Raw genomic sequence first — 144,179 nt, 5'->3', positions numbered from 1 at the left:
TCTCTCCTCACTGTCCAAGGACCCAAATACTCCTTTCAAGTGAAACAGCATTTCACTTGCATTTCCCCTAACTTAGTCTACTGCATTCGTTGCTCCCAATGTGGTCTCCTCTACATTGGCGAGACCAAACGTAAACTGGGAGACCGCTTTGCAGAACGCCTGCGGTCTGTCTGCATGAAAGACCCAAACCTCCCTGTTGCTTGCCATTTTAACACTCCACCCTGCTCTCTTGCCCAGATGTCTATCCTTGGCTTGCTGCATTGTTCCAGTGAAGCCCAACGCAAACTGGAAGAACAGCACCTCATCTTCCGGACTGAATATTGAATTCAACAACTTTAGATCTTGAACTCCCTCCTCCATCCCCACCCCCTTTCCGTTTCTTCCCCCTTCTTTTTATTTTTTCCAATAATTTATATTGATTTTTCTTTTCCCACCTATTTCCATTATTTTTAAATCTATACCTTTTATGCCATGTTAGTCTTTCCACCCCACCCCCACTAGAGCTGTACCTTGTGTGTCCTGCCATCCATTCTTAATTAGCACATTCGTTTAGATAATATCACCACCTTCAACACCTCTTTGTTCTTTTGTCTGTGACATCTTTTGATTATCTGCTCCTATCACTGCTTGCTTGTCCCTACAACCACACCCCCCCCAACCATTTCTCTCCCCCCAACCACCCGCCCACCCCTCCACCCCCCCCCCCCCCCCTTCCCCACCTTAAACCAGCTTATATTTCATCCCTCTCCTAATATTACTCAGTTCTGTTGAAGGGTCATGAGGACTCGAAACGTCAACTCTTTTCTTCTCCGCCAATGCTGCCAGACCTGCTGAGCTTTTCCAGATAATTCTGTTTTTGTTTTTTATCATCCTCTTCTCGTTGTTCTTTTCCCCATTACTTATTCATTCACTCAATCTCTCCCAGGTCACGCATAAACCCATGTAACACCACAACCATGTAATGATTGGTGGAGTTACCTCGATCCTTGAGCTGGTCATCTGAACACTGACAAAATTCACGTTTATTGAATACTAGACATATGGAAGACAACCTTGATAATTTCATTCAGGTTCTAAATATTAGTAATGACTTCTATATGCCATAAGTTTTCTGGTGCAGTCTTTTATTATTTTTAAAAATGAGGGCCTTTTTTAATGCATTTGCCTAATTCAAAGCTTTTTGACAAATGGTTGTTGTTTGACAATCCAACATGTGATTTAACCCCTCAGGCCAGACAGGAAAGCTGGTCTTTAACTGCTGCACTACATTTGAAATTAGCAACAATATTCACAACTTTTGGAGACAAAATAATTCTTTCTGTCCCTGAGGACAGTAATTGATTTCCACACGTTATCTGGAAGCAAACCTTTCTGCAGCAGTGTGCTACGAACCTTAATTTAGTCAAACCTTTCTGATGATGTGAAAACCACAAGACCACAGTTTGAATGATTCCTGAACAGCAGGAGAATAGGATAAATTGTCCAGGAACTGTGTCACTGGCAAGTTTCTGATAAACCACCCCTGTGTGCAAAGCTCTTTAGAGGCTCACGGCTACTGGAAAATTTACTCCACTATTTTATACCCACTAAGTGGGAATTACAATATAGACCTTGCCTATTTTAAAAGGAAATTTATGGCTCTTTTAGTCATTATACAATAACAGTGCTAACTAGAGGCAGCATATTTTTTAAAAAATTACTCTTTTTCAGAATATGCACGTCACTGGCAAGGTCAACCCGAGCTACCCTGGAGAAAGCGGTAATTAGCTGCCTTCTTGACCCATTTCAGTTCATGTGGTGAAGGTGCACCCACTGTGCTCTTAGTTAGGAAGTCCCAAGATTTTGACCCAGGATAATGAAGGCGCAGTGACGCATAATATACTATACAGAACATAGGAGAAAGAGTCACAAAGAAAATAGTGCCAGAGCATTCAAAGGCTTTTGGCATGTATGGCCAAAGCTATTGCATTAAAAGTTTTTTTTTGCCTGTATATTATCAGACACTAATAGATTCAGGTTATGTCTATCTATATAAATACATGTATTGGATCTAATGTTTGCTCATAATGTATAGGAAAATGAATGTTATACTTCACAGTGTCATTTAGAAAATGCCACACATTTTCCACATTTAATGCTGGGTTCACATTACTATTATCTATTGCTCTAATCACACTGATACGCTCAAATATAGATAGGCAGTAAACCTTATTCATCATGTAGCAGTTGACAGATAGGAAGAACTACCAATCAGAAACAACCAACCAACACAAAAGTAGTCAATCAATTGAGTCAATCTTTTCAAAGCCAGCAGTTAGGATTCAGCAACTGCAGCAAAATGAGACATTCTTTTAAAATATTTGGACTCAAGATGTGGGTAACGCTGGCAATTAAGGCAGTACTTATTAATTACCCTGAGGACATTAGGAGTCAATGTATGGTGCGGACTTACTGTCAATGGAATCATTTTTACAAGTTTCCTTCACCGAAGGACCTTAGTGAGCTGCTTGGGCTTTGGCAACAATCTGCCAGCTTTTATGGTGATTTTATTTTTGCTGCCAACACTAATTACTGAATTTATTAAATTCAGGTTCATAGCTTGCCAAGGTGGAACTTAACCTCATAATCTCTGGGTTGCCAGCCCAGTACGATAATCACTGTACTATATTACTTTAACAAATGTTTCCAATTTTTCAGGATGCCAGGTTATTTCCAGAACTAGTTAACTATCTATGGGTAACAAATACTATTTCTAACATAAGAAATGCCAAAAACTAAAAACAAGAAATGTACAAAATTACTTAAAATTGTCCCTGAAACTGCCCAAGTCATGTTGGAACACTGGCCAGTAGATTTTGCCTTGTACGTTGCTCAAGAACGAGAATACAATTTGGAAACAAATGGATATTCTAGTTCTGTTGAAGGGTCATGAGGACTCAAAACGTCAAGTTTGTTCTTCTCCGCTGATGCTGCCAGACCTGCTGAGTTTTTCCAGGTAATTCTGTTTTTGTTTTGGATAAATAGACAGCATAGTAAGAAAAGGGTGTGTGAGCTTTGAATGTAGAGGGGGTAAGAATAGAAAACAGAAGCACACAGAAAATGCTACATGTAGAGTAGGAAAGGAGTCACAATTACAGGAAGAATGAATGATTTTGTTTTCATTCTTTTGTAAGTCCTCTGACTCTGATGGCTCCCAACCTGCCACAGTGAGGCTGTCTCCATGGAGCTTGTAGCCTCCAGCACAGGCAAAATGCCAGGGACGCCACAGAATTGCCCTTTTTGGGGCCTTAACTATATTATTGGCTGCTTGTCACTGTGGTATGGGCAGCGAATTCACTTCACAAACTGCCCCTGGAAAACTTCTCCAATGAAACGTCCCAATATGGCTCCCCCCAATTTCCCTAGCCCTCCTGCAAACACCAACCCCCACCGCTCACCACCCCCCACCCCTGGGCACCCCCCACCACCACATGCACGCCCCCACATCCAACCCACCCACCCACTACCATCCCCACACCACTCTGCCGTCTCCAAGCCTGCCATCATAGGACCAAGAGAATTCAGCTCATTGTTTCAGGTCATTGACACCTATCATCAGACTTGGAAGGTCATTGGACCTCCTGAGTACTTACTGCATTGTCTGTTTTTCATTTCAGATTGCCAGGGTCTGTAGTGTTTAGCTTTTGTCAGAGGAATTCTACCAGTTAAAGAGAAAAGGTGCATACGGTATGAAAGTGTATGAATAGTGGATATTTTTTTGACTCCAAAATTGAGACAAATTATCATATGCTTTGCCCTCTAAATGTTCCATCTTAACTCCATTCCCCTGTCCTTCCCTTATTCCAGGATGCTCTCTTATATCCTGCAATTTACATCTGATTAACCTCCTATGTAGGAATCAAGATCTGCTTCCTCAAACACCTCCAGACCCAACTTCTGATTATTGAAGCACATTTTTCCTTCATCCAATTCTTACAGGGCTGAACCTTACCTATGGCGGGTGGGCTGGGCGAGAGCGGATTGGGGGGCGGGTGTGGAGCCAATCGCTGCCTGTGATTGGCTGCATGCTGTCATTTTACACGGTCAGGCCAATTAAGGCCCGGCCAGCATATTATGCGATCCGTAGCGCTCAGCGCTATCTGTGGGGGTGGGGGGAGGAGGGAGAGTTGGGGCATGCACGTGAAAGAGCGCAGCAACCTCCCTGAGGCAAGGAACTGCCTCAGGGAGATTGAGTTGAGAATAAAACTTTTTAATAAAGGAAATAAAAAATAATTTAAACATGTCCCATCATGTGACAGTGTCACATGAGCTGAGACGTTTGTTACTTTAGCAAAATTTAATTAATTATTTTTAAAAAGCCTTCAGGAAACCTCATCCCGCCCGTGGATGAGGTTTCCTGAAAAACACGAAGGTCGCTTGGGTTCCTCGCCCGGTTGGACAGGCAGCATTGCTAATTACTTTAATTGGGTTTTTAATGGTCATAATAGGGTATTGACAGTTCAGTGGGTGTGCAGCTGCCTCCGGCGCCTGCCCGCTGAATGAAATATTGAAATGACACGCAATGACGTTGGGATGCACGCCTGACTTCATCACGCGCCCTTTTATGTGTCAGCATGTCGGACCCGCCCCCGCACGCCAATGGAAATATTCTGCACACAGACATAATTAGCCACTTCCAACCCATAGGCATAGTTGGTTCTACTTTCAAAACAACAATCATCGCACCCTTCTCAAATTGCATCCACTGGGAATATCCTCTGAGTTGTTCCCAAGCGACTGCTCTAACTTCAGTGGAAGCCCTGGCTACACATCTGCCAAAGAGATCCCTGGCAACCGTTGTAACCAAATCTGTGCTCATTTGTCCCATTGCTATCCATTTGAATCTCAGTCTGGCTTCCATTTCCGCCATAGCGCTGAGACTGTCACAGTAAAAGTTACCAGTGATGTCCTATGTGACTGCAGCCATGGTATCTTATCTCTCCCTGATTCTCTCAACTTCTCTGGTGTACCTCCTTTCCAATGCAATAGCACCATTCTTTCTGTTTCCATTCCTACATGCCCCAATGTAGCCTGCAATGACTTGTCCATTTGTGCACATATAAGCATCTCTAACATGTCCCAAACTTCCAGCCTTAGCTACGCCCATTCCTCATATTATGCTTCCCAGAAAAAGCATCCATAAGAAAGGCACTGCTTCAATACATATGCTGATAACAGCCAGCTTTACATCTACTGCTGTTCTTGACTCCACACGGTTTTTACACTGTCTAACCACCTGTCTGTTGAATGGCCCAATACTTCTTCCACTTAAACGTTGACAAAGCTGCTGTTCGAGTCTCACCAGAAACTTTTGATTTTGATTCTCTTTCTGGAGTTATGAAGCTGAAGCTTGTCCCAACAACGTACAACTGTGTTATCCCATTTGACTCTAAAGCTCATGTTAATTCCCTAAATCCAGCCCATTGATAAGTCTGTCTACTTGTTACTCCACAATACGATTTTCGCCATCTGTACCTCATACCCAACAGTGCTGAATTGCTGATCTATCCCTTTGGCAACCCTAGGCCCAGTGTCTCAAACAATTTCCTCACTGGCTTTTCAACTTGCACCCTAAATAAATTCCAACTCATCCTCAACTTCACTACTTACAATCCAATTCTAAGTCCCACTCACCTTTCAACCCCATCATTATCTGTTTAGACCGGAGTGGCACAAAATCCTCATTCATGTCCACAAATTCCTTGCTCTCCACAGCCTCACACCATTTATTTCTGAAATCTATTCCAGCCCTACATCCAGTTTGCATCCTCCTCTCTTGTGAGTCTTAATTGTTATGCATTTACCTTTATGCTCTGCCATTTGGAGTGGAGGCTTCTAGCTATCACAGCCCTCTGTTGCAGTTTGCTTCATGGATGAGGCAGGGAACTGTTTGAAAGCACCAGTAGAATCATAGAAAGGTAAAACCCCCCCGAAGGAGACCATTTGGCCCATTGTGTCTGTGCCAGCTCTCTGCATGAGCAACTCTGCTAGTCCCACTCCCCTGTCATTTCCCCATAGCCCAGCAATGCTTTTCTCTTAAGTGCTTATCCGATTCCATTTGGAAAACCAAAATTGAATCTTCCTCAGGCAGACTCTCAGGGAGTGCATTCAGATCCGAACCACTCGCTGTGTAAAAATATGTTTGCTCAGCTGTAGTTTTTTCCAAAATCTGAAGATTTTGTTGTTCTAATAAATCATTCCAAGAGGGTTATAATTCACCAAGAAATGAAATTAAATGCAATATTCAGTGGAACCTAAACAGTAAAATATGCAGCATTTATTTTTTTAAATTTGCAGCTTAGACTTTACTTCTCATTTCAGATTCAAATAAAGCACCACTTTTCCTCTAATGCATTTAAATCCAAAGCCTCAATTTTAATCTAACCTATTCGGTGTGAATAATGGTGGTCATTTTGTACTCTGTCGGTTATAATATAGAATAATTTGTGCAGTTTAGAATTGGAGTTCGTCATGAATTGGCCTGTTATGACATTTCTTAGTAATAGCATTCAACCTTTAAAATCACTCCTTTAATTGACAAAATAATCTGGTAGATTTTACATGGCTTATCGTATTGATTATCAGCTGCACTGAGTCCAAAAGCAAGGGCTCCATGAAACACACCTTTTTATCTTCTCTTCCCCTCAAGGATTAATACTGAACTCTGCACTTTACAAGGAAGTGCTCGTATCTGGTCAGTAAACAGGTATTGTTCTGTTCTACTTATCTATAAAGAGCTGGAAACCTCGAAGATTTTGCTAAATTGCTTTTTAAGTGTTTACTGACTGGAGCTGTCAGATTACGATCAGGCCCCTAAGTCTGGAGGCTAATGGAATTTTGACAGTTGGAGAACTTTGCACAAATGGCATAATTGTTATACCATGCCAGACAGTCTTAAAAAAAAAGGATTACAAGGGTCTACTCAAGAGGAAACAATGTCTAGGGCAATATAGAAAAGTTCTTGACCGTATGTATATCTTTAATTACTCAATAGATGTATTCAAATACTCCATTATCATTTTTTGATTTGTCTTCTGTGAGAGTGGATGTCAGTCACCTTGTCACACATATGGGAATTTCCTGCACAAAACTCATAGGGGAGAAAACTACAGGCTGAGCCTCATCAAGGCAAGGTGCAATGAACATACAAATGTACAAAATAGGGGTGGAAGCAGGCCATTCAGTCCCTCAAGCCTGCTGCACCATTCAGTAAGATCATGGCTGATCTATTTGTGTTTATTCCTTTGACTAACAAGAATCTATACAAACATACGAAATAGGAGTATGATCAATGGGGATGCAATCTGTCAAGGATGGTAGTGCAAAATGGGTGACATCAAATGGGCCAACTGTTTTGCATCTGTCCTATTATCTTTCCCTTTGATACCAATGATAAAGAAAATTGGACTCCGTATAAAGGCTGCTGATTTGCCACTAAAATGGATTTTACCTTCAATGGTTAATCCGACCATATGCCTTGTGTTATTGTAACTATAATTATGACCTCTGACCTCTAATGCATCTAGTTAGATCAGCTGGTTTGGCCTGATATAATTCTAGCGGCACTGACTCCTCAAGACTCTGTGATGACAATCTAATGCTTGTAAATAAATGAATTATCTGTGTTTGTGCCTGCAAAGAAAGATTTAACAAGGAGTATCACAGCAGTTACTTGTGTATTCAAATATGCTTCCACAGTTCATTATGGTGATAATTCCATCAAACATTTATTTTCCATGCCCCTAGTTTAGTTAAACCAACCTGTTATTCCAAGATTGCTTTTCTGTTTGCAGCCGGGCAACATGATAATTCAAAGCAAATAAACTGACAATGTGCTGGAGGGAATTATCAAGTAATGGTCTGCAGTGCACACTTGCCATTTTTCAGTTTCAATTTTAATGACAATTTACTCAGTTTGGATCATAACAGTGTGGTAATTATGGTTTTATTTAGTGTGTAATGTACCTTTAAGATTAATATGTGTTAGGAAGGATCACATGATCTGTAGTAACCAATTGGAGAGTAGTGTAGGTTACCTCAGCAGACAGTGTAGAGATATATTTGGAGTTGAAAGCACACATGCAGTTGTTGATGAGTATATTGTAAATAAATTTAATATTTTCACTCAAGAAGTATCTGTAGATCAACTCTATCATTAATAGTACAACTCAGCCACCCTACAACAAACTGGCGATGAGGATAAAACAGGATTGAACAGAAGAAATCAAGTTAAAAAGAAACTGGCACTGTATCTCGCCCAGTGATTGCAAATAGCAAGCTCCTTTCGAATTGAAGAAGTTATCACCTCTCAAAATGCCATAATTTGAGAGAATTTTGAGCCAGCCACAGATGATTAGTCTCAATCCATAGGACGTCTCACATTCTTTTTTCAAGTGAGTGAGACTATGGGTGAAGAGAAGGGGCGAGCGATCCTCTTGCATGCTTATGGGAGCAAATCCTACAGCTTGATTCAAACATTTCGATGAATTGGTGGACCTCGTGAAGGTTCATTTTCAACCAAAGACCTCAGGCATGATGCAGAGGTTCAGGTTTAATTCATGAAACAGAACCCCAGGTGAGACAATTGCATGCTACGTGGAAAATTTGGAGCAGTTAATGGAACATTGTGAGCTCGGTATGACTCTGAATGACATGCTCAGAGATCATGTGGTGGGAAGAGGACATTACCCAGAAAAGATTATTGTCTGAAGTGAATCTGGATTTCAAGAAGAAAGAGATAATGCTGGCCATGGAAAGCGCAGGAAGACTTTCAAGAGCAATACAGGGTGTGCAAAATGGCGCCATCCTCCACATTGGGCAGGAAATTTCAACCGAAAGTAGCACTAGAAAGCAAGAATCCACCGAGAAGTGGGAAACAGCCACCGTTAGCTGAAGAATAAAAAAAAACTTAGCAGCGAAATTGAAGAATAATTTTAAATACATGTGGAAACAATGGCCTGAATTTTCCCATTGGCAATTTGGGGTGGAGCCCACTCGTCACCGGAAAATGATGCGGGATGATGTCGGGATGAATCCCCGACATCGTCCCGGTCCCTTTAAATGTTTAGGAAGGCGGGGGGACAGTGAAATCAGCTGTCCGCCCACCGACCTGTCAATGGCCAATTGAGACTATTGACAGGCTCATTAAGATAATTAAAGACCCTCTCCATCCAATCTTAAGGCTGGCGGGCAGGCCAGGAGCCCCAGCGGGCTTCTGATAATACATGAAACCTCATTCACTGGTGGGATGAGGTTTCATGTCCGTTTTTAAAAACTTTAATACATTTTGTGTGATATTTATTAACATGTCCCATCTCATGTGACATTGTCACATGAGGGGGACATCTTAATAATTTTTTAATTTTTCTATTTTTAAAGTTTTCTGGACTGTCAGTAATCTCCCTGAGACAGGACTTTGCCTCAGGGAGCAGTGCGCTTTTCCGCAGGCATGCGCAAAAGAGCGCACTTTGACAGCTGGGGATCCCCTCCACCCCCCGCACAGGAAGCGCAGACCATAGTGCTTCCTGTTGGGCAGGCCTACCCACTTAAAATGGGCGGGCCCCATTTTGGTGGTGGGGGGCGGCTGTACACCCGCCACCGAGCCGGTGGGGCCCGCACGCCCACCAAGGGCAAAATTCTGCCCAATCAGTCTTTTAGTGATTGGCAATTTAAAAAAATCGAATGCTACTACTGTCATACAAATGGACATATGATGACACAATGCAAGGAATGATTCACGCAGGCTTGAAAAGAAAAGAAGCCCAATGAAACCTACAATGTAGAAAAGCCTGGAACAACAAATTTAGACAGTTACTCATTTAATCTGAAAGTGGGAAAGGTAGAACCAATATTTGTCACAGTGAATGTAAATGGCAAACCTGTTAGAACGGAAGTGGACACAAGAGCTTCCACTACAGTAATTGGGGAACATAACTTCAGATATTTGAATAATGGTGAACATCAATTAGGTTTAGAGAAAATAGCTGCCAAGGTAAAAACATATACAGGTGAAGACCTTTAAGTAAAAGGGATAAACAGAGTAACTGTCCATTATAGAAGCCAACTGGTAAAGCTACCACTGTTGGTATTAAGAGGCAGAGGACAAAGCCTTGTCGGACAAAATTGGCTAAGAGAAATCAACCTTGATTAGCCATTGAGATTGCACAAGGAAGCAGGAAGCGTTCTTGTTTTGAAAAAAGATTGCGTAAGGACTCAAAAACCTGAAGAATTGTAGGCTGTCTTATGCCAAAACCGGGATGAACAGCAGAAGAAACTTAGAGACCCTGCTGGTTGGCAGAGTACAAGACAAGGTGTGCAACCTTCACAGGGAAAAAGAAAACCTGAAAGGCCTTCTCACACTACAAGACTCCCTCAGGTCAAAGTTTGTACCTCTGGAAAAGTATGAAGAGAAACAGAAAGAATCCAGCACCTCTCTGAACAAACTGAAGAATAAGTTGGAAGATCAGACACAACAATGCTTCATTTTTCAGCAGGCAACAAACAAAAACAAAAAAAGAGATAGAAGAGCTCAAGAATCAGATAAATGAAGCCAAAGAGATTTTGGAGAAGCAGTTGCAGAATTTTCCAAGAAGCAGACAGATAATGAAATTTTGGGTTACTCAGCCGCTGAACTCAGACAAGTTGAACAGGCATCTGAGAGAATCTGGCCAACAGTGAAGTCAAAAACAAGGTCAAGTTTAAAGACTGCACTAGAAAGAAGAATGCAGAGAGAAAGGAGATGCAGAAATATTAATAGGTCTTTAATCCTGGCAGCAAAAGAATACACTTTCATACACAGGCCTGGCAATCAAATCATAAACGCTGATGCCCTTAGTCATTTGCCTTTACAAGAAAATGATGAGCACGTCCCAGTTCTACAGGAACTTGTTTTACTGTTAAATTTCTTAGATTCCTCACCGGTATGTGCTCATATCAACTGAGGATGAGGAGGTATGGGGGTCCCCTGCCAGTCCACAATGGCTCAACATTATTATGGGATGTTTTCTCCTGAAAGGATAGGGGAGCATTGATTAGACCGCTCTCTACCTGCAGCGCCATTGCAGCCTGGCCAACCCCAGCTGAGGAACACCTCACAGGGCTCATCCGATTTGTGACCCTGGAGCTGCAAGGCACTCAGTCCAAGCAGCCAGGGCTCACCCCCTTGACCAAATCCTGTCTCATTGACATTTGCCACTCATGCTGTAACACCCCTAAGGTCCACGGGGGGATGGGCAGCTCTTATGTGTTCTGCAAAGTGACCCATGCCACACGGTACTCACCCTTCCCGATCGCAGGAGATTGTTAAAGCGCTTCCGGCACTGCACCCATGTGTGCCTCACCGCTTCATGGCTGCTGACCCTGGATGCCACCTTCTCCCAGGCTTTTTTGGTGAGGTGGGGGCCTCATCCTCCTGTCCCTGGGGACAAGTGTCTCTCTCCTGGCTGCCACCTCCTCCAGGAGGGCACAGAGGCACTTGTCTGAAAAACGCAGGGCCGACTGCTTCGCCGACCTGCCCTCCTGCCTGCCGTGTCCACCCGCTGCGGCATCCGCATGACTTCCGCGTCCTTCAGTGCCAGCCCTCCAAGCGCTGCCAAGATCACATTTGAGTCGGCCGCTGGGTCGCCATTGGGCCCGGCAGACATCATGCCCCACCCCAGCCCCTTCACGCTCATTCACAATTGGCCCACCCGGGTAAAATCGTGGTGCGCTGCCGATGGAGGGTGTCGCTCAGCTTGCCGCCCGTTCCCGCCTGCCCCTCCAATCACCCCCACCAAGGTTAAAAAACTGCCCCGTATCTTGGTGATTTGTCTCTTCCTTCGTTAAATGGTCCTCATGTTTACAGATGATCCAGCCTGCCACTTCCATGTGGTAAGATAGGGGTCCAGTCACCACACTCATTTCACCCGGCCACCACTTTGGTCCTTCCTTGAAATTTTTCATGTATTCTGGCTCTCCCACAGTAAATTTCCTCTCGTGACACACGATCTGGGAGGTATTGCAGTGCACCTCCTGAACGTACCAGGCATCGGAAGTCCATCTTGAGAAGACTGGTGGTTCTCTCTACCACAGCCCTTCTGGAGGAATGGCTCCTATTGTACCCATTGCTCAACCCCTGTTCTTGGATGGAAGAGAGTCATGAGCCACCTTTTGAGGGGATAGGCCTTGTCACCCAGCAGCCACCCATCCAGCCGAGCTGCAGCACTGAAGAGCCTCGGCACCTGGGAGTGTCTCAGGATGTAAGCATCATGTGAGCTGCCTGGGTATCTTGCACGGACTTGCAGAATCAGCATCCTGTGATCCCACACCATCTGCACGTTCATGGAGTGGAAGCCCTTCCTGTTGATGAAGGCTCCTGGCTCACCCTCAGGTGCCTTGATGGCCATATGTGTGCAGTTGATGGCACCCTGTGCATGGGGGAACCCAGCAATCACTGCAAAACCTCTGCTCGCTCCGCCTGGCTGGCGTCGTCTATACGCTATGAATGAAAGTCAATCCGCCTGAACAGAGCACATGCCACCAGTTTGACGCAACTATGGACAGCTGATTGGGAGACTCCACACAGATCTCCCACTGAGCTCTGGAAAGAGCCGGAGGCATAGAAGTTTAAGACCACCGTGACTGGCATAGGGTATCCACCCACACAGTCGGAGCTGATCTCAGGGCCAATCCTCTGACAGACGGAGGTCACTGTTTCCCTTAAGAGATGGGGCCTCCTTTGACATTGCACCTCAGACATATTGAGGTAGCTGCATTGCCGCCTGTAAATCCTGGCCGCAGGATAGTGATGTCTCCTGCGGCCCCTCCCACCTTGGACTTCCTGTTGGCCCTGCTCTCCTTGTGCCTGTGCCTGTCCTCCCACAGGTCACTCCCCTGGAAACTGAATAGGGACACCTGGCCTCCTCTCCCTTCTGGCCCTCTCTTCCTCCTCAGAGGAGGTGCCTCCAGCGGAGACTACAATCCTCATTTCCAGGGTAAGGGAAGGCTGTCTGATACCTGGAAGGCCCCACGTGGTGTGAATCTTCCAGGGGCCTGGAAAACAACACTGAGTCCTTGAACTGAAGCCTCTAAATTTTCTGAATGCAGCTCTGAAGCGAAATGAAGCTGTTCTGTTCACAAAAGCAAGCAGCAGCAAGTGATATCCTAAATTTCTCACTAATCACTTTGACAAGGCCACTGACCCCTCTTTTCCTGCCCATGGATGAGGTTTTGCAAATTGTGGTCTGCCCAACTGCCCGTTTTGCCCGTGCGATGGCCTGAAAATTGCATAGGCTACGTAAACTTGGAGTCAATTGGTCTCTCAAGGGCCTTAACTGGCCACTTAATTAATGGTGGGCACGCCTGCTTCTTCATTGCATGCCTGCCTAGCGAAATATTATGAGAATGTGCGTTGGTGTCGATACGTTCGCCCAACATCAACGCACTTTATTTCACACTTGAGCGTGTGTGGCGTGCGCTCACATGCCAAGGGTAAAATTCTGCCCATGGTTCCACCAATGACCATGACTGGGTCTGTGTTTCCTGTGGAAGATACTCAAACCAGGACAGACATGTCTGATGTTCCTGTAAGAGTTGAAGATACAGAGCTGCAAGTACCCACGGAAGCACCTGATGTTCAGGCACCTCTGGAAAAGGAGGTTCCTGACAATGAATCTGAAGTTGTGGAGCTGCGACATTCCACACGTACCATGAAACCAACTGAAAGACTGAACTTGTAAATTCCTTACCCAGTGTAAATATTATGTTGTCTTAAAAGATATGGGCTTGTAAATATAATATGTATAGCCGAGTTAAAGGGGGAGGAACGTAGTAATTATGGTTTTATTTAGTGTGTAATGTACCTTTCAGAATAATACTTGTTAGGCAATATCACATGATCTGTAGTGCAGAGAGTAGTGTGGGCTATCTCAGGAGTCAGTGTGGTGATAGAGTTGGAGTTGAAAGCACACGTGTAGTTGCTGTTAAGTATTTTGTAAATAAACTTAATGTTTCCATCCAAGAAGCATCTGCAGATCAATTCTATCATTACTAGTACAACTTGGCCACTGTACAACAAACAGGAAGTAAGAACCATCCATAAAAGAATGTAAGGGTGTCATTAACACTTTTAAATGTTATCCTCGTACCACCTTTAACTCTCGCCTTTTAAACTTTGAGCTCACTCTAATATTTGGATTGTGTCATCAATAGAATACCAATATAAATTAGACAAATACATTGTAACATTGGGAGAGCTGTCCCACAGACTAGGAAAGCAACAGCCGGACATGGTTATACTAATTGAATCACACCTTATAGATAATGTTCCAGACACCACCATCACCATCCCTGGGTGTGTTTTGTCCCACTGGCAGGACAGACCCACCAGAGGTGGTGGCACAATGGTATTCAGTCATGAGGGAATTAATCTGGAAGTCCTCAACATCGACTTTGTACCCCATGAAGTCTCACGGCATTAGGTCAAACATTGGAAAGGAAGCCTGTTGCTGGCTACCTTCTACCTTCCCCCCCTCTGCTGATGAATCAGTACTCCTCCATGTTGAACACCAACTGGAAGAAGCTCTGAGTGTGGCAAGGGCACAGGATGTGCTATGAGTAGGGAATTGCAATGTCCATCACAAAGAGTGATTTTGTATGCACCCAAGCTGTCTGAGTCCTAAAGGACGCAGCTGCCAGACTGAGTCTGCAGCAGGTGTTGGGGAACCAACAGGTGAGTAAAACTTACGGGATCTCAACCTCACAAATCTACCTGTCTCAGATGCACCTGCTCATGACAGTATTTGTAGGAGTGACCACCACACAGTCCTTGTGGAGATGATGTCTTGTCTTCACATTGAGGATGCCTTCCATCGTGTTGTGTGGCACTACCACTATGTTAAATGGGATAGATTTCGAACAGATCTAGCAACACAAACCTGGACATCCATGAGATGCTGTGGACCATCAGCAGCAGCAGACTTGTACTCAGCCACAATCTGTAATCTTATGGCCTAGTATACCCCCAATCTACCATTACCATCAAGCCTGGGAATCAACCCTTGGTCAATGAAGAGTGCAAGAGGGAATGCCAGGGATACCAAAAAATGCACCAGGCTGACCAAAAAATAAGATGGCACTCTGTTGAAGTTACAACACATGACTACTTGCATGCCAAACAGCGGAGGCAGCATGCCAGAGACAGAGTTAAGTGATCCCACAACCAATATTACTGAACATTTGTGCTCCAGAACTAGCTGTGCTCCAGTACAGCTACAACACTGGCATCTACCTGGCAATGTGGAAAACAGCCCGGTTATGTCCTGTCCACAAAAAGTAGATCAAATCCAACCCAGCCAATTACAGCCCATCAGTCTGCTCTCAGTCATCAGCAAAGTGATGGAAGGGGTCATTGACAGTGCCATCAAGTGTCACTTGGTCAGCAATAACCTGTTCACCAAAGCTCAGTTTGGGTTCTGCCAGGGCCACTCAGCTCCTGACCTCATCACAGCCTTGGTTCAAAAATGGATAAAAGAGCTGAACTCAAGAGCAGAGGTGAGAGTGACTGCCCTGGGCATCAAGGCAGCATTTAATGAATGTGGCATCAAGGAGCCACAGCAAAACTGGGGTCAATGGGAATTGGGGGAAAACGCAGTTTGTTGGAGTCATACCTAGCACAAAGGAAGATGGTTGTGGTTGTTGGCGGTCAATCATCTCACCTCCAGGACATCGCTGCAGAAGTTCCTCAGGGTAGTGTCCTAGACCCACCCATCTTCAGCTGCTTCATCAATGACCTTCCTTCCTTCATAAGGTGAGAAGTGGGGATGTTCGCTGATGATTGCACAATGTTCAGCACCATTTGCGACTCCTCAGACACTGAAGCAGTCCATGTCCAAATGCAGCAAGACCTGGACAACACTCAGGCTTGGACTGACAAGTGGCAAGTAACATTTGCACCACACAAGTGTCAGGCAATGACCATCTCCAACAAGACAGAGTCTAAGCATCACTCCTTGGCATTCAATGGCATTACCATCACTGAATCCCCAACTATCAAAATCCTGGGGGTTACCATTAACTGAAATGTACCAGCCACATAAATACTAACATACGAACAAGAAGCAGGTGTTGGTCATTCGGCCTATCGAGCCTGTGACCTACAAGAGGTCTAAGGCTGGGAATTCTGCAGAGAGTAACTCAGCTCCTACTCCACAAAGCCTGTCCACCATCTAAAAGGCACAAGTCAGGAACGTGATGGACTACTCCCCACTTGCCTGGATGAGTGCCACTCCAACAACACTCAAGAAGCTTGATACCAACCAGAACAAAGCAGCCTGCTTGATTGGCACCACATCCTCCATATTAAACAGGCACTCCCTCCACTGCCGACACATAGTGGTAGCAATATGCGCCATCTACAAGATACATTGCAGCAATTCACCGAGGCCCCTTCGACTGTACCTTCCAAACTCGTGACCTCTGCCACCTAGAAGGACAAGGGCAACAAATGCATGGGGTCACCACCACCTGCAATTTCCCCTCCAATCCACAGACCATCCTGACCTGGAAGTATATCACCGTTCCTGTCACTGGGTCAAAATCCTGGAACTCCCTTCCTAACAGCGCCTACACCACATGGACTGCAGCTTTTCAAGAAGGCAGCTCACCACCGCCTTCTCAAGGGGAATTAGGGATGGGAAATAAATGCTGGCCTAGCCAGCGACTGCCACGTCCCATGAATGAATTTTTAAAAAAACCTATCGCCCTGTCCTTTTGAAATCAATGTGAATATAGTATAGCATCAAGGTTGGCATTTGATAATGTCACAGTGCATCATATTCATTATTTGATCCACTGTGACATAATCAAATATCTTCAATGCTATAATATTAAACAATGCCATATGAGATCAATCAATGATGCCAAAGCAGTTCCAAGCCACTGATTGGAAAACCTTACTCTAAACAAAGTCCTTCCATCACAGTGCATGCCATCCAGCTGTTAGGCTTAAAAATAGACTAGTGCCTCTCTCTTTTCAACTGTGCAGCCTACAGTAAGAAAATCCATTTTTTGAATTTTCCTTTCTTGGTTACCCTCATGGGGGAGATTGGAGAACCTACCTCTGTGGCTCTGCTTTGAGCTGGATCAGGTTAATGGAAAATTCAGGTGAGGCCAACCATCCCAGCTGGGATTTCCCTCCCCATTTCACTAACCACTCCTTCACTACATGTCATGTTCCATTGATGTCAGTAACAGCACTGGAATGGCAGCCAACCAAGGGGGCTAAACGTGATGAGTCTTCATTTCAGTGTGGATTTTTAAAAAAAAACTTTATTTGTTCAGAAAAAAAGAACACCTTTATTTATGTTGTGAATCCTTCATATAGTTCAGTCTTCTGTTACCTGCAGGGTGATACACTGGCAAACTGAGGTTGTCAGTACGATTGTGTACACGCTGGGAATAATATACTGTTTGTAAGTAAAACATTTTTTGAAAACTCTCTCCGATATTGCAAGCTGAGACCTGGAAGAATGGGTTCATTCCTGCATATATTTTGGGCCTGCTGCACCCTCCAGCCCTTCTGAACAGAGGCGATGGTGCCACAGAAGGTATGACAGGTTCAGTAATCCCTGTGGGCCAAGAGCCTATTCCCTTCAGGATAAGCAACCCCGATCACTTTCATTGACCGCATTCCTGACAGCAAGAAAATGCATAAGGTTTAGGCACGTGTGGGATATCAGCCAGTCAAACAAAATAATATATCGGTTATACATGGAGCTGAGGAAATACCAGTGGATGTAGAGTTGTTTCTTATGGGCCAGTCTCCCACCAAAGGTTTCCACAATCAGACCAGTCCAAGGACTCTGTAGAGAGCAAAGAGGCCCAGGGAGCCTGCATAATACCTTCAAGGACTGGTTTCTGTTGCCAGTTGAAGAACCTTACCCATTTTCCTATAAATTCCTAACAAGCTGTGACAGGCTTGTCACCGAACACCCTTACTGCATCCATCTGTAAGTACAGCACAATGTACTATAGTATCTATGCTGAAAGAAATCATGTTTCTTATTGTGGTTTCTTCTGGAGGGAATTTCCTCAGGGGTTCTGCCGATTGATTACCAGAACCTTAGCAAGGATAACAGGGTTTCCATTGATCTTTTGGCAAAGTTACAGTGGCTGAACAAGAGAACCTCTGAGGAAATTCCCGACGTTAGTTTGACCACAAATGATACCAAACCAACTAGACTATAGTTTCTCTTGTTTCTTGAACAAAGGCTTAAACCTTGGCTACTCTTTAGTCCCATGGCACAATGTGCATATTTTAGGAAGAACAAGACATTGTGGTCAGATGTATGCCATCTCATTTCTGATTTCAGATTTCTTTCAATGGCCTAAGGTGCAGTTGGTCATCATGTGCACATTTGCAACTCATCCACCCTGGGGTCTGCTATTTTGTTTTACAGACCATTTGTTTTCTACAGATATCGCTTGCCTTTTCCTGAGGCTGGTGTTCTATAGAAAAGTATTTTCCACAATTTACTTTGGAAGGTACATCTTCAAAAAGAACCAGGATGTTGATCAAGCAGGATCTTGCCCTTTTGGATCATTTTTGCCCTCCCTTTTGCAAGTTTAATATTATACAGGGTAAACCTCAAGTGTCCTCAATCTAGCTAATTCCACTACTCCGTCCAGGGCTGATTAGTGGGGCTGTAATTGTTTGGCTCATTTTGGTCACCTTTTTTGAAACTGGGTCCAAGATTAACTTCTAATATAAAAGAATGTGGATGCTGGAAATCTGAAATATAAACATAAAGGAACTGGAAATACTCAGCAGAAATAATGCAGCATCTGTGCATGGGGAGAGAAACAGTTTCAGTTCTCTCTCCTTGAATGCTGACTGACTTGTTGAACATTTCCAGCATTTTATATTCCACATTAACTTGTTCTATGCTCAGTATTCAGAAATCAAAGAAAAGAGAAAACTAGTTTAGTAATGAGGTGCCATTTTCAGCTGTCTTTCACATATATTTTATTAATAAATGTGTGAATACCATTACTGAAAACTGGTGGTGTAATCAAATCTGGTGGCAGAACGTCAATACCTCATCAACCTATATTTTTATTATGCTGACAAACTTTCCAATCTGGGGACCTTTGATCCTTTCTATGCTATCCAACTGGAATGCCAAGCGTCCATTGAACACTTAGGGATTAAAATTGACCAGAGGACTATTTAGTAATGCTTTGGTTAACAACCTCTATAAAGTTCCTATGTGCACACGCCTAAGACTTTTACTAAAGTAGAAGCCATCAGAATTATATTTGAACAGATTATCTAACTGTTTCATCAAAATCAATATTCAGCCCAATTTCTATCCTTTATAGAACCAGAACACCTTGAAATTATTACTAACATTTGCGGGTAGATGCTTACCCGTTCTTATGAATTTCCTCCATTCCCCTGAGGGATTAATCCATTTGAAATAAGTGGGTTACACTTGCATTAAAATGGCAGAGAAGGGAAGGTCATATGACCTTGCAATGCATTTGCTCACTAATATTATCAACAGGAGTTTCTAGGCTATGTCATGTATTGACATATTACTGCATCATAATCTGAGATAAACACTAATTATAGTTGACACAAATAAAAAAGACAGCGCAATTTTTAAAACATTATTTGACATAGGATTATTTATATTTCAATATGTTCAATGAATTCTCTCTTTACGCATTAGGTATATTTCAGCATATAGATATTCAATCTTTTTCAATCATTACATTAGTGATTCTCTTTCACAAGAACACAAGATAAATACATATGAGCTAGTCTATATGACCCACCTAAGCTCATCCATCCAGGAAGTCCCACCATCACAGCATCCAACTGTTTCCTAAATGAGGGGAGAAAGTGAAACACAAGCATTTTGGGTGTATGATATTGCCACTTTACTGAATATTTTGTGAAGCCGCAAATGTCAGAACTGGCCACTATATCAGTGTCATGTGAATATGATTAAATCTTCCATCTATCATTTTCACAGTTGGCAGCTCAGTCTGCATCAGCAAAACCAACACATTGAATTCATTTGTTATACCAATAAATAGAAAGATGCTTTGGATGGACTATGATTTTCTCCAAATTCTGCAATGGGGGTCATTTTTGTGTGGGTTGTATTTTTTGACTTTTTGACCATAAAAGTTAAACCATTATAAATGTTTTTATCGTGCCTTTTATGAACTGGCACGAAAATGGGAAAGCACGAAACTAAAGCATCACAAAATTGAAATTAAGAATAATGTTGGAACATTTCAGCCTTGCAAAAATGATCCCCTTCACATTAATGCATACTTTGTCACTTAACTATTCCAAACCAATTCTCCTGAGATGTGATAATATAAGTTATAACCTCAAATGTTCCAATGTCAACAGATTGCAACAATATCGATCTCTGTTATCATCAGTTTGTAATGCATGAAGGCCAGATCCAATTTGAACATTTCTGTTGTAGGTGATCTTTGTTAAGTTTAAGTTAGAATTTTGGAAACCTTCTTGAACTGCTGAAAAGGTTTATCTCCCAATTATCTACACTGTACCATTATAGACAAATTGGACAAAGTAAAATTAAGCAGATCTTTCATTGTGCTAAAGAATCCTGCCAGATACCATGCCAAGTTTATGCCACACCATCACTATTTTAAGCTGAAAATTAACATTTCATTCCATGCATTTGTTTGTGTTTTGTAAAGACCAAATCAGTTTTTGCTTAGACTGTGATCTGAACTTATCAAATCAGTTAGAAAGTGGGACTGGAGATGATCAAAACTAATCGGAATGTCAGGAGGATGGGATCTAAAATTAACAAAAGCCATTAGATGCTAGTTTAGCTCCCAAATCTTAGTTAAATCTATTAGATTAATATTCAGCCTGGAATTTAAGGTGGGATCATCCCAGATTTGCACCAAGTGTGGTAGCAGGCGTGAAAAAAGTAATTTACCCACTGGCCACAATGGTGGGTTTTCATGCCGTATCATCCCATTCCCAGCGTGTCCCACCTTATTAATAATGCATGCACGGGAAACACTCTGGATTGCTGGCAGGGCAGCCTCTGATTCGCCTTCCCCTCCGTCACCTCAGGCTTTTAATAATCCGGGCGCTATTTTTAAAGGGCGCCCCTGAACAGAGCTAGCTCTCTCTAAGGGATCAGAAGCTGCTGCAAAGTCATGGCTGCCAAAGGGTGGAAACATGCTGCCCCCAACTTTAGCAACGCCTTCCTTGGGCACCTCCTGGACGTAGTGGAGGCCCGCCGCAAAGTCCTCCACCCCTGCTCTGGGTGAAAACCAACAAACAAGGTCACCCAATCCAGCATGGGAAATGGTGGCAGTGGTGGTCAGCACCAATGCCCTGCAAATGAAAACAGCCACCCATTGCCAAAAGAGAATGAATGATCTCTATTGTTCCACCAGGGTAAGTCACTCTTCTCATGACTGTCAACTCACACACTCACAAACCCATCACACATCCAGAGGGATTTCACACACTGCCAGTTCAAGGGACATCACCATTCATTCTCTCACACATACATTCATCTGTCCTGCAGATCGTGTCCTCATCCTGACCATGTTACCACTCACCACTCACACAGGCCAGGCATCCTTACCATTTGGCCTGGCAGACATCCTGCTTACACTCTCTCCATCTCTATTCATGCAGCACAAGCTGGCACACAACAAAAGGGAGAGGTCGCAGACTGGTGGAGGAATGCCCAACAGCAAGGTCTTCCCAGATTTTGAAAATAGAGTCATAAAGCAGGCCAGCAATGATCTGGACCATTCCTGTGCTGATGGTGAAGTCGGCAATGCTCAACAAAGTGCAACATCCATCAGATAATGATGCTGTGAGTAAGTTCCCCAGTTCTGCAGTCCCCTACCATGCACTAATTATCTGTCCTTGCTTTCGCAAGCACATCTGGGAAGCAGCCGAGGGTTTCCACAACCCAGGTCCTTGACTCAAGATCCAAAGACACCTTGGAAGAAAAATCTGATGGCAACCTAACTGAAGACCCATCACAGTGCTCACCCACATGCTCCACCAGTGCAGAGACACACACCTCAGTGGAACCGAGATTAAGAGTAGCCTTGGAGTCACAATCTGGTGAGCACATATCCCTGTCTGATCCACAGCAGGCAGTGGGGGCAGGGACTTCCCAAGTCCCCAGAAAATGGAGGGTTGCTGGAGGCCAGAAATCTGCTGAGTCCAAGTCAGATGATGAGCCTCTGGACTTAGTCATACCTCAGTTTCTGGAGCTGCAAAGGCAAGCTCAGGAACATCAGGAAGGGATGTCCATTGCATTCTTCAGACTGCAAGGCACAATGGCGGAATCCGTCTGCCTTCAGTCTATGGTAACAGTGCTAGCATGCCAATGCATTGAGGTCAACACTGGTAGGATGGCGGCCACTATGGATACCTTGGTCCAGGACCTTGGTCCTGCACTGCTGTGCAGGTTGAATTCCATTGCTGACGCCAAAGTTGGCCTCCAACCGTTTCAACACGAGAGCAGTGTGAGGCACCTTGATCTCACTCCACGTTCCCCTTCTCCTCAAGGAGTCAGCCAGGGGCCCTTGGGAACCCATAGGTGGAGGGCTAGCAGCTTGACATCCCGGGGCCATCCACCCATGTGGTTTCATTCATGTCCGGCCGGTACAAATCCCCTCTTCCTGTGACACCTGCAGCTCTGCCTCAACAGGCAGAGGAGGGTGCAGCTGGCCCACAGCTGGACACCCAAAACAGGCCGGAGCCCTCCAGGTTTTGGCACTCTAGAGGATGCCCACCAGGGTCATCACAGACAAGGCATAGCCATCAGCAGGTTGCCTCCATCTCTGCTGTGGATGTCTGGGGAGCATCAAGACGTAGCGGCAGCGTTAGGAAGGTTAAGAAGATGTAGCACAGTCTAGGTACGGGTGTTAATCACTTGTACACAATGTTCATTATTGTAAATAAACTCCCAAGAATGTCTCCCTGCCTATGGCTCCTTGTTCTGATGAGCAGTGTTCATATCACTCAGATGTGAAATCTTTCTGCACAAGATAAAAGCAGATGTCTCAGTCCAGGGCTTCTTCCCTGTGCTCTGTGTAACCTTCAGACCAAAGCGATGGTCTGGCTTCACACTCACTGGATGCATCAGTGATGTCTGCACCTCGATGGGACTTGTCATTGCTGCCAGAATGTAATGGGCAGGCGACACAGAGTTCCGTCATTCTCTCTGTGTGCTCCCAGCATCTTTGAGGTGGGGCTGGCCCCCATCTAATCAGCATCTGTGACCAGTGATGCTGTGTTGCTAAAGGGCTCAGATGCTGAAGGCTGACAAAGGTACTTTTAAAGTTTCACAGCTGTATCTTTGTGATATGAGCCTGATCACAGAGCACAAGTGAGCCCTCGGCCACACAGGAGTCAGACATTCACAGTGGCTATGTGAAGATCTATGGAGTGTCCTCACTGCATATCGTCATCATCCTCCTGGAATCAATGACGATTAGAGCCTCTGCTACCTCTCCATGACATGAGGCCTGAACACTAAGGGTATGTGCGCTGCCATCAGCCACACAGGAGTCAAACATTCACAGATGCAAGGTGAGGACGTCAGGATTGTCCTCACGGCATCTCATTATCTTCTTCCGTGAACCTTGTGGCTATGAGGACCTCCCGAGTGTACCTGCCTCATCTGGCCTGTGTGATGGGCTCATCGCCAGCTTCCTCACCTTTGAGGACCTCATCACTGTCATCCCCTTTGACGCCCCCCTCATCGGAAGAGACATGCAGCTCTTCAATTTCCTCCTCAGTCAGGTCCATCCACATTGCAGTGCCAGGTAGTGGAACGTGCAGCAAGCTACGATGATGTGCAACATCCTGAGTGGACTGTATTGCAGTGCTTCACCAGACCTGTCGAGGCATTAGAACCTCATTTTCAAAATGCTTATCATTTGCTGCACCAAAGTCCGGGTCGTGGCATGAGCCTCGTTATACCGTCACTCTGCTGCAGTCCATGGCTGCCACACATGCGTCATCAGCTACGTCGTCTGTGGGTAGCCCTTTTCCCTGAGGAACCAATCCTGAAGCCCCTCTGGACCCTGGAAGATGTCAAGGATCTGAGACCAGCGAAGGATGTAGGAACTGTGGTTGGTCCCCGGGAATCATGCACAGACCTGTAGGATGCATTTGTGGTGGTCGCATACCAGCTGAACATTCAGTGAGTGGAAGCCCTTGCAGTTGAGATAGTTGACAGCTTGTTGCCATGGAGATCTAAGCACCATGTCATTGCAATTGAAGGCACCCTGCATCTGTGGGAAACTAGAGATCTGTGCAAGTTCCAGTGCTCTTGCCTTCTGGCTTTCCTGATCCCGGGCAAAATACACAAAGTTGTGTGCTTTCACAAAGATGGCTTCCGTGGCCTCCTGGATACATTTGTTTGTGGAGGCTTGCGAGATCCTGCACAAATCACCTGTGGAGCCCTGGAAGGAACCACTGGCGCAAAAACTGAGCGCTGCGGTGACTTTCACAGCCACTGGCAGTGGATGCCCTCCATGTCCCCGTGGCACCAAATCCTGCACAGGTGGCATATGTGACCAACCAGTTCCCCAGACATGCGCAGTCTTCAGTGACACTGCAGAAGTGACAAGCGCTGGCTGTAGACCCTGAGTCTATCGAGGCGCCTACGAGTGATGGCTCACTGTGAAACATCAGCAGTGTGTGCAGCAGGCCCTGTTGCCCCTTCATCTTGAGGAAGGTGCTCCTCCCTTTGCCAAGCCAGGCACCTCCAATGCTTTCTTCTTCTTCTTCTCTGCACCCTGTAAGCCACAAGGCACACTGCTAAATCACCAGGCTCCATGATCCTGATGTTCTCCTCCTGCAGGATCAAGGTGTGGGTTAGCATATGTGTCCTAAGAACCTCTCTTGGTGAAGTCTGAAGGCCCCTACACACATGCAGGAGAGTGCTGGCCACCACTTGGATGGCCAGTGTGCACTCATTGGCTGTCCGAAACCCCACCCACCTCTGCCGCACTCCACTTGGCCGACTGGCGGCAGCTTCAGCCATTGGACTGCATGCTGTACTCTCAGCTCAGGTGCAGGCATTCTCCTAACCCGCACTGCAAGGCTGCACTGTTAGCTTGAACCATGATGAATACTGGTCCAAACCTTAATAAACATATTGCAAGGGGCTGTGAGCACCTCCACCAGTGACTGCACTATGGACACTTTTCGCAAGGGAATTCTACAACTTGCCCAGTCGTCCAATTGTTCTGCTGCCCCCTAAAACACACATTAATTTGCAGTCTGTATCTGAGGGGTGAAACGTTCTGAAGCATTTGGTGGCACTTTCATGTTTTTGTGTTAGTTGAGTGGGCAGAAAAGCTTCAGAGGCCCGACTCCAAGCATGTCAATGGAGCTGCTGCTGAAGGGTCTCAGCTGTGGAAGAATGCTCATTATTGACAAGCCTATGCAAGTCTGTGGCAAATTCCTCATCCTCCCCTGCCCCCACCCGCCCTGGCATGTGCTTGAGTACTTCCTTCAGTCTGTGCTGCCTTGCACCCCACCACCCCCCCCACTGGCCTGACCCTCAATGAAGCCCTTGCCCCAGCACCGCACTGACAGCCAGCCAGAAAAAGGCAACTTGCTTATGCCTCCTGAGAATGCGCGGCACCTCTTCCTTGAAGTCCTACAGGCGATGCTCGAGAGTGCTGCACAAGGTTCTGTGCGCTCACCTCCGAGTTCTCCTCAGAGTTCAGGTCGCCAGGTGCACACTTTTTAAAGGCAGTCGTGAAGCGCACCATTCTGAGGTCACGCCAATGTGGGCAGTAAATTTGATGGGGGTGGGGGGGAGGATTCCAGTGAGCAGGGCTGAGATGCTAAGGTATTGAAATTAAGTTCCCGATATGTGGCAGCGGCAGACGTGGCCCACCATTGACAGTTGGAGTAGGCAATCGCAAACTGGTTTCACAACGATGTGAAGCTAATTTTTGGCCTTCATGTCATATTGTCCCCGCCCACCCCCTGCCTGCCATGACACCCGATCCCAACGGGACCAGACAATTCAGCCCTCAGTGTGTTGACAAGAAGAGTTGGAAGCTTGTGCCTGGTGACTGCATGTTCAATACATGACTGATGGTGTGTACAACTTCTGGGGTCATCACACTTTCAAGAAGGGGAGGAAATCTGCAGGGAATGCCTAAACTGCCCCAAGCACCTGGAAACATACGGCCATCTCCTTGCAAGGTACAACTGCCTTGAATTTCCTCACAGTTCTACGAATTCCCCACCTGCACTTTGACAGAGATCCAGGTGAAAACTTGAATGGCTGGTGGCTTTGCCAGTTTTATGCCAAAGTGATGATAGGAGGTCAAGACAAATCAGCATGAAATTTCCAGGTGAATGAGTGGGATGTGGGTCATGGTGACCATTGAGTGCAGGTTATGAAGGAGAAAGTTGGAGACTCATAAGGCGTAGACTATAAGACCAGCATGCTGAAAGCCTCCCAAAAGTTAACTCGGCTTTTATTGTTTTCTGCTACTACATTCCGGCTAAGGATGGTACACCCCAGCACCATATTGAGAAGTGTCTAGAGAGCATTTTTTTTATTCATTCACGGGATGTGAGCTTTGCTGGCTATACCAGCATTTATTGTCCATCCCTAGTTGCCCTTGAGAAGGTGATGATGAGCTGCCTTCTTGAACCGCTGCAGTCCATGTGGTGTAGGTACACCCACAGTGCTGTTAGAGGGGGAGTTCCAGGATTTATGACCCAGCAACCATGAAGGAACAGGGATATATTTCCAAGTCAGGATGATGAGTTACTTGGAGGGGAACTTCCAGATGGTGGTGTTCCCACCTATTTGCTGCCCTTGTCCTTCTAGATGGTAATGGTCATGGGTTTAGAATGTACTGTCTCAGGAGCCTTGGTGAATTCCTGCAGTGCATCTTGTAGATGGTACACACTGCTGCTACTGTGTGTCGGTGGTGGAGGGAGTGAATGTTTGTAGATGTGGTGCCAATCAAGCACACATACCCATAGCTCAGGAAAAGATTGCATAGAATTACTTGGACTCTACGTAGTCCTCTCCTGCAGGATGTTTTATACCATGCAAAGGTGAAATTGGACATGGGCAGGGACGCAAAACAGGCAGAATCACATTTTCCAACCATTGTAGGACACACCTGTCACTCAGCTCTATTGAATTCAGTTGAATTATATATTGGGTGGGGAGTCTACCAGGCTTTGACTTTTTATTATGCATCTGCCATAGATGAGGGGATGAGCACGAATGCTAAATGTGATGGTCACCACAGTAACAAAATCCATAGATGAAAGAAATAATGGACGGAAAATCATGGGTGCCATGCACCTGACTTCCCAACATTAGCTGCCTGTGTGCTGGGAATGCTTACCCTGAAGGAAAACAAGAGCTGAGGCACATGAGACTCAGCTTCAGGAAACTGTTTGTCAGTCCGTTCCTTGTTAAGAAGCAAAGGAGCTGAACAGATGAGCAAGTAATTAGCAAACATAAACCAAAGAAGTAGCAGAGACAAACACAGCAGCTCAGGCACTCATACTTTCTGACAGCCCTGGCTGTCTTCAATAATAAAAACCTCTCCATGTGCAGGGAAACTAGATAAGTGAAATGGTAAGATTAGATCCCAAAATTCAGCAGAAGCTGTGTTCTGACCCTCTACCATGGGCGTGTGCAGCCTGAACTTGCCAGAAGCTGTTGCCTTCTGCTGTGAGGGTTGAACACAAATAAGATTCCAATATAAAAACAAAAAAACAGCAGATGCTGGAAATCCAAAACAACAACAGAATTACCTGGAAAAACTCAGCAGGTCTGGCAGCATCGGCGGAGAAGAAAAGAGTTGACGTTTCGAGTCCTCATGATGGGTCCAGGTAATTCTGGTTTTGTTTTTAATAAGTTTCCAATAACAGCTGAACTCTTGAGCTGTATTGTACTGCAAAACACCTACAGAAATAATGAGCAAATGATTAGTAATAGTTGAGCAAACTCTGAACCATAAAAGTAAGTTATCTTAAGTACTAAATTAACACAATGAAACAAAATTTACTGTTTGCCTGTGATATTGTAAAACACGATTGGAACTGAAGTATTATTGTGTCACCTCATTCAAAATAGCAGGACATTCCACCATTTACTTCAAGCTAAACTGATATTGCAATCACATCACATAAACTGGAATGATTATTATGTCAAGCATCTTGGAATGGGTGACCACCAGGCAGTCGATGATAACCAGGCATGTAGTGCAGGAATCCCCGAGTCTATCCTACTTGCTAATCGGTTTTCCATTTTGGATGCTGATCAGGTTGATAGTTCCTCAGGGGGGTGCAGCCAGAGCCAAGCCTATGGCACCACGGGCGGCTCAGCTGTACAGGGGGGAGGAAGAAGAATGGAAGTGCAATAGTGATAGGGGGATTCCACAGTCAGGGGATCAGACAGGCATTTCTATGGCAGTAAACGTGACTCCAGGATGATGTGTTTCCTCCCTAGTGCCAGGGTCAAGGATGTCACGGAACAGCTGCAGGACATCCTTCAGGGGCAGAGGAATCAGCCAGAAGTTGTGGCCCACATTGGTACCAACGGCATAGTGGGAAAAGGGATGAGGTCCTGAAAGCAGATTTAAGGGAGTTAGGAAGGAAATTAAAAAGCAGGACCTCAAGACCAGTAATCTCAGAATTATTCCCAGTGCCATATGCTAGTGAGCATAGGAATAGGAGGATAGATCGATTAAATTCATGGCTGGAGAACTGGTGTAGGAGAGAGGGCATCAGATTTCTGAGGCATGGGACCGGTTCTGGGGCAGGTGGGACCTGTACAAGCTGGACAGGTTACATCTTAACAGGACTAGGACAGATATATTCGCAGGGAAATTTGCTAGTGCTGTTGGGGTGAGTTTAAACTAGGTTGTCAGGGTGGTGGGAACCTGAGGGTTGGTCCAAATTGGAAGAAAGTAAAGTTGGTAACAGGAAGTAGTAGTGAGATTAGAAGGCAGGAGAAACAACACAGGGCATTGAGTATGCTTCGGTTATGGAATGATGTCAAAAAAACAAAGTTAAGAGCATGCTACCTGAATGAGCCCAGCATTCACAATAAGGTAGACGATCTAAAGGCACAAATAGAGATAAATGGGTATGATATAATTGCCATTATGGAAACATGGCTGCATAGTGGCCAAGACCGGGAACTGAGTATTCAAGGATATTCGACATCTAGGAGGGACAGACAAGGAGGGAAAGGAGGTGGAATTGCATTGATAATAAGGGGTGGGATCAGTGCATTAGTAAGGGTGGATCTCAGATTGGAAGATCAATGTGTAGAATCTGTTGGGTGGAGCTAAGAAACAGCAAAGGGCAGCAGACATTGATTGAGGTTGTTTATCTGCCACCAAATAGCAATGGTAATGTGAGGCATGGTATTAATCAGGAGATGAGAGAAGCATGTAGCATGGGTAACACAGCAATCATGAGTGATTTCATTCTGCACATAGACTGGGTAAACCAATTGAGCACTAATGCTGTGGAAGATGAGTTTCTGGAGTGTGAAATGGATGGTTTTCTGGAGCAGCATATTGAGGAGCTGACTAGAGGACAGGCTATTTTAGATCTAATGTTATGTAATGAAAAAGGGCTAATTAATAATCTTTAGGGATGAGTGACCACAACATGATAGAATTTTACATTATGTTTGAACTTGAGGTAGTTCACTCTGAAGTAAGGGTGTTAAAGCTGAATAAAGGAAATTATGAAGACACGAGGGACAAATTGGCTGAGATCGATTGGGAAAAATAAATTAAAAGGTATGACTGTACACAGGTAATGGATGGTCTTCAAAGAACTATTACAAAGCTTGCAGCACCTATACATTCCTTCAAGGTGCAAAAACCCCCCAAAAAATCTGTCAACCATGGCTGACAAAGGAAGTTAAAGGATTGTATCAAATTAAAAGAAAAGGCCAGAAGTAGTAGTAAACCTGAGGATTGGGGAGTTTTTAGACAGCAAAGGAAGACCAAGAAACTGGTAAAGAAAGGGAGCATAGAATATGAATACAATCTAACAAAAAACATAAAAATGGACTGTAAAAGCTTCTATAGGTATGTAAAAAGGAAGCATTTGGCTAAGACAAATGTAGGTCCATTACAGACAGAGTCAGGAGAATTCATAATGGGGAATAGAGAAATGGCAGAAGAGCTAAATGGTTACTTTGTGTCTGTTTTCACTGAGGAAGATAGAGAAAATCTCCCAGATTTAGAGATCCAAGGCACGAGGGAAAATGAGGAGTTGAAGGAAATTAGTTTAAGTAAAAAGGTTGTATTGGAGGAATTAATGGGACTGAAAGTTGATAAGTCCCCGGGATCTGATATTCTGCATCCCAGAGTGCTGAAAGAGGTTGCTATAGAGATAGTGGACACATTGCTGATCATTTTCCTAAATTCTATAGATTTTGGAATGGTTCTTGAAGATTGGAAGTTAGCAAATGTCACCCCACCATTTAAGAAGGGAGGGAGATAGAAGACAGGGAACTACAGACCTGTTAGCCTTACTCAGTAGCAGGGAAAATTCTATAATCTATTGTGAAGGATGTGATAAACAGATACTTGGATAATCATGATCTGTTTGGGCACAGTCAGTACAGATTTGTGAATGGGAAATCATGTTTGATGAAGTTGTTGGAGGTTTTTGAGGATGTTACTAACAAAATTGATAAAAGAGAGTCGATGGACATGGTATACTTGGATTTTCAGAAGGGTTTTGATAAAGTTCCCCACAGGAGATTGATTAGCAAAATAAAAGCACATCTGATCATAGGCAATATATTGGCATGGATTAAGGATTGGCTAACAGGCAGAAAACAGCGAGTAGGAATAAACGGGTTATTCTCGCATTGGTGGGCTGTGACTAGTGGGGTACTGCAAGGATCAGTACTTGGGGCCCCAGCTGTTCACAATATATATCAATGATTTGGATGCGGGGACCAAATGTAATACTTCCAAGTGCGCGGATGATACAAAGCTAGGCGGGAATGTATGTTGTGAGGAAGATGTAAAGCAGCTACAGGAGCATTTGGACAGACTTAGTGAGTGGGCAGGAACATGGCAGATGGAATATAATGTGGAAAAATGTGAGGTTATCCACTTTGGTAGAAGGAATAGATGTACAGAGTATTTCCTAAATGCTAAGATATTAGAAAGTGTAGATGTACAAAAAGACCTGGGTGCCCTTGTCCATGAGTCACTGAAAGCTAACATACTGGTGCAGCAGGCAGTTAAGAAGGCTAATGAAATGTTAGCCTTTATCGCAAGAGGATTTGAGTACAGGAGCAGTGAAGACATGCTTCAATTGTATAGAAGCTTGGTTAGACCACACCTGGCGCACTGTATGCAGCTTTGGTCTCCTTACCTTGCCATAGAGGGAGTGCAATGAAGGTTCACCAGACTTGTTCTGGGGATGGCAGGACTGTCTTATGAAGAGGAACTGGGGAAACTGGGCTTGCCTTCTCTAGAGTTTTGAAGAATGTGAGGTGATCTCATTGAAACGTACAAAATGCTTAAAGAATAGACAGGGTAGATCCAGGTAAGATGTGTCCCCTGGTTGGGGAGTCTAGAACCAGGGGACACAATTTCAAAATAAGGGGGAAGCCACTTAGGACCGAGATGGGGAGAAATTTCTTTATTCAGAGAGTTGTGAATCTTTGGAATTCTCTACCCTAGAGTGCTGTGGAAGCTCAGTCATTGAGTATGTTTAAGGTAGAAATGAATAGATTTCTGATTAACAATAATATAAAGGGTTATGGGGACAGTGTGGATGAAAGGCATTGAAGTGTTTGATCAGCCATGACCTTGTTGAGTGACGGAGGAGGCTTGTTGGGCAGAATGGCCTTCCCCTGTTCCTATGTTCCTAAATTGAAGTGACTTTATGCGCAGTGAGTCAAACTACAGTGATTTTGGACCATATAATTCTAAATGAAATAAATGGATATTGATACGAGTTCTGCATATTGTGGCATTTATTGTTAAATGCATTTAATAACAAACTATAAGAGTTACAGCTTTCCTGGCCCCTATTTGCCACAAAACCAAAGAGTATGCATTTGGTTGGCTAGACCATTAATATGGCCTGGTCATTTCCTTGTCACGGGAAAATGGGGCTGAGCTGAGCAGAAAAGCAGCAGGACAGAAGGAGCAGTATCCAGAATGTTATATTCCAAAAAGCCAGTTGGTGAAGGGTAGAACTGGAGCCAATCTTTACTCACTTCTATAGTTATATATAGAGTTACACATTACAACCATACATCTCCTAAACTAAAAGCCACAGTTTCAGCCTGTATTTATTTACAGGGGTTCCAATGATTCATCAGATAATGCTCACCACCTGCTTACAAATAAACAAAGTTAATATACAATTAACAAGAAGGCACTCCAGCCCAAAGATTAGATCACTGAAAGAAAGGTGTTATTTTAAACCTCCACATTGGGCCAATTTCTGGTTTAATCTCAGCTGCTCTGGGACTTAATGGTAACCCACTTTGGCAAGGTAGGTCCATGATTCTAGTATTAAAATGAGGCTCAATCCTCAGATTTTGCCACCTATTTAAATTTAACACTGGATGGCTGGGTTACCAAGGGTTCAGGAGACCCAGAAATGCTTCATACTATGAGCCCTTTTCCTACAAGTATTGCACTTGGAGACAAGTTCAGGAAAATCAGCATGAAAGTCACTCATACAAATATTCCAGGTCAGGGAAATAGAGAACTCCCTGTATTTAACTATGAATAAAAAAATTCCAATTCATATAGATTAGTTGTTATTATCTATTAGTAGAATAATAACATAGCTCAATTAATAATTAGATGGATTGTTTGCTGTGTCTGAAGTCTTCAGCTAATGCTTATAATAAGGAATTGAAAATCTCTGAATGCGCCACATCCAAGGGAACAGTTCAGTTCCCATTTACTCCGAAGTGCTCCATTGATATAGGCATGCAAAAATACATAATAACAACTCACAATAATATATCAGGGTACAATTATATTGAAATAAAGGGCATTTAAATTAGTAGGTTGTACCACCTACTGATGACATTTAACACCATTTGTTGCAGTATATGAGAAGTTTAGGATGTTTTACATTATACCTGTACGATCAGAGAAGGATGGGTAGTTGGTCAACTAATCAACACGATCACAGACAGCTATATTCATCTGTATTCTTTTGGTTTCTGTACCAATGCATTCCTGTAATTCAGCATGTAGAGGAATCTGTTATCAAACGCATGCCCTTAAGGCGTTGTAACTGTAAGAAAGAAAAGCATTTAGATGTTAATCACAAATAGACAAGAGATGTTTTGCCGAGCAGTAGAAGGTGTCATGCAGTGTGTCATTTTCACTTTGTATGTCTGAACGTTCTTACAATATAAGATTTTTTAAAAAAAACAGCATTCCTATTCCCAGAAAAGTAGTGAGAACAGTTTCTGTACACATGTGCTATTAAATAAACTATCCTCAGAATATAAATCCCTGTTACTTAATTGTGTTCTAACTGCAATTCTATAAAAAACAACTGTTGGAAACATTTCAAATCATGAAATCACTCTGGTCAAACAAGACTGACATTTACACCAGTCAGGGCACACTTCCAACAACAAATAGATGGAAACATATTTCCAATAAAGGCGCCTCTTCCTCTATTACACATGTGATTTTGCCATATGCACAATGGTAGGCAAGGCTTTCCAATACCAGAAAATCATCGTGTGTGTGTATGTGTGTGTGTTTTCCTTTTAGGCCCCCAAGATGTAACTCTTGTGCCTTCCTGCTTCAAATGGAAACCAGTTACTTTTGTTTAGTTCTTCACTGTTTTATAAACATAGTAGTCCAGTTTTTCTGTTCCCCCGAACTGGGGCACGTCATCTGGAAACACTTCTGCCCTCTATAAAGATGTGCCAATGACCCCAGATTATCATCTGTTCTCGGAATCGCTAAAGTATTTCAAGAGGGCTTCCAGAGCCGACCACCTGAATTCTATTGAAATATGAATCTACCAGCTCACTCTGAGTCTGGAGCTGGGAGATTGCCTTTATCAGATGACAAATCATTTGTCCTTTTAATGGGAGAAGGACTCAGGAATCATCTTTAATGACTTCTGATAAGATAAGGAAAAGTTAGAAGAAATTCTCTGCCTAAAGGCAGCGCCACAATCTCCACCATGGGCAGGGCAAGAGGGCAGGTCCCAAATCCACTCCAGCTGGAACAGGGATTATACCCTGTGTTGTTGGCATCAATCTGATTCCACCTTAGCCATCTAACCAACTACCCCTCCTCCCCAAAGAGTCTGAGTTGCTGTGGCAACATACAGCTTCACATGCGAGTTTTAACCTGGAGTTATGGGTAATGATGGCAGAGGCTCCAATTTCTTTCCATCGCATGGCTGACTGAGAATCTCTGCAACTCTTACCACCTGCCATTAGCATATGTTGGAAGGAATTACAGATTGATAACCAGCCTGTTTGGCCACATAATGAACACACCTTCCTTGATCATCAAGACCTGGAGTGGAACTTGAGCCCAGAGCTTCTGACTCAGAGGCAAGGAGGCTACCCACTGCACTACAAGACCTCCTTAAAGGGAGTACATATGCTTAAAGGCTGGGCTCACAGAGTACCAAACTTTAAAAAGATTGTATTTTAAATGCATATTTACACTTTTCCATTTGGGGCAAAACAGTAACTGGCATTACTCAATGGCTGGTGCAAAATCATTTGCTTAAAGCTGAACTTTCATTTCAAGCCTAAGCCTAACAACATACCCAGAGACAACCCATCAAAGAAATTTTGAGTCAGCAACCTGCAAGCCTCACCTTGCAGAGATAAATGTCAAGCAACCTTACAGAGCAAACTGGAATACCCTGATCTCACTGCTGATTCCACTGCGGAAGGACTCTGGGAAGACATCAAAGCTGCTGGATATTTCCAATGAGGTCATCGGACCCAACACCAAGAAGAAAAGGGACTGGTTTGGTGATAGTGACACGGAACTCCAAGATCTGCTAGCAATAAAAAGGTCAGCTCGTCAGGCTCAGCCAACCACGAGAAAAAGATAGCCTACCATCAAACATGCAGCACCCTTCAAAGTACACTGATGAACATCCAAAATGACTGGTGGATTGCACTTGTGGAAAAAATTCAACTGTAGGTGATACTGGTGACACAAGAAACTTCTACGAAGCACTAAAATATGTCTATGGGCCAGCACATCAAACCCCCGAGCAGCATCGATGGCAAGACACTACACATCGACAAGGATTCAGGCCTGGGTCGCTGGTCGGAGCACTTTGAAACATGCTTCAGCACTAAGTTCACAGTGCACGATGCTGCCATCAACAGCATCCAACAACGGCCAGTGAAAGAGGAACAGGATGAGAGCCGAACTCTGGAGGAAACTGTGACTGCCATCAACCAGATGAAGAGCAACAAAACCCCCCTAGAGTCGATGGAATTCCACCTGAAGCCTTAAAACACGGTGGCCCTTGATAATGTTGAAATTGTGCTACAATTGAATACAAATTTTAAGTTGATACTCAGCAGAGCTATCTCCAGTTGGGGAAGGATTAGGGAATCATTATAAGTGTGTATAACAGTTCACTCTGGGTGTCTGGACAGAACTGGGAGAGTCTGTGGCTTTACTTTGATGTCTTGGAAATAAACCAGTTTATTTCTAGCTAACTTCAGATTCATTCTTCCTCAACATACAATTGTTAGAATTAACAGCCCTGCCTATATACCAAGCTCCATGAGTTTTTCTTGGCCTGCTGGGAACAGGGCAGGATTCCACAGGATCTTTGCAATGCAATTATCATCACCTTGTACATAAACAAAGGAAAAAAGTCAGACTGCTCCAACTGCCATGTGATCACCCTCCTTTCTATTGCTGGAAAGATCCTGGCTAGAATATTTCTGAACAGGCTTGTACCTACCATCATGAAAGAAAACCTGCCAGGGAGCCAGTGTAGTATCAGAGCAAACAGAGGCACCACTGATACAGTATTTGCACTCAAGCAAATGCAGGAAAAGCGTTGTGAGCAAAACAAAGGCCTGAGATGTCACTTTCATAGACCTCACCAAGGTATTCAACACCGTGAGCAGAGTTGGACTTTGGAAAATACTTGAAAACTTGGATGCCCACCTGATTCCTGGCCATGGTGAAGCAGTTTCATGAAAATCAGCACAGACAAGTCAAGCACAACAGTGACCTCTCGAGTCCCTTCTGAATCTTCAGTGGCGAGATGCAGGGATTTGTGCTGGCTCTGATCTTATTTACCATCTTCTTCAGCATGATGCTGCTGCAGACAACAGAAGACCTTGGGGAGGGAAGTTTATGTATGCTTCTGGACTGATTGGAGTCTTTTCAACCTCAGGTGTCTTCAGGCTCACACTAAGACACAAGAAAAACTCATCTGTGAACTTCTTTTCATTGATGGCTGCACTCTCCTGGCCCACAGTCAACCAGACCTGCAATGTATAACAACACGTTTTTCTGAGGCTGCACAACTCTTCGGAATAAAAATCAGTTTAAAGAAAACTGAAGCCCTGTATCAGCCAGCACCTCAAGAAGAATACAGACAACCAAGCATTGTCATCGAGAGAACCGAGCTGAATGCTGTCAAGCAATTTACCTATTTAGGGAGCATCATCTCGTTTGATGCCATCATTGAAAAGGAAGTGGACAGTAGGCTTTCCAAAGCATACAGGACTTTCGACAGACTCTACAAACGAGTGTGGAGCAACCACAGTCTCAGAACACAGACCAAGCTCAAAGTGTTACAAAGCCATATTCCTCACCACTCTCTGTATGACACTGAGTCATGGTTCCTGTATTGCTGTCATGTGCACCTCCTAGAGCGCTTCCAACAGCGCTGGCTCCACAGATCAGCTGGCAGGACCACATCACAAACATTGAAGTCCTGGAAATAGCCAACATCAAGGTTATCCTTCCTTAAAGCCAACTCTGTTGGGCAGGTCAAATTGCCTGGATACAGGTCAATCACCTGCCCAAGATCATTTGTACAGAGAGTTGACCACTGGTAAACTGTACAAACGGAACCCTTGCAAACACTTCAGGGACTCCCTGAAGAAGTCACTCTCTGTGTGCCACATCAACCATTGCCAGTGGGAAGCCATAGATCGTGATGCCCAGAGATGCCATATCGGGAGCGTTACCTTTGAGACTGAGTGAACAGCCAGCATGACAGAGAAAAGAAGGAGAAGGATAGATCCACTTGACCCCAGCAGCGACTACACCTTCACTTCCATTCACTGTGGTGAATCTGTCGGTTACAGATAGGCCTGACTAGCCACCAGCGAGCCTGCAAACGATGAGAAGAAAAATACAACCTTCCAAAAAATCTTCATCCGTGAAGAAATGCCAAAGCGAGGGAGAGAGGTGTAAAACAAAACATCTGAGTCAGTAAACCCCTGCTCTAATGGCTGATGAAGTACAGGTGATAGAAAATGAAAGAAATGCAAGAAGTATCATCCTGTTGACCATTCTCGGGCAACTAAGAAGGCAGAGAAAAGACAGAGAAAAAATAGCCATTCAGCTTCAAACAGAGTAAACTTAGGACAGAACCTCGCACAAAAACAGATATTAAACCATATAGGGGAAAAAAATCTGGACCACTGCTTAAAACTAACACCTTTCAAAAGTAAGCTTGATTAACATGCAGAATTCGACTTCTAGGTAAGATAATAGAAGCCAAAACCCTAATCTGTTAAGAAAGGGGAGAATGTAGGTTTTTTTACCCTTAGCTGAAAGAGCTGATTGGCTGTCCTCATCCAAATCTGTGACTTTGTGGCATCCAGATAAATAATCAGCTGATTAAAGACAGACTTCCAGTCCATCAAACAATTTCCTGTTCTAAAGCGTTGTAAAGGTTCTCTGATTTACTTAACATTTAAAATAAGTTACCCTGAGCTAAACATAAGATGTACTCTTATTATCCACTTGGATTAGACCAGAGAGAATTTCAAAATATTGAAAATTACATTGTAAAAGTCTAGCCATTATAATGAGGGCACCTTGTGATCTATGTATAAAAGTTGAATCTGATTGTACTTATGTGATGGTGATTTTGAAATGATTTGGAACGTTCTTCCAGATATTTTATGAATAAAGTATATATTTTTTTAAAAATTATAGTGAGGGCATCTTTTTAAACTATGTGTTTTTTATTTAGCAACTTAGATCAAATGACTGAGCGAATATTAAATTACATGTAAATGTATGCAAATTGGCTGATTGAAATTTTGGAATGTGTAATATTTCCTGTCAATCTAGTGCACAAAATGCACACAACAAAAGGTCCTATTTTAAGAGACAACAATTAGATGAATCACCAGTTAAACTGTTTCTTTTTTACTGCTGTTAGTTGAGAAAAGAATGTTGGTAAGAACATTGGGAGAGCTCCTTAATCTGCCTTGGACAGTTCATGGGAACATAAGAATGTAAGAAATAAAAGCAGGAGAAGACCATACAGTTCTTCGAGCCTGCTACACCATTCAGTATGATCCATGGCTGATCTTTGGCTTCAACTCCACTTCCCCACCCGCTCCCCATATCCCTTGATTCCTTGAAAGACCAAAAATCTGTCTATCTCAACCTTAAATATATTCAGTGATTGCACCTCTACAACCCTCTTGGGTTAGAGAATTCCAATGATTCACAGCCAAGAAATTTCTCCTTATCCTCATTCCTAAATGATGGACTCTTTATCCTGAGACTATGCCACCTTGTTCTAGATTCCCCAGCAAGGAAAACAACTTCTCAGTATCTACCTTGTCAAGCCCCTTCAGAATCTTGAATGTTTCAATGAGATCACCTCTCATTCTTCTAAACTCCAGAGAATATAGACACAATTTACTCAGCCTCCCATCATTGGACAACCCTCTCATCCCAGGAACCAATCTAGCGAACCTTCGCTATACTGCCTGCAAGTATATCTTACTTAAATATGGAGACCAAAATTGCACATAATATTCCACGTATGGTCTCACCAAAGCCCTGTACAATTACAGCAAGAATTCTTTATTGTTGTACTCCAATCCCTTTGCAATAAAGGCCAACATATCATTTGCTTTCCTAATTGCTTGCTGTACTGGTATGCCAACTTGTTGTGTTCCTTGCATGAGTATACCCAGGTTCTCTGAATGTCAGCAGTTAGAAGTTTCATGCCTTTTAAAAATATTCTGCTTTTCTATTCTTGCTATCAAAGTGAATAATCTCAAAATTCCCCACATTATACTCCATCTGCCTTTCACTTATCTGTCTATATCTTTTTGCAGCTTCTTTGTGTCCTCCTCAGCTTGCATTCCCTCCTAGCTTTGTATCATTAGCAAACCAAGATACATTAGTCTCTGTCTCTTCGTCTATGTCTTAAAATAGATTGTAAATAGCTGAAACCCTAGCACTGATCTTTGCAGCACTCCACTAATCACAGCCTGCCATCTTGAAAATGCCCCATTTATCCCTAACCTCTGCAGCATATTCATTAATCAAACCTCTATCCATCATAATACACCACCTCCAACTCTATGTGTAGTTCCTTTTTTGCCTTCCTCCCTCCTTTTTTGAATAGCACTATTCCATTCGCTATTTTCCAGTCTGCTGGGGCTGTTGCAGAATCTGAGGAATTTTGGTCAATCACAGCCAGCGCATTCGCTATCTCTTTTAGAACCCGAGGATGTAGGCCATCAAATCCTTGGGATTTGTCAGATTTTCATCCCTTGAGTTTCTCCAGTACTTATTCTCTGCTGATATTAATTACCTTAATTTCCTCACCTTTATAGTCTCTGACAGCCCCTAGGTTACTCTCTATATCTGGTATGTAACTTAAGTTTTCTACCATGAAGACAGGCACAAAATATTTGCTCAATGTCTCTGCCATTTCCTCACTCCCCATGCTAATTTCTCCTGCCTTTGTTTCTAAGGGACTCTCTTCTCTCTTCTTAGCTACTCTCTTCCATTTTATATAATTGTAAAAACTCTTACAATCTGCTTTTATATTCTTGGCTAGCTCAATCTTATGTTCTATTTTTTCCCTTTATTTCAACTTTTTGGTGGTCTTTTACTGGTTTCTAAAACATTCTCAGTCCTCAGAATTACAATTATTCTTTACAACATTATAAGACTCTTTTTATTTAATGCTATCCTTAAGTTCCTTAGTAAGCCACAGATGGATCTTTCTTGCTGAGTTTTTTGTTTTTCAATGGAATGTATTTTTGTAGCACTTTTTGAATTGTTTCTTTAAATATTTCCCACCATTTTACCGCCATATCCTTAAGTCTATTTTCCCAATCACCATTGTCAGTTCTCCCTTTGTGCCTATGTAATTGGCTTTGTTTAAGCTATGATTCTAGTTTGTGTTTGGAGTGTGTCATTTTTAAACTTAGTGTGGAATTAAATTGTATTACGATCATTATTTCTCAGTGTATCTTTTACAATGACATGGTTGCTAAATTTGCTGATGATACAAAGATAGATAGGAAAGTAGGACATAAGGGAGCTACAAAATAACATAGATAGGTTAAGTGAGTGGGCAAAGATCTGGCAAGTGGAGTATAATGTGGGCAAATGTGAAATCATTCATTTTGGCAGGAAGAATAAAAAAGAAGTTTATTATCTAAATGGTGAGAGATTGAGGAGCTCAAATTCAGAGAGATCTGGGTGTCCTAGTTCATGAATCGTAAAAGGTTAGTATACAGATGCAGCAGGAAAGCTAATAGAATATTATCATTTATTGTGAGGGGAATTGATTACAAAAGTAGGGAGGTTATGCTTCAGTTGTACAGGGCATTGGTGAGACCACATCTGGAGTAATGGTCCACTTATTTAAAGAAAGATGTAAGTGCGTTAGAAGCAGTTCAGAGAAGGTTTACTGGGCTAATACCAGGAATAGGCAGGTTGTCTTATGAGGAAAGGTTGGACAGGTTAGGCTTGTATCCACTGGAATTTAGAAGAGTAAGAAGTGACTTAATTGAAACCTTTAAGATCCAGAGGGGTCTTGACAGGGTGAATGTGGAGAGGATGTCTCCTCTTGTGGGAGAATCTAGAGCTAGGGATCACTGTTTAAAATTAAGGGGTTGTTCATTTAAGACAGAGATGAGGAGAATATTTTTCTCTTAGAGGGTTGTGAGTCTTTGGAACTATTTTCCTTGATTGACAAGGGAGTCAAGTGTTATGGGGTGCAGATAGGAAAGTGGAGTTGAGGCCGCATTCAGGTTAGCCACAATCTTATCAAATGGTGGAGCAGGCTTGAGGGGCAGAATGGCCTACTCCTCCTAATTCATATGTATTTGTGTATATAGTTTAGGAAACTAACATATAAGCATTTTAGAAACTTATCTTCCAGACCACCTTTGCCAATTTCATTGGCACAGTATGAAGATTAAGCCCCTCACAATTATTACATTGTTTTTGTTATAAGATCCAATAACTTCTTGTTCATGCTCTGTCCAATGGTATAACTATTTTTAGGGTGTCTATAAACTAATCCCACCAGCATTTTCTGATCCTTGCTCTTCCCAATCTCCATGCATAATGACTCTACTTCCTGATTTAATGAATCAAGATTATTTTACACTAATGTCCTTATATCATCCTTTACTATCAGGGCTACCCCTCATCCTTTTTCATTCTGCCTGCCCTTTTTGTAATGCTGTGTGCTCTGGAATATTTACTCCCAACCTTGTTCACCTTGTAACCATGGGCAGAATTTTCCATCCCCTTTGGCATCAGTGTCATGGTGGACATGGGCGGACAATATGGTGGGAAGGCCAAAAACTGGTTTCACACATTGTGAAACTAGTTTGTGTTCTTCCGCTCCACTCATCAATGGTGGGCCGCATTTCCCACCGCTGGACATCAGGAATGTCATTTTAATAGATCTGTTTATAATTATAAGCCCTGCTCACTGGAATCATACCCCCATGCTGGATCATCCAGGCACGTTGGCTTAACTGCACACCAAAGTATTTCACAACAGCATTTAAAAGGCGTGCACCTGACGAGCTGAACTTTGAGGGCAACCCGGAGGTGAGTGCTCACTAACTTTATGCAGCACTCACAAGGGTCGCCCATTCAAATTCTAGGTTGAGGCACCGTGCATTCAGGTGAGGGCACAGGCAAGTTGCTTTTTCCTGGCTGGTCGACATTGTGGTGCCAGGGCAAGGGCTGTCCCCTGGGGTGAGTTGGCGGGGTGGGGGGAGATGGGAAAGGCAGCACGCTGTGAAGCAAGTTCGGGGAGGAGCAAGGGTTGCCCTGCAGCTGAGGTGAGTTGGGGGGATCAAGGGCTGAACTGTGCCTGAGGCGAGCTGCGGGGGCAAAGCAGCTCAGTCTGGTGGTCTGGTGGTAGTGCACAAACACATGGGGGGGTTTGGGGGAGGGGGGGTGGGTGGTGGGTAGAGGGGGAGGCAAGCTGCCATGCATTAGGGAAATCTTGTATAAAGTGACCATTTCTCTGCAGCTGAGACGCAGTTCAGATGCAGCCACATTGACATGTTTGGAAAACAAAAACAGAATTACCTGGAAAAACTCAGCAGGTGTTGCCAGACCTGCTGAGTTTTTCCAGGTAATTCTGTTTTTGTTTTGGATTTCCAGCATCCGCAGTTTTTTGTTTTTATTGACATGTTTGGAGTCGGGCCTCTGAAGCTTTTATGCCCACTCAAGCAACGCAGAGGCGTGAAAGTGCCACTAAATGCTCCAGAATGTTTCGCCCCTCAGGCACAGACTACAAACTAATGAGCATTTTAGTGAACTGCAGAACAAGTGGACAACTGGGCAAGTTGTACAATCCCCTTGTGAAAGCTGGCCATCGAGCACTGGTGGAGGCGCTCACAGCCCCTTGCAATGTCATCATCCCGTTTTGCACCAGTCTCCCCCATGGTTCAAGCTAACAGAGCAGCCTTGCAGTGCGGGTTAGGAGAATGCCTGCACCTGAGCTGAGACCACAACATGCAGTCCAATGGGCAAAGCTGCTGCCGATCGGTCAGCTGGAGTGGGACGGAGGTGGGTGGGGTTTCAGGCAGCCATGCAGCGCACTAATCTCTGGCCATCCAAGTGGTGGCCAGCACTCTCCGGGATGCATTAAGGGGCCTTCAGACTTAAACAAGAGTGGTTCTTAGTACACCCATGCTAACCCATGCGTCTCCCTCTTTCATCCTGCAGGAGTCCCTAGCCGTTTTCCTCATGGCTTACAGGGAGGAGAGACGAAGGAGCAGACAGCGACGGGGGCACCTGGCTGGTCAGAGGGAGGAGCAACACCCTCAAGAAGAAGGGGCGGCTGGGGCTCCTGCACATACCGCTGAAGAGCTACAGTGAGCCATTGCGGGTTGGGGCCTAGCTAGACCCAGGGCCTATGGACGGCTCTTGTCGTTTCTGCAGATGACCAAGAATCGGTGTTTCCAAAGACTGTACACGTCCAGGGAACTAGTCAGCTACACGTGCCCCCTGTTGCATTATTTGGCAGGACCGTGGCCATAAAAGTGACCATGGTGCTCAATTTCTACGCCAGTCATTCCTTTCAGTCCTCCACAGGTGACCTCTGTGGGAAATTGTAAGCCTCTATACATAAATGCACCCAGGTGGTCACAGATGCCATATTCACGAAGGCACACAACATTGTGTGTTTCGCTCAGGATCAGGAATGACAGGAAGCAAGAGCACTGGGATTTGCCCAGATCTCAGGTTTCCCACAAGTGCAGGGTGCCATCTACTGCACTCACTTGGTGCTTAGATCCCTGTGGCAACAAGCAGTCAACTAAGTCAACCTTGCTGCAGGTTCAGCTGGTGTGCGACCACTACAATCGCATCCTACTTATCTGCGCACGGATCCCAGCGAGTGTCCATGACTCCCACTTTCTCAGTCAGTCACTGATCCCTGACGTTTTCCAGGCTCTACAGAGGCTGCAGGGATGGCTCATCAGGAACAAGGGCTACCCACCGAGGACGTGGCTCGTGTCCCCTCCCGCTCCTAGTTCCTCTCCAGCTCCGAGGTGATGTCCTGAACCCTGGCACCAGGCATGCAACACAGCCTTTGGGACTCACACTTTTGGCTGCAGAGAACCGTATTTATCTTCCTAACTAGTTTGGTGGATCTTTACAGAGAGCACCTCAGTTTAACATCTCACCTGAAATTACAACGAAGGTTATCCATTAGTAAAGCTGAAAAAGAAATAAAAGCATTTTAGAAATAGAAATTGACAGTGGTTTATTTATCATTAGCTTCAAATTTCCACTCTATATGGTGAGGGCTTATTTGACAATCAAGAACTCCCAGGGGTAAAGGACACAGGGATTGCTGCCCAGAAACTCGTGGGCCCACTGTTCCTGATTAACTGGAAATTTGAGACTGCAGACTTGCGATTTCTCAATGCACACACCCTGTGAGTGCTCCTTCTCACTGAAAGCATCCAATCACAGAATCAGCTTTATGATATTGTTGTGAACATAGCTGATCATATGCTGATTTAATACTTTTTCCAAAAATAACCGATAAGGGGACATCGGGTTACCCTCCAGTGCCAGCAGCTAAACACCAAATGAAGGTGCCCTTCTTCTTTTTAAAGGGACTCAATGATTTAAAACATAACCATAAGGGCAAAAGGATACTCATCAAGCTAAATAATAACATGATGCAGGGCATCCGCTCGATACTCTAATCCCTTCGGTACCTACCAGACACAGGAAAAATACCAGTGGACACTGCATGCTCCTTCTCCAGTGCCATTCACTAAAGAAAGCCAGGCAGCCAAAATGATCATCTTCACTTGCATGTATCTGACCTGAACCTGTGGATGGCCATCTTGGCTGAGCCTGCATGGAGTAGACACATGAGGAAGTCCTCCAAGTTGCCCGGTCTACTCCGTACCATGAATGTTTTAAGCAGACGGGACCTTAGTATTAATTTGGTTTTAATGTTGTGGCCAACAGCATATCACAAAACTTAGTCTTGAAACTCTTTTCATTCATTATTTACAATAATATTCTAAGTGGAACATCTCAGCTTACAGAGATGGAAAGCTATGGGAGAAAATATCATATTCTAAGCAGGAGTGGATCATGCAAAGAACGAGCCTCTAAGAACACTGTACCTTCAGCAGGAGCATGGAGTTTAATTGTGGCACCTGCCAACTCTATCTCATGTATGTGGCACAGAGATGCCATTTTGTATCCTGCACAGAATTGGGGCACTGGCCAAGGCAGGCGTTTGCAGATTCGAATGTAACTTTAATCTCCTTACACTAATAGGTGTATTTTTTTTGTATCCACACTGCCAGCAGGAAGTTCCATTTTTGGCAGCATATATTGGAATTTGTAAAATTGTGGACATGCACACCTGAGTTGTCCAAATGAGTTACAATCAGGTAAGGCTCACCACCAGTAGCAGTAAATACCAGCTGCTTCCAACATAAGTGAATTACTTAGAGCACAAGGTAGGTCTTCTAATGTATTACAGGAAGAAGGTACAGAGGTGCATCATGATAACTTGAGCCTGAAATTCAGGTGCTTCTTCAGGCACCACAAGGAAACCTTGAGCCTCCCCTATCCGGGCTTCCTGCAATCTGGATGCCTTCCCAACTTTCTGCCAATCCACTTACATGGCTACCACAATTCATTCTTTTGGGTCTCCAGTGGTAGATTGTGGCAGATGTCGCCATCCCATTCAAAAACCAGGTCTTGTATCTCCAATCGAATCTTTTCCATATCCTCCTTGTCTTCATAACATAGGATTGCCAGGATTTTCATCGGAAAATCATTGCATCTAGTCCAAAACACTTCAGTTTACAGAATAGAATAAAAACAGCCATAAAAGTCTGAATGAAACCTTCAAATTATCAGCAATCGAATGTGTAGCCAACCTTCAGTAGTAGCAGTATCTACTTCAAAAATACCTTAGCTGTACACTTAGTTATTTATACAGTGATGGTAATAATTTGGGATAGAAATTGTGGAAAATGGCTTGAGTGAGTTAAGCATGCCCACTTGTTTCAAACGTTATAAAAAGAGCTGAACTCCAGAGGTGAGGTGAGAGTGACCGCCCTTGACATCAAGGCAGCAATTGACTGAGTGTGACATCAAGGAGCCCTAGCATAACTGGAGTCAATGGGAATCAGGATGAAAACTCTGCACTGGTTTGAATCATAGCTAGCACAAAGGAAGATGGTTATGGTTGTTGGAGGTCAATCACCTCAGTCCCAGGATATCGCTGCAGGAGCTTCTCAGAGTAATGTCTTAGGCCCAATGATCTTTAGTTGCTTCATCAGTGACATTCCTTCCATCGTAAGGTCAGAAGTGTGGATGTTCGCTGATGATTGCATAAGGTTCAGCACCATTCGCGGCTCCTCAGATACTGAGGAAGCCCATGTCTAAATGCAGCAAGACTTGGACAATATCCAGGCTTGGGCTGACAAGTGGCAAGTAACATTCGAGCCACACAAGTGTCAGGCAATGACCATCTCAAACAAGAGAGAATCTAACCATCACCCCTTGACGTTCAATGGCATTACAATCACTGAATCCCCTACTATCAACATCCTGGGGGTTACCATTGATCTGAAACTGAACTGGACTAGCCATATAAATATTGTGACTACAAAAGCAGGTCAGAGGCTAGAAATTCTGCAACACGTAACTCACCTCCAGACTCCCCAAAGCCTGTCCACCATCTACAAGGCACAAGTCAGGAGTGTGATGGAATAGTCCCCACTTGCCTGGATGATTGCAACTCTGACAACACTCAAGAAGCTCAACACCATTCAGGTCAAAGCAGACCACTTGATTGGCACCTCATCCAAATACATTCAATCCCTCCATCACCGACACACAATGGCCGCAGTGTATACCATCTACAAGATGCACTGCAGGAATTCACCAAGGCTCCTTGGACAGCACCTCCCAAACCCACAACCACTACTATCTAGAAGGACAAGGGCAGCACATGCATGGGAACACCACCACCTGGGAGTTCCAGTCCAAGCCACTCACAGTTCTGACTTAGAAGTATATTGCTGTTCCTTCATTGTCTCTGGGTCAAAAATCCTGGAACTCCCTCCCTAACAGCACTTTGGGTTTACATACATCACTTGGACTGCAGCGGTTCAAGAAGGCAGCGCATCACCACCGTCTCAAGGGCAATTAGAGATGGGCAATAAATGCTGGCCCAGCCAGCATTGCCCACATCCCAGGAATGAATTTAAAAAAACTTTAATGTATTGGAGCAGGTTCCTGGCACACCTTAAGGAGGATTGGCTATTATTTGGAAGGATAATTCTGCTGCATCATCAGATTGACATTTTTGAGGTGATAGGCATTACTGTTTTACCCTGGTTACTGCTACAAAACTATCAGGAAATGGATGATAATCCCAAGAAAAATCCTTTTACATTGTACATTTTATATAAGTTTATTGCTGGATACTTCTCTTGTCAGTACTTCTAGTGAAATAAACATATTCAAGAACAAAATTTACAAGTCTACTAGAAATGACTAAGCAATAATTAAAGGGGAAAAAATCATATAGAATGTGCTGGTGTTAACAGAGCAATTTGTAGTGTCAGTTAGATGGGCTGAGCGGCCATTTTTTTTTAAAGCTTTTTATGTCTTTTGTTCCTGTTGTTATACATAGTAGAATATATTAATGATCTGTCTGAAATTCCTCTTGATGCTCACCGTATGAGTGAGTACTTAATACAATTGTACTGTCATATTCTATTCCTGAAGTAATGTCTATCTTAAACTTACACTCATTGTAAAAGGCAGATGAAACTGCATTCTACTGCCTTGGAGTTCCTTAATACACAAAGATATTTTAACAGGAAACCTAAAGGCCTATGGGGATTTTGATCCAGCATTATCTTTCATGCCTGTATTGCAGTCATCCATCAAAGGGATTACTCCACCTTCTAGCCACTGCATCTTTGCAGTGTGAAACCTGGACTGGGCTAAATGCTATGATCTTTTATATTACTTTGTTTCAAAAGAAGTTTCAAACATCAACAAAGAGATCTCAAGAAGAACAATTTTAATTCAAATCATGTTAAAAGCATTATGTTCAGCAATGATATATTACAAAGGTCACGCATATGGGAGAAATTCTCAAGAACATACGTAAAGCCAGCCTCATGTAACAATTTAATATTTGAATGGTTATTTATTTAAATTACAATTATGGGGAAGTCTTTGCTGAACAAAAATACCTAACCTGCAAGAGTTTGTTAGCAATGTGCCAGCAAATTAGGTGGGAAAACCTGCCTTAACTTATCTCTTGTCATGTGCAGACACATTCCAACATTAAAAGTGGTCCCTTCTACCATATACGTACTATACCCAATACTGATGAAAATAATCATTTACCCGATGAGTGATGAGGTCCAAGAAATTCCAAGACAGGACATTTTAGAACATTTTAAGGTCACACAATATAACTTTACAACAACCAGGACCTATTATATGTTTAAGAATATGGAGACCACTCTCCATTTTTAAGTGTTGTATCAGTAGATAGTGTTGCAACATAACGTTATGTGACATGTTAAAATTAAGGATGCTACCTAATATTATGTAGCCAAGCAGCCTGAAATGGCCAAAAGAAAATGAGGAAAACATAATGACTATAAGGGGAACATTTGAATTGAAAAGAGACTCATAAACAAAATGGTAAAAGACATTGGTTCTAGACACAGCTAAGCCTTTAAAGATAAACCAACAGCTAAACACCAGAAATAATCTCCAAACCCATCACAGAGTCAGGGAAGTGGGAATGCTAATGAAAGTCATTCTCCACCTAAAAATATAACAGATGAAGAGGAAATGAGTGAAATCTGATGGCCGCCCAGAAATGAGACACCATCTCCTCACGAGGAAGGAGACAACATATCCAATAGCTATTAGGAGGTCACCCTTTTTGGGCGGAATCATCATGTACTAAGTGTGGGAGCGGGCGGGTAAAACAACATTTTACTCGTTGGCCACAATGGCGGCTTCTCACGCAGTATCATCCCAAACTCGCCGCATTAATTATGCATTCCCAGGAATCATGTCATTTTGATGGTGGGCAGGCTCCAATTCACTCACATGTTGTCACCTTGCTGCTTCATCACTCCGGGCACCACATTTAAAGTACAGCCACACCCACACCTCTCAGTGCTTCCAGCCCAGGGCTGCTGCAAAATAAGACATGGCCCCAAAAGACAAGAAGACTACAGCCTCCAGGTTTAGTGACGTGTCCTTCGAGTGCCTTTTGGACGCTGTGGAGGCCCAGCAGGATATTCCCTATACCTGCTCTGGCTGCAGGAGGGGCAGCATCATTACCACACCGGCTTGGTATGCGATGGCATGGTGATCAGTGCCAATGCAGCACAGAAGAGGTTGGCCATCCAATGCAGAAAGAGGGTGAATGATCTCATCCATGCCTCCAGAGTATGTCATCGTATCACCCTAAACTCACACACTCAAGCCATCACACACTCACAGGCATCTCACTCACTGGCAGCTCAAAGGACATCATCACTCACTCTTTCACACACTCTCTCACATCTCCAACTGGCCTCATCTGCTCTGGCGACTGCCTCCTCAGTCCTCACCACCTTGAGGTTAATTGCACAGATCAACATGTAACCCACACACGCCCTGGGATAGCCCCCTTTCCCAGTACAGCCCTTGCCCTGCAGCCTCTTCCCTTGCCTGAGGTCACTTCTCCCCCTTCCCCAAGCAAGCCCTAGTCCTGCAGCCGTACAAAGCCACCCCCACCTTATGGCTAGTCTGGTAGGTAGAGACCTGCCCATGAGCTCCCCACCCTCCAACCCCCCCTAAAAGTGATGTGGTGCTGTCTGTGAAGCCAGGCACTGATGACTGCAAGTGCTGCCCAAAGCAAGGTAAGCAAACAAACCTCGAAGTCCCAAGCAAAATGCAGATCACCAGGTGCACATCACTTGTGTGTGGTTGTGAAACATGTCGGCGTGCAATCATGTGGGCATACGATCCAGTATGGGGGGAATGAGCCCGGTGGGCTGGCCTTAAAATGATATGCAGATATATTACAATGAAGCTCCCGAAGTCCAATGGCGGGAAATGCGGCCTGACATCAACCGGCTGAGCGGACGATTGCAAACTGGTTTCATGATGCCATGAGGCTGATTTCTGGCCTACTCACCATATTGTCCGCTCACACCACCAAACATGCCCAATACCAGTGGGCATGGAAAATTCCACCCCTTGTATAAACTGGCCCCCCACAATCCGCTGAGACAAAAAAACCTGCTCTGAAAACCATCCCCAGAAGAGAAGGTTACCGTGGAGGTTTTCCTCCCCACCCCAAAGGGTACAATTGGCATTTGACACCAACTGACACAAAATAACAACTGGCACACCACCCAGTCACAAATAGGCAGCTTTCCTCTCCCACTGTTAAGACAATCCAATATCTCCCCGACCCCTTTCCTTCCATTACCCTGTCTGTCATCCATCTCCCTCACCATTTCCAATCCTCTCTTCCTGCTCTTTTTGCTTGAGCTGGGAAGCCACTTCAGCTTTCCCATATGAAGGTGTTTGGGAAGTTGAGATTTATTTTCCAAGTTAATGCTTCATTTTCCTTTGTGGGGCTGCTCCCTTTAGAACAATTTCATTTCATCTCCTCACATTCTCACTGCATTGTTCAATTCCTTCTCTATCCAGAAATGTATCTTGTTATCCCTTAAATTCATTTATATCATGCACTTCAATAGTTTTCTACCAGTAATATATCTAACGATCCAGATTATTTGATTATTTTCAATGACTTTCACACCTTGTCAGAGAATTGTGCAATTTTCCACTCTTTACACCTTATAATTGCAGTCCTTGAAATCTGAGATCTGATTATGTGTGTCAGCAGCTTCATTTTAATCATGTTGTTAACAGCTTGTTAGATTACTCACTGACATTACTCATGTTAGAAGGTGAAAAGGCATAGTCAGATATATCCTGGGGACAGGGTTGTCCTAAAGCCAAAAGATTTCTCCTGATTTTAAAACAGGTCAGTGTTTTGTGAGAATATACTTTGTAAGAGAAAATTAATTTTCAATATGCAATTTCTTATCTAGAAATAATGTTTTAGTTGTTTGGTAGTACAGAACTTGAGTAACATTTTACAGCCATTGCACTCTTCCTGTGCTTGCTTTCAAAGCATTTCCATATTCAAAATGATGTATCTAAACATGTCAGACTAAGTCTGAGTCAACTCCATTCCCCTCAACACCTATACCAAGCCAATCAGGCTAGAAACAAAATCATATCCCTTTCTAAGAAATAATACCTCATTTACCCACTGCTGAAAGCATTGATTCTTGCTGGGATACTGTTCCAAGCATGATAACTACCCTTCACAGCATCTATTGTTTCATGCATATCCAAAACAGTGAATGTCAGCAGATTATTCATTCAAGACAGGTCACAGCCAAGCCTGTTGTATGTTAGCAGCACTGGAGCATGTAGGAATCAGCGCCCTGCATTTAGGATCACTGGGGTAGGTGGAGGACTGAGGCAAGAGAGGAGTTCTGGGAGGCAGGGCAAATATGTGCCACCACCAACAGTATGGCTTCCCCCAGCACACAATTACACCAGGAACAGACAATGGCCACAGGAGGACCATATAAGGTCGCCAAGGCTGCACCAAAATCCTAGTCATTCAATATTCCTAGGAGACAGAAAAGAATGAGGAAGACTGCACTGAAATACTGAGGCCAAGCATTATTGGATGACTGAGATGACCACATGTCCAAAAATCCAAGAAAGATTGGAACTAAAGCTCACATATAAATAGTCCAGATTCAGAAGCAGTGTAAAGCCCAAAGCCTGGGTCCTGGACAGAAAGGAGACCTGAAAAGGAGATTTATATCAATATTTTTAACTGAAACCATAGTAAAAAAAAAGTGGTCAACAGATCTGGTTGGTTTGTCATGTGCTCATTCAGGGTGGATATGTTTAAGCGCAAATCTATTCAGAACAAAGCCCAGTTCTGGGAATTCATGCACACTATGAGGGTCATTTTGATCTTCAGTGGAAATTAAAATTAGCAACTTCTATCACAAGCTATGATTTACTCAGCCAATGTATTGCCTAAGCAGTGAAGTTGAAGATAACTCTTCACAGTCTCTTTCTTATCTGTATGAGGGTTGCAATTTCTCTGTGCATCGATTTTCTAAATATAAAATTCATAATTTTATTGAGAACATGAATTAAAAATGCCCTGTTTTGTGCATTCCTCCAGTTGAATTTTATCATGTTTACGAATAGAAATGTGTGGAAAGTCGTTGTTAACTGTACCTGGGTCAATTATTCAATTGGTCTAAGCCATGCATTATTAAGAATTCAAAATGTTGTCACTCATTGCAGGAGAAAACAACAGTTTTGTCCAGTTTAGTTTTTGTTTTGTTCACACTAGCAATAGCTCAATGCTAACTTTAAGAAAACCTTTAGAAGCTGAACACAAAGAGTTCTAATATGCCACATTTCAATTTGATGCAACCTCTACTCTTCTACCCTCCCTCCCTATAGTGTATTGTAAATGGTGGCTGCTGAACTGTACAATATCAAATTCACGTACACGCCCCTTGAGCCTGTGGCAACCCTAAGCCTCTATTAGCTTTACTATGGTACCCTGCAATCATCAACATTTGTGCCACTTTACCTTCCCTGCATCTTTATTTGAAATGTCCAAAATGCAAACCTAAGGAATAATTTCCCAGCAGGAAGTCATATTCATCATTTCCAGTCTCTGCACCACAATCCATATGAATGCGACTCCATGTTCGGAGCATGAAATTATCCCTTATTATCCCATTAATAACAACGCTAAAATACCACGGAACAAGAACATCTTTAGTTGTTGCGAGTAGAAACATGGAAAATAATTTTTGCAAGCATTTTCCCTGTTCATTCTTTCTCGTGAATTTGTAACATTTTTACAAAAGTATTACTTTTTAATGATTTACTGGAATACAAAACAGAGGAAATCTTCACAAATACATTTCTACTGTCACTACACATGCTGACCAGAGCAATTCCTAACCTATTGATACATTTTAGTTCAGGATTGTAATACATATTCAGTACCCAAGTCAGCATAATTTGTGGGAAAAGTCCATTCAGCTTTTGTTTGTTACTTTTTCTTACACTTACAATACAATGTCTAATGTATTGGATTCTAGTACACTCTAACATAAAAGAAACACATGAATTTCAATATAAAAGAAAATTGAATTTCAAAACAGATTATGATTAGTGTGGGTTTGTATATTATATATATACATATACGGCTTCATGTTACTTTGGTATTGCATTATGTCTGAACTATTGAAAGAATATGAAAAGGCTTAATTAAAGCAGAGAACTAAACAGACACACACACTAACAATTTCCCCAAGTTCAAATATGCCTCTTGCTCATTCCATTTGTTTGTTTTCAACTGTCTAGTAATGGTTTATAAATCAATCTTTCCTCGCTTTTATCTTATTGTCTTCAAGTTTTTTGTGATACCTATTAATATAAGGCATATCTCATGGCTTGGTGTGAACCTTGTGGCTTCATAGAATAGCTGATGGATAAAGAAACATTGTGAAATTGTACCTTGTCCCAATTTGGCTTAATTGATTACATGTACGCCTTTTATCCCCCGATGATTTTTGTTCTGACAATGGGTCTGGTATTGTTTGCTTCGAATCCATGGTAATGTATAGGCCAGCAAGTGTTTATTTTCCTGATTGAAGTTTAGTCTCCAAACTTAATTTTAATTCAAAAGCTAAATAATAACTAAAGATTTATATGTTTTTGCATTAATACAAATATATTGATTAAGACTTATTTCATATTTCTTCAAGTCCCTCTCCTGCCTCGATAATCTAGCCTGACAATCAGCCAGTGCTATACTAAGGGGGTATTGACAGAGAATTGTCAGAGCAACCTGTCTTCCAGATAAAAGATTAATGTGAGGTCCTGTCTGCCAGTTCAGATTAACATAAAAGCCTCCTTGACCTTTCAAAGATGAACAGGAAGTTCTCCCAGTGTCTGAGTCAAAATTCATTCTTTAGCCCAAAATCTTTTCATTCATCTCATGGTGCTGAAATCTAGTGTCTGCCTTCCTTGCTAATACATTTTGAAAACTGCCTAACATTTGCTTTAGATTACTTTTTTGAAAAAGAATTATGTTATTGCTGAGTCAGTAATCATTACACAAAAGCCTTTCTGATTCAAACACATTTCACTAAGAATCATTTTCTTGAAGATTTCTTATTGATGTTGCAGACAAGCAGAAAATTACTTGAGGTTTCTTTTGCAGTGTTAGTATGTGAGTTTGCAGACAGATGCAGAATATGAATTGGTGCAAGATTTTTGGTTCTGCTTTACCTTCAGTGCAGTGGTGAATCTACTTACCCCAGAATTCTGCTAATGACCCTGGATGATTTTCCGGCATTAGCTTTATTTAAATAATTTAGGCAAACTGCCTTTGGTTCTTACCTTCAGGAGGGAATGCACCTCAGGGCAAGGTACAAGATTGTCACTGCTGGTGTGCACACTCCTGGGTGGAGGGATTTCAATTTTAATTCCCTTTCCATTCATTAAGTGAAATTTAATGTAACTGATGTAGGTTTAGCCCAACTGCTGGAGAACCAATGGGAAACCCATGTCACTTCTGAGAGGGAGGCCTGACCAAGTTAAATGTCTGTCAGGCACTTAAATGGCCAACATCAGGCCTTCTCCCAGGATTCAGGACCCTGGGGCAGCAGAGGCCCCACCCACTGAGATGCCAGCCAATCAGGGGTTGGAAGTGCTCCATTGCTGGCAGCGCCGCTGGTTATGGTGGCTGCTGCTAGTAATGCTTCAGGGGCTTCACCAGGGTTCGTTGTGGTATCGCTGGACTCCTGTGGGTGAGGATGGATGGGGATCATGGGGAGGGTAGCCAGGAGTGGGGGGAAGAGGGGTTGGAGGCAAGGGCAGATGTGGTTTTGAGCAGCCACCCCACTTTCCATTGCCTTTGAAAGTGGGACCCCCATTAGAAGCTGCAGGTAGCTTTTAGGAGGCATGGGAAAGCGGTGCAACTTGCATTTAACCTCTGAGCCATGACTAAATTCCACTAACATCCACCATCACTAAACTATTAATACTCTTAACAGATCATTTGACTATGGCCACCAATTTGCAAAAGAGATATTCAGCATTTTAGTCAGCTTGCAGGCTTTCAGAGGAAAATCAACTAAATTATCTCTAGCCTGCTTTATTGAGAACATCTCAAAAAGAAGATATTTAGGTGCTTGAATAGCAGCTCATGACCTGCTGCACATACTTAAGGCCCCAAAAGCCTGACCTCAACCAATTATCAGGTGAAATCATTTGTATAGTTTACTGGTGTTCCTTCCATGACATGAAGACTTTAAGGAGCAACAGTTCATAAAGGGCTGCTGCTACAGCTTTTTAGGCTGAAAAATTGGTAAGGGCAAAATGGCCGAATTTAACAGCCTGGTTTCGGAGTCCTGTAGGATTACAGCTGGGGCAGCATGAATGGAGTTAACAAAGCAGTCTTATCTGTGGCCCAAACCTTGAAACAGATGAGGAAACAATTTTCAGGTCCATGCAAAGTTGCCAAACCAAGTTGGCCATCGTGTGCTACCAGCTTATGGGTTGTCTTGCCAAACATCATTATTACTGCTCATTGTAAAGTTGGTACAGGGAGAGAACTCATGGAACTTGGGTCAGAATTTTACGCGGTAATGGCGGGCACACACCCAACCCAAAAGAGTGTAAAATTTCATGAGAAAACATCAGGCACGTGTCCTGAAGTCATCACACTCTCGTGCGATGTTACAGTCGGTCGATTTGTGTGGGAGTCAGAAGCGCGCCCGCCAACAATTAATCAGCCGTTTAAAGCAAGTAAGAGTGCAATTGAAGATAATTTTATGTTGTTCGTGCGATTTTGTCGTTGTTGCATCAGGCGAGCGGCCAACTCGTTTTTTCACTTTTCTCATCCATGGCGGGGGGACAAAAGCAGGTGGAGCATTAGCTGTGTGAGTTGTTAGGATTTCAGGTGAAAGTTTGCTGCTGCTTGTTTGCTGAGATTTCAGACCTTTTCCTGAGGTTTCTTCTCAAATACTTATTTTGTTAGCTTCTTTTTGAGGACTCTTTTGTTTTGTTATCTCTCTTGCAGCATTTCTGCCAAGTGCAGGCTTCAGTGCACAAGACATCTACATTTCAGCAGATGGGAGTTGTGTACTCCACTGGGGGGACCTCCTCTGAGGAAGGAGGGAGGGGCAGAAGGGAGAGGAGGTCAGGTGTCCACAGGCAGCATCGCAGGGAGAAACATTTGAGAGGAGAGATGCAGGCCCAGGAGGTGCAGGGCCAGCACGGGGAGCAAGTGTCAGAAGGGACCACAGAAGATGCCACTATCCTTCTGCCAGAGTGTGCAGGCAGTGATCCAGCTACCTCAATATGTCTGACGTCCAGTACCGCAGGAGGGTCTGCCTCTCTAGAGACACCGTGACATCAATATGCCACATGCTTGGGCCAAAGATCGTTTCCAACTGTGTGGATGTGCACCCAATGCCAGTGGCCCTGAAGGTCACAGTAGCCCTCAATTTCTTTGCATCCAGCTCTTTCTAGGGGTCAGTGGGGGATCTGTGAGGAGTGTCCCAATCAGCTTCTGCAGTTGTGTCAAGCTCTGCACTGACACTCTGTTCAGATGGTCCACACATTCATTCATTACCAGACAGCCCAAGCCAGCCTGGCTGAGTGAACCAGAGGCTTCGCAGCTATTGCTGGTTTCCCCACAACCAGGGTGTCAAGGTACCAGCAGGTCACCTGGGTGCCTTTGTGAATAGGAAGGGTTACCACACCATGAGCACGCAGGTATTTTGCGACCACAGGACACAGATTCTGCAAGTCTTTGCAAGGTGCCCTGGCAGCTGCCATAATGCATATATCCTGCAACACTCCCAGGCCCAAGGCTTTTTGTGGGTCCAGGTTGGCTGGATGGTTGGCGGCTGGGTGACAAAGAATATCCCTTGAAATGGTGGCTCATGACACCACTCCAACATCCAAGGACAGAAACAGAAGAGAGGCACAACTGGAGTGATGCCTCCACAAGGGTGGCAGTTGAGAGGACCATTGGGCTGCTGAAGATCGATCAGAGGGGGCACTGCAATATCCTCCAGAGCACATGTTGCTTATAGGTGTTCTCTGCTGCACTTTGCACAATCTGGCACTGGCAAGATGGGACCTTCAGGAGGATGAGGATAGTGAGGCAGCTCCACAAGCCTCAGAGGAAGACTCTACTGATGGATTGGATGAGGAGTCCAGGCAGGCACAGGGTGAGGATGTGGAGGCAGACTTACAGTACTTTCAGGGAGGCAGGGACATCAGGGAGTTCTTGATTCAATACACCTTCAGCTAGGCTGCCAAGGTATGGCTTTAATCTCATTGCAAGGGTGCTGCCTCCTTCACACACATTTCGGAGGAGTATATCCCATGACCCCAATGTCACCTCACAACCTCTGTCATAAAGTTTGCTGCCCCTGCCGTCTATCATAAAAGACTGATGAGGCCTGCACCTATGGAAAACATGAAGGACACTCAAGGCATAGGAACAAAATCTTGCTTTCTATCTTTACCAGAGTTGCAAACAAGGAACATAGCATAATATGATTGCTACTGTCACACAAAAACAATACATAACACTGATGAAATGAAAGAATATTACCCTGGATAACCCCATCCTGTGATCATGATTACACTTGCAAGTGTTACATCTGGGTGCCCCTACCCACCTCACTGATCAAGGCATTAGATGCAGATTGCTGACTCTGCTGGTATGTTGGCCCTGGTGACCTTTGTGGTCGTCCTCTGGCAGACTCTGCCTTGGAGGGTGCAGCCAACATCTTGGCTGGGCACTCATCAGTTGTTATCACCTCAAAGATGCCACGGTCACTGGCAGAGGGGTGGAGGAACTGCCACTCTTGTCCGGAGTTCTGTGAAAGGAGCCCACAGAGATGACAGGCAGCTCGCCAGCCAGCATGAGGCAGGTCTGGACCTTGATGCTCACCACTGATGTATGGGCACCTAGCAGAAAGATTAGGTGTCTCATCCATCTTTCACACTGGCAGTGCTCGGTGCTCAGGGTCAATGCAGTGCTCAAGCTCCTCAGAACTCCTTCATGACAAAGACCATAGTGTGCAAACCTTCAGGGATCTCCACCAGATCTTCCCGCACATCCATATGGACATCCAGCATCCGCTGCCTGATGGATGACTCCAGGGGCTCATCATCGCCTCAGACTCAATTTTGTCCTGGTCTCCAGCAGTCCTCTGACAGCTGTCACTGGGGGCATTCTCTGCCTCCAGCAGCTCCTCATGTGAGTGTACCATGACTTCCCCGCAGTGCACTACCATCTGAGCTGATGATCTACATCCCACCAATGAGCTTGTGTCTGGGCCCGGTGCCTGGTAGTGAGAGAGAGTGGATCTGTGCATGGCTCCTCTTCCGATGTCAATTGAGGGTCTTTGAGGACCCAGGTGCCTCTGGAGGGTGGCGCACCTGAGGGAGGAACACAATATACTAGTGGTATCGCAAATTGAATGTGCATGTTAAACAGCCTCATGAAACTATGGATAGCAGCATCATGGTGCCGTGGTCATTGCTGGATCGCTGGGAACTCTTGATTAGAAGTTTATTTTGAGATGACAGGACCCTACATTGTTTACAGTCTCTGCCTGTCCCGTATCTGTCCACTGGGCTCTTACCTTCCTCCGAGATGCCTACCACTCTGCGGCCTGACAACCTTGGTGCGTGCTCGCACTCAAACTGTAGGATGTCCATCTCACATTTGCTCAGGTTGACCACCTCACCACCCGTTCTTGTGTGCCCAGCGGCATCATGGCTTCTCTTTGCCTGCATGGACAAAGGTCCATTCATTAGTCCACCCTCTACCTGCAACACCATACCAGGCTCTCCTTGCCTCCCGAGCCTGCCAGGAAGCAGGTTGAAATACCCATCATATTTGCACTCCTGCCCCTTATATGCGACCAGGGTTACCGGTCTGACCAGCCTTAGCAGGTACAGGTATTTGGACAGCTTCCTGTGCCTCCTCTAAAACTCCTGGCAACCTTCAAGGCTCTGCCTCAGCCAATTTAAACCCAACACCCACCCCCTCCCCCCCCCCCCCCCCCCCCCCCCCTCCCACCGCTCCCCCGCCGGGTCCCCACATTTGACCCTGCAGCCACCATGCTCCAACCCTTGCTGCAAGCCCTTCTCCAGTGAGGGGACGTGTTTCACACTGGCCAGCCTTTAATTGGCCAGCCAGCTTGAAATCGCGTTGTTTCGATGTTCATGGCCTGAAGCAGAAATCGCAGCCGCTCCTGGCCCTTCGTGCACCCCTCGACAGGCACGAAATTCAGGCCTTGCTGATTTTCTCCTATTCCACTGTATTACTTTATTGTATCACATTGCTGCTCATGTGCCCATTGCATGAATTATATATCAAGTGGAATATTTGACTAAATATGTTGTTCCCCTGTTCCTCCCGATGCTTAAGAGGAGAACCTTCTGTGGCAACTGCACAGCCTAAAACTAGTACCTCATAAAACCCTGCATCACCCCCTCCTATAGAGGCTAGTACCAGGATAGATATACCCAGTCCGAGAAGGGATCAGTTAGCAAGTAGCAGAAAGGAGCATGTGGTGAAGTACTGGACACAAATGTGCAGGAGAACCTCAAGCTGAGTTTACAAGAGTTACAATCCGTTGCTTGGAGGGGCTCTAATCTCAAATTGCTGACTCTCACAAACTGCTTCTATGTAAACCATGGGCTCCAATCTACATTGGTCTTCCTTCAGATTTTCCAAATTGCAACAGACCCTAAAGTAGGGCTTTAGCTACCCCTTTGTTCCTAGGCTGTACTGTGTGTATGTCTAGCAAGAGCAGGAAAGTGGCAGAAGTTGGTGGAGATTATGGAGATGTCTCTTAGAGCAATACCACATTTCATGATTCCTGCCAAACCAATCAATAGCTACAATTGAATCAGTGCTCATACAGACCCAGGCAGCTATCTCAATACTAAAGCATTTTACTTGTTGGTCACTTTTACATCTAACAGGAGGAGGAAATTAGAAACCCCCAGTCGCAGAGGTGAATGCTGACAAACATATACTTCACTGGCAGTCGGTTAGGAAGCAGAAGGTACATGCCATGTATTTTGTCTAAGGAGGAACACTGGAGAGAAACACATGGGGCAGAGTTTTATGTTCCGTGGGCGGGCGAGCGCCCAAACCAATCGGGTGTAAAATAGCACACGAAGACTTGGGCAAGCATCCTGATGTCATTGTGCACTTGCGCGATATTTTGCTCAGTGGGTGTGAGCGGGTGCTGGAGTCATGCTGCCATTAATTAACAGGCTACTTAAGGCCATTTACAGTCCAACTGCCGGCGATTTTTCATTGCCCGTGCAGCAGGGAGTCCAAGGCAGAAGGGGCCACAGAAGACGCCACTATCCTGCTGCCAGGGTTTACAGGCAACGATGCAGCTACCTCATTATGTCTGAGGCTCAATGCCGAAGGAGGCTCTGCCTCTCAAAGGAACGCCATCACCTCCATTTGTCAGATGATTGGGCTTGAGATCAGCTCCAACTGTGTGGGTGGACACCCCACGGCAATGGCTCTGAGGGTCAAAGTGGCCCTCAACTTCTATGCCTCAGGCTCTTTCCAAGGGTTAGTGGGGGATCTGTTTGGAGTCTCTCAATCAGCTGTCCACAGTTGTGTCAAGCTGGTGACAGACGCTCTGTTCAGGCAGGTATTGACTTTTATTCTTTACCATACAGACGAGGCCAGCCAGGCTGAGTGAGCCAAAGGCTTTGCTGCGATTGCTGGTTCCCCCGTGTCCAGGGTGCAATAGACTGCACACTTGTGGCCATCAAGGTGCCACCAGGTGCTTCCACTCCATGAACGTTCAGATAGTGTGTGACCACAGGATGCAGATTCTACAAGTCTGTGCAAGGTACCCTGGTAGCTCCCATGATGCTTACATCCTCAGACACTCCCAGGTGCCAAGGCTCTTCAGTGCTCTAGCCCGACTGGATAGATAGCTGCTGGGTGACAAGGGCTATCCGTTGAAGAGGTGGCTCATGACGCCTCTCCACCACCCAAGAACAGAGGCAGAGAAGTGTTACATTACGAGTCATGCCTCCACAAGGGCAGTGCTACAGAGGACAATAGGTCTTCTCAAGATGCGCTTCCGATGCCTGGACTGTTCAGGAGGTGCACTTCGATACCCCCCTGAGTGGCTGTCACTGATGGAGGTTGCATGCTGCACTCTCCACAATCTGGCACTGGCAAGATGGGGCCCACTGGAGGAAGAGGATCTTGATGCAGCTTCACAGGCAACAGGTGATGAGTCCAGTAGTGAGTCAGAAGAGGAGCACAGTGAGGAGAACTCTGAGGCCATGGAGGCAGACCTCAGTCACCTCCAGGGAGGCAGGGGCACCGGGGATGCCTTGATCCAATGCTCCTCCAGCTAGGCTGCTAAAGATCAGCTTCAACCACATGCCAGGGCTGCCGCCTCCATCCCGGATGTCTGAAAGGACCTTTTCATTTGAACACAAAGAACATTCAGTGTCTGTGCAATAAAGTTCAGAGTCACTTACGCCCAGCATTATATACTGGCGTTCCCTGCACCAATAAAATAAAAAGATGAAGCATACTCAGGCCATGACGACAAAAACAAAATTTATCTCAAGTTGATAGTTCTAAACTATTTACATAAACTTCTCTGGTCTTCATTCCCAGAACAGCATAGATAAAGTAAACACAAATGAACATAAAATCACACATGACATCTTGGTGCCTTCCCTGCACTGGCAGCAGCACTGGAGACAGCCTGCTGACTCTGCCCTCTTGTTGGCCTTGATGGTGTCCTCTGTCCAATGGACCCTGTGCTGGCCCTGCCTGGGAGGGAGCAGCCAGTGCCATGGCTGGCATCTCACCAATCATCGCGGCCTCATCAGGTGCCACAGTCACTGGCAGAGGGGCAGAGGAGCTGCTTCTGTCATCCAGAGCAGCCTGAGAGGAGCCCGCAGAGATGACAAGCAGCTTGTGCGCCAATGTAATGTTGCTGTGGACCTCCCTGCACACCATTGATGGACGGGCACCTAGCTGGGATACTGGGTGCCCCATCCATCTCCCACCTGAGTTCATTGCCTGTGTGAGGGCTTGCAGGTTCAAGCACAACCCTAGTACCACTTGATTCTGTTCCTGAAACTGCCTTTCCATGAGAGTTGCCACTCTCTCAATGGAGAAGACATTGTGCTCAGCCAAGAGGGTCAACGCAGTGCTGATGCTCTGCATGGACTCCTCAACAGAGGCCATGGCACGCACACCCTCATGGATCTCTGCCAGATCCTTCTGCAAATTTTGCTGGGCATCCAGCATCTGCTGCCTAATGGAGGACTCCAGAGGCTTATCATCAGCCTTCAACTGAGCATCATCCTGGTCCTCTGACTGCCGGCGCCCTGGGCATACTCTGCCTCTACCTGCTTCTCAAGCAAATGTAAAGTGCCCTCACCAATGTGAACCAAGATTCTAGCTACCAAACTAATGTCCACCGAGGAGCTGGTGCCTGCTTCAGAGAGCAGCTATGACGCAGGTGCAACAGAAGCTCGGAAGTCCTCCGGTGTCAGGGGTGGCCTTTCGGGGTCCACAGAGCGATCATCTGCTGGCGAACTTAACAGGGAGAGCAAGGACATTAGTTAAAGTCATCACACTGTCACTGTGCATGCCAGGTACCCTGGTGAGACAATGGAGATCTGTATCATGGTGCCATTGTCTTCCAATGCTCAATGGGGACTCCAAGCTCACATCAATAAAGAGCCTACATTAGAATGGCTGCACAATCCAAAATTCTTACCCATGTGCACTGCACTCTTACCTTCATCTGGCACCGCCGCCTCTCCACACTTGGTTGCACGTGGAGCATGCTGGCTCTCGAGCTCCAGGGCATCTTGATCGAAACTGCTGAGCAGCAGGAGATTGGACTGCCCACCACCTGTACGTGCTCTCTCTGCCTGGTCATGGCTTGTCTTCTCCTGAAAGAACAGAGAAGCATTGATTAGTCCACTCTCTACCTGCAGCACCATTGCAGCCTGGCCAACGTCACCTGAGGGGACACCTCCCAGGGCACATCAAGTCATGGACTTTGAGCCACAAGGCACTCAGTCTATGCAGTCAGGGCTCATCCCCTTGGCAGTTCCGGCATCATTGACAGTTGGCACTCCAACTCTAGCACCCATGAGGTCCACTGGGGAATGGCCACACCTTTACATTTCTCCACACTGATCCATGCCAACACGGCGCTCACCCTTCCTGAGCGCACAGTTCATTCAAGCGCTTCCGGCATTGCACCCATGTACACCGCACCACATCATGGCTGCACACCATTGCTGCCACCTCTTCCCATGCCCTCTTGATGAGGTGCGGTGGCCTCCTTCTCCCATCCCTGGGGACAAGGGTGTTCCTCCTGGCAGCCACCTCCTCCAGGAGGATGGCAAGGCATTCGTGAGAAAAGCAGGGAGCCGAGTGCCCACTCAACCTGCCCTCCTGCCTGCTGTGTCCAGCTGCACTTGACTCCATTGGGAATGCTGAACACATGTGCTTCCAGGGGTTGCCTGGGCCACTTTTAAACTGGTCGCCATTGGACCCAGCGGCCAACAGGTCCCCGACCCTGCCTGCTCCATCCCGTCCTATATGGAGCTGCGTATCATGCTGGATGGGCCTTAATTGGCCCACCCAGTATGAAGTCACAGTCGGAGGCTGATCGCAGGCTGCAGACGTTTTCCTGGCCGCTCCTAGCCCCGCCTGCCGTAACCATCCGACAACCTCAAAATCCTGCCCACTGAATTAGTCGCACCGTGCACTGTAAGAGCTAACTAAATTTTTGTAGACTATTAGATTGTGTCCTGGCTGTGATTTTGCTATGAGGCCAGTTCAGGTTATTGGACACAGTGAAAGGATAAGTTTATTTGATATGGTGATTGGGCACAGATGGAGATAATTTATGTACTGGCAGGAAAACAACAACAGTATGCATTTATATAGAGACTATTAATGAAAGATTTGGGCAATTAAATCCTGTCTGACAGCTAAATCTCTCTCATGATTGTTGCTGTTCCTCTCTTGGTTGCTCCAAAATGAGGGCACAGCAATTAAGGAACAAAATTCTTACAGGTTATCATTTGTATAAACAGTAGGACTTTCTCAAACATTCCTGTTTCAGGATGCTGAAAGTTTGTTTTACCATCACCCTGGTGTCTGCACTGACCATATTGTACCTCTCCTGAGTTCTTGTCCCGTATCAATAGCTGTGGCTGCATGACATATCCTTGGTCGGCCAAATGCTATCCTGGGTGTCTTTTTTGCTTCTTTTAATAAAGCTGGCAATGCTGACTGAGACAGAATAAATTGGTCACAGGAGCTGCCATAGAAACATGCATAGTTCTGTTCCATTTGTCACAGATTGTCTGTACATTGATGGATTGATAAGCCTTTCTATTTATGAATGGTGCAATGGTCAAGCTAGAGACTCATGTTGCGACCGTAGGACATTCTGTGATGCTCTGCTCTTGTAGAAGTCCTGCTACTTGGCAGAAGGGAAAGTTTTCAAATCCCTCCATGACCTTGCCCCTCCCTAACTCTGTAATCTTCTCTAGCCCCACAACTCTCAGTTTCGCTGGTCTCCTCTACATCTGACCTCTTGACCAAATCTCATTTTTACTGCTTCTGGTGACCAAGCCTTCAGCTGCCAAGGCCCTAAGATCTGGAGGTCCATCTCTAAATGTCCCTGAGTCTCTTTCCTCCTTTAAAACATACTTTAAAACCAATCTGTTTGACTAAGCTTTTGGTCATCTGCCCTAAAAGCTCCATATATATGGGGTTCTGTGTCAGATTTTCCTGTGGAGTTGTTTCATTATGTTGAAGGTGCTACATGGATACAATTTGTTATTATCTTTATTTGTTGTTGACTGCCCTTCACAGCAAATCTCTGGCCATTGTAAACAATGCATCAATTTTCTGCTTCATACAATTGGGGACTGAAGGCTTAGAGATGAGGCAGAGAGCTTTCACATTTGTCTAGAAAGAGACTGCTGCATAAAAGTTGAAAGCAGCTGTAAGCTCGACAGCCACTAACTCTTCTGTTGGAACTGGCCTCCAAGTCAGGCTGCTATTGTATCCATCCTCAGTAGATGTTAGTGTCAGAAATAAAGGTAGGCCAGATTGGTTCCCTGCCATTTTGCAATATACCTTCTGATCCTACTTCTCCCCAGACTATAAATAGAAAAAAGAACAATGGTAAGCTTTTAATGTAGATTCCAAGCTCTCAAAGCATTTCAAGGCCAAATTTTGGCTCCTTTTGAGCAGCTGGTAGATCTCATGTATCCATCAAGTACTTGCTATCATATTATTGGCTCTTTAATGTCTGAAATGCATTAGGAAATATTTTTTATTTTACAAAAAGGCACTGTCATTATAATTCATCCTCAGCTTAAGTGCTTGAGTTCAGAGTTTAGCATTAACTCTGTTTCTCTTTCTGTAATTCAAACTTGATGCCTTATTTTAACGTGGACAGTTATACATTTAATTGCCACCCAACACCATTTATTGGAAATTTTTTGCCAGGAAGTGGTGTTGGTTGTGTAATATGTTCTCCCAAATGTGGGCAAATACATTATAATTAGAGGAAAATTATGATATGTTGTTATATGGTATATTTCACGCCATTCTTACCCTAGCAATTCCAGGCACAAAAGATGCGGGTCTATCTTTGGTGTTCAATGGGGGCAGCAGGGGTGGGTGGTGTGTTTAATATTTCCATGGCAAGTTTGAATAAAACAATTGATTGCATTTCACAATGTGCCAACTTCAATTTTTTTTAAAAATCTTCGGTAAGCATCAGCATCAAACCAATACTGTGGCAAAGCACTGAAGCAGTTTCCCCTTCTTACAGCTGTGGCGGATCCTCCATTAGTGCCTTGGTGCCCACCCACTCATTAAATAGGTAAAATTGCATTGGAGTCTCAATAACATCATTGTATTGCACTTTATATTTATTCATGGGGCCACCACCTGAGTCAGGCAGGCAACTTGAGACCCCCAACACCCTCCAAAAACATAACCTTAAAAGGGCTGCAGTGAGGATAAAAAGTGGCTAATCCACCACTTGAATTTTAACTCTTGTTCCTCATGGTTACCTCTGGCGGAGGGATTTAAAATCACCTTACTACCTGCTTATTGAAACTGCTTTCTCGTTCTGAACACAAATGAGAAGTGTTGGGCGGATCCCCAAATCACATCATGCATCAGCTGCATAGATAAATACCAGACGAATAAACTGTTTGTAAACAGGACTTAGTCAATCGTAACCAACTCGTCATCAACAAACTCTTTTGTCGAAAGCGGCTGAAATCTCCCATCAAAAAGCATTCTTCATGAGAATCATAACCTTCGTTACCTTTCGAAGTTGTCATGAGCTCTCAGTAACAAATGTGAAACTGCACAATTACATCCAGTGGCCAGTGTCACATTGTCAAATTGTTCAGCTGTGTTGTGATTTCCGTGCTATAAGACTTTGCTTCTTTTAAAACCTGATCTCTGAATGTCATCTCTTTGAATGACTCCTGTTGCAAGAAAATGCTTTGAAGCTGCTAGCTGCAAGCAGAGCTCTCTGTAATTTCTGACATTTAACTTTAGCTCCAAATTACCGTCTTGCCTGTCTGAAAGGAACATTAGCCCGGAGTCACATTCCCACCACAGATTATAAGGAACTACAACACAGGCTTGTTCTTCTGGTATCTAGTTCCAGTCAATCAGGCAGGGTTTGGTTCTACCCCTCCCGAAAAACATCCTGCTCAGGTTACCAAATCGCCTCCGATCACGTGAGAGCTTGCCAGTGATTTGTTTCCCATGAGCTGTGCACTGCCATATTCACAAATCACTTATTCATAATCCCACAGTGAAAGCCTGTAGTTTATGACCAAACCCCATATCTCACTATCTTGGAGCATTTCATAATGCTGCAGAAAACCTGCAATCGACAGTTAGAGTTTGATAATAATTGTACGATAGACACAATATACATTTGTATCCACATACTTCAGCTTTTACTTTTTAATAATCCAGTAATCATACTATAATCTTTTGACTAGAACTCTACATTATTGTTAGATTAACTTCTACCTGATGGAGCTTCCTATTCCAAGTACTTAATTTTTATACCATCTCATGGCACTTTAAACATTCACAACTCTCAGCAATTTGCCTGGATATATTGTGGCAAATTTTTTCATAATCTTGCAAACTTTTATTAGATCAACTCAAAGACTTTGCATTCTCTCAAGAAAATAAATTAGGTTTCATGTAAGTTCCCTTATAACCTCAATTCTTGACAGCTGGGGAGAGCATGAAGTTTGACCTTGGACAATATCATAAACTTGGTGATATAAGATCATCCATCTATTATGCATCTCTCCTGATTTTTCGTTTCCATTGATATCAATGATATCATTACTGCTCATATCTATAAGCTCCCAAGAGCAGCAATATCCTTCTTCTGATTAGATGACCAGAAGTTTACTCAGTCTTCCAGATGGGGTCTGGCCAGTGGCTTATGCAACAACTATCCAATCTTTTTTTTTCGATTTGTAATTTCTCCTTCTGGTGATTCAAATCAAGCCTGGTCTGCCTTTGTTACTTACTGCAGCTGAGCATTCTACAGATGGTTGCACCGGTTCACTCACTGTAACCCTTGAATCCATTTTCCTGATCAGCTGCATCCTTCTTCCAATGAACACATACATCTTCTTTTGGTTCTCCATTCTTTTATTATTTATTCCACTTTTTCTTTTCAAATTCACCAAATCTGCCATCTTATAGTCCTAATGCTGAGAAGAACTAACTCCTCTGAATTTGCATTGCCCATCATTTGCCTCATCTCCATCTTCCTACTTAATGATTACTTACAATTGTCCAAGTCATTTAGTACCATAGTAACAGGTTCAAGCAGGAGAAGACTTTGGCCTATCAAGGTCACATATCCACAGTATTTTCTTGGTACACTTCTAATGATCCTTCATTGACAAGAGCCTGCCTAATTCCTTCTTGAAATCCAGTTTGTTTTCTTGTACCATTGCCTGTGCTTGACATATAGAAGCAGGATAGAAATCTTGAGATTTTGGTGGGCCGTTCACTAGAACTATAACCATCAGCTTAATGTTGTCAGTGTTACGCCCAGTAAAAACATGCTATATTCATAATGTTACACATGGGCTGAATTTGTGTGGAAGTTTCTGGAGCTGGCTCTTATTTGTTTAAAGTGGACACTGGTGAACTGTTAAGAATGTAAGAAATAGGAACAGGGTGTAGACCATTCGGCCCCTCAAGCCTGCTCGGCAATTCAATAAGACCATGGCCGATCTTCTTGCGTTTTGATTTCCACGTTCCCATCTACCCTGGATAACCTTTGATTCCCTTGCCTTACAAGAATCTGCCTTAAAAATATCCAATTACCCTGCCTCCACCGCCTTCTGAGGCAGAGAGTTCCAAAGTCACAAAACCCTCTGAGAGAAACAAATTCTCCTCATCTCTGTCCTAACTTTAAAACAGTGGCCCCCAAGTTCTGGACTCACCCACAAGAGGAAACATCCTTTCCATGTCCACCTTGTCAAGGTCATTCAGGATCTTGTATACTTCAATCAAATCACCCCTCACTCTTCTAAACTCCAGTGGAAACAAACCCAGTCTGTCCAATCTTTCCTCATAAGACAACCCACTCATTCCAGGTATCAATCTAGTAAACCTCCTTTGAACTGCCTCCAATGCATTTACATCCTTCCTTAAATAAGGAGACCAAAACCGCACACAGTATTCGAGATGCGGTCTCACCAATGCCCTGTATAACTGAACATAACATTCTTTCTTTTATGTTCAATTCCTCTCCTAATAAAAGGTAGCATTCCATTAGCCTTCTGAATTACGTGTTGTACCTGCATACTAACTTTTTGTGACTATATACTAGAACACCTAGATCCCTCTGCACCTCAGAAATATGCAGCTGTTCTCCATTTAAGTAATACTCCGCTTTTTTATTCTTCCTGTCAAAGTGAACAACTTCATGGTTTCCTACATTAAACTCCATTTTCCAGATCTTTGCCCACTCAATCAACCTATCTATATCCATCTACAACCTCCTTATTTCTGCTTCACAACATAGTGTCCTACCTATTTTTGTGTCATCTGCAAATTTAGCTACCGTGTCTTCACTCCCCTCATCTAAGTCGTTCATGTAAATTGTAAAAAGTTGAGGCCCCAGTACAGACCCCTGTGAGACTTCATCCTGCCTATCTATAAAATACCTATTTATGCATACTGTCTGCTCTCTGCCAGCCAGCCAATCTTCTATCCATGCTAAATATGTTACCTCCCACACCATGCACTTTTAGGTGGTTTCCAAAGGGTCAGGTGACTTTTGCTTACTCAACGCAGATTACCAAACTTCTGGAAAGTTCCAAATTGAATAACTCCCCCTGAAATGGACAGACCAAGATGAATGTTATCTATGGTATTCATACCTGCCATTGTTCGAGCTTACTCAAAACACAGAGTCAATTGACATCTAGGCTCTATGTCTCCAGGTTTTCAGCTCAACAAAGGAAAGCTGATGAGACCAGTTATCCACAGGTAAGGAGTGAAAGAGCACACTCTATCTTCTATTGCATGGCAATGGCCTTTTAACTTTAAGTCATCCTGGGTGGACAATGGCCATTGACCATGTGACTGAAACTGGCTTCTGAAACTGAGATCCTTTATTATCCCAAGACCCAGAAGAGACCTGGGCAAACTACAGAAGAACACTAACAGCAACTGGAGAGAAAGGGTGTGCAATATTTGCCCTTTAAGAACTATCATTCACCAGCCAGTCTGAGAACCAGACTCTGAAAGTGGCTGCAAGTCATCAAGTAGGCAAAGTACTTAATTTGCTCCAGTTTCATAGTTAATCTTTGAACAAATCTCCTAAATATTTGACTACAAGAAACTTCACAACCTGTTGTGAACCATTCACTTTACAAGACCGTCACCTCAACTTTAAATCATTGAATCTATTCAAGAAACTACAACCCTGTCACATGGGAGACTGGAAATCATAAATCAAAGACTGAATTAATGGTAGACCATAAAAGTGCACCATTTTTATCTGTGTCCAATCTTTGTGTGTGTGAGTGTGTATGTGTGTGTGTGTGTGTGTATGCATGTGTGAGACAAGGTGTGTGATGTTGCATTAATTAGAGGCAAGTGTGTGAGAATAAATAACTTTCTCTACTTGGCACTCACAAAAGCTTGCTGCTGAATTATTTAATTGGAATGCACACCCCAAGGGTAAGAATCAACACAAGTCTTTCCATACAAAACTTACTGATTATGGGCAGTAAGATAGTACATGCATTCTGTCTATGACACCAGTCTGTTAAAATAAATAAAGAGAATGTTGAGATGCTAGAAGGGAGTGTAACATAAATCGGGAGAGGCGGTTTTATTTATATATGTATTCTAAAGGTAAGTAGGATTTGACTACTTGTAATCTTATTCTATGTTGAAACTTTTCCATTTATGGCCACTTTCTACATCATGGTTTAATATAATCTTGCCTTTTAACTCCTACTCACTTTTGTTACTAGTCAGTGCTATAAATCTTCGCTGAAAAGATTTCTGAAGATCAAAATATTTAACATTTACTGTCCACCTCAGTAATGTCATTAGAATTCATTTAACAAGTTTTTTTCCACCCAAGTGTTCAATTGCTGGATTGCTCAAATTAATTTCAAAAACTTTCCCTACAACACATGTTAGATGTATTTATCCACAGTGCTAGAAGCTCGATTGCACCCAAAAATGGGTGATGCAGGGTTAGGGCCAGGGCAACGCAGCACTCACCGGGTCATCTGGTTAGAGTGCTGGCAGCCCATTATCATAGCTCAGGCATGTAGCCAGCACTACTCATCGACTGCACATCTGTTTGGGGTGGGAGGGAAGGGAGACAGGAAATTGGGTTTCACTTAAAGGTAACCAGCACTTCTTAACGGAAAGTGCACTCTGGATGCAGATGTTAAGAAAATTTTGCAAGTTAAAGTGTAAATGCAGAGTCGGCACTCTGGTTCTTTGACACTGTGATGGAAGGGAGAAGACATTCCATTCCCCCGGAAGGAAAAAAGCCCCCCTAGAAGCACCTGCACCTTCAGTGGGAAGAGGTTTCAAAGGAAGTTAATTCCAGCAACTGAACTCTTAGTTCATGGCTATAATACCAAAGCAAGTTCAATGACTGCAACAGAGTTACTGCTGCAAAAATCATGCCTCCATTACCCTCTGCTCCAGCACCAGCTGCAGACTCATTGCTCACAACACTCCTACTCCTACTTTTCACTTCCATTCTCTCTCTTACAATCACTGCACCACACTTATTCGTAATACAGCATTAAAGCTCAGGAATGGCTCTAGTTGACCCATGGTTCCAATTTAAATAGCATTTCACATCTGAGCGTCTGTTCCCAAGAGCAGTCATGAACTAAATATGCAAGGGGTAGCCCTTGTTGCCATGCACCCAGCCACTCAGTAGCTGTGCAGGGGTAAAAAAGGGGAATGGAGGATTGACACAATATAAAATAATCTTGGCTGCTGCCAGATAAACAGACACAGACTGTACAATGCACTGTTGGGTCATTATACAATAGTTATGTATTAATAGACTAGAAGCCCATGCAATTCATTAAATTTGTCAGGTCACATGGAGGAACACACAGAGTGGAAAGATGTAGCCAATAACTCCTTGGACATGGGGAAATCCTGCAATTTGTGTAAACCCCAGGCATATCCTACTGTTTTGGAGTGTCAATACTGAAAATAATGAATGTTTGCTCCAGAAAAAGAGGCACCAATGACTTGCTTAATTTAAATCTCGACTACAGATTAACTGATGTTGTTGATGCAGGATCATGGAATTATAAAATGGCTAAGCACAGGAGGAGGCCATTCAGCTCATCATGTCCGTGCTGGACCTCTGAAAGAGCAATTTACCTAGTGCGGCTCCCCTGCCTTTTCCCCCAAAGTCTGACAAATCTTTCTTCTTCAGAAGCTGATCCAATCCTCTTCTGATTGGCACAATTAAATCTGCTTCCATCACACTGTCAAGTGGTGCATTTCAGACCCTAACCAGTCCCTGCATAATAAAGTACTTCCTCGTGTCACCATTGCTTTTTCGAATCACCTTGGGCTGGATTTTATGGGGTGCCATATTCCTGTCACCAACACCCTCCCTCAACTAAGAAAGCCTTACAGGTGCCTGCCACCAAAAAGTTGGCTGCTCCATAGTCATTTAACACTGGAAGCAGTGTTAATTGGCTCAGGGTGAGATTTTGGCCCCCATCTGGAGAGGAACTCCTGCCTTAGAGAGCTGCCAGCCAATCTGACTCTCTGGTAGCTCTGTACTCCCAGTAGCGCCAGATTCAAGTGGCAGCCACTGCTGGGACTACAGGCAGTCACCAAAGAAGAGGCAGTCATGGAGGCTGGGCTTCAGATAAGCCTGGGGTATTGGCGGGCCCCAGCACAGTGAGGATGGGGGTGGGGGGAGGCGGGTGAAGGGGGTGCGGGGGTCGGATTTGAGAGGCTGGGGGGAGGGTTAAAGGGAGAGGTACGATCTTAGGGTGGGGGTGCTTCCAATGGGTACATGGGAACCTCCAAAGGAGGGCCCCCATTGCCCAACACCAGCTCACCTAATAAAAGTTGCCTGATTTCCCACTTGGCATTGGCCTTCCCCATCCATGGGTAAAATAGCAGTGCGGGGAGACAATTGGCCACTTGTGGGCCTCAATAGACCCCAGATGGGTGGACTGCTCGACACCCCTCCTGCTCCTCCTGCCCCTGGTAAAATGGGAGTCAGTTTGGGGGTGGGCAGGAAGGCAATGGGAAGGCCAAGCATTGCATTTTACAGAACACCCACCCCACACCCCACCTTCAAATACATCAGCAGTGGGGCATTACATCCAACACCTTAAATTGGTGTCCCCTGGACCTCAAACTTCCAGCAATGGGAATAGTTTCTACTACCTACTCTGTCCAGCCCCATCATGATTTTGAATACCTCTGCTGAATTTCTCCTCAACCTTCCCTTCCATTCTCAACTACTCCGCTCTATGTGACTGAAGTTCCTCATCCCTGGAACTATTCTCATGAATCTTTTCTGCACTTGCTCTAATGCCTTCATGCAATTCCATGTTCATCTGTGGTAGCCTGGAGGGACCCAAGGGCAGAGGCATTCAAGACTGTGGTGATTTTGACTATAGGAAATGCTATAATATCAGCTATAATTGGCTACAGGTCATGTTGCAGGATGTTTTCTATTCACTCCCACTGCTTCCCGAGAAAATTGAAACCTGCATTATGCACTGCTCTTTAGAGAATTGCAGGTATATTCCTTTGGGCTTACAAGCTGTCTTGGAGGAGATGGATTTCACTGAGCATGCCTCTTTTTGCTTGCTCTGGCACCTCTACTGTTCCCTTCCTTTTGCTACTCTGCCTCTTCCCAAATTAGGGTTCTTAGAAGATTCTCCATGAAGAAGGGATACAATGCCAGATGCTCCTTTCAAGCGTTTACAAACTTGTTAAAGTGGGGAAAAGTGGCATATGGCAGAATTGTCCCAGATTTGCACCAAGTGTGGTAGTGGGCAGGTACAACGATGATTTACCCACCAGCCGCAATGGCGGCTTTACATGCTGTATCATCCCAAACCCACCACAATAAATTTGCATTCTTGGGAAACATGCTGTTTCCATGGCAGGCAGGCTCTCATTCGCCCGTCACGCCATCACCTTGCCGCTTCATCATGCCGGACACCATATTTAAAGTCCAGCCGCATGCATGCCTGTCAGTGCTTCCAGCCCAGACTGCCGCAAGGAAGACAGGATGACCTTTAAAGGCAAGAAGACTGCAGCCCCCCCGTTTCAGCGATGCATCCCTTGAGCGCCTTTTGAACACCATGGAAGCCCACCGTGATGTCCTCCACCTCCACTCAGGCTGCAGGGTGGGCAGCAACATCACTAATCTGGCTTGGGAGATGTTGGCAGTGCAGTGGTGGTCAGTGTCAACACCCTGCAAATGAGGACCGCCACCCAGTGCCGCAAGAGGATGAATGATCTCCTCTGTTCTGCCAGGGTAAGTCACTCTTTTCATCACTCTCAACTCACACACTCACAAACCAATCACACATCCACTCACTGCCAGCTCAAGTGACATCACCACTCACTCTTTCCCACAGACCTTCATTATCCTCATCCCATCCATGAGACCATTCACCACCCACACAGGCCAGGCATACTTATCATCTGGCCTGGCAGATTCTCTGCTTACACTCTCTCCATTTCTATTCATGCAGGATGAGCTGGCACACAACAAGAGGGAAAGGTCACAGAATGGGAGAGGAATGCCTGAAATTAAGGTCTTCACGGACTTTGAAAACAGAGCCATCCAGCTGGCCAGCAATGATCTGCACCTTTACTGTGCTGACGGTGAGGTCGGCGATGCTCTACCAAGTGAGGTTCCAGCAGTGCAACATCCATCAGACAATCATGCCGTGAGTGATGTGTCCTGTTTCACAGGCCCCTGCCATGCACTAATTGTCGCCCCTTGTTTTCGCAGGCACATCTGAGAAATAGCCAACAGAGACCACGACCCAGGGCCTCCAATCAAGCCCTGAGGGAATCTCAGAAGAGGAATCTGCTGAAACCCTCCCTGAAGGCCTATCACAGCGTCACCTACACCCTCCACCAGTGCAGAGACACACACCTCGGTGGGACCTAGCTTTAGTGTAGGCTCAGGATCACAATCTGGTGAGCACATAGCACTGTCTGATCTACAGCAGGCGGAGGCAGGGACTTCCCAGGTGTCCGGAACTCAGTGGACTGCTGGATGCCAGATATTGGCTGAGTCCGAGTCAGATGGTGAGCCTCTGGACTTAGTCATGTCACAGTTGCTGGAGCTGCAAAGGCAAGTTCGGGAACATCAGGAAGAGGTGTCTGCTGCACTCCTCAGATTGCAAGGTATGATGCAAGAATCCTTCCGCCTTCAGGCTGAGGCAATAGCGCCGGCATGCCAACGCACAGAGGTCAACACTGGTAGGATGGCAGCTGCCATGAAGGCCTTGGCCCAGGATGTCGCTCCTGCACTGCTGCTTGGGTTAACCCCATCGTTGACATCATAGTTGGACTCCAACAGTGTACGCGAGAGGGGTGCAGGACAATCTGATCGCCAGCTACCCCTTCTCCTCAAGGAGTCAGGCAGGGGTCCTCGGACACCATAGGGAGGACGATCAGCAGATGCACTGCTGGGGCCATCCATCCAGGTGACTCCAGCCCTTCCAAATCCTCTCTTCCTGTGAGCTCATCAGTTCCAGCTCCACAGGCTGAGGAGGGTGCCACTGCTACACAGCAGGAGCCCAACGCTGGCCGGGGACCTCCAGGTCTCAGGTCCCCGGAGGATGCCCACCAAGGTCATCACAAGACAGGGCGTAGCAGTCAGCAGGCTGCCTCCACCTCCGCTGCGGATGCCTGGGAAGCACCAAGACATGGCGGCAGGGTTAGGAAGGTTAAGAAGTTGTAACTCTTTTGAGTTAACCAAATAAACTAAATTAACAAAATGAGGGACAAAGTAAAAAGCAGTCCCTTAAAGAGAAACTGCAAAAACAAAGGCACAACTTAAAGGAAATTTGCAAATATTCAACCAAAATGTGATTAACAGGGTCTATAAAACACCCCAGTCCCCGCGGTGCCCATCAAGCATGGAAGGCCTCGAGAGTTCCGGCAGAGAACATGTGCTCCCTTTCTGGAGACATCTGGCTGCGAACATAGCTGCGGAAGCGGGGCAGACATTCAGGCCGGACGACCCCCTCGATCTCCCACTGCCTGGACCTGTTAATGGCCAACTTGGCCAGGCCCAGGAGCAGGTTCACGAGGAGGTCGTCCTCTCTCCTGGTCCCCCTCCACACCGGGTGCCTGTAGATCAAGAGCGTGGGACTGAAGTGCCAACAAAACAATAGTAAAAGGTTGTTTAAATAACTAAAAATGGATTGCAGCCTACAGCACTCTATATAGACGTGGTCCAGGGACTCCACAAGGCAGCAAAGGGCACAGGTATCTTGGGAGTCAGTGAACTGACACAACCTATGGTTGTGTGTGACTGCTGCATGCAACACCCTCCAGCCCAGGTCCCCAATGGAAAGTGGGAGGACACCCCTGTAGAGGGCACCCCACTGGACAGAAACAAGGCACTCCAGGGCAAGTCCAGGTGTCTGGGCAGCAGGCAAAGTTAAGGAAGTGAAGGGTGTACAGCATCAGCCCATACAGGAAACCCCTCTGCACCGTGCTAAAGGGCACAGAGGGCAATTCCGAGAGGCGACTCAGGTTGCAGGGTACCGGCTCCCGAGGGACGGTTCGGGGCTTGTGGCCAATGTGGAATTCCGTCTGAATAGGGTTACGCTTGGACAGAAGACCACCGCGTACATGTGCCACTTCAAGAACCAGAATGACGTTGGGGCCAAGCACGACCGTCCTAAGGTCTTGGATGACATTGGCTGCGAGCCGGACATCCATGGACGTGAGATGCGCCAACTCCTGTGGTAGCATCCAGCCCACTCCTCTGCCACCTAGCATGTCCCCGATCCTGGTCACCCTGGCAGCCACAGCCCTCCTCTCCGCCAGCTACTGAAAAGGGCTGACGGGTGGATTCCTGAGCAGCAGCTCTCTGACGATAGCCACTACTCCTGACGGGGGAGAGCTGCGTCACGAGGTAACCATGTTCCAGACTTTGATCAGGTCCTGGTAAAAGGTGGGCAATACCTGCAAGGAGCCACGAAGACCCCTCAGGTCTACAAACAAAAGCTGCATGTCACAGTTCAGGCCATGCACCTGGTGGAAGAAATACGTCGCCAGGATGCACCATCTCGGAGGGGGCTCAACGTAAAGGTATCGCTGCAGGGCCTGAAGGCGGAAAGTTGCCACCTGAGTGCGCAGGCACACCAGCGCCTGACCGCCCTCCACAGGCGGGAGACTCAGAGCCTCAGCAGTGACCCTTTTGTCCCAGAACAAGTCGACGAGCATTCTCTGGATTTTTATGACAAAACCCGGGGCAGGGGTCAAAGTGACCAGCCAGTACCACAACATGGCAGCAATAAGCTGGTTTGTGACCAGCACTCAACCCCGGTAAGACAGCACTTGGAGCAGTGTCCAGCGCCGCAGGCAAGTGGTGACTTTAGCCTCCAGGTCCCATCAGTTCGCCGGCCAGGATTCCTCAACAGGGCAGAGGTGGACCCCCAGATAGAGGAGGCTGGTCCTGCTCCAGGTGAAAGGCCTGAGCTCCTCAGGTAGGGGGTCCACCTGCCACTGACTGACCAAGAGTCCAGAACACTTGTCCCAGTTGATCCTGGCAGAGGACGCGGCAGCGTAGACCTCCTGGCACTTGCGCGTCTTCCGCAGATCAGCTGGGTTGGTGAACATGAGGAGCACATCATCGGTGTAAGCCGAGAGGACCACCTCAGTGCCCAGCCTGCGCAGAACCAATCCCGACAGCCTCCTCTGCAGAGGCGCAGGAAAGGCTCTGCACAGATGGAATACAATTGGCCAGACAGGGAGCAGCCCTGACGCACTCCCCTCCCAAAGCGAAGGGGGCACCGTCAGGGACCTGTTAACCATAACTAGACACTCTGCAGCAGCGCACAGAAGTCGGATCCAGGTGACAAAATGTGTCACAAACCTAAATGCTCACAGGGTCACAAATAAATATTCGTGATCCATTCGTGTTGAATGTCTTCTCCTGGTCAAGAGATAGGAAGGCGCTCGACAGACCAGTCCTCTGGTAGAAGTGGACAATGACTGGGAGCAGATGAATATTATCGAAGATGGTCCAGCCTGGGACAATGTAGGACTGGTCAGGGTGGATCATGTAGTCCAGCACAGTGCCGAGGCGAGAAGACATTGCCCTGGCAAAGAGTTTGTAATCCGTGGTGAGAGGGAGACCGGGCGCTAGTTCTTAAGGTGGCGGAGAGCCCCCTTCTTTGGCAGCAGGGCAATCACGGACCTGCCACACGAAAGGGGCAGCTCCGCGGCTGCAATACTCTCCCCCAGGACCCCAGCGTAATCCATGTGGAAACATGTGGACCCTCCTCTTAGCATTCTAGCCCAGCCCAGAGGAAAAGAATACCTCTGGCCCAGGCCGACTGGATCCTGTCTCAGTGACCGCGATTACTCACTAAAAAATCCTGGAGCTCCAGTAAAGGGAGGAGGGGAGAATCAATGGGGGGCACCAGGGGATCCACCACCCCACCCAACAACGGCTGTAAGTCATCCCCGGTGCTCACCACCGAAACTCCATCCTCCTCCAGGTCGTCATCTCCAGCTTCCAACCCCTCCCCCATATTGAGTACTGGGGCTGGTTCGAAGCTGCCAGTCGGCTCCACCTCCACCTCTATCCCACTCCCAGGGTCAAGGGCAGAGCGGTCCTCTCTGGTCTCCTCTTGGGGATGTGGGCCAAAGGGCAGCGGTGGCTCAGGGCCCCGCTCCCCACCCCCCCAGGCACCAGGTCGTCCGGCGAGTCTGGAAAAATCTCTGGATTTATGACGGAGGCGCCCGGCGCTGAAGGTTGGGAGGCCTTCCTCACCACCACCAACTGATGACCCAGTGGTCGGGGCTATGAAGGGACTGCTGCAGTCCCCTGGCGGGCCAGGTGGCAACTTGGGTGTACAAGGTGGGTCGGGGTGGGGCACCACTGCAATGGTGATACCCTCACCGACCCCCGAGGGGCCCTGCTCAGGGGACTGCAGCAAGGGAACGGGGATTTGGGCTCCCCCCAGAGGGCAGAGCGAGGACCTACAGGGCGGAGACGCCACCGACACTTCACTGGGGGAGGGGACACATCCAATCTCGCGAGTCGTGAGGTCCTCCCTCTCCGAGGGGTGGCGTCTCTTCCAAGGTAGGCTGGGGGCTGGGGAGACCTGCATCTACGAGGCCCCCACCGCCTCATTCAGCCCCCCACGGATGCTCTGCACTCTGGGATTTGGGCAGGTCCACCCTCTTTAGCAGGACCACCGGATCTGGGTCGCCGGACCCAGGAACCCGTGTGGGGATGACGCCGGGCCCAACACATGGCACTGAGGTGCACACGGGCTCGGAAGCATGTGGCTTCACGATGCCGGTGATTTTTGTCCCCCGAGCCGGTGTCTTCAGGGGTTTGGAGATCAGGGTGAGTTTGGGGGATCTGGGGGGGGGCCACCTCCTGGTGGCGGGTCTTTCTCTGCACCTTCCTATGGCACGGGAACCCTCCACCCACCTTGCTGGCAGCCGAGAGGGTGATGGCTGCCAGCGGCAAGACCAATGGTGGGGGGTGGAGCTGTGGCGGTGCCATCTGCGGCTGCCTGGATGGTGCTGGTGGCCTTGGAGGTGGGGGCAGTTGTTACAGACGTGCCCCACCTCCTTGCAGGAATGGCACCGCACACCGTTCGCAGTCCAGAAGACTCTGTAAGTCGCCCCCTCATGTTGGACATTAACACCCCCTTCTACACACTCCTCCCAGGCAAGGCAGACAAAAACTTGGCACCGGAAGGAGTACACGTGTCAGAGGGCTACATCCTTGAGGCCGAGCGGGCTCGGTGCAACCCCTGACCAGACCTCCCCCAGTTGATGGAGGTGGGGGAGGAGGAGCTCACTGGGGACAAAGGGCGGGACATTGGAAATTGTGATCCTCTGGGCGGTGGCGTCCAAGGGGGTCCACCACGAGAAATGTCCCACCCACAGTGAGCCCCTTTTCTAGGTCCAGCTGCACTGCCCGCTCTGACCTCAAGAGGATTATGGCTTTGCCATACATTTTTGAGGCGGCAACTACAGCTGAGCAGCCGACAACCTCAGCCATTGCCTTTCCGCAGGCCTCGATCATCATTTCAGGGAGGGTGTAGCTCTTCACCCCCAGGTGGCCTTGGTGAGGAGGCAGAAAAGTGAAGGGGCCGCAGGAGGAACTGCTCCCGCACAAGTTTTCTTAGGGGCCCCACCACCGGTGTCAGCACTGCCTCCACATTCGCCCGGGAAGGCCCAGCTATAGGTGACCCTGTCACAGCCACAGGGGCTGAGCCACACCCACCCCAAGCTCTAAATTCAACATCTTCTATCTTTCTCTCTCTCTCTCCCTCTTTCTCACTCTCTCATCATTCTCTCTTTTGCTCTCTCTCTCTCATTGCTGCTAGAATGTCATGGGCAGGCATCACAGTGTTCCATCATTCTCTCTGTGTGCTCTCAGCATCTTTAAGGTGGGGCTGGCCCCCATCTCTTCAGCATCTGTGACCAGTGATGCTGTGCTCCTGAAGTGGTCAGGTGCTAAAGGATCAGGAGATCAAAGCATCAGGTGCTTCTAAAGTTTCATGGCTGCGTCTCTATAACATGACCTGATCACAGAGCACAAGTGAGCTGCCCTCAGCCGGACAGGAGTCAGACATTCTCAGAGGCCATGTGAAGATCTATGGAGTGTCCTCACAGCCTATCATCATCATCCTCCTGGAATCAAACGACTATTAGTACCTCCACTGCATCTCCATGACAGGAACGTTCTCACATTGCCCTCAGCCAGACTGGAGTCAAACAATCATATGAGGATCTATGGCATCTCTTCACTGCACGTCATCATCATCCTCCACAAATCTAGCAGCTATGAGGGCCTCCCGAGCACACCTGCCTCATCTGGCCAGTGTAATGGCCTCATTGACTTCACTGTCGCTTTCAAGGACCTCCTCACCCTCAGCACCGTTGGTGTCCTCCTCATCAAAGGAGACCTCCAGCTCCTGCATCTCCTCCTCAGCCAGCACCTCTCCCTGGTGTGAGGTTGTAAAGGGTACAGCAGGCAACAACGATTCATGACACCCTCTGTGGAATATATTGCAGGCTCCACCAGACTGGTCCAGGCACCAGAACCTCATCTTCAGCATCCCGATGGTTTGCTCCACTAAGCTGCGAGTTGCAGCATGAGCCTCGTTATACTGTTGTTCTGCTGCAGTCTGAGGCTGCCGCTCGGGTGTCATCAGCCACATCCTCTGTGGGTAGCCCCTGTCCCTGAAGAGCCATCCCTGCAGCTTCTGTGGACCCTAGAAAACATCAGGGATCCGTGACCGACTGAGAATGTAGGAGTCGTGGACACTCCCTGGAAACCGTGCGCGGACCTGCAAGATGTGTTTGTGGTGTTCACACACCAGCTGCACATTCAGTGAATGGAAGCCCTTGCGGTTGACATAGTTGACCCCTTGTGGTCACAGAGATCTGAGCGCCACATGAGTGCAGTTGATGGCACCCTGCACCTGTGGGAAACCTGAGATCTGGGCAAATCCAATTGCTCTTGCATCCTGGCTTTCCTGGTACCGAGCGAAATGCACATAGTTGTGTGCCCTCACAAAGATGGCATCCGTGACCTCATGGATGCATTTTTTGGGTGGAGGCTTCTAACATCACACAGACGTCACCTGTGGAGCCATGAAAGAAGCCACGGGTATAAAAATTGAGCGCCGCGATAAACTTTCACTGCCACTGGCAGTGGATGCCCTGCATGTCCCTGTGGCACCAAATCCTGCAGCAGCTGGCAGATGTGACCGACCAATTCCCTAGACATGCGCAGTCTTCAGCAACACTGGTTCTCGTTCATCTGCAGGAATGAAAGGCGGCGTCTATAGACCCTGGGTGTAGCTAGGCTTGACCAGCAATGGCTCACTGTTGCTCTTCGGTGGCATTGTGGGAGCCCCAGCCGTCCCTTCTTCCTGAGGGTGCTGCTTCTCCCTCTGCACAGCCAGGGACCTCAGTTGCTCTCTTCTCTGTTGCTTTCATTCTGTGTACGCCATGAGGCATACAGTTAGTTCACCAGGCTCCATGGCCTGATGTATCCCTCCTGCTGGATGGAAGAGTCTGGATGAAAGAGTGGGTTAGCTTGGATGAAATAAGGACTTCTCTTGGTTAAGTCTGAAGGCCACTTAACACATCCCAGGGAGTGCTAGCCACCACTTAGATGGCCAGGGATTAGCGTCCTGCATGGCTTCTGAGACCCAACCACCTCCACCCATTGGACTGCATGCTGTGCTCTCAGCTCAAGTGCAAGCATTTCTCTTCACCCGTACTGCAAGGCTGCACTATTAGCTTGAACCATGGGGGAGACTGGTCCAAACTGGGGTGATAACATTGCAAAGGGGCTGTGAGAACCTCCACCAGTGACTGCTCCATGTCCAGCTTTAGCAAGGAGATTGTACAATGTGCCCAGTCATCCAACTGTTGTACAGTCCACTAAAATGCTCATTAGTTTACAGCCTGAGCCCAAGGTGAAAAGCTCTGGAGCACTTGGTGACACTTTGATGCCTCTGCATTGTTTGAGTGGACAGATAAGCTCGAGGCTTAACTCCGAGCATGTGAATGTGGCTGCATCTCAACTGTCTCAGTTGCAGAGGAATGGTCACCTTAAATGAGGTTTCCCTAATGCGTGGCCGCTCCCCTCCCCCGCCCAACCCGGCACGTGCTTCTACACCACAATGGACCCCCTTGAGGCCACCGCACAGAAAATTATTATTTCAAATGTCCCGCCCTTCCTACCCAGTGAGCTCCTCCTCCCCCACCTTAATAAACTGGGGGAGGTCAGGTCGGGGGTTGCACCGATCCCACTCGGCCTCAGGGACTCGGCCCTCCGCCACATGTACTCCTTCCGGCGCCAAGTTTTCGTCCGCTTGGCCCGGGAGGAGTGCCTGGAGGGGGCCTTTTTGATCAATTTCGAGGGGACCGCCTATCGGGTCTTCTGGACCGCGGAGGGCGTGCAGTGCCATGCCTGTAAGGAGGCGGGGCATGTGAGAAAGAACTGCCCCCACCTCCAAGGCCACGAGCCCCACCCAAGCGTCCGCGGCTGGCACCGCCCGTCCTCCCCCCACCACCACTCCATCTCCCTCCCCGCAAGGGGAAACAACGCCGGCAGCCACTGCCATCACGGCTGCCGGTGAGGCGGGGGGGAGAGCCCCCGCGCCCTAAGAAGGTGCGGAGGAAGACCCGCAACCTGGAGGCGGCCCCTGAAACCCCTCAACCCCCCCAAAAACCTGAAAACACCGGCTCGGGGGAAAAAACATCATCCAGCCCCGGCGTCGTGTCCACGTGTGCTCCCGGGTCCGTGGGCGCTAAGGCGCCGAGTGCTGGGCCCAGCGTCATCCCTGCGTGTGCTCCCGGGGCCGGCGGGGAAAAGACGCGGGACCCCGAGCCGGGGAGGGAAGAACCAAAACCCCAGAGGGTGGAGAGTCCAGGAGGGCTGGACAAGGAGGAGGGGGCCTCGGAGATGGAGGTCTCCCTAGCCCCCAGCCTGACCCGGAAGAGACGTCACCCTTCGGAGGAGGAAGTGGGCGACGCCCAAACTGAAGAAGTTGGGTGTGTCCCTTCCCCTGATGAAGAGGAGGTGGCGTCTCCACTAAGTAAAACCTCGCCCTGCCCTCTGGGGGAATCCATAACCCCTACCCCCACATACACTGTTCCCCCCCTCAACACGCTGCAGTCCCCTGAACAGGGCCCCTCGGGGGTCACTGAGGGCACCTCCCTTGAGGTGGTGCCCGACTCTGAAATACTTAATACCCCCGAGGTACCTTTTGGCTCGTTGGGGGACTGCAGCATCCCACATTTTAAAAATGTACCTGGGTCATTGGGTGGCGGTGAGAAGGAAGGCCTTCCCGCTCCCTCCCAAACCTTAGCACCGAGCGTCCTAGTTTTAGGTCAGGAGCTTGTCCTGAGCTCCCCGGACGACCCGGTGCCGGGAGGAGAGCGGGCATCAGAACTGCCGCTGCCCTCTGACCCAAAAACTTTAGGGGAGACCAGAGAGGACCCCTCTGGCCTTGATCCCGGGGGTGGGATCGAAGTACAGGTGGAGCCAGCTGGCAGCTCCGGATCAGCCCCCGTACTCAATGCGGGGGAGGGGTCGGAAGCTGGAGGCGATGAACCGGAAGAGGACAGGGTGTCGGTGGTGAGCGCTGGGGATTATGCTGAGTCATTCTCTAGCGAGGCAGTGGATCCCCGGTGCCCTCCACGGACTCTCCCCTCATCCCCCCACAGGAACTCCGGGACTTTTTGGCGAGTCATCGCGGTCGCCGAGACAGGGTTCAGTTGGCCTTGGACCGGTGGCATTCTTATCCGCTGGTGTTTTGGTACACTTGCGAGGCGCTCAAGGCTCCAGAGTTGGACAGGAACGCTCGGTGGAGGGTCCAAACGTTTCTCACTGGGCTCCTGAAGGAGAGGAAGGACTAAAAGCCCTCTCCTTTTTATTTAAGGTGAAGGTTTGATGTACCTTTGACAATGAAGACAACTACACCACCTTCAACCGCCAATCAGCTCTTGCACTCGCCCTATCCCCCCAAGTCACTTCGAACACAGGGGAGCCCTTGCCCCTGCCCCTCCCCCTCCAACACTCCTCAATCTTGAAATCCAACAGGTGACGCTCACAAGCGCTGCACAGCGTTACTGTGCACTCACCTCCAAGTTACCCTCAAAGTGCAGCCCACCAAGTGTACACCTTATATATGCTGTTGCGGAACATGTCAGCATGATTGGGTGGACAATCCAGCGGGGAGGGGGATGAGTCCGGCAGGCTGGCCTTATAATGATATGCAGATGTATTACAATGAGGTTCCCAAAATCTGATGGCAGGAAACATGGCCCAACATTGATGGGCTGAGCTGACGATCACAAACTGGTTTCACGATGTTATGAAACTGAACTTTGGCCTTATCGCCATATTGCCTGCCCACGCCACCGAGCATGCCCAACACCAGCAGGCATGGACGATTCTGCTCATAAGCTTATACATGAGAAACTCTACACAATTTTACCTCAGAGCAGCTGAAGGTCTTTTTATGTGATCGCCTTCTAACTTGTACCACCTTTGCCTGGTTGGAAGAAGCAAAAGTTGGTGGTAGTAGCAAAGACAGAGAAAACAAAGACATTGGAGTGTAAATTAAGTCACAGCTACCTATGGTGCTGTGGTTAAAATCATAGATTTTTGAGAAGCCTGAATTGAACCTAAAAACATAGAAAATAGGAGCAAGAGTAGGTCATTCGGCCCTTCGAGCCTGCGATATGATCATGGCTGATCCTCTATCTCAAAGCAGTACTCCTGTGCTCTCCCCATACCCCTTGATGCCTTTGGAGTCCAGAAATCTATTTCCTTCTTAAGTATATTCAGTGAATTGCCTCCATAGTCTTCGGTGGTAGAGAATTCCATAGGTTCACCACCCTCTAAGTGAAGAAGTTTCTCCTCATCTCAGTCCTAAATGGTCTACCCAGATGCTGAGATTGTGACCCCTTGTTCTAGACTCCCCCCAGCCAGGGAAAATATCATCTCTGCATCCAGCCTGTCTATCTCTGTCAGAATTTTACAAGTTTCAATGAGATCTCCTTTCATTCTTCTAAACTCCAGTATTTACAGGCTTAGTCAGCCCAACCTCACCCCATACGACAATTTTGCCATCCCAGGAATCAGTCAGGTGAACCTTTGGTGCACTCCCTATGACAAGGAGTGCAGATACCACTGAGGGCTGAACAGAGGAACTAAGCTATGGAGGGATTTGAAAACACAGAGTGAAATGTTTAAATCAAGGCGTTACTTAAATGGGAGCTAATGTAGGTCAGCGAGCGTGGGGGTGGGCGATGTGTGAACTGGACTTAGTGCGAGTTGGGAGAGGGCGGGGAAGTTTTGAATGACCTCAGGTTTACAAAGGCTATCATGTGGGAGGCCATCAGGAGTGAGTTGGAATAGGCAAGTTTGGTTTAGCCCAAGATGGTTGCTAAGGAGAGGGATTTAATCATGGAGTAACTGTGGCTTGGCCATTTTTTTCCTACAGATTTATCAGTTTTTACTTCACTCCTGTATTCTATTTTGCTACTTATAAAACTCAAAATGCCATTGACCATTCTTATAGCTTTCATTTTCAGAGAGCCCTTGATGTCTCTGTTGATCCACATCCTTCATTATCTTTCCATTGAGCCTATACTGATATTTCTGGATCATTTCCGATGTCACCTTCCACATAGCCACATTAAAATGCACCTGCCACATGTCTGTACATTCCAGTAAACCCATCTACGTCATCCTGAAATCCTTTGCAGTCTTCCTTACTGATTGACAAACGATCACCATGACTGGAATTTTACACTCCCCCCAGGGGCAGTGTGGCAGGCAGTAGGGGTTTAAATTTGGGGGCTATGGGAACGGTGTTGGGCCTGTCACTTGCCTGCTCTTTCACACCTCCGCAGGTATTTTATCCGTGGCAGAGGTGGTATTATACAGCCCTTTCATCCGTGGACCAATTGGAGCCTTTAAATGGCCAATTAATAACCATTTAAGGGCTTCCTCCTGTCACTGCCGGGATTTTAGATGTGGCAGGAGAGGCCAGTGCCTGTGTCCAGACTGCCTAGTGAAAGCTGAATAGCCTTGTGACATGGCTGGGAGAGGGGCAGGTGGGGGGTGGGGTGGTGGGGTGACAGGCCTCCTGTTCGGCCAACCTGTGCGCATCAAAGGTCCCTCCAAGGTGTCCCCTCCCTCCCCACCACTGCATTTCCCCTTCCTCTGCCATGTTAATCTGGCCCCCTACACCACCCCCGCCCCCATCGGAGCCCAGGCCCCATTGGTCCTCTTTTCTGGTGCCACCACTCTCAATGGTGCTGCCGGGACAAGAGAGATTGACCAGCATCTCTCGGAAGTGGGACTTCCTCGTTGATGGAGGCAGGAGGCCCTCCTCAAGCTAAATAATGGCCTGATGACCATTAAATGGCTGCAGAGCAAGTCAACCAAGTGCAGGCAGGCTCTCCGTCAACCTTAACACCAGGGCAGGGACACTGGCTCCATGTAGAATTCTGCTCCTGAGTTCAAGTCAAAAAGAACTATCTGCGCTTCCACTACCATTATCTCCTCCTCACATCTCTACATTCTTCCTTGCTCTCCATGGTTGCATTGTCTCTTCATTAATAACACTACTCTTCACTTGCACATCTATCAACTACCTGTTCAATATATATTTTCAAACATAAGTTTTGAAAGAAGGATTATACCTGAAATGTTAATCTTTCTCTATTAGGAACTGATAGGTTTGCAATGCTTTTCACTCTTGTTTTTATTTTGAATGCCCCAAAGATTTAAATTTTTATTCCTACTTTAATTTTATTTTAGTTACAAGCAATAAAAGCAAATATGGAGAATTCAATTTAAGATGATAATATTCAGAATGTTAATCACCATTGTGTTGTATTGACCAGGTTTCATGGTTTACAGTTGTATTCAATGCATTATTCAATAAGAAAATAAAGTGTGATGGTTGTTTACCTGATAATGTGGTACATTTAAATCGACCAACACAAAATTGTGTCTTACCTGATGGTAAACAAACATTAAAAGCTGTTTTAGTATCATAGGCTAAATAATTCAACAGACTACCTATTGTTGTATTATGACTATCAGCTATTATTTGTCTTTAAGTATTTACACAATCCAGGTTACAGTCATGTATGGTGCTGCTCACCATGCAGGTAACTGCTTCTAGAGTGTTCTCTCTAGACCGTTCTCTCTGAAACTATTACCATGTGACTCTATACATCATACCATGGGCAGTGCTATTCTCCAATCCCTTGTTAACCTTTGCTCTGCCGAGTACTTTTACATTACAATGGCATGCAGGCACACGCATCTTGCAGCAACTCCCTTTCTTTTCCAAAGAAAACTTTTCCCCTTTCCAATGGAGTATTCCGATGCAATCTTTACTTGCTATTGCTTCTTTCCCATCTCAGGTGTCTGACTTCATAAATTAAGACGATCTTAAGGTTTGACAGCTCTTCCACATCTCAGTCTGTCATGTTTCAGGAATGGTAGTAGTACTTAGTGTTTCTGGTACTTGGTTACCTCCATTTGATTCTCTTTTTTTCTGCTCTATTGAGATGTATTTCTGCTTATTCGACTGTGTTTTTCAGGCATTGTGGGTTTATCCCATTCCTTCTGAAGGGAATGTGCATTCCATTCATCCCTAGAGTGGACTCAAATTTTCTTTTTCCATGGTGTCTGCTATGTTCTATGGCTTTATCTTTCACTGCCTCCTCTTTTTCATTCAACTGCTTCTTCAGCTCTGCAGTCTGTTTCTTGTAGCTTTTGGCTTCCTCCTGGAATATAGAACATTATTGATTCTTCTATGCCAACTGGTTCTTCAGTGTGATCAGAGTAACATTAAATTCATTTTGCTTCTCTTCATAATTTTCCAGTGGAAGCGTGAAGGTCTTTCTACAGGTTTTCCTTTTCTTTGCAAAGCTAAGTTGTTTTATTTTGAGCTTTCCTGTAATTCAACAGAGTCTTCTCGAGTTTTATCTGTTGTGCTTCCATTGTTCTGTTCAAGACAATCTTCACTTCATGTTGTTGAATGGCTACACATTCCTTTTGCATTTGATCTCAAAGCAGTTGACAATCAACTGTTCTTTCAACTGATATTTTCTTGTTGACCCCCTGCTACATCAATCTGGGTTTCAGTGCAGCATTTTGTTGCTACTGAGAGTTCCAGCACAACTTTTTCTGAAATAATATTCAACATCCTCTGTAGCCCCTCGTGTGCTTCCATGGATAAATACTGATTCTTTAAGGAATCCTTCAGGGTTGAAACTTCTTGGCATGCCTTTTCTGCCTGCTATTTTGCCTGGCTGTACAGTTAGTTGAGTTGTCCCAACTCTGCTTTGATTTGCCAACTGTGGAATTGAGGGCCATTTTTCATCCTGGTACCTTTGTGTTATCTCTGAAAATTTTTTGTTCAGATCATAAACAGCTTGGCTCATTGACAAATTCAATTTATTGTGTGTTTTCAAAGGTATATACTCAGCTTGAATCTTGTGCTTCAAATCTTCCTGTTCAGTTCTGATGTGAACATTTTTCTGTCGAACAGCTTCATTTACATTTTGCATGTTTTAGTTCTTTTGGGTTACCTCAGATAGCTTTTCTTCATTTACAGCCATCTTCTCACTTTGCATTTCCATTTGCCTCCCTTGCTTTGGGGACTTCTGGTTCCCTCTGTCTAGACTCTTTGTTTCCCTCACTATAGGGTCCTTTGTTGCCCTCTTTCTGGAGTCTCTTGCTGCCCTTGGTGCTTTATTGGGAGTTGCCCTCTCTCTGGAATCTTTTGTTGCCTTCTCTCTGGGGTCTTTTGTTGCCTTCTGCACTTTATTGGAGGTGGGCCAGACCACATCGTGTGCCTGGTGTAAACATTTCCTTATCCAAAATGCATCTGGCTCTTCTGATTTTTTTGTCCATGGCCTTTTTTATTTTTTGTTGTTATTGCTTTAAATGTTGCAACTTCTTTAAGGTTGTCAGTGAAGTAACCATATTTTTCACTCAGGTTGTCTGCAACTGTAAGCTTTCTGTGTTGTGAGTTTCCTGCTTTTTTCATGGCTGCTTTTTTTAAACTTTTGAAAACTTCCAAAATAGCAGCACCTCTTTTCTGGGTAATTTTTCAGTATCTTTTTGTTAATTCTGCAGGTCCTTTGGATGTTGGACATCCTATGCCCTGAAAGTTTTGGGGAGCTTGTGGTCCAATCCATGCCCATTTTTTATTAACTTAAAATGACAACACCCTTCTCCTCTGCCCTTCGTTTTTTTTCTTTCAGGTAACTTTCTTTGTTTCTCAGCAGTTTCTTCATTATTCTACAGTTTTTCTTCTTAAACTCTTGTCTCTGCCAGCCAATTTTTATTGAACATCAATTTAGCATGGCCACTACTGCTGCAATATGCTGAGCCCTGCAACTGCCAGGTATTCTGTGCTGTAAGTAAAGGTCTTTATTGTAATTATTGTTCACTGTCTCATAAATTGTCCAGTATTCTTCACATTGCATCACTTGGGGTCTTGCAATTTTATATTTTTGCTTACCCATCTTTATGACATGACCAGGATCTTTTTTCTCTTTATGCTGCATCACTTGGGGATCTTGCGATAGACTTCCACTCACCCTGGTGGATTCGTCAACTGCTTCTTCAGTTGTTTCTTCAATTTTTCTTCTTAGGTGCATTTCTCTCTAATTTGGCTTCAGCTGTTTTGAGTTATTTTTTATTTGTTCACAGGATGTGGGCATCACTGGCTGGGCCAGCATTTATTGCCCATCCCTAGTTGCCCGTGATAAGGTGCTGGTGAGCTGCCTTCTTGAACTGCTGCAGTCCATGTGGTGTAGGTACACTCATAGTGCTGTTAGGAAGGTAGTTCCAGGATTTTGACCCCAGCAACAGTGAAGGAATTGTGCTATGTTCTCAAGTCAGGATGGTGAGAGGCGGTGTTCCCATCTATCTGCTGCCTTTGTCCTTCTAGATGGTAGTGGTTGTGGGTTTGGGATGTGCTGTCTAGGGAGCCTTGGTGAATTCCTGCAGTGCATCTTGTAGATGGTATATATTGTTGCTACTGTGCATCAGTGGTGGAGAGAGTGAATATTTGTGGATGTGGTGCCAAGCAAATGGGCTGCTTTGTCCTGGATGGTGTCCAGCTTCTTGACTGTTGTGGAAGCTGCACCCATCCATGCAAGTGGGGAGTATTCCATCACACTCCTGACTTGTGCCTTGTAGATAGTGGACAGGCTTTGGGGAGTCAGGCGGTGAGTTACTTGTCAGAGGATTCCTAGCCTCTGACCTGCTTTTGTAGCAACAATATTTATACATGGCTGGTCCATTTCAGTTTCTGGTCAATGGTAACCCCCCAGGATGTTCATAGTGGGGGATTCAGTGGTGGTAATGCCATTGAATGTCAAAGGGCAATTGTTAGATTCTCTCTTTTGGAAAAGGTCATTGCCTGGCACTTGTGTGGCATGAATGTTACTTGCCACTTATCAGCTCAAGTCTGGATATTGTTCAAGTCTTGCTGCATTTGGACATGGACTGCTTCAGTATCTGAGGAGTCATGAATGGTGCTGAACAGCGTTAAATCATCAGTAAACATCCCCACTGCTGACCTTATGATGGATCGAAGGTCATTGATGAAACAGCTGAAGATGGTTAATCCAAGGACACTACCCTGAGGAACTCCTGCAGTTATGGCCTGGAGCTGAGATGACTGACCTCTAACAATCACAAACATCTTCCTTGTGCTAGGTATGATTCCAACCAGCGGAGAGTTTTACTCTGATTCCCATTAACTCCAGTTTTACTCGGGCTCCTTGATGCCACACTCAGTCAAATGTGGCCTTGATGTCAAGGACAGTCACTCTCACCTCACCTTAGGAGTTCAGCTCTTTTGTCCATGTTTGAACCAAGGCTGTGATGAGGTCAGGAGCTGTGTGGCTCTGGCAGAACCCAATCTGGGTGTCAGTGAGCAGATTATTGCTAAGCAAGTGCTGCTTGATAGCACTGTTGATGACTCCTTCCATCACTTTACTGATGATCAGGAGTTGACTGATGGGGTGGTAGTTGGCTGGGTTATATTTGTCCTACTTTTTGTGAACTTTCATACTTGGCATCATGTTCTGTGTTCATCTTTTAAAATGCTGCCACATTTCATATCACCGCTGATGTGACTTCTTTTAGGAGCTCCCACCACTGCCAACCATGTTGTATTATGGGTGTTGGCTGTTGCAGTGGTGTCTCAGGGATAAGAAGGTATTGAGATTTGTATGTTTAAATATGAACCCTTTATTAGTGGTCCTTAACCATTTACAGATCCCAGGTTACTCTTATGCATGATACTGCTCACCATGCAGGTATCTGCTTCTCGAGTGTTCTCACTAGTCTGTTTTCTCTTAGTCTATTACCATGTGACTCTATACATTATACCATGGGTGGTGCTATTCTCCACTCCCACATTAACCCTTGCTCTGCTAAGCACGTACAACATCATACAACACCTAACATTTAAGATACAAGAGACACATGCTTGCAGGGTCATTGGCAAAAGAATTAAGCAACATTTGCAACTTTTCCATCAACACACCCACTAAGGCAACATGTAGTAGATAACACAGCAATATCCAAAAGGATAACACAACAATACCCACAGGGATAACACAGCAATATCTACAAGGATAACAAAACATTATCTACTCAATCACAAAACAATGTCAACTGGATAGCATAATTTTTTCTACTGGATAATATTACATTACCTTCAACATCACATAACATTATTTACAAGATAACAAAATATTATCTGCTGAATAGTGTAACATTATCGAAAGAATAAAACATTACCAACTAGTTAATGCAGTGTTATTTATTAGATAGTGCAGTATGATCTCTTGGGTAATGTAGTATTTAATTTGATAAAACATTTAGGCCGGGGATGATTGCCCATTGGATATTTTAGGCACTAAACATCCTCTGAGGTGGCTAAGATAGGTTCTAAAGATGAAACACTGGTTAAGCTGCGATTAGGGCAAGATCCAGTCTTAATAAAGGAGTTGAAATCTGCTCTAGGACAGCCGTCCGGAGGATCAGTAAGGGGCTGATTACCACCTAAAGTACCAGCTATCTTATTAAGGAGATGCATGACATTTTGTTGAAGAATGCTTGACTTAAAACCCTCTCCTAACAGCAACTGGATGATTGAGTGTAAATAAGTCTTTGTTGATGATTTAGGGGTCACTTAAAAGGTGTACTACCGTTTACTGTTCACTTGATGCTGAAAATTTAAAGAGGACTTTTGGGAGCCTCACTTTGTCAATACTTCACCTACACCCTGTGGTGATATAGAGTTGGTTGTTGCGGGTCATTGGTGAGAAGGTCTTGGGACTTGTGTGCTTAAACTTGAACTATTTATTGGTAGTCTTTAACTATTTACAGATCACAGGTTACTGTCATGCATGGTGCTGCTCACATGTAGGCTAGGCTGTTTCTGGAGTATTCTCTAGACTGTTCTCTCAGCCTATTACCGTGTAACTCTATACATCATAACGTGAGTGGGCTATACTCCAGTCCCACATTAAGCCTTCCTGTGCCGAGCACCTTTACATTACAATGGTATGCAGGCACATACTACAACATCTCCCTTTCTTCTCAAAAAAAAACTTTCCGCCCTTCCAACTGAAAGTTACAATGCACTCTTGACTTGCTATCCCTTCTCTCCATCTCAAGTCTCTGACTTTATAAATTCGGATGGTCTTGAGGCTTTGTATTTCTCCCACATCTCAGTCTGTTATGTTTGAGGAATGGTAGTAGTACCCTGTATTTCTGATACCTGGTTGCCTCCATTTGATTTGCTTTTTGCGCTCCTTTGAGTTGAGTTTCCTTTATTAGCAACTTGTCTACTTTTCTCGGACACTGTGGGTTTGTTCTGCTCCTTCCAAAGGGAATGTGCAATCTGTTAATTCCTAAAGTAGGCTGGAATTTTTTTTTCTCATGGTGTCCGCCATGTTCTTGCCAGAAGTATCTGTTTCGCAAACGTAACCTTCATTTCCACTTGTTTCACAATCTCGGCCAAACATTTGTTTGTTGTTTAACTTTCAAACTATTTTTTAACCTTATGAATCTTTTCATTCAGCTCACTTTTTCCTTCTTCTAGTGCCTTGCGCTTCGGTGTGAGATTTATATTTTCTGATCTCATTTTTGTCTTTTCTTTTTCTGTCTGCAACAGGTCTTTGTCCTTCTCCTTCATTTTGGTTTCACTGTTGGCTAGGTCTGTCTCTGGTGAAATCTTAACTTTTTTCAGTTCTGTAACTGCACTGCTCATGGCTTCATTATCCTCCCAGAACTTGGAAAGTTCTACGGCTTTTCCTTTCAATGCCTCCTGCTTTCCATTCAACTGCTTCTTCAGCCCTTCAGTCTGTTTCTTGTAGCTTTGGCTTCCTCCTGAAACATAGAACATTACTGAGTCTTCTCTGCCAACTGGTTGGTCAGCTTGTTCAGAGTCATGTTAAATTCATGTCCTTTTCTTCGTAATTTTTCAGAGGTACAAGCTTTGACCGAAGGGATTCTTATAACGTGAAGATTCTTCAACTGGATTTCCTTTTCTTTGCAAAGCTCACCTGGTTCATCTTGAGCTTTGCTGCAATTCAATGGCTTCCTCAAGTTTCTTCTGCCGTGTTTCCATTCTGCTGTTGAAGACAGTCTTCACTTCTCCATGTTGTTGAATGGTTACACATTCCTTTTGCATTTGACCTTGAAGGACAAGCAACTGCTCTTGTTTATTTTCCTGTTGCCCTCTTGCCAACTCAGTCTGGGCTTCAGCGCAGTGTTTTGTTGCTACTGATTGTTGCAACACAGCATTTTCTGAAGTAATATTCAATGTCCTCTGTAGCTCTTCACGTTTTTCCATGGCTACGTATTGATTTTTCATCGTTGCAACTTCTTTCATGCTTTTTCTGCCTGCTGTTTTGCCTGGCTGTACATCTGGTTGCATTTTCTGCCTGCTTTGATTTGCCAACTGCGAAATTGAGAATCATTATTTCCTCCTGGTACCTTTATGTCATCTCTGAAATTTATTTGTTCAGGTCTCAGACAGCTTGGTCCATTGAAGACTTCAGTTTATTGTGCATTTTCAGAGGCATATAGTCAGCTTGAATCTTGCAATTCATATCTTACAATTCAGCTCTGTTGCAAACATTTTCCTGCATGTTGCATGTTGTGCTTCCTTTGAGTAACCTCAGATACTTCATTCACAGCCATCTGCTCACTCCACAGGGCCCTCTGCCTCCCTCGGTCTGGAATCTTTTGGCTCCCTCTTTCTGGGGTTTTCTGTTGGCCCTGCTCTGGATATTTTGTTGACATCACTCTGGTGCCTCTTGTTGCCCTCGACCTGGAGTCTTTTATTGCCCTTACCCGAGGATCTTTGTTGCCCTCACTCTGGGTCTTTTTGTTGCCTTCTCTCTAGAGTCTTTTGATGCCCTCGGTGCTTTATTGGGAGTAACGGTCTCTCTGGGGTATCTTGTTATCCTTAGCATTTCATTCAGAGTTGCCCTCTCTCAGGGGTCTCTAGTTACCCTTGGCATTTCATTGGAAGTTGCCCTCTCTCTAGGGTCTCTTGTAACCCTCAGCACTTCATTGGGAGTTGCCCTCTCTCTGAGGCCCTCGATGCTTTATTGGGAGTTACCCTCTTTCTAAAGTCTCTTGGTACCCTTGGTGTTTCATTGGGAGTTGCCCTCTCTCTGGGATCTTTTGTTACCCTTGGTGTTTCATTGGGAGTTGCCTTCTCTCTGGAGTATTTTGTTACTCTTGGTGTTTCATTTGGAGTTGCCCTCTCTCTGGAGTTTCTTGTTCCCCCCGGCACTTTTTAGGGGGTGAGCTAGACTTTCTTCTAGGGTCTGTGTTCTCCACAACTTGGAGTATAAAATATCTGTCAAAGCCAAATTTGTTGAGTATTGATGTATACGTCGGCTGTGGAGTACTTCACCAAGCACGTAAACCAAGCATGAGTAAAAATTTCTCAGCTGGCACTGATTCTTCATTTATTCTGTAATTTCCCTGTACACTAAAAATTATCTTCTCCAAGATTCCCACACTTGGGTCTGGATTAGCCCTTTCTATTGCAGAAATGCACCTGGCTCTACTAATTTGCTGCCTATGGCCATTTTTTTTCTCGTAGTTATCGCTTTAAATTTGTTACCACTTTAAGACTTTCAATGCAATAACCGTTTTTTTCTATTCAGGCTGTCTCTGCAGCTGCCATTTTTTTTCTATGCATTTTTCCTGCGATTTTTCCAATTTTGATTCTCAAAGTGCAGTTCCATCCCAGAGATCAGAACACGGTTCTGGTCTGCCCAATGAAATGTGCTCTGGTGGTGTTAACTCTCTCTGACTCTAAGCACGTAGTTCTACCTGTAGATGATGATTCTGATCTTAATGTCGTGGCATCTTTTGACTGATGGGGAGAGTATATTTACACAGGGAATGCCAAGGGAAAGATCTTGGTTCTTAAGACTGATACACAGGAGCTGGTAGCTTCATTCTGAGTCACAACCCCGGCAATCATGGTTCTTTTTTGTACACTTTTTAAACTTTCAAGGCTGTTACCTCTGCAGAAGCTTTTTTCTTTAATAAGAAACCTGGGGACCCAACAGAAAAGGGATCCTTCTTCCAAACTCTGCAGGTTTATGTTGCCTTTTTTTACTTCACGAGCCTTTTTTAAAAGCTTCATAACCTTGTAAAACATTGTTCATTTGAAAAAAAATTGCAAAAATTTTTTCTGAATATTCTTTCTTATTTTCATCCTTCTTATTTTGAACCTTTGGGAGTTTCGGCAGGTGTGTGCCTTTTTTATTTAAGTTGTGAGATGCCAACTCTGCAGAAATTTTGTCTTTTAAACTCTGCAGGTTTTCTTCCTTCTTTTTAAAACTCCGTAGGTTTTCACTTTAACCCTGCAGTTTTTCCCTTACTGTTTTGTTTCTGCAGGTATTTAAAACTACTTTTTACTTGTAGCCATCTTCTAGCTTCTCTATGGGAATGCTGAGCTCTGGGACTGCCACCTATTCTATAAATACAGCTTGTTTTTTGCAGTTTTTGCTTGCTGCCTCATGAACTGTCCAATATTCATCACACTGCATCACCAGGGCCTTGCAATGTTTTAGTTTTGCACACTGTCTTGGAATCTAACTAGCTGGCTTAACCCACCGTCACTCAGGATCTTGCAATTGTATTTTTGCACACCCGTCTTTGTGATCTGACTAGGTTTTTTTTTTCAATTTTTACTCTGCGTCACTCAGGGGTCTTGCAATACACTTCCACTCACTCTGGCGGATTCCTCAACTGCTAAGTCTGTAGCGAAGCTTCTTCAATTATTTTTAGGTTTTCTTCTTAGGTGCAGGTCTCTCTAGTTTGGCTTCAGCTGCTTTTAGTTTTTCATACCTTGGGACACTGTTCTGGGCTCATCGTTTAAAATGCTGCCACCTTTCATATCACCGCTGATGTGATATATTTTAGGAGCTCCCACTGCTGCCAACCATATTGTATTATGGGGGTCGGTTGTTGTGGCTCATTGGTGAGAAGGCCTTGAGATTTGTATGTTTAAACATGAACCCTTTATTGGTGGTCTTTAACTATTTACGGTACTCAAGTTACGGTCATGCATGGCGCCGCTCACCATGCAGGCTAGGCTGCTTCTAGAGTGTTCTCTTTAGACTGTTCTCTTAGTCTATTAGCATGTGACTCTATACATCATACAGTGGGCGGTGCTATTCTCCAGTCCCACGTTAAGCCTCACTCTGCCGAGCATCTTTACATTACAATGGCATGCAGGCTCATACTACAACACACTTGACCAACATTTATTCCAAAAATTCTCTGAGGACTTCACTAAGAGTGCAAGTGTTGCGCTACTCTACCTTAATGGACACCTTATAGGGGTTACCAGGCAAAAGGCAGTGCTTGGCCAACAACATCATTATAGGGTTCCCTATTGGTCTGCAAGAGAATGGAAGGAGAAAAAGAGGCCAGGCAAAGTTATAAAAGCTGCTGAAGGCAGACGATGTGGCATCCACACCCCACAGATACAGATACTCCTTCTCCTCTGGACCTGCTCCACCAGAACCTCTCATTGGGTTGTTAAGCCGTTCCAGTGTGTGTTAACCAGCACTCTGCACACCGTCAGTCGAAGTGGGTGAGTGGAGGCCATACATACTACTGCATGAAAATTTTATCTAATCAGCATTATGGTGCTGCACCTGCAAGTTTCTGATTCAATGCTTTCATTCAAATTATGGTAATCAACATTAAGATCTACAAGTGCTAAATCCAAACCTTCAAACAAGTGTGACTAATTAGCAGTCACCCATTCAGCATTCGTTTTTACCCTTTCATCAAAATAATCCCAAAAATATTTTTGTTAGGTAAGGATATCAAGTCATATGGAACTAAAGCAGCTAAATGGAGTTAAGATACGGATAAGCCATTATCTTATTGAATAATGGGACAAGCATATGTGGCTGAATGGCCGATTCCCGATTCTATATTTTTGTGTTCATAACTAATCTGATACTTTTAGGCAACACATTGGTGGAGTTTTGCCAGAATCGCACTAAGCGCAGTAGTGGGCTGGTAAAATGGAGTCCTACCCACCGATGAAAATGGAGGGTTTTCATGCCGTATCTTCCTGAGCTGGTTTGATTATATATTCACTCCCGCAAAACAGGCTGTTTCCATGGCAGGCGGGTTCTCATTCGACTGACGGTGTGCAGAGTGCTGGTTAACACACACTGGAACGGCTTAACAACCCAATGAGAGGTTCTGGTGGAGCAGGTCCAGAGGAGAAGGAGTATCTGTATCTGTGGGGTGTGGATGCCACATCGTCTGCCTTCAGCAGCTTTTATAACTTTCCCTGGCCTCTTTTTCTCCTTCCATTCTCTTGCAGACCAATAGGGAACCCTATAATGATGTTGTTGGCCAAGCACTGCCTGGTAACCCCTATAAGGTGTCCATTAAGGTAGAGTAGCGCAACACTTGCACTCTTAGTGAAGTCCTCAGAGAATTTTTGGAATAAATGTTGGTCAAGTGTGTTGTAGTATGAACAGTGAACACCCCGCTGTTGCATCACGCTGGCCACCATCTTTAAAAAGCAGCCGCCAGCAAAGTGCTCAACGCTACCAACTCACCACTGCTGCCTTGGAGACATGGCCAGCAAAGACAAAAAGACTGCAGCTCCATGGTTCAATGACGGGTCCCTCGAGCAACTACTGGATGCCGTGAAGGCCCACCGGGATGTGCTCTACTCTGCTCTGGCAGCAGGATGGGTAGCAATGTCACCAGCCCAGCTTGAGAGGCAGTGGCAGCTGTGGTCAGCACGAACGCCCTGCAGAGGTGGACAGCCACCCAGTGCCGCAAAAGGGTGAACGATCTCCTCCGAACAGCCAGGGCAAGTCATCACTCCCAACTCACACACACTCACAAACCCACCATACATCCACAGGGCCCTCACTCACTGCCAGTGCAAGGGACATTACCATTCACTCTCTCACACACATTATCAGTGTCCTCATCCCGTCCATGGGACCACTCACTGCCCACACAGGCCAGGCATACATATCATCTGGGACAGCGGGCGTCCTGATATACTCTCCCCATCTCTATCCATGCAGGACAAACTGGCTCACAACAGGAGGGAAAGGTTGCAGACAGGTGGAGGGATCAAAGTTCTGACAGAATTCGAAATCAGAGCCACCCAGCTGGCCAGTAATGACCGGGACTGATCCTGTGCTGATTGTGCTCTACCAAGTGAGGATCCAGCAGTGCAACATCCATCAGACAACCATGTCATGAGTGATGTGTCCTCTTTCACAGGCCACTGCCTGCACTAATTATCTCCCCATGTTTTCGCAGGCACATCTGGGAAACAGCCGACAGAGCCCATGACCCAGGGCCTCCAATCAAGCCCTGAAGAAACCTCTGAAAGGGAATTTGAAGGCACCCTCCCTGAAATACCATCACAGCACTCATCTACACCCTCCACCCATGCAGAGAAACACACCTCAGTGGGATCTAGCTTTAGAGTAACCTTGGGATCACAATCTGGTGAGCACATCACACTTTCTGATCCATAGCAGGTGGAGTCAGGCACTTCCTAGGTCCCCGGCACTCAGAGGACCACTGGAGGCTAGAACATTGCTGAGTCAGATGACGAGCCTCTGGACTTGGTCATGTCACAGTTGCTGGAGCTGCAAAGGCAAGCTCAGGAACATCAGGAAGGGATGTCCACTGCATCCCTCAGGTTGCAAGGCACGATGGAGCCCGTCCATCTTCAGGCTGAGGTGATAGCACCGGCAAAGCACCGAGGTCAACACTGGCAGTTTGGCAGCCGCCATGGTGACCTTGGTCTAGGACATCACTCTTGCACTCCTGCACGAGCTTAACTTCATCACTGATGCCATAGTTGGCCTCAAACAGTGTGTATGTTAGGGGGGTGCTTGGCAGCTCGATCTCACTCCAGCTACCCCTTCCACTCATGGAGTCAGCCAGAGGCCCTCAGGCGCTCATAGGGAGGAAGATTAGCAGATGCACGCTCCAGGGCCATGCACCTAGGTGACTCTGGGAGTGTCTGGCCCATCTGACTCTCGTCTTCCTGTAATCTCCGCAGCTCCAGCTCCACAGGCCAAGGAAGGTGCCAATGCCACACAGCAGAACCCTGAAAGCAGACCGGGGCCCTCCAAGTCTCGGTCCTCCAGAGGCCACCCACCAAAGTCATCATAGACAGGGCATCACAGTCAGCAGGCTGCCTCCACCTCTGCTGTAATGTTTTTTGAGTCAAAACAATTAAAATAAATTAACAAAACCAGGGACAAAATAAAAGGCAGCCCCTTAAAGGGAAACTACAAACACAAAAGACAACATTTAAAGGAAACTTACCAACAGCAAATCAAAATGTCATTAAAGGGATCGATAAAGTACCCCAGTCCCCACGGTGCCCACTGAGCATGGAAGGTCTCAATGGTGCTGGCAGACACTGTATACTCCCTCTCCAAGGACTCCCAGCCATGGAGGAGGGGCAGACAGTCGGGTTGGACGACCCCCTCGGTCACCCACTGCCTGAACCTGTTAATGGCCAACTTGGCCAGGCCCCGGAGCAGGTTCATGAGGAGGTCGTCCTCCCTCCCGGCCCCCCTCCGTACCAGGTGCCCGTAGATCAGGGGCTGAACTGCAAACAAAACAACAGTAGGAGCTTTTTCAAGAAACTAAAAAGGGAGTGCAACTACAACAAAAAACATATACATTGTCCACAGACTCCACAAGGCCACAAAAGACACAGGTGTCTTGTGAGTCTGTGAACCAACACATCCTAAGATTGTATGGGACTGCTGCGTGCAACACCCTCCACCCTAGGTCCCCGATGGAAAGTGGGAGGACTTCCCCGTAGAGGGGACCCCACTGGGGACCTCCGCCACCATACTACAACAGGGCACGCCAGAACATGTCAGGGCAATGGGCGAGGGCAAGGAAGTGAAGGGTGGGCAGCAGCAGCCTGTACAGGAAACCCCTCTGCGCCATGCTAAAGGCCACAGAGGGCATTTCCATGAGGTTGCGGGGCACCGGCTCCCAAGGGAGGGTTCAGGGCTTGGGACTAATGTGGAATTCCGTCCGAACAGGGGTACGCCCGGACAGAAGACCACCGCGAACCTGTGCCACCTCGAGATCCAGAACGATGTCGGGGCCGAGCACAACAATCCTAAGGTCTTGTATGGCATCAGCCATGAGTTGGACGTCTACAGACGCGAGATGTGCCAACTCCTGCGGTAGCATCCAACCCACTCCTCCGCTACCCAGCACATCCCTGATCCTGGGCACCCTGGCAGCCACAGCACTCCTCTCCGCCAGCTACTGGTGGAGAGGCACATTCCTGAGAAGCAGCTCTCTGACGATAGCCGCTACTCCTGACGGGGGAGAGCCGCGTCACAAGGCAACCATGTTCCAGACGTCGATCAGGTCCTGGTAAAAGATGGGCAATGCCTGCAAGGAGCCACGAAGGCCCCTTTGGTCTACAAACAAAAGCTGCACATTATAATTCAGGCTGTGCACCTGACGGAAAAAATACGTCTCCCGGGCACACCATCTTGGAGGGGGCTCAATGTAAAGGTATCGTTGCAGGGCCTGAAGGTGGAAAGTTGCCACCTGAGTGCGTAGGCACACCAGCGCCTGACCGCCCTCCACAAGCGGCAGACTCAGAGCCTCAGCAGTGACCCTTTTGTCCCAGAAGTCGACGAACGTTTTCTGGATTTTTGTGACAAAATCCAGGGGAGGGGTCAAAGTGACCAGCCAATACCACAACATGGCGGCAATCAGCTGGTTTATGACCAGAGCTCAACCCTTGTAAGACAGCACTCGGAGCAGTGTCCAGCACCGCAGGCGAGTGGTGACTTTGGCCTCCAGTTCCTGCCAGTTCGCTGGACAGGATTCCTCAGGGGGGCAGAGGTGGATCCCCAGGTAGAGGAGGCTGGTCCTGCTCCAGGTGAAAGGCCTGAGCTCCTCAGGTAGGGGGTCCACCTGCCACTGACTGACCAAGAGTCCAGAACACTTGTCGCAGTTGATACTGGCAGAGGACATGGCAGAATAGACCTCCTGGCACAGGTCAGCCGGATCAGTGAACATGAGGAGCTTGTCATCAGCGTAAGCCGAGAGGACCAACCTGATGCCCGGTCCATGCATTATCCGCAAGAGGCGCAGGAAAGGCTCCACGTAAATAGAATACAGTTGGCCAGACAGGGAACAGCTCTGACGCACTTCCCTCCCAAAGCAAAGGGAGCACCATCAGGGACCCGTTAACCTTAACTAGACGCTCTGTGGCTGTGTACAGAAGTCGGATTCGGGCGATGAAATGCATCCCAAAACTGAATGCTCACAGAGTCCCAAATAAATATTCATGATCCACCCTGTCGAACGCCTTCTCCTGGTCAAGAGACAGGAAGGTGCTCCACAGAGCGGTCCTCTGGGAGAAGTGGACAACATCCCGGATCAGATGGATACTATCGAAGGTGGTCTGGCCCAGGCTTGTGTAGGACTGGTCAGGGTGGATCATGTGGTCCAGCACGGTGCCAAGGTGAGAAGACATTGCCCTGTCTTGTAACCCGTGCTGAGGAGGGAAACCGGGTGCCAGTTCTTAAGGTGGCGGAGAGCCCCCTTCTTTGGCAGCAGGGCAATCGCAGACCTGGCCCACGAGAGGGGCATCTCCCTGGTAGCAATACTCTCCCCCAGGGACCCTGTGTAGTCGTTCCCCAGGACATCCCAGGATGCACTGAAGAACTCCACGGTCAGCCCATCCAGCCCCGGAGATTTGCCCCTGGAGAGGCTGTTGAGGGCGCAGGTCAGCTCCTCCAGCTGTCAAGCTTACCGGCGCCCTCTGGGCCGACCTGCGGCAGGTCCTCCCAAAAAACTCTGCGAGCATCCTCGCTGGATGGATCCGGAGAGAACAGTGTAGTAGGATTTGACAATAGCACTGATGCTGTCCGGATCTGAGACAAGGGATCCGTCGTTGGTCAGCAGCAAAAGGAGCTGCTGACGAACCCCGTGCCGTTTTTCCAGCGAGTAGAAGAAGGGGGAGCCACGGTCCAGGTCTGTGAGGGACTGGATCTGCGACCTCACGTACGCACCATGGGACCCCACGAGTTGCAGGTCCTGCAGCACGCCCTTCTTCTCATTGTACACCAGTCCGCATTGGGCTGACAGAGATGTGCCTCCAGGTCGAACACCTCCTTCTCCAACTCCTCCACCCTGGAGTTCCACCTCTTTATCAACCCCTTACGTATGTCTCACAGAAAATGTGGATGTGAGCCTTTCCCATGTCCCACCATAGCTTCAAGGAGGGGAAGCCTCCCCACTTCCTTCTCCACCATGATGGCCCCTGGTCCTGAGGGGATAGTTGAAATCCCCCCCTGAGGATGATGTACTCGTCCGCGTCGATGGAGCTGAGATGAGTAGACGCTTCCTGAAAGGAGCTCGCTTGCTGCTGCCTGCCCAGGGGAGGTACACATTCACAAAATGAAGTGTCACGACCCCTAGGCACACAGTAAGGAGCAGCAACCAGCCAGGCACCGGCTCCTTGACCCCCAAGATCTCCAACTGAAATCGTGAGGCCAACAAGATAGCCACTCCGCCAGAATCGGGGGCTAGGTGACTCATGTAGACCCCCTCCCATGCCACTCCAGGAGCCACGGAGCTTTGTCTCCTGGAACGGTATGGGTTTCCTGCAGGAAGCACATCACATACATCTCGTCCCTGAGGACTGAGAAGTTCTGGAACCTGCGTTGTGCGTCCCTGCTGCCGTGGATGTTGAGGCTAATTATGGTAGTCTTCATTGTCAGAAGTATGTGCTACCATCACCTAATGCAAATTGCAAGAAGAAGAGAACTATTTTAATCCTTCCTCTCCTTCAGGAATGCAGTGAGAAACGTGTAGACCCTCCTCTTAGCGTTCCGGCCCAGCCCAGGGGCCTTGAGGGCCTCACGGGTGGACCAGGACACAGGAGGAAAAGAATGTCACCGGTCCAGGGCTGACTGGATCCTGTCTCGGTGACCGCGATTACCCACTAAAAAATCCTGGAGCTCCCGTAAAGGGATGAGGGGAGAATCAATGGGGGGCACCAGGGGATCCACAACCTCACCCAATAATGGCTGTAAGTCGTCCCCAGTTCTCACCACCGAACCCCATCCTCCTCCAGGTCGTCGCCTCCAGCTTCCAACCCACCCCCCTGTGTTGAGTAGGGGGGCTGGTTGGAAGCTGCCAGTCAGCTCGTCTTCCACCTCGATCCCACCCCCAGGATTGGAGCAGAGGGGTCCTCTCTGGTCTCCTCTTGGGGATGTGGGCCAAAAGTCAGCGGCGGCTCAGGGCCCCGCTCCCCCCCAGGCACCGGGTCACCCGGCGAGTCCAGAAAAACCTCCGGATTTAGGATGGAGGCGCCTGGCGCTGAAGGTTGGGAGGGAGTGGGGAAGCCTTCCTCGCCATCCACCAACCAATGACCCAGCGGTCGGGGCCATGAACGGACTGCTGCAGTCCTCTGGTTGGCCAGGTGATACCCCGGGGGTGCAAGGAGGGTTGGGGTGGGGCACCACCACAAGGGCAATGCCCTCACCAACCCCCAAGGCTCAGGGGCCTGTAGCAAGGGAACAGGGGTTTGGGTTCCCCCCAGAGGGCAGAGCGAGCACTTACAGGGTGGAAATGCCATCATCTTTTCATTGGAGGAAGGGCTGGTCGAGTCGTGAGGTCCTCCCTCTCTGGGGGGTGGTGTCTCTTCCGGGGTAGGCTGGGGGCTGGGGAGACCTCCATCTACGAGGCGCCCACCGCCTCACCCAGCGCCCCCCGGATACTCCGCCCACTGGGGTTTGGGCATGACCACCCTCTTTAATAGGACCACCGTCTCAGGGTTGCACACCCCACTGTCACTGGACCCGGGAAGCCATGCACGGATGACGCCGGGCCCAGTGCACGGCGCTGATGTGCACATGGGCCCGGGAGCAGGCGCAGACATGTTTTTACCCCTGAGCCGGTGTTTTCAGGGCCTCTGGGGATTGAGGCGGGTTTGGGGGTGTCTGTGAGGGGCCACCTCCAGGTGGCAGGTCTTCCTCCGGGCCTGCTTACAGCACGGGCTCTCCCCCACCTCCCCCCTCCCCCACCCCCCCCCACCCCGCCTCACCGGCAGCCAAGATGGCGGTGGCTGCTGGCGGCACCTCCACTTGCGGGGAGGGAGATGGAGTGGTCTGGGAGGCCGCAGCTGCCTGGATGGTGCTGGTGGCCTTGGAGGTGGGGGGCAGTTCTTACGAACATGCCCCACCTCCTTGCAGGCATGGCGCTGCATGCCATCCGCAGCTCAGAAGGCCCTGTAGGCGGCCTCCCCCAACTCCACAGTAAAACCCTTCTCCCTGCACTCCTCCCGGGCCAGGAACTGGAAGGAACATAAGTGTCAGAGGGCTACATGCTTGAGGCCGAGCGGGCTCGGTGCAACCCCTGACCAGACCTCCCCCAGTTGATGGAACAGTGGAAATGATGATCCTTTGGGTGGTGGCCTCCAAGGGGGTCTACCACCAGAAACGTCCCACCCACAGTGAGCCCCCTTCCTAGGTCCAGGTGCACTGCCCGCTCTGACCTCAAGAAAATTACGGCTCTGCAGTAAATTTTCGAGGCGGCAACTACGGCCAATAACCCCACCCGAGGCCTTAACACACGCCTCGATGGTCATTTTGGGTTTGGTGTAGCTCTCTGCCCCCAGGGTCTTTGTACGGAGGCATAAAGGTGATGGGGCCGCAGGGGGAGCAGCTGCACCCGCATTGGTTTTCTTGGCGGGACCCACCACCGATGTCAGCACCGCCTCCACATTCACCCGGGAAGACCCGGCTACAGACCACACTGTCGCAGCCATAGGGGCTGAGCCACACCCACCCCAAGCTCTACATTCAACAATATCCCATCCCGGAGAGAGGGGGAAAGGATGGTGTAACCTCCCCTTCCGGGATGACAAAAAACAGAGAGGAGAGGGGTCAAGGACAGGGGGACACAGGAGGGAAAGGGTAAAGGTTAGGTGGGTCCCACTTGATGGAGTGGAGTGTGGGTGGGGGCCTCGAAATTCTTCCCATAGTGGGAGGGCGATGTCATCACGAGGCAGCCAGTACTGCCTGGCACACAGGAGTCAGTCCTATCCCTCTGCACCAGGCAGCACCAGCTACCTGGACTCAGACATTGTTGGAACGAGGAGGGGCAGATGGGTGGCAAGATCTTAAACAACACGCACAGACCCCTTCTCCCCCTAATCTCTGTAGCGGTCTCCTCTCTTCCCCCAACAAAATACACAGCTGCCTTCAGCACCCTCCGAACAAAAGTCCAGACACCCACCTCAGATGTTAAACCAAACAGTCCTTACCTCCTGTCCTGCCTGTCCAGCAGCAGCACCTCCTCTCTCTCCCCCTCTCTCCCTCTGTCTCTGTCTCTGTCCGCCCCTCTCTCTCTCCTCCAGGCCTCAGGCCTCAGGACCTGAATGCTTCAGGTCCCCAGCAACATAAAGGAAAGAAGGAGGCTTGGAAGAAGGCAGCAACACAATAATAGGAACAACCACAATAAAACAGCAGCAGGAACATCCACAGGAAACAGCAGCAGCAGGAACAGCCACTGGGAATCCCACAGCAGCAGGAACAGCCACTGGGAATCCCACAGCAGCAGCAACAGCCACTGGGAATCCCACAGCAGCAGGAACAGCCACTGGGAATCCCACAGCAGCAGGAACAGCCACTGGGAATCCCACAGCAGCAGGAACAGCCACAGGAAAACAGCAGCAGCAGGAACAGCATCAGCCACACAGCTCAGGCAGCAATAAGCTGTAGCTGAGTTCAGTAAGGAAGATGTAAGCTCCACAGCCTGGGCACGGGTGTTGATCACTTGTACATACTGTTCACTATTGTCAATAAACCTTGGGGCAGAATTTTCCTGCTGTTAGGGGGGAAGTTGAAGAGCGAGCGCACGGAGGCGTGCCCCCGATCGGCGCCCCCAATTGGGGGCGGCCGCCATTTTACGTGGGCGGGCCAATTAAGGCCCACCCAGCGTGACGTCTGCGCGGAAGTGCTATGCACTTCCTGTTCTGGCGAGGGGGGGGGGGGGTCCCTAAACCCAAGAGTGCACTCTTTCGCACATGCACACGAAATCTCCCTGAGGCTAAGTGCTGCCTGAGGGAGATCGGCTCTACATTGAAAAATCAGAAAAATAGAAAAAATTCCCTGACATGTCCTCTCATGTGACATTGTCACATGAATTGGGGCATGTCCATAACTTTTAAAAAAACTTCAACTAAATTTTTAAAAATCTACATGAAACCTCATCCTGCCTGTGGACGAGGTTTCATGCTTTTTCTAATGCCCGCCAGGGCTCCCAGCCTGCCCACCAACCTTAAGGCTGGACAGGCTTAAATGACTTTGTCAATGGCCTCAATTCGAGGTGTTGTGAGCACATCCAGCAGTGACTGCTACATGGCCAGTGTTGGCGAGGAGATTGTACAGCGTGTGCAGTATGGCTGCTCCGTGGTCCACTAAAGTGGCGACAGGCTCAAAGTCTGTGCCTGGAGTGGGGGTGGGGAGGGCGGGTGTGAGGGGGGGTGGGGGGGGGGCGGCACTGGGTGGGGGGAGTGGGGAGAGCATGCGGAGGGGTATAAGGTCTGAAGCGCTTGGTGACCCTTTGGTGCCTCCGTGTTGCTTGCGTGGGTGGGCAGGCTAAGAGCCCGAACCCAATCATATCACTGTGGGTGAGCCTGATCTGTCTCAGTTGCAGAGGCCTGGTCAGTTTAAACAGGGGTCCCTAATGGGTGGCCACTTCCCTCGCTTACCCTGACCCCCCACCTCATTTGCCCATGCGCAAGATGCAACGCCAGGGCAGCGCTTGACCACTCCCCCATCCCTCAGCAGTCGCCTCCGAGGCCAGGCATCAGTTTCCCCCAACCCCCCGGCACCCCGAGGCCTGTAAACAATGGGTGAGCTGTGGAGAACGCTTCTGCTCACTCACCTCAGTTCACCCAAAGTGAAGGCCGCCAAGTGCACGTGGCCTGCGTGTTGTTGGGCGGACGATACGACAGGGTTCCAAGAGCCTGGCGGGATGGCCTTTTAATTATATGCTAATGTATTACAATTAGCTCCCCGCCAACGAATGGCGGGAAACGCGACCCCGCTGTCGATGGGCTGAGCAGAAGATCGTAACCTGCCTTCACGCCATCATGAAGTGGATCCCGCCATATTTTCCATGCACACCACTTATCACACCCGCCACCAGCACGCTCGGAAAATTCTGCCCATTGTAACTGTAAAATGTTTCATTTTTAAATTATTTGATTCCCTGTAATATATTAATTGATATCCCTTGGGAAATTCTGAACATTGTGATCTTTGATTATTGTTTCAAAAATGCATTTATGGTCTTCTCCTGATAATTCAGACTTGTTTTTAGTCCAAAAGAATTTTAATTATCCAGAATCTGAATTAAGCAATTGCATTAAATTGGCACGCAAGGTTTTATTAGCACAATTTCGATTCAAACACGCCTATTAATTTGAATTAATTGTTGTCAAATTAAAGGAGTAGACTGTGATATTTTGATGAAATATAATGGCTTTACTCAAACGTTATGCCTATAAATATAATCCTAATAAATTTTAATTAGATGGGTGAATATATTAACAAGGAAAATCACGTGATTAGATAGAATTGTGGCAGAAAAATATATATATTGGTTTTATTCAGATAGCAGACATCCAAACATACAATGGCAATTTCTGTTCATGACACAGGTATGCAAAGTATATATTCTAGTGCAACCATTTTCAGAATATTATTGTGCTTTCTTACAATGTCTCCATTAATATATGGAAGTAAGAGCTAATTTCTATTCAGTAGCTGTTTAGCTAGACATCCTATTGGTAACAGTGTGATTAATCTTATGAATACTAATAAGACCCAAGGGCTTACTCCAACACTAATTATTTTTTATTTGGTTTCAACAGCAACATCAAACATTTCAGGGGAAATCAATTCCTCAGCTAGTTCAGCGTAGCTGTGGGTAAAATAAGAAATTACATTCTTCAGTCTTAATTGTTTTTGTATAAATTAGTCATTCAGACACTTGACAGCAGGAATCTACTGCCCATCATGCAGGTAAATGTATGGGCAAAGGACTTTTTTTTTAATGAAGAGCTTTGTTTCCTAACTTTCAAATACAATCCAATAATATAACAGGAGAGTGTTCCAATCTGGATTTGAAGACTAATTAAATAATAACCTCAAGCCCCAGGGAGACAGTATAAAGGTCTAAAATCAAATAAAGACCTGAGAAGAAATAGCACTCGCCAATCTCACATGAGGGGTCAGTGTTATTATTTTTAATTTTAATCAGCAATTATTCTTCTATTTGGTTTTCATGTTCATCAAATGATTGAAATGCAAAGGATGATCCAGCATGGTGATAGGCTAAGAGATTGTACAGCAGGATGACATATGTGGAGATGTGACCTTATATCACCCTCTGCAAGCTCCTGATTTTAACCTTCTCATTAGGGAGACATTTTGGGGAACATGTATTAATGTTGTTTAAGAACTTGCGATAGGATAGAATCACAGAATATTGGTGCACATGAACTGTATTTCAACTCATTATTAAGATCAGCATTGGCTGGTATCTGATAGCTGGTTCCCCCCTCACCCAATGGTCCCTCTAAATGTTCATTGCTGTACGCAGCCTGTTTACTTCAGTGCATGGTACCTTTAAATATTTTTGTGCAGTTACTCGCATGTACGGTTTCTTAAAGGGGACAGCTTGTAAGCGGCCTGCATTATTGTTGTGTGAACATGCACACACGCAAGTTAGAGAGGACGACAGCCCACCCCCTTTTGTTCATGAATCAAGTGTACCATAGGACATCTAAAAATGGGAGAATTCATTGTTTTAAAACTACAGGCATTTCTTAAATGACCATGATTAATAAATAAATTATTTTCACCAGTGATCCATTGCACTTTATGGTCAAGTTCAAGTTATCGAGTTGCCTCTGTCAACTGCAAATACAGCAGGACTGTCCCTGTGTTTGACATTATATGCAGGTCTTCTTGAGGCAGTTGGCACAACGGAGTAACTACTCCCTGCTGAAAGTGAAACTTCGGAGGGAGCATTCCTCAGTCACTGCCAACCAGCTGTATGTGGGATTTTAATATGATGGCTGGCATAGTGGAATATTCACTTATGGCCCCTCGATACCTCTGGCAGCCCTTCTTTGCTACAATTGATTAGTGCATCACAAGACTAATGCGGAAGAACTGTAATTTGATGTGCTCACTCCTTCAATGCCAATAACAACAGTGTTTGCATTGCTTATATCATTACCAGACAATATGGGCAAGAAAGGGCATGGTCAGCTAAAAAGCCCTGCAAGAATTTTAAGGCTTCTACTCAATGTGTCCAAGTCTCCACTTTGGGAATTGCTGCTTCCAGCCTTGCAGAAAGCAGCACCCTGGCAACAAAGTACATAAAATCTACTGTCACTGTAGCAAATTCTTGCAGTTTCTTTATAGTAATCTTTTGCTATTTGCTGTACTCCTGTTAAATAACAGTTCAAATTTAATATTGTAAAATTACTCTATGCCCTCACAATCTTGTATTTGCTTAATATCTTCTGCACAGAAAAACTCCACTGAGCAATTTTACAGAGAACAGAAAGAACAGTAACCAAAAGTGTCAATGACATTGAAGTCTCCCAAAAGACTGAGGTTTCACTGTAATGTTATTTTTAATTAGCTGTTATTCAGCATTGTTAAAAATTGTAATTAGTACAATGCTGCATGTGTTTGAAGCTGCCTCTTAGTAACTTCACAGGGATGTTTCATCCATGAGCAGGAGTTGATTAAGGTGGTATAAAGTCTGTGTTGGAAAATAAGGGGTGAGTTTGTATTTGAACCTAATGCACCCAGAAAGGATAAAATTAGGACAGACGTAAACTAGGCATTCAACTGAATGTGCCATGTTTTACTTGAGTGTATTAGGTTAAAATTTGGACTTTGATGTGAACAACATATGGCGGTGATATTTTACCCCCCTTTTGGGGCAGGAACAAGATGGTAGATCAGGGAAGATGGCAGTGTGTTACTTACTGACCTGCTCCAACTGTCGATCTGCTTGTTACTGTTTCCCTCCAGTCTGGAAAATGGGCAGCCAGAAGCCTTTTGTCATCTCATTAAGGTATGCAGATTGGCATCTTATGACATATATAGGCTTTCGATGCAATGTTCACATAACAGCGTGCAGAACAAGTAACTCAAATTCCCATTGGTGGAATGCATAGATTGGGACCTTAAAAGGACCCCTGAAGGTCACTCAAGAGCTGTAAGCAAAAGTTTTTAAAATATTTTGTGGGACCATTTTCCTGCTCATGGCTTTTCTTTCTGTAGCCCCCATCCATCTTCCTTACATTAGGTAAATACCTTTGTACACTGTGGCTTGTTATACTCATGTGACCTGTCATGTTATTTCATGTACAGAAAGGTTTTGGGCAGTAGCATTTTACACACAGCATGGAACATGATGTCAGAAGTTATAGCTGTGATTGAGTGGATTTTGGTGGCAGTAAGAGAGCCAGCATCTGTTGAAAAACAGCAGGTAATAATTAAAACTTCACTCCGCATCTTTGTACAGGACATTGACGGCTGGGTGAGTCATTGTGGATTTGAATAGTCCAGTACTGCTCCTATGGAGATGAAGGGAGATTTGAGAGTGAATTGGAAATTCTAGTCTCAGTGGCAGAATTATAAGGTTGAGGCTGAGTTGAACAAGAAACCCAAACAAGTAAGAATAGCAACTCTGGTTGGAATTTTCCAGCCTCACCATGGTGGAATCCCCCACCGTGGATGTGGCAAGCCATTCAAATGTCCATTGAATTTGGCAGAATGGGACAATCTCGCCAGCGGGAGAGGCTAGAAAATTTCAGCCTCTGTTATCAGCGCTGGGGAAAGAGTGCTACATATTGCATCCTACACATCACTAAGGAGCAGAAGAGTCATACTTGTGAAATTTTGGATGCATTGAGAACCCACTTTGAATCCTTTACCAATGTCATTTATAAACGCTATGGCCTGGATAATCCAGGAAATTCTTGCCTAAAGTCAACGGGCAGGATTTTCCCCCTGTTGGGGGGGATGTTGAAGAGCAGGCGCAGGGAGGCACATCTCTGATCAGCACCTCCAATCGGGGGTGCACCGCCATTTTATATGGGAGGGCCAATTAAGGCCCATCCAGCATGACGTCCGTACAGAAGCGCTATGCACGCCCTGTGCAGGCGGGGGGGGGGGATTCCTAAAATCGAGAGTGCGCTCTTTCGTGCGCATGCGCACAAAAGAGCGCACTCATCTCCCTGAGGCTAAGTGCTGCCTCAGGGAGATCGGCTCTACATAGAAAAATCAGAAAAATAGAAAAAAAAAAATCCCTGACATATCCTCTCATGTGACACTGTCACCTGAGTTGGGACATGTCCATAACTTTTAAATACACTTCAATTAAATTTTAAAAACCTACATGAAATCTCATCCCGCCCGTGGATGAGGTTTCATGCTTTTTCTAATGCACCTTAAGGTTGGATGGGCAGGTCCATTAATTAGTTTAATGATTCTGTCAATGGCCTCAGTTGGCCTTTGACAGGTCAGTGGGAGCACAGTTGATTCTGCTGAGCCCCCGCCTACCGGAAAATTTAAATGGGACGGAGTGATGTTGGGAGTTCTGCCCGACGTCATCCTGCATCATCTTACATGTTGGCAAGTGGGCCCCGCCCTCCCCCCCCAGCTCACCGACTCAAAAATCCAGGCCAATGGGCTTTTGACTGCCTCTCCAAATTTTCCATTCTGTCCGCGATGATTCCTGCCGCAGCTGGGACTAGGAAATCCCAACCTATGTGTTTAATATCGGAGCTCAGGAAGAGGGGGAGAATATTGATCAGTATGTGGCTGCACTGAGAGACTTTGCTGAATCTTGTAAGCTTTGGCAAGTGAAGGATGATCTGATCAGAAATAGGATTGCCTTAGGAACAAGAGATCCTGTTGTGAGAGCATGTCTGCCCATTGAAAAGAAACATACTCTCAAGAAAACTATTGACATGTGCAGAAGCTCTGAGGTTGTTAATCATTGTCTGAAGAGTACTGATGGGAGAATTGACAAGGCTTTGAATTATGCTGGGGGCAGTTCAAAGCTTCCAAGCACAAGTCAGTGGAAACAATTTATGGAAGGGCCATCAGGAAAATCAAGGCCAGAGTACTAGACATACCTGGGCAATTTTCCACATTGACAGGTAGATGCCAGTTTTGTAGTTGAACTGGAACAGTTTGGCTAGGGGTGTGACTAATTCTGGAGTACAAGTCTTCAGTATTATTGCCAGAATGTTGTCAGGCCCTATAGCCTCTGCAGATTTCCTCCCAGTTGTTCCCTTAAATTTTAGGGCCATACCCCTCACACCCGCACCCACCATGCCACTCCCATGTCCCCATGCCAGCTCATGCTCCCCAGTTATCCCCATGGTCCCTTATAGCTCCTGTGCCAATTTAATGCTAACTCATACCAACCCATTCCCCCAGCAACCCACATGCCAAGTTAATGTCAAGTCATGCTAACCCATGACCATCCAACTACTCCCATGTCTTCTTATGGCCCCCATGCCAACTTAATACCAATTCTTTTCAATCCACGCCACCCACCCACCACACTTTTCCCTTACACCCTCCATGCCAACTCACCCAGTATCCACCACAGCAGACCTCAGGAACCATATTGAGATAAAATAAAATAAAATGTCTAAATATTTATTACAGCCTTTACTATAGTTCAAAAGCAATCCCATTCATTAAAGTCCATTTAAAACTTTTAAATCCCCTCAAGTACTTAATTCCCAAGAAAAACATATAAACATGTATTCATAACCCCACATGAAAGGCAGCTAACCCTTTAATAACCTATTTGAGCTGTCAATCAAACTGTTAAGTTGGGGCCACCTGCTGAGATAATTGTAGGTTGTGGAAAGCAGCCAAACATCGATAATAACATAATAATAGCCCTTGGGGGAATGTCAATAAACAGCTATTGTAACTCATGAAATGAATTTTTTCAACTCTCATTGACATAAGCAACCTGCTTTTTATTTTTTTAAAGGGCTGGAGATTTAAATAACTTCACAGCTTGACAGTTCTTCAGACCCTATCTGCCCTACATGAGCAATTATGTCTATTCTAAAAATTCATGACTTTCACACTGCTACAGCCAAGATGGGGTTTGTTTTAACTCAGCATTAAGTTTTAACTGCCCTGCTGAGTTCAGATTTCCCTCCACTGGTGAGTCACGCCCTGCCCCCTTTCCCCTACCAATGAAAATAGGATCTCTCAGAAATAGGGGTGACTTTCAAATCTAGGTCCCACTCACCATTTTTAAAGGTCCATGGGGTCTCCACAGCTCTTCAAAAATCCAGTCCTATCTGCAGAGCGTGAGTGTAGGAACAAATCAAATTGGAACAGACTAGAAATAACAAAGTTTTTTGTTCATGCCATAATATTTTTCTTTATGGATTATGTATGTCAAGTAACTTGAAAATGATAGGCCAAGCATTTTTTTTATTTTTATGAAAAGGGAGAGATTTGGATAAATATCTTTATGTGGCTTGTCATACTCATGTGACCTCTGATGTCATTTTATGTAAATAAAGGTTTTGGGCAGCAGCCATTCTACACATCACAAGGAACACTCCCCAGCAGAAATTGATTTCTAAATGGATAATGAAAAACAATTACAAAGCATTGCTAAAGTATGAGAGATGATTTCTAGGTGAGTTTTTCCAGAGTGTGCCTAGGTTTAAAGCTTTGTTCTAAACTTGTACCTCAGCAAACTTTTCACACAGCTTGTGTAAGACATAGGTAGAGACCTGAACACTAACATTCAAAGTCAATAAAAGTTAATGATGATGCTTAGCATGATTGAAAAGAGAAAGTGTAGGTTTTAAAAAAAACTTTTAACAGCTAAAATGTATTAGAGCAACTCCTGGCCACATATCTTAAATACTTGACCACAGATATACAGTGTCAATGGAGATATACAGTGTAGATGGTGTGAAGTGCTGCTTTCCTGCAAAGTAAATTGTGCCTAATCATAAACCTGAGGGTGAAGTTTGTTATGTTAGCCCAATACAGAGGCGGTTTATTTTCCATAGAATACGTTGCTTTCTGGTGTTTGTCTTTTTTAAGGCAAACTTGTGGCGAAGAGTCTTAAAAGCAAATGTTGTTTTATTTATAATGTTTTATTTTGTCATCAGTTTATATTTTAATACTCCTCCAGTTTTGTGTAAGTACACTTTAGCTCAAGGAATTATGTGCCATCCATCTGCATCTGTGTGGGTTATTGTTGGATTTAGTACTTGGGAGTGGTGGCCTGAACCTAACAACTGTGGATATATTTGTGTTGCAATCTGACTGGTAATACAGCTCTGAGATTGTGGGAGTTGAGATAAATATAAGACAGAGAGGGCCAAAGAAAGTGACAATATATGGAACACTGAGAAGGAGATAGGACGTGTACAGGAGGTTCATTGAGAGAGAGAGAGAGAGAGAGAGAGAGAGGGGAGGAATCACAAAAATCAATGGGTAACAGTATGGAAGGGAAGGAAAAGACAGAATGTGTGGAGCCAGGCAAGTGAAGCACTGATGAGGATTGATGAAAAGCAAATTGCACTCATGCCAGCACAAATAAAATAAACCTAATGGACACATAAACCATTGGAAATAAACTGTAATTTCTCAACCCACACATATGATATTTTAAAGTCTATAAAACCGCAGGGTTACATTCCTCAGTTTTTCTGACTACAAAATAAGATAGATAGGATCATGTTAAAAACTGCTTCAGTGACACTTTCCATTGGCATTCTTGGCCATCTGCTTTGGTTGTCTCTTTTCCAAGAATGTGCACTATTATAACCTGCTAAATGTCTGAAAAACTTAGTGAAGATTATATCTTCATAAGTGCCATCAAAAGGTATATGGGGTAAATGTTATGGCCCCCCCACTGCGGCCTTGCTGGGCGTGCTTTCAGTAAGGGGACACAAAATATTACAGGTGGCTAGCCCACCACCTTCCCTTTATCCTGACCCATTTCCCATAACATGGTGGGTGGGTGAGATGTCCACTAGGCCACTCATCCTTTATGGGGGCCAATTAAGGCCCTTAACTGCCCAATTAAGTAGCAATTCAGGACCTCATTCCACCACCACTGCTAGAATACTGTTGGCAGTGGAAGGTAAATGTAAGTGGAAGCCCACTTTTCACCATCTGGGATGAAAAAACAGGGAGGAAGAGGGACACCTCCTTCAGGGGGCATTCCCTGTGTGCATCAGGGGCACCACGCCCAAGATGGTGCCCCCCTGCTCCCCACAGCCTCCAAAGCCCGACAGCCCCACCCTGTTTCATCCCTCCCTAGAGTGCCTCATAACACCACCCCAAAGAGCACTTCACAAGCCGAAGTTGACAATTAACACACCCACCAGGAGGTACCACTAAGAGGGTGGAATTCTCCCAAAGTGAAACAAGTGTGATGGCGGGCGGTTTGGGCAGTGCCCAGCCTGCTGTCCGTAATGGCGGTAACTCGTGCCCGATTCTGTGTTTGGAGCCTCATTAATTATGCAGAGGCACATTTCACTCCGAATCACCTGGCAGCTCAGGAGCTGATTCGTCCGCCCGCCATCAACTGGCGAGTTCGGAGGTCAGGGCGCCATATTTAAACGCCAGCCCAACACACAATCTCACTCTTTCCAGCCCACCAGAGGTGTCTGCAACCCATAAGGGAAAGGCTGCATGAAACTGCACCCTGCTTCATCCACCAGGCCCTCCAGGCCTTGGTCAGAGGGGTGCAGGAACAATGGCACGTGCTCTACCTCACGGATGGCTGCAGGAAGCACAGTAGCCTCAGCTCTTGGGCCTGGGACACTGTAGTGGAGCGGGGCAGCGTGGCTGACATTTGCGTCCGAAGTACCACCCAGTGCAGGAAGAGGATGAGTGATCTCATTTGCTCCGTCAGGGTAAGTCATCCTTCAACACTCTCCACTATCAAACTCTCATCATGGCATCATGCACTCAACTGGCTACTCTCTTCAGGGGTTTCACACAACCATTAGCAGGGGCACATATCAACACTCACCTAGATGTTCACATCACCACCATCCTATCTATCATGTTGCTCACACTCCATTCTCTGGCCCTTCTGGGGAGGGTTCACCACACACTGCGGACATGCATCTCACTCAACCTCTGCTTCAGCCCTTTCCGTCTTCATAGAGGCAAAGATGGTGCACAATAGGCTCGAGAGAAGGCAGACTGCGGGAGGGACATCCAACATCTTCACCCTCAGTGAATTCAAGGACGACTGGCTGGGGACGACAGGGATCGCTCCTGTGGGGTAAAGGAGATCAGCCTCTCCAACCAACCTAGTACGGATCACAGCTCCATCATCTCATCAAATCCTGACATTCACAGTGAGTCACGTGTAGTCTTATTTATCTCATACTTACTAATTGAAACTCTCTTTTCTATTTTCTAGGCACAAGCACATCGAGGCCCCCAAGCCAGTCCAGCACCAAAAGTGTGAGACCAGGACCTTATTCAAGGATGAGTCTCCAGAAGAACCATCACGGCGCTCACACGCAACCTCCACCAACTCAGAAACACACACGTCGGTGAGGCACAGATGTAGATTAGGATCGGGCTCACTTTCTGGGGAACACCTCACTGACATGACCTGCAGCAGTCGGAGGCAGGGACAGACCATGTCTCTGGCACTCAGAGGGCTGCTGGAGGCCAGCCACATGCTCAGTCTGAGTCAGATGGTGAGCCCCTGGAAACGGCCACCAAATTTATGCTGGAGATGCAGCTATAGGCAGCGGAACATCAGGCAGAGATTCAGCAGTCACTCTGCAGACTGGAGTGAACGATGGAGGAATCCGTCCTCATTCTGTCTGATGTTGTGGCTCTGACATGCGAGTGCCTCGAGATCACCGTGGGAAGGCTGGCGACCACCATGGAGACCTTGGTCCAGCAGGCCTCACCAGATTTGTGCTTGGCCCTGCACTCCATGGCCACACACCCTGGTGGGCACCATCAGGAGGTGGGTGACATGGCAACAAGGAACCTTGACCCCCCCCTGCAGGTACACCATCCCTTGGGAGTCAGGGCGGGGCCCTCGGGCACCCACAGGGAGGATAAGCATCAGCTGGACATCCCAGGGGTCTCCTTTCAGGACACTCAAAGGGTGTGCAGCAATTCACAGCCCCCCCTGCCTGTGACCCCATCCACTCCAGCTTCTCAGGCTGTCAAGGGCACTTCTGCCCCTGAGCAGGTGACCCTTATTAGGCCCGATCCCTCCAGGCCTCGGGCCACCAGAGGACATCCGTCGAGGTCATCACAGACATCTGGACGTAGCAGTCAGCAGGCTGCCCTCAACTCTGCTGCGGATGTTGGGACTGTACCCAGGCATAGTGCTAGAGTTGAGAAAGTTAAGAAAAATAAATGTCACTTTTGGTTCACGGGTGTGCTAGACATGTAACTAAATTGCACTTTTGTTAATACATTTGATGGTTATGTGAATGTTCCTGTTAACTGAAGGCATTATGATTTTGTACTTTGGAATCCCCTTACTTCAAGGTTTAACCTTCCTCCCACTCAGTGATAGTGTCCCACTGTGAGATTAAGATTCATGTGACGTCAACCTCAGTTGAACTAGTATCTTTTCAACCCTTGTGTGATGTCAGGGAGATGTATTTAAATCTTTATTGGAAGTGTGTGATGTAAGCTTTTCTAACCCTTCTTCCTCAAAGAACCACATTGAGTGAGGGCAGCTCATCAGCATTGATAATCTGAGGCATTTGTGCCTCTTCAGTGGTAGTGGCAGAAGAAACGACATTCACGGGAGGAGGAGATCCCTAGGCCTGTCCGCATCTCAGTCGCAGCAGTGTTTGCATCATTAGATGGCAGCAAAGGTTTCAAGTCTTCTCTCTCATCGCTCTTGTTCCTAAGTGGACTCTCAGTTCCCAGAATGAGTTCACTCACAGGCCCCACAGACCAAAGCAATTTTCATGGCCTGGCAGCTTATGAGGTCAGAACGCTCAAGTGTGAATGTGAGACTTGTTCTCACTGTAAGTGGGTGGACATCCCCTGAGTAGAAAGAAGCTGGCATTGAGGGCTGGGAGAGATGTGGCCATATTCCCTCACTTATCTTTATTCTTCCTGGAACCTGTCAGCGATTAACGCATGTCTCCCACATCTTCCTTCCTCCATGTCGTGATTGTGCATATACTGACCCTCATCAGCCTCCTGAAGTTCTTGGGCCTCTGGATCTTCATTGTCCGATCAGCTGTCATTCTCCTCCAGGTCATCCCCTGCCAGGGGGTCACCTCTTTGCATAGCCAGATTGTGAAGGCTGCAACACACTGTGATGATGCTGGAAACCCTGTCGGGAGTGTACTGCAGTGAGCCACCTGAGCGGTCCAAGCATCTGAAACGCATCTTCAGAAGGCCTATGGTCTGCTCACTAAGAGAGCATGTAGAGTGGTGAGCAGTGTTGTACCTCTCCTTAGAACGACTCTGAGGGTGACACACTGGTGTCATCAGCCAGCGCTTCAGTGGGTACCACTTATCCCCAAGCAGCCATCCCTGCAGATATACTGGCCCCTTGAAAATCTCAGGCACCTGGGGATGAGTCAGGATGTAGGAGTCATGGCAACCCCCAGGATACCATGCATAAACGTGCAGTATGTGCTCCGATGATAACACACCAGTTGTACATTAATGGAATGAAAGCCTTTGCACTTGTTAACATTAGGGGCTGCTGCCATGGAGCCTGTACAGCCACATGGGTGCAGTCTATTGCACCCTGCACTCTAGGGAAGCCTGAGATGGCGGCAAAGCCGGTGAATCTCACAGCCTGGCTATCTTCATCCAGAAAGAAACCTGACATAATGATGGGCCTTCCTGTAAAGGGTATCTGTGACCTCCTTTATGCATCAATGTGTTAAGGACTGAGAGGTGCCACACAAGTCACCTATTGATCCTTGGAAAGAACCAGAGGCCAAGAAATTAAGTGTAGTTGTCAACTTCAATGCCACTGGAAGGGGATACCCTCCAACTCCATGTGATGCGAAGTCTTCACGAAGAATGTGGCATATGTAATGAACCGGATCTCTAGAGAAGCTTGGACATGCACGGCATTGCCTCTTACTCATTTGTAAAAAGGAGACTCCTCTACGATAAACCCTAGGTCTGGTGAGTTGCCTGGTGTTCTGGGTCTCTCCTCCTGACTCTCCTGTTCATGTTCTGGCTCCATTTGACCATGTCCCTCCTGCTGGAGCTGTGCCTTGAGTCACCTCTCCCTCCTTCACCTCCTCCATTGCATTAGGACCCTGACAAAGACAGCATTGAGCCCTGGATCCATATCTGCTCTTGCCTTCTCTCTGAAAAGGAAACATTAAAGACATTAATGATTCAAGGGGCAAAAAAGTGAAGCTCAGAAGTGTCACTCGCTTGGAGACTGTAAGGGTCCGTAGATTTTCCTGCCCTACTTGCATGGTGGCTGATACCACCTTGTCTCTGAGACACTAACACACACATCAAAGTGACCAAGATGGCATCGCAGACATGTAACATCTTGAGCCCTGTGTGGGATGCTAAACTTTCTGTGAGATTGGTGACCCAACCTAGCTCTGTGCTCCAATCTCTGATGTGGCATATTAATGACCAATCAGTGGCTCATGGTCAAAGAGTGGATGCCCTTCGGCCCATTAAGAATGTAAAACCTGGTGAACATGTAACAGACCTTCATTGATGGAACGTCATATATGATACAGCTGTGCCTCCCTCACTATTGCCTGCATTCCCAAATTCTACATTCCTATGTGTTACTCTTGAGAATGAGTGACTGTGATGTGAAGCCACTGAATTCTGAATTGCCCTTTAACAGTGCTAATGAAGCCATTGGCTTTCATTGCAAGGAGGTTTTCCTCCTTTCTTTCTAAGCAGACTCGTGCTCACTCCAGCAGCAAAAAGGTTAGAGGTTGACCCCAGAAATGCCCCCCTCGTGTTTGCTCTCCCCCGGCTGCTATTCCATAGCCTTCCCTTCCCATTGACCCCCTTGTGTTTGTCAGTCCAACCAACGCCTCACAGTGAACCCCGGTTGAAGTGCTAGTCTCTAAAAGTGGAGGCCTGCATGAGTACCACAGCACAGTGGTGTTCCTCAGGACAATGAAAGCAAAGGGCAGGAGCTGTCAAACCTGACAACCCTAGCAGATTGGCGTTCATTGCAACAAGACCAGCGCTGTACTATGGCAGGTAGGCTATGTATGTTCTACTCACCTCAAGGTTTTCAATGAACTGAGATTTGGCTTGTGCATGTCACGCCTTTTCAAACGGGTTTGAAGCCGATGTAATTTCCCGCTGTCTTGACAGAAGATCGGAAGGGGTGGCAAGATTCCGGCGAGCAGCTGCTTTAATGAGCATTCATGACATGTTAATAAATCAAAAGGCGTTCACGCCACTAGTGGACGGGATCACCGACCTGCCATGAAAACACCATCGGGAGAATTGTGACCTGTTTTTACAATGGCGGGTATCCGATTTTTTGCCTCCCGCTGGATTCTCCACTCTCGCCCGCCACGAAACACCCGGTGGGCGAGATGGGAGAATTCCGCCCAGAGCTTTATGCACAAACATTGCTCCTGGACACACAGGGCAGAATCATTGTCCCAGGTTTGCACTAAGTGCAGTAATGGGCGTGAAGAAAGTCATTTTACCCGCCTGCTGCAATAGCGGGTGTTCACACCACATCATCACCTTCCCGGCTCATCCTGCCTCATTAATAATGCATTCACAGGAAACACACTGGATCGCTGGCGGGCAGGCTCGGATTTGCATGCCACACCATGACCTCAACACTTCCTCGCTCTGGGCACCATATTTAAAGCGCACCAGAACTCAGCCTCTTTCATGTCTATAGGCCACGAATGCTCCAGGCAGCAGGTGGCCCCAAAAGCAAAGAAGATGGCAGCCCCCAAATTTAGTGACGCCTCTCTGGGGCGCCTGCTGGATGAAATGGAAGGCCGCAGTGATGTCCCCTTTCCCCACTCTGGCCACAGGAGGTCCACCAGAGACACCAATCAAGCCTGGGAGGCAGTGGCAGTGACCGTCAATGCCACTGGAGCACAGAGGAGGTCAGCCATCCAGTGCAGGAAGAGAATGAATGATCTCATCTGTTCTGCCAGGGTAAATCAACCACCTCATCACCGTCAACACACACTCCCAAATCCATCACACATCCACAGGGATCTCACAGCTCAAGGGACAACGCCACTGTTGTCTCTCACTCTCACACACACCCTCACATCTCCATCAGGCTCATATCCTCTGGAGCTCGCGTCCTCATCCCGTCCAAGTCACCGTTCGCCACACAAACATTCCACGCAGTGCCATGTGTCCTGCTCACACGCTCTCCATCTGTTTCCATGCAGGAGGTGCCTACTCACATCAGCAGGGAGAAGTCCAAGGCTGAGAGTGGAGTGGCCCACATTAGGCCTTTCACTCACTTTAGGAGCGTGCCATCGTGCTGACTAGTGAGGGTGGTGACAGTGAGGTTGGCAGCGAACACCCACGTGAGGATCCTGCACCACATCATCCCTCTCTCAGTGCAGCTCTGAGTGCTCTCTCTCTCCTGCTTTTAACTCTGCTGCTATGCACTAATTATCTCTACTTTGGTTCACAGGGAGCTCTGCCAAGCGACTGACACCCTCAGCCAGCCAGTCCCTCGGCTCCATCCATGTCCTCACCTCCAGCCAAGAGGATGCCTCCTCCTTTGAAGAGCTGGAAATAAGCAGACTGGAAGACCCATCAGTGTTTATCCACACCCTGCACCAGTGCAGAGACACACACCTCAGTGGGACCTAGATCTAGAGCAGGCTCGGGTACACAATCTGGTGGTCACTGCACAGACACGTGTCTGAAGCAGGAGGATGTAGGTTCAGCTGAGCTCCCCGGTTCACAGCGGACTGCTGGGAAAGAGGGATCTGTGAGGCCCAAGTCAGAAGACAGTCAACAGAAGGCAGGGGAACATCACACAGAGCTGCTGGAAGCCTCAATAGAGTGACACACGAGTTGAAGGAGTATGTCCACCTGCTCTCTAATGAAGTGGTGCCCACATGTGGGCGCATGGAGATCTCCATGGGCAGGATAGTGGACTCCATGGAGACCCTGGTCCAGCAGAACGCAGAGATGCACACTGACCTGCACTCCTCTACAGTAGCCATGGGTAAGTTCCTGCAGTGGCAACACGAGAGGGAAATGGGGCATCCCGACACCTTTCCAGGTGCTCCTTCCTCTCAAGGAGTCAGGCTGGGGTGCTTGGGCACCTTTGGGTCATCCACTCAGGAATCTGAGAGGCTGTCCTCTATCTCCGAGTCCTCTTTGCCTGTGACCTCCTCAACCTCGTTGTCTGTCACCACAGAGGGTGCAGCTAGCCTGTGGGATGACAGCCAAAGCAAGCCGGGGACCTCAAGTCCTTGGCTCTCCAGAGGATGCACACCAAAGTCATCAGAGGCGACAGGGCCAACCATTGCACAGGCTGTCTCCACCCCTGCTGCAGATGTCAGGGCAGCACCTAGAAGAAGTGGTAGGCCAGGAAAGGTTAAGGAATTCTGATCACAGTTGGTTGCACAGATGAACACATTTTGTCACTGTATAATCTGAAAATACATTCACTTTCACTGAATAATGTGTAATGTTGTCTTTCAGCTTCATTTACAGGCTTTGTGAATCCTCCCCCTGCATCCCCCCCAACACACCGCCCCCCCCCCCCCAACACACACACACACACACACACACCACCCCACCCCCCCACCCAATCCCCACCCCACCAATTAGCAGTTCAGTTGCACGAAACCTAACCATGAGTGATTCTGGTGGGAGAAATGTGTGTGGCAGGGCTTTTCAGAATCTTTCCCATGCACACAGATCCTTCCTCCATCACACTCATCTCACTGTCCTCAGCATTTTCAATGCTGCCTGCTGAGGTTCTCTTTCAGTTGCCCATCTGAGCTGACCTGCACCTCCCCCCACCCAATGATCACACTCCCATGCAGCAGCTGTTCCCGTCCAACACGAGGCTCCGCTCAATTTCAATTTTGACAACCATGGACATGAGCAAGTATATTGCCAGCTCTCCCATCCTTCACCTCCCCAGTCACCCACGTCCTTTCTACCATCACTGTCAACCCCCCTGGCATCACCTTCCACCTCCCACCATCACCCACCAACCCGAACACTTTTCTTTCAAGAATGTCCAGGTGAATGTGCACGTTCCCTACCTTCCTGAAAATCCTACCCCATCCACATTGACCTCTCCGGCCTCCTCCTTCCCACCCCCAGGGTTTTCGTCCCCACCAACTATCCTCACTGCCCCTTCTACCTCTTACTGATGCACCTTCACCCTCTCACCCTGCTTCTGACCCCTCTCACACTCATCATTTATTCCTACTACACCCACCCTAAGTTTGCTCCCCAGGAGGCAGTCATTGACTCCGCCAATCCTTCCCTTGCACGTTCACCTGGACATTCCCCTCACTTTACTCCCTCCTCCACCCTTACTCCTTCTTCCACCCTTACATCCTCAAGCCACCCACCACCCCTCCTCCCAACCCCGACACCTCCCTCTTCCAAACTCCCTCCTCCCCCTAGACAGCTTCCCTCCTCTGAACTCCCTCCTCCCACCAGACACCTTCCCCCTTTCGAACTGCCTCCCTTAGACCTTCCTCCACTTACACCTACCTCCCCACTTGCTGCATTTTCCCCCGTTACTCCCTCTTCCCCCTCCCACCTCACCCCCACAACACCTTCATCCCCCCTTCCAACCTCACCCTCCTCTGACACGTTCGTCCCTCCTCTTCCAAACTCACCCCCCCTTCATCTGCCCCCTCCCAACCTCACCCTCCACCCCAACAATTTTGTGCCCCCCTCCCAACCTCACCCCCCAGGTATACCTTCGTCTCCCAGTCACACCTAGACCTTTTTCTCTCATCCTCCCTGCTACACTGTGCTCTGCCACACACAGCTAAACTTTTCTTTCCCTCCCCTTTGGCCATCATCCTTAGCAGTCCATGACCAAGACTGTGATGTTCTGAAACAGGCCCAAAACATCAACGGAGATCTCCCACCTTCCAAGAGCTGCTTCACAGCTGAGCCATGTCCATGAGAATCCATGCAGCATGTATATTCCTCCAGGGTCCAGTGGCTGTAGGGCTCCAGCATCTTCTGTTCCTTGGATGTCTGCGATCTGAGCAACGCCCTAATGGTAAGTCCCAACTTCTACACATTTTGCTTGTCCAGACATGTTCTGGGCTCACATGTTTTCCCACTGGCGTAACAGTAAATCTGGCGTCGGGGGGAACGATTCCGGTCGGACCTTACTTTGCATCCCATTGGCGGGATGCAAACCGGGTTCACGCCGGTCTGCAACAGGTTTCTCATTCTGCCATAGTGGACACCATTCAGATGATCCCACTGTGCTTTGACACCAATGCAAAACCGATTTCTGCCCCTCACGCCGAATTGTTCCCCCCCACCCCCGACTGCCCGCCATGGTGCCCGCCACCAGTGGGACCGGACAGTTCCACCCATAGTCTTTCATTAAGAATGGCTGCTTGTTGGACATAAAATCTCTCTGTGCATCATGATGCTTTTTTGGTTGGATACGACCTGAATATTGAGTAACACAAATCACATCTCTTCCTGAGGCCATGGAGTTGATAGGAAGAGACCTGAAACCCTCATGTGTTCCACATGCAATGCTTTGCCTCCTTTTGACAGGAAAAATTATGAAGGTGCTGAGTCTTGAAGATACAGTAGTTGTCACTCCCTTAATGCTCATGTGCATACTTTACAGACTGCCTGTGGTGGAAAGTGTCTCCTCAAATTGCTTGGAAGTATCCTCTGGTACAAAAGCTTCATGTCTACGGGGAAAACCATCTCTGGTCCACATGTTATCTACAGGCATATGATACTTCTGTGTGGCAGACTGGTGAAGTGGAAGTACAACGACACTTCTGTCACTAACCTAATCTAATTCAACTTAGTCAAATCAAGGCATTTGACAGTGTCCTGTTACTCCTTTCTGACAGGTCAAGGCACATGCAGGGGAAGAGATAAATATAGGGAGTTAAAACTTGAGTGTGTGTGATAGGGTAAAGTGGGTGAAAGCCAGTCAGCAGCCAGTTTAACATCTAAGCCAGTTTAGTTTTCCATTGGCTTCATGTAAAATGGGATGCTGCCTCACCATCACTCATTCTATACTATCATATAAAGTCAAGGTCTACCCCAGAAACCTATGAACACGAGTAAGCTATTCATCCCCTTAAGCCTCTTCCACCATTCTCTTAGATTAGAGCTGATCTGTGCTCAACTCTATTTACCTGTTGTTTTTCTATAATTCCTGCTACCCTTAGTTGACAAAAATCTATCAATCTCAGTTTTGAGAATTTCAACTGACCCAGTATCTACAACATTTTGGGGAGAGGGTTCCGGATTTATAATATCCTGTTAGTGAAAAACTACAACTGGATTTCACTCCTAACTGACTGATCTCTAATTTTAATGTTACGTCACTGAGTCCTGGATTCCCCACCAAAGTAAACAGTTGTTCTGCATCTGCCCCATCAAATCCCTTTATCATTTTAAGTGCCTCAATTTGACCAGGTTGCATTAGTGGCAGATGTGGCCAAAATGCCTAAAATGTCATTGTTCCTGGATTTGTTGGCCTCTTAACAGTTCATCCCATGTATGAAGCATGTTCAAAGTCTTTAAGAGGAAGGCACAACACCTCCTTCTAAAGGCGTAACATCAAAGCCAGCAGAAGCCAAGGTCGGAATTTTACAGCCCCGTTGGGGCGGGAATGGGATCGTAAAATGCAGCAAACCATTTTTAGCACTGTTGACTTTGGCGGGAACGTAAAATCCCACTGCTGTAAAATTCCACCCAAGAATAATGGGCTGAATTTTATTCCCATGGCAGGGTCCTGCCAACGAGCCTGAATGTGTGTGTGTGGGGGGATGGCAACCCTGCTTCAGCCTTCTGTGGGACCCACAGCTGTAATTTGTCAGGGGCAAGCAACTAAATTGGCTGCCAGCAGGTGGCGCTGGGCCCTATTAAGGATGGCAGCTCCCATCCCTGTGATCTGCAGGTCAATTAGAGGGCTGGTGACTCAGCAGCACCACTGTCAGTTATGGCCACTACTGGGATTGCATCTGGAAGAAGATATTGCCAAGGAAGGACAGTGCCCACCCACCCAGGTAAGTAGGCTCTGGGGGTGTTAGGGCTGGCCAGACTGGCACCAGCAAGGTAGGAATTGAGATTGGTGAGGGCAAGTGACTCTGTTTCTGCTGGGAGCCCCTCTATGGGCCAAAGAGTGCCCAAAAAGGAGCAACCCACCCTGAGCCCCCTGGGCAGCTGCCAGTGTTTACCTGGTGATTTTACCACCTGGTGGAAGGACCCCCCTCCCAACTGCTGTTAAAAATGAGTGGTTGGTGTCTGCCATCTTTCCCGCCGCTGGCAAAATGACATGGGAGTGAGGAGTTGACAGCATGCTATCTGCTGCATCCTAACCGGGCCATTTTGCCCGCATTCCTGCCTCCCAGCCCATCCTGGTAAAATCCAGCCCATACTTTCTGCCTTTGAGAAGTCATCTTCAATGATTTTACCAGTGAAACTCATAACTCATGTGTTTTAGAACCTCACCTGAAGATTTAACATTTGGCGGTTGCAACTTTAAAACAAGATTTTATTGTCTAAATAAGTATATATGTGTTGGGTATATAGTCTCATTAATAAGCCCAAGTTCCCCATGGGTCCTTCTGCTTTACACTTTGCAGGATTTTCTCTTCCATGAGCTTGGCCAATGTGTGGAAATCTGCTGGAGACAGGAAGCACCAGGGATATTTTTTGCAGTTGAATAGCCTGACAAGGTTTAGATTTACAAATAAAGAATGTCAATTTGGGTGAGGTACTAGGTGGTGGCAGGACCCATGGAACTGTACCCAGCAACAGTCAGTGTCCAGGGGAGGAGTGATTATTTTATAAACCAATCGACTATAATGTGGTCAATGACAGCCAGCAGCTGTGCTCTAGTTGTGCTGCTTTAAGAAGAGTATAAAACAGGTGGCTGATTCATTATCACCTGTTTTGTTCTACAGTCCAAGATGAATTTCACCCCCAGACATTTCCATTGATGCTACATAAACGATAGCAGTGTCACCCAAGTTCCCACCCCTTCTAATGGACAAGCTGCCTGTACCAGTGGTGATAAACCCACCCATGGGAAACCAATGAGGCACAAATCATGAATTTGCTTGGTGCCTTTCACTCAAGTCGTCAGGTGTACATGGAGACAGGCCATTTTTGGGCAGAAGTAAAACTTCTTCACTACCGATTCCATCAACCTGAACTGGTCAAACGATTAGAGCTGAGGTTGGCTAATGCCGCAACCTTAGCTTCTTAATGGGTGCATACCAGGAGTAAGTATACAATGCATATAACATTGCACAACAAGGATGTCCATGCTGCATTTTAATCTCATAGCAAACTACCATGGCTATCAATGCGCAAAAACGCAATAGATACCACTAGATATGTCAGAAACTGAATTAAAAATGATGAATGTTTAAACATGAATGTGATGTTGGTGTCCTTATTAAATAAGCAATTAACTTTTACTCTGCTACTGAGCTACTGGCAATACTTCTGCTGATCTTAGTCTTTATTCGAAGATCATATTGCATTTCACTAAGACAAAGTGGCATGTTTAGACTAACATGGCTTAATTCAATTACTGCAGACCACAGTATAGAGAAAGCACAGACGCATCAGGTCTCAGATTAGTATGGTCTGAAAATTATAACCTTGTTTTCTTTCTGAACATGGCACAGAAATAGTCATGCGATTCTGAAAGCATTATTGTATTAATCAAGTTACTCTCATAATACATATTTATTACTTGGGCTTTAGAATATATTTTTATGACAACTCATTAAATGTCATAAATATTCAATAAACAATCTAACCTCAGAACCCACAAGCAGCTAAGTCACAAGTGGGTTGTGAAAGGAAGGTTGCCTGCTGAATATTTATGTTGCTTAATGAGTTTTTGCAGGGTATTCTAGTTAAAATATATTTAAAACATATCACTATTTATGCACTTTTGTTTTAAAATTCCAAGCTAGACTTTGTAACTCCAGTCTCTTATTAGGGTTGCTTCCAAAAGCTTTATCCTTTGTATTTAAGTCAAGTTTATCCCAAGGTCCCAATTTTTGTGCATGAATAATTTTCAGCAGAACATCGCGTATTCTGCCTAGCTAAACCAAGAGTTTTCCTAACTTAACATGCACGGCAAGCTCCTGGCCTGGATTTGAGCTCCCACTGGGGATTTGCTCTGTGGGAGTGGGAGGGTAGAATATCCAGCTATTTCTGCAGCTCTTAAGCAGCTGTGGCTGCCATTTAAAGGGGAGTTGGAAGCAGGAAATTGAGCGGAGATAGGTAAGAACCCCACAGTTCACACGTGCAGTTTTCAAGCTGCAGATTGGAAAACTTGGCAAAAAGAGAGTTATGCTGCTTGGCACTCCGTTTCTGTTACTGGGCTCACTCAATTCACAACATCATGACAGGTATATTGCCATGAACCATATTATTTAAACAGATGAAAGTGTATCCTAACTTATTTTTCTCTCTCTAAAAGCCCCTCAAAATCCAATCAGTGCTCTCAGTTACACAAAAGAAGATACCACTTGGTAGCACCCAGGCTCATTCACTCCTGCTATTGTAGTAACTAGCACAGGCATATCCATCTCAGGAGACTTGGAGGGCCAGTTTGTGGAGAAAGCACTGGGTGAGTTACAGAGCATGAGTGAGCAGAAACACAGGTGGCAGCAGAGATGCAGGAACCAGCTGGCTGGAGGACCAGCTCCAGCTGCAAAGCTTTTGAATACGACCTCATGAGAGAATGTTTCTTTCCAAGTCCAATTCTTATCTGCAGTCATTTGTATCAGGTCATAGTGTGGAATAGAAGCCTGGTCCAATGTCTCCTTTCTCTCCCCTGAGCCCTCCACCTGCTCTTCCTTACTTGTGAATACAGTTTCCACTGGTGTCTCTTCCTCACTGTACTATCTGCTCCAGGTGACCAGTAACTGGGCTTATGTTGGCTGCAGGGGAACTGCTTAAGGCAATTAGCGCAGCTAAGTGGGAGACTGTTGTGTTATTCTATACTGGGATTTAATTCAGTGAAGAACTTATAGTAAGAGAAAAGGACAATAGGGTATCTGCAAGAATGACCTGACAAATTAAAACGGGTGTATGAAATAGTGGCTTTGCGAGTGTAAGAAGGTAGGGGGTGTGGGGAAGAGGATATGTGTTCAGTGGTAGCATTCCTCCTCCAAACTTAGCATTCCCAAAGTCGTTCACACAATTCACTGTGGAAGAGAGCAAGGGTGGAGTCCTCTTCTGGTGATTGCCTGCAGCTTTGACCTACTAGTAGAACACAGTGCAGAAAATCAGAAGGATGCATTCCAAACCCTAATAGCTATCCATGCCCATAACATCTCCTGGTCAATGGTGTGGCCTTGCATTTGTGATGCAGCTACTATGTTGCATGTAATGTTATAAGTGAAAATAAAAGGCGTTGTATAAAGGTAACCATTTAGTCTTCATCCTGTATCCCTGAGGGACGGAGAAGCCCTATTCTGGGTGGCAAACTTCCTAGGGTGAACTAGTCGGCAAGCATGTAAAATTGAAGCCACTTACTTTCACATTTCTGTGGACCCCAGAAAGCTCTTTCGCATTCACATTTCGGTCCATTGCACCACAGGGACTTTGTTGGTTTGCTCGGCCACCTCTTCCCAGGAAACTTGAACTATAATCTTTGCAGGAGGATGTTTCTCTATCCAAAAGAGAGCTAGCTGCCTTAAGCTGCACCTCTTATTTAGAAGCTTTGTTACTTAAATTGTGCTTTCACCATCAAAAACCCAGTGGAAGAATATGGATCTAAAAGGCTGGAATATAACAATAAAGGGAGACAGGGCTGGTGTGGAGTGCAGGAAGGATTACTCTGGTGGCATAGGCTGCTCTTAGACTGCAAATAGTTGGTTACTAAGGGCAGAATCATCTTTGCCCGCTGGCGTTGGGCGTGTTCGGTGGTGTGTGCGGACAATATGGCGAGTAGGCCAAAAACTGGTTTCACAACATCGTGAAACCAGTTTGCGATGGTCCGCTCAGCCCGCCAATGGTGGGCCAAGTTTCCTACCATCGGACATGGGAACATCATTGTAATACATCTGCATTTCACTATTAGGCCAGCCCGCTGGAATTGTTTCCCCTGCCCCGCTGGATCGTCAGCCCACGTCAGCGTGATCGCATGCCGACATGTTTGACAACAACATATATAAGGCATGCACTTGGCGGGCTGCACTTTGAGAGGAACTCGGATGTGAGTGCACAGTAACATTGTGGAGTGCTCACCTGGGTTGCCTGATGGACTTCAAGGTTGTGGCGCATTGGAAAGGGGTGGGGGGTGCGGGCAAGGGCCACCCTGCAATTGAGGTGCGTTGGGGCCAGGTGGGGCACAGGCCACCCTGTGCTTGAAGGTAGCACACAAACACGTGCGAGGTTGGGGGTGGGTGAGGGAAGTGGCCGCGCATTAAGGAAACCTTGTCTAAAGTGTTAGGAAATAGGGATAGTTTAAGTAAGTAATAGGTGTATTTGGGTGTGTTAGGAATAGGTTTATATCTATATGTTTAAGTTTGGTTTGTATTTCTGTATTTGTGTGTTAGGAAAAGGTCAAGTTGAGTTTTAGTTTCACTTTAAAAGATGAAACTTGGGATTGAGTTTCATTTTTGAGGGAGGCAGCAAGTCTAATGCTGTTTGTATACCTGCATTTCTAATGGGTATTATGACATTTGGGGAGAAGTTAAAGCAAACACAACAGTAGAAAAAACTATACTGTTGCCTAGCAGCAGGTGTCTAGAGAGGCAGGACCCACACACAAAGACAGAGAGAAAAACAACAGTTTGGAGTTCAGTTGGAAGAAGGCGCCAGGACAGGCAATACATGGAAAGGGACAGATAGCGGGTCCCAAACCAACGAAGAAAGTCCCCAAAATTCAGGGGAGTGGAACAGGTGAAAGTCCCAAGAAGACCTTCTAGCCAAAGGAAGGACAGGAACCTGGAAAAGGTCCTGTTAAGTGAAGTTAAGAGTGAGGAGCAGAGGAAGGCTCCAAGCTTCAAGCTTAAAGGAAGAAAAGCTGCAGGAGCAGGTCTAAAGCAAAAACATTTTGTGAGAAGGCGGAAGGTCCAAAGAGACAGCTGAAGGTCTGTAACTCTTTACTATGGGCATGTGAAGCAGTGGTGTACTGTTGGCATGGCTGAGCATTTGAGAGAGAGTGCGTGGAAGGAAGCTTGAATGCACATGGTGACACGAGGATAGGAACATTAGAAGGACAGTTTGAAACCCTGGGGGTGGATCCTTGCGTAAGACATCTGAAAGCAAGTGTTGTTTTGGGAGAAAATTCCAAAGCAAGTTCTTAGAAAGTGGAGATTGGAAGCCCTCATGTGAAATATGGAGTTCAGTGAGACTGGTTATCTCACAGTGTGACAAGCACCAGGGAGGAGCCGATGAGAGACTCATAGCATCTGCTTGGAGTGGCATCTGTCGCATGGGGTGGAATTGTCCCAGATTTGCACTAAGTACGGTAGAGGGTGGGTGAAACAACATTTTACCCGTCGGCCATGATAATGGGTTTTCATCCCAAATCTGCCACATTACTTATGCATTCCCAGGAAACACACCATTTCGATGACAGGCAGGCTCTCATTCGCCCACCACGCCATCATCTCACCACTTTATCTCACAGGCACCAAATTTAAAGTTCAGTTACGCTCAGTGCTTCCAGCCCAGGACTGCAACAAAGATGGCCCCGAAAGGCAAGAAGACTGCAACCATAGAGCACCTTTTGGACACTGTGGAGACCCATTGTGACATCCTCTAAGCCCGCTCTGGCCACAGAAGGGGCATCAACATTACCACTCTGGCCTGGTATGCGATGACAGTGGTGATCAGTGCCAACGCTGCACAGAAGTGGTTGACCATCCAATGCAGAAAGAAGATGAATGATCTCATCCATGCAGCCAGGGTATGGCAACCATCTCATTACTCTAAACTCACACACTCAACCCATCACACATTCTATGGCATCTCACTCACTGCCAACTCAAGGGACATCAGCATCCATTCTCACACACATACCCTCCCATGTCCATCTGGCCTCATCTCCTCTGGAGACTGCCTCCTCAGCCCTTACCATCTTGAGGCCACTTGCACAGATCAACATGTGCCCCTTTGCGCATCCTGGGTTACCCTCCTTCCCCAGTACAGCCCTCATCCTGCAGCCTCTTCATTTGCCTGAGGCGACTTCACCCCCTTCCCCAATCAAGACCTTGCCCTGCAACCATTGAAAAGCCACCCAAATATGCCTGATCTGGCAGGTAGAGATCTGCCTGTGAGTCCCCTACAAGTGATGTGGTGCTGTCTGTGAAGCCTGTCGCTGATGACTGCGAGTGCTGACTGAAGCAAGATAAGTAAACAAACCTTGAAGTCCCAAGCGAAGTGCAGCCCGTCAAGTGCACACCTTATATAGGCTGTTGTGAAACACATCAGTGTTTCTTCCTGCCAACGTGGGTGGACGATCCAGTGGAGGAGGGGTGCGGGGGGTGGGGAATGATTCCAGCGGGCTGGCCTTATAATGATATACTGATGTATTACAATGAGGTTCCTGACCTCCGATGATGGGGAACGCATTCCTGACATCCGATGATGGGGAACACGTTCCACCATCGGCAGGCAGAGCGGAAGATCGCAAACTGGTTTCACAACATCGTGAAACTGATTTATGGCCTTCTCACCATATTGTCCACTCAACCACCAAATATACTCAACGCAAGTGGGCACAGAAAAGCCCGGCCTTGGTGTAAGAGTGTGGAGTGCCAGACCACAGGCCGCCTATTGGTTTACATGGACTGTGTACTTACTGTGGACATTAGAGTATAAAATAGATTTTGTAACTTGTGTTATCCTTACAATCTGTATTTATCATTGTTAAATAAATGTTTTATTCTTTTGTTAAAAGTTCATCGCTGACTCCTATGACTCTGTTCAGTAGTTACTCTCCATGTATCCAAACAAACAAATAAAAGTTAGGATCTATCAAGCCGGGTTCCACCCTGGGATCAGGCCTGTCTAGTTGTAACATTAGTTGGGATTGTGACAAAAGTGACCATTCCTCTGCAGCTGAGACAGTCCAGGCGCAGCCACCTTGATATGATTGGAGTCGGGCCTTTTGATTATCTACCCACTCAAGCAACGCAGAGGCATGAAAGTGCCACCAAGTGCTCCAGAGCTTTTCACCCCTCGGGCACAGACTGCAGATTAATGAGTGTTTTAGTGACTGCAGAACAGTTGGATGACTGGGCACATTGTACAATCTCCTTACTAAAGCTGGCCATGGAGCAGTCACTGGTGGAGGTGCTCTCAGCCCCTTTGCAATGTCATCATCCCAGTTTGGACCAGTCTCTCCCATGGTTCAAGCTAACAGTGCAGACTTGCAGTGTGGGTTAGGAGAATGCCTGCACCTGAGCTGAGACCACAACATGCAGCCCAGTGGGCAATGCTGCAACCAAGCAGTCGGGTGGAGTGGGGCAGAAGTGGGTGGGGTTTTGGCAGCCATGCAGCACATTAATCTCTGGCATTCCAAGTGGTAGCCAGCACTCTCTGGGATGCGTTGAAGGGCCTTCAGACTTAAACAAGGCAGGTTCTTAGTACACCCATACTAAGTCACGCATCTCTCTCTTTCATCCTGCAGGAGGAGTACATCAGGATCATGGAGCCTAGTGAACTAGCTGTATGCCTCATGGTGTACAGAGAGCGGAGATGACAGAGAGGAGAGCGACTGAGACGCCTGGCTGTGCAGAGGGAGGAGCAGCACCCTCGGGAAGAAGGGTTGGCTGGGGCTCTCGCACACACCACTGAAGAGCCACAGCGAGCCATCAATGGTCGGCGCCTAGCTAGACCCAGGATCTATAGATGCCGCCTTTCATTCCTGCAGATTACCAAAAACCAGTGTCGCCAAAGAAGAATTTGGCACTGGGGGGCATGTAGGGCATCCACTGCCAGTGACTGTGATAATACTCCTGTCATGGAGATGTAGTGGGGTCCCTAATAGTCACTCAATTGCAGGAGGACGATGACAACATGCATTGAGGACACTCCATAGATCTTCACATAGCCTCTGAGAATATGTGATTCCTGTCTGGCCGAGGACAGCTCACTTGCGCTCTGTCATCAGGGTCATATCATAGAGATGCAGCCACATACTTTAAAAGCATCTAATCTCTTGTCCGCTTTCAGCACCTGAGCCTTCCAGGAGCACAGCGTCACTGGTCACAGATGCTGAATAGATGGGGGCCAACCCATCTTTAAAGCTGCTGAGGGCACACAGAGAGAATGACGGAACTCTGTGAGGCCTGCTCATGACAATCTGGCAGCAATGACAAGCAGCTTTGAGGTGCAGGCATCATTAAAGTGTCCAATGAGTGTGAGGCCGGACCATCACTTTTGCCTGAAGGCTGCACAAAGCACAGGAAAGGGGCCCTGGACTGAGACACTTGCCTTTATCTTGTGCAGAAAGGTTTCACGTCTGAGTGACATGAACATTGCTCATCAGAACAAGGAGCTATGGGCAGGGAGACATTCTTGCAAGTTTTTTGACAACAGTGAGCAGTATGTACAAGTGACTAACATCCATGCCCAGGCTGTGCAACTACATGTTCTTAACTTTGCTAAACCTGCCGCTATGTCTTGCTGCTTCCCCCAACATCAACAGTGGAAGTGGAGGCAGTCTGCTGACTGCTACACCCCTACACACTACTTGTCTGTAATGACCTTGGTCGGTGTCCCCTGGGGGGCCGAGACCTGGAAGGCCCCAGCCTGTTTTTAGGGTTCTGCTGTGTGACAGTGGCACCCTGCTTGGCCTGTGGAGCTGAAGCTGCTGAGATCACAGGAAGAGGGGATTCAGATGGGCTGGACACACTGGGGGTTACCTGGATGGATGGCCCCAGGAGGTACACCTGCTGATTCTCCTCCCTATGGGTGCCCAAGGACCCCTGGCTGATTGGGGGAGAGTGGATTTTAATAAAATAAGGCAAGATCTGGCCAAGGTCGACTGGGAACAGCTACTTGTGGGGAAATCGACAGAGGAGCAGTGGGGGGCATTCAAAAAGAAAATGGGGAGGGTACAGGCTCAACATGTTCCCTCTAGGGTGATAGGAAGGAGTAACAAGCCCAGAGAACCATGAGTGACCAGAGATATTCAGGTTACGATGGGAAGGAAAAGAGAGGCTTTTAGCATGTACAAGGGTAGCAAATCAGCAGAGGCATTAGTGGAGTACAGAAAGTGCAGGATGGAGCTTAAGAAAGCAATTAGGAGAGCAAAGAGGTGATATGAGAAAGCTCTGGCTGGTAAAAGTAGGGAAAATCCCAATGGATTCTATAAGTATATCAATGGGAAGAGGATAACCAGGGAAAGAGTAGAGCCCATAAGGGACCAAGGGGGCAATCTATGGGTGGAGCCAGATCACATTGCTAGAGCATTGAATGAATACTTCACATTTGTCTTCACCCAAGAGAATTAGGATGAAGGTATCGAATTTGGGGAGAGAGACTGTGAGGTTCTTAAACAGATTGATATAGGGAGTGACAAGGTTTTGGAGGTGCTGGCAGGCTTAAAAGTGGACAAATCTCCAGGTACGGATGATCTGTATCCCAGACTGCTGAGGGAGGCAAGGGAGGAGATCGCAGGGGCTCTAAACCAAATTTTTAATTCCTCTCTGGCCACGAGAGAGGTGCCAGAGGACTGGAGAACAGCTAATGTGGTTCCGCTATTTAAGAAGATTAAGAAGGCTATTTATGTAGAAATAGGCCAGTGAGTCTCACGTCAGTGGTAGGGAAACTATTGGAGAAAATTCTGAAGGAGAGAATCTATCCCCACTTGGAGAGGCAAGGTTTGATCAGGGATAGTCAGCATGGCTTTGTCAGAGGGAGTTCATGCCTAACACATTTGATTGAATTTTTTGAGGAGGTGACCACGTTTGTAGACGAGGATAATGTAGTTGATGTAGTTTATATGGATTTTACTAAAGCCTTTGACAAGGTCCCACATGGGAGACTTATAAAGGAGGCAAATGCACATGGGATACAGGGTATTTTGATGAAGTGGATTCAAATTTGGCTTAGTTATAGGAGACAGAGGGTGATGACAGAAGGATGCTTTAGTGACTGGAATCCAGTGTCCAGTGGCGTACTACAGGGATCTGTGCTGGGTCTCATATTATCGTCATTTATATAAATGACATAGATGACTATGTGCGGGGTGGGATTAGTAAGTTTGCGGGTGACACAAAGATTGGCTGGGTGGTTAACAGTGAGGTTGCAGGAAGATATAGACAGGATGGTCAAATGGGCAGATAAGTGGCAGATGGAATTTAACCCTGAAAAATTTGAGGTGATACACTTTGGAAGGAGTAATTTGACCAGGAAGTATTCAATGAATGGCATGACACTAGGAAGTTCTGAGGAACAAAGGGCCTTGGTGTGAGTGTCCATTGATCTCTGAAGGCGGAGGGGCATGTTAGTGAGGTGGTGTAAAAGGTATATGGGACACTTGCCTTTATCAATCGAGGTGTAGATTACAAATATAGGGAGGTCATGTTGGAGTTGTATAGAACCTTGGTGAGGCCACAGCTGGAGTACTGTGTGCAGTCCTGGTCGACACATTATCGGAAGGATGTGATTGCACTGGAGGGGGTGCAGAGGAGATTCACCAGGATGTTGCCTGGGATGAAAAATTTAAGTTATGAAGAGAGGTTGGATAGACTTGGGTTGTTTTCGTTGGAGCAGAGAAAGCTGTGGGGCGACCTGATTGAGGTGTACAAGATTATGAGGGGCATGGACAGGGTGGATAGGGAGCAGCTGTTCCCCTTAGTTGAAGGGTCAGTCACAAGCAGACATAAGTTCAAGGTGAGGGGCAGGAGGTTTAGGGGGGATGTGGGGAAAAACATATTTATCCAGAGAGTGGTGACGGTCTGGAATGCACTGCCTGGGAGGGTGGTGGAGTCAGGTTGCCTCACATTCTTTAAAACGTATCTGGATGAGCACTTGGCACGTCATAACATTCAAGGCTATGGGCTAAGTGCTGGTAAATGGGATTAGGCTGGGAGGTCAAGTGTTTCTCACATGTCAGTGCAGACCCAATGGGCTGAAGGGCCTCTTTTGTACTGTGTGATTCTGTGATTCTGCGATTCCTTGAAAAGAAGGTGCAGCTGGAGTGAGATGGAGCTGACCCGCACCCCTCTCATGTACACACTGTTGGAGGCCAACTATGGCATCAGCGATGGAGTTGAGCCCATGCAGCAGTGCAGGAGTGACATCCTGGACTAAGGTCTCCATGGCGGCTGTCATCCTATCAGTGCTGACATTGATACGGTGGCATGCCGGCGCTATCACCTCAGCCTGAAGGCGATGGACTCCTCCATCATGCTTTGCAATCTGAGGAGTGTAGCGGACATCCCTTCCTGATGTTCCCGAGTTTGCCTTTGCAGCTCCAGCAACTGTGACATGACAGAGTCTTCTGACTCTGACTAAGCAATTTTCTGGCTTCCAGCAGGCCTCCAAGTGCCGAACACTTGGGAAGTCTCTGCCGCCCCCTGCTGCAGATCACACAGTGCGATGTTCTCACCAGATTGTGATACCGAGGCTACTGTAAAGCTCGGTCCCACCGAGGTGTGTGTTTCTGTGCTGGTGGAGGATGTAGATGAGAGCTATGATTGCATGTGTGTATGGTTTGTGGTTCCCATGGACAGAATGAGGACAATGAAGCTGTGTGTGAGAGAGTAAAACGTAATGTCCTTTGCACTGGCAGTGAGTGAGGGCCCTGGGGATGTGGTTTGTGAGTGTGTGAGTTGAGAGTGATGAGAAGAGTGACTCACCCTGGCAGAACAAAAGAGATCATTCGTCCTTCTGCAGCATTAGATGGCTGTCCTCTTTTGAAGGACGTTGGCTCTGACCACCACTTCATAGCACATTCCTCTCCCTTTAACTCGTCTATACATATTTACATATACATATTTTTCAAGACAACATAATACTTACACTGGGTAGGAAATTTACAAGTTCAGTTTTTCAGGCGACCTCCTGGTATGTGTGGAATGTCGCAGCTCCACAGCTTCAGATTCTTTGTCAGGAACCTCCTTTTCCAGTGTTGCCTGAACATCAGGTGCTTCGATGGGCATTTGAAGCTCGGTATCCTCAACTCTTACAGAGCATCAGACATGTCAGTCCTGGGTTGAGTATCCTCAACAGGAAACGCAGACCCGGTCATGATCACTGGTGGAACCAAATCTTGGTGATTTGTCTCTCTCTTTCTTAAACGGTCCACATGTTTATAGATGATCCAGCCTTCCACCTCCACATGGTAAGATAGAGGTCCAGTCACCATACTTATTTCAACCGGTAACCACTTTGGCCCTTCCCCATAGAGTTTTACGTATATCGGCTCTCCCACAGTAAATTTCCTCTTGCGACTATGAGTCTAGTTTTCTGGCTTCCCTGACTCCTTTTCATCTTCTCCTCTAAATTCGGCATTATTAAGCTCAATCTCATCCTGCAATGGCGTTTCAACAATAACTCCACAGGTGTGACACCTGTTGTTGTATCAGGGGTAGTCCTGTAATGAATAAGAAAGTGTGCTAGCTTGGTTGCCAAGGGATTACCAATTAGTCTTTTCATGCCTGCCTTGAATATTTGAACTGCCCTTTCAGCCAGTCTGTTTGAGGAAGGGTGGTACGGTGCAGTTTTCACATGAGTGATACCATTGAAGCTGATAAGCCATTGAAACTCAGCACTCGTAAATGCTGTGCCGTTATCAGAAATGACTACTTCTGGTAATCCATGAATGTCAAAACTCTGACTTAGTTTCTCAATTGTAGTGGCCGAAGTTGGTGACTTCACCTCATAGATGTCCAACCATTTTCAATGGTCATCGACAATGAGCAGAAACGTTGTTGCCAGGAAAGGTGCAACATAGTCAATGTGTAAGCACACTCCAGGATCTACTGGCCACTCCCATGGTTGTTACGGAGCTGTAGTTGGCAACTTTTGCAGTTGCTGAGATTGCACACACTGCTTTACCAAACTCTGTATTTCGCCATCCATTCCAGGCCTTCATAGATAGCTACATGCTAATGTCTTCATTTGGGAAATTCCTGGATGTGCACTGTGTAGTTCAATTACAAGTGGCTCCCTTCCCTTTGGAGGTACCATCACTCGTGCTCCCCACAATAAGATGCCATCCTGGCTGGTTACTTCATGTCTTCTGTTGAAGTACAGTTTCATTTCATCACATACAGGCTCCTGTGGCCAACCCTATAGCAGTTATTCTCATACCTGCAATAGGACTGGGTCCCGACTTGTCCAGTCTCTGATCTGTCAAGCACATACCGGTGAGGGATCGAAGAAATTTAACAGTAAAACAAGTTCCTGTGGAACTGGGACATGCTGATCATTTTGTTGTAAAGGCAAATGACTAAGGGCATTGGCGTTTGCGCTTTGATTGCCAGGCCTATGTATGAAAGTGTATTCATGTGCTGCCAGAATTATGCCCACCCGTGTATTCTTTTTGAGGCTATGGGTGGTATCGCCTTGTCCTCACTAAACAATCCTAGCACTGGTTTGTTTGCTCGAACAAAAACAATTGGAAGGTGATCTGAAACGATCGTAAAGTGGTGTCCGTGTACGTGCTGGTGAAATTTCGTGATGCCAAAGCTGATGAAGAGGCCTTCTTTTTCAATCTGCGAGCATCCCTTTATTGCTGTGGTGAGCGTTCTTGATACCTAACCTATTGGCTATTCCATGCCGTCATCCATCTGAAGAGAGAGCACTGCTCCCGTTCTGTAGGGAGATGCGTCACATGTCAGCACCAATTCTTTTGTCTGGTTATAATGCACTAATAAATTGGACGAGTGCAATAATTGTTTCACCTTTATGAAAGCTTCTTTCTGGGGTACCTCCCAAGACCAATGTTGGTTCTTTTTGAGTAGAGAATGCAGGGGAGGGGGCAGCACTGTAGACAAATTAGGTAAGAACTGCCCTCAATAATTGATCATTTCCAGGAATGATTTGAGTTCTGAGGTGTTCTTTGGCACATGTGCCTCTCTTATGGCTCTCACTTTCTCCTTAACTGAGTGGAGGCTCTGTGAGTCTACCGAGTGATCCAAATAGATTACCTCCCTCGCTTGGAACGTGCACTTGGTTTTTTAAATGCTCTCCACTTTGCAAGAAACATTTTAAGATTTCTTCTAAATTTGCCAAATGCTCTTTTTCAGTGAATCTTGTCACCAATACATCAGTCATAAATAGACTACAGCCAGGGGTAACCCTGATACATGGCACAAGCTGAGGAGACACCAAAAGGCAACCATAGGTATATTAGTACAACCCTTTGTGGGTATTAATTGTGACAAATTCCCAGGAGACATTATCCAACTCTTGTTGTTGATAGGCATGACTCATGTCAAGCTTTGTCTACATTGTCCCTCCTGCCAGGTTGGCATACAGGTCTTCGATGCTTGGAATGGAGTGCCTGTCTAGCTTAGCTATTTTATTAACTGTCAGTTTGTAATCTTCACAAATTTGGATGCTTTGGTCAGGTTTAAGGATGGCAACTACGAGCGCTGCCCATCCTGAGAACTGAATGGGTTGTATAACGCCCAGTTTCTCTAGTCTGTTTAATTCAATATCGACTTTTTCTCGCAGCGCATATGGCACCAGTCTCGCCTTCAAGAAGCCGGGGGTTGCTTCAGATCCACATGAATCTAGGCCTGCAGGCCCTGGATTTTCCCCAGTTCGTCCTTAAAGACAGTGGCGTACTTTCTAAATAATACTGGTAGCCCATTTGCTCTCAATTGGAAAATTTCAGACCATTCTACCTTAATCTCATTTTCCCAATTTTGCCCCAGGAGACTTGGCCCTTCACCTGCTACCACCATCAAGGGTAGCTTTGCTGATTGGCTTCCATAATGGACAGTTAATCTGCTTATGCTTTTTACTTGAATGTCTTCACCCGTATATGTTTTAAGCTTCACAGCTGTTTCTTCTAAACTTAATTGATGTTCACCGTTATTCAAATATCTGAGTTTATATTCGCAAATTACTGTGATGGAAGCTCCCATGTCCACTTCCATTCTAACAGGTTTGCCATTTACTTTCACTATGACAAAGATTGGTTCTGTCTTTCCAACTTTCAGATTAAATAATGAGTAAATGTCTGAATTTGTTGTTTCGGGCTCATCTACATTGTAGATTTCATTGAGCTTCTTCTTTTGTTTACAAGCCTGCTTGAATCTTTTCTTGCACTGCCTCATCATATGTCCATTTCTATGACAAGAGTAGCATTTGATTTTTTTAAACTGCCAATCGCTACAAGATTAATTTCGCTGCTAAGTTATTTTACTTTATTCTCTGGCTAGCAGGGGCTGTTTCCCACTTCTCAGTAGAGTCTCACTTTCCGTTAGCCACTTCAAATTTGCCACGTAGCACGCAATTGTCTCACCCAGGGCTCTATTTCCTAAATGAATCCTGAACCTCTGCATCGTGACTAAGGGCTTTGGTTGAAAGTGACCCTTCACAAGGTCCACCAATTCATCGAAATTCTTCGAATCTGGAGCACTGGGCGCTGTCAAACTTCAAATCAAGCTGTAGGTTTTGCTCCCACAAGTACTCAAGAGGATCGCTCACTCTTCTCTTCCCCGATAATCTTGTTCGCTTGAAAAATAGAATACAAGGCATTCTATGTATTGAGACCAATCATCTGTGGCTGGTTCAAAAGGATCAATTCTCCCAGGTTGTGGCATTTTGAGAGGCGAGTTCTTCTTCAAGTCTAACAGAGCTTGCTACTTACAATCACTGGGCGAGGTACAATGCTGATTTCTTTTTAACTTGATTTCTTCTGTTCCACCCTGCTTTATCCTCATTGCCACTTTGTGGTAGGGTGGCCGAGTTGTACTATTAATGATAGAGTTGACCTGCAGACACTTCACATTTATTTACAATATACTCAGCAGCAACTACACATGTGACTGCTGAGGTAACCCGTGCTACTCTCCTATTGGTTACAATAGATCATGTGATCTTCCTAACACGTATTATTCTTAAAGGTACATTATAGGCTAAGTAAAACCATAATTATTACAAATCTCAGGAACTTTTAAAAAAATACTTAAAAATTCCATTTAACTGAGCAATTTTCTGGCACATATTTACGAGATTCCAGGATAACAGGGTGGGAATTTTGCTAGGGCAGCCATTTCTCATGCGGCTACACCTTAAAGGAGGTATGGAAGCATCGGGTCTGAAATGGAGCAGCAATTTTCAGCAGCAAGAAAATTTTAGCAGCACCAAGGAGGTGAAATAATGACATTTCTAAAGGCTCGGAATATATAAGAGATTACAGAAAAATACATGTCAGGCTAGCTTCCAGCTTCCCCTGATGGCAGCTAAACTCCTTTTTAATACAACAGGAAATGGTCGCCTCCCAAACTGTATTGGACATGGCTTTGAGGTTTTAACTGGATCATTTGACCCCTACTTATACACTGCTCACCTGTTTCCGGCAGAAGTGCTGGCCACATAAATCAAGGTCCAATTGGAAGAGGCAGATTCCAGCAGTAAGTCAGCAGGACTTTTCAATTTTTGTCTGTGCAGTGGGGTAGGAGAGAGATAAAAATCAGCTCCAGTCCCTTTAAATAACAAATTCATTGATGAGCTTATACTAATGAATTCAACTATTGATGGTGTGATTAGCAAACATTGCAGAGTGGTT

The sequence above is a fragment of the Carcharodon carcharias genome, chromosome 5 (genome assembly GCF_017639515.1).
Source record: "Carcharodon carcharias isolate sCarCar2 chromosome 5, sCarCar2.pri, whole genome shotgun sequence".
NCBI classification, from domain to species: domain Eukaryota; kingdom Metazoa; phylum Chordata; class Chondrichthyes; order Lamniformes; family Lamnidae; genus Carcharodon; species Carcharodon carcharias.
This window is presented reverse-complemented; position numbering follows the sequence as displayed.